Source organism: Lemur catta, chromosome 5 (assembly GCF_020740605.2).
Source record: "Lemur catta isolate mLemCat1 chromosome 5, mLemCat1.pri, whole genome shotgun sequence".
NCBI classification, from domain to species: domain Eukaryota; kingdom Metazoa; phylum Chordata; class Mammalia; order Primates; family Lemuridae; genus Lemur; species Lemur catta.
The window spans coordinates 81137224-81281402 of NC_059132.1; the positions used below are offsets into that span (position 1 = coordinate 81137224).

General features: G+C 45.0%; 1 pseudogene; it reads right to left on the bottom strand.

Annotated features, from left to right (window-relative positions):
* Positions 1-84858: 84858 nt before the first annotated feature.
* LOC123638817 lies at positions 84859-85979 on the bottom strand (annotated as a pseudogene).
* Between the last annotated feature and the right edge of the window lie 58200 nt (positions 85980-144179).

Sequence of the window (144179 nt, forward strand, 5' to 3'; positions counted from 1 at the left end):
ACTGAAAAATACCAAATAGTTCTCCACCTAGCGGTTCTTTCAAAAGTTGTGCCACACACCTCTTGGAAAGATTGAGTTACTTTGCCCTAGCCTTCGATTGGTCTGGAGATGGAATCGCCATTCCAAGCTGATGAGTCAAATGATTCTGAAAGGAACGGTGAAAAGTGCGGATCCTGTTTCAGTCTTTGGACTGAAACAGGATCCGCACTATTCACCTGTCCCACAAAGGCGCACTTCTCATGTCTGGCGCTAGTCCAACAAACCCAGGACTGACAGAGGTCTGAACTTGCCACCCGAGAAAAATATCTCTTCTCTAAAGAAGGATTCTTACGCTAACGGTTGAAAAGGCCTCCCGTTCTTCAAACACTGGTGAAAGGAGGGTGAAATCATACTGAAAACAATCCTATCTTGCAAGGCTGCGGTGCCAGATATGGGAAATAGGAAGTTACCTGGGCCTCAGCAGGGGTTTCTCTGCGAAAAGCATCACAGGCTTCAGGATGCAGAGACCGACCTCATGACTATTACGGTGCAAAACGCTATGGAAATGGCAAACAATTACCAACATAGTGGTGATTTCAAAAGTGTCAGGATGAAATCTGAAGCACGATCCACACTTTTCCCATCTGACGCACATATGCACTTACCAACTCTGGAGGTAAACAAATCAATGGCCGGGCTGACAGAAGGCCCGCACTTACACCCCACCCAGATATCTCAACTACCAGGCAGGATTCTTATGCTAATGGTAGAACCCTGCTCGGGTTCTGAAAACAATGGTGAAACCACAGTGGAATAATACTTTAAAGAACACTTTCTTTGTAGTCTCTAGGACCAACTATTGGAAATGCCAAGTTTACTGGGCCTCAGCCTGCTTTCGTCTGTGAAAACTCTCGTATGCTTAAGGATGCAGAGACCAACGTTAGGACAATTACGGTGAAAAGTGCTACGGAAAAATACCAAATAGTTCTCCACCTAGCGGTTCTTTCAAAAGTTGTGCCACACACCTCTTGGAAAGATTGAGTTACTTTGCCCTAGCCTTCGATTGGTCTGGAGATGGAATCGCCATTCCAAGCTGATGAATCAAATGATTCTGAAAGGAACAGTGAAAAGTGCGGATCCTGTTTCAGTCTTTAGACTGAAACAGGATCCGCACTATTCACCTGTCCCACAAAGGCGCACTTCTCATGTCTGGCGCTAGTCCAACAAACCCAGGACTGACAGAGGCCCTGAACTTGCCACCCCAGAAAAATATCTCTTCTCTAAAGAAGGATTCTTACGCTAACGGTTGAAAAGCGCTCCCGTTCTTCAAACACTGGTGAAAGGATGGGGAAATCATACTGAAAACAATCCTATCTTCCAAGGCTGCGGTGCCAGATATGGGAAATAGGAAGTTACCTGGGCCTCAGCAGGGGTTTCTCTGCGAAAAGCATCACAGGCTTCAGGATGCAGAGACCGACCTCATGACTATTACGGTGCAAAACGCTACGGAAATGGCAAACAATTACCAACATAGTGGTGATTTCAAAAGTGTCAGGATGAAATCTGAAGCACGATCCACACTTTTCCCATCTGACGCACATATGCACTTACCAACTGTGGAGGTACACAAATCAATGGCCGGGCTGACAGAAGCCCGGCACTTACACCCCACCCAGAAATCTCAACTACCAGGCAGGATTCTTATGCTAATGCCAGAACCCTGCTCGGGTTCTGAAAACAATGGTGAAACTACAGTGGAATAATACTTTAAAGAACACTTTCTTTGTAGTCTCTAGGACCAACTATTGGAAATGCCAAGTTTACTGGGCCTCAGCCTGCTTTCGTCTGTGAAAACTCTCGTATGCTTAAGGATGCAGAGACCAACTTTAGGACAACTGCGGTGAAAAGTGCTATGGAAAAATACCAAATAGTTCTCCACCTAGCGGTTCTTTCAAAAGTTGTGCCACACACCTCTTGGAAAGATTGAGTTACTTTGCCCTAGCCTTCGTTTGGTCTGGAGATGGAATCGCCATTCCAAGCTGATGAATCAAATGATTCTGAAAGGAACGGTGAAAAGTGCGGATCCTGTTTCAGTCTTTAGACTGAAACAGGATCCGCACTATTCACCTGTCCCACAAAGGCACACTTCTCATGTCTGGCGCTAGTCCAACAAACCCAGGACTGACAGAGGCCCTGAACTTGCAACCCCAGAGTAATATCTCTTCTCTAAAGAAGGATTCTTACGCTAACGGTTGAAAAGGGCTCCCGTTCTTCAAACACTGGTGAAAGGATGGGGAAATCATACTGAAAACAATCCTATTTTCCAAGGCTGCGGTGCCAGATATGGGAAATAGGAAGTTACCTCGGCCTCAGCAGGGGTTTCTCTGTGAAAAGCGTTACAGGCTTCAGGATGCAGAGACCGACCTCATGACTATTATGGTGCAAAACGCTATGGAAATGGCAAACAATTACCAACATAGTGGTGATTTCAAAAGTGTCAGGATGAAATCTGAAGCACGATCCACACTTTTCCCATCTGACGCAAATATGCACTTACCAACTCTGGAGGTAAACAAATCAATGGCCGGGCTGACAGAAGCCCCGCACTTACACCCCACCCAGAAATCTCAACTACCAGGCAGGATTCTTATGCTAAGGCTAGAACCCTGCTCGGGTTCTGAAAACAATGGTGAAACCGCAGTGGAATAATACTTTAAAGAACACTTTCTTTGTAGTCTCTAGGACCAATTATTGGAAATGCCAAGTTTACTGGGCCTCAGCCTGCTTTCGTCTGTGAAAACTCTCGTATGCTTAAGGATGCAGAGACCAACGTTAGGACAATTACGGTGAAAGGTGCTACGGAAAAATACCAAATAGTTCTCCACCTAGCGGTTCTTTCAAAAGTTGTGCCACACACCTCTTGGAAAGATTGAGTTACTTTGCCCTAGCCTTCGATTGGTCTGGAGATGGAATCGCCATTCCAAGCTGATGAATCAAATGATTCTGAAAGGAACGGTGAAAAGTGCGGATCCTGTTTCAGTCTTTGGACTGAAACAGGATCCGCACTATTCACCTGTCCCACAAAGGCGCACTTCTCATGTCTGGCGGTAGTCCAACAAACCCAGGACTGACAGAGGCCCTGAACTTGCCACCCCAGAAAAATATCTCTTCTCTAAAGAAGGATTCTTACGCTAACGGTTGAAAAGGGCTCCCGTTCTTCAAACACTGGTGAAAGGATGGGGAAATCATACTGAAAACAATCCTATCTTCCAAGGCTGCGGTGCCAGATATGGGAAATAGCAAGTTACCTGGGCCTCAGCAGGGGTTTCTCTGCGAAAAGCATCACAGGCTTCAGGATGCAGAGACCGACCTCATGACTATTACTGTGCAAAACGCTATGGAAATGGCAAACAATTACCAACATAGTGGTGATTTCAAAAGTGTCAGGATGAAATCTGAAGCACGATCCACACTTTTCCCATCTGACGCACATATGCACTTACCAACTCTGGAGGTAAACAAATCAATGGCCGCGCTGACAGAAGGCCCCCACTAACACCCCACCCAGAAATCTCAACTACCAGGCAGGATTCTTATGGTAATGCTAGAACCCTGCTCGGGTTCTGAAAACAATGTTGAAACCACAGTGGAATAATACTTTAAAGAACACTTTCTTTGTAGTCTCTAGGACCAACTATTGGAAATGCCAAGTTTACTGGGCCTAAGCCTGCTTTCGTCTGTGAAAACTCTCGTATGCTTAAGGATGCAGAGACCAACTTTAGGACAACTGCGGTGAGAAGTGCTATGGAAAAATACCAAATAGTTCTCCACCTAGCGGTTCTTTCAAAAGTTGTGCCACACACCTCTTGGAAAGATTGAGTTACTTTGCCCTAGCCTTCGATTGGTCTGGAGATGGAATCGCCATTCCAAGCTGATGAATCAAATGATTCTGAAAGGAACGGTGAAAAGTGCGGATCCTGTTTCAGTCTTTAGACTGAAACAGGATCCGCACTATTCACCTGTCCCACAAAGGCACACTTCTCATGTCTGGCGCTAGTCCAACAAACCCAGGACTGACAGAGGCCCTGAACTTGCAACCCCAGAGTAATATCTCTTCTCTAAAGAAGGATTCTTACGCTAACGGTTGAAAAGGGCTCCCGTTCTTCAAACACTGGTGAAAGGATGGGGAAATCATACTGAAAACAATCCTATTTTCCAAGGCTGCGGTGCCAGATATGGGAAATAGGAAGTTACCTCGGCCTCAGCAGGGGTTTCTCTGTGAAAAGCGTCACAGGCTTCAGGATGCAGAGACCGACCTCATGACTATTACGGTGCAAAACGCTATGGAAATGGCAAACAATTACCAACATAGTGGTGATTTCAAAAGTGTCAGGATGAAATCTGAAGCACGATCCACACTTTTCCCATCTGACGCAAATATGCACTTACCAACTCTGGAGGTAAACAAATCAATGGCCGGGCTGACAGAAGGCCCCCACTAACACCCCACCCAGAAATCTCAACTACCAGGCAGGATTCTTATGCTAATGCTAGAACCCTGCTCGGGTTCTGAAAACAATGGTGAAACCACAGTGGAATAATACTTTAAAGAACACTTTCTTTGTAGTCTCTAGGACCAACTATTGGAAATGCCAAGTTTACTGGGCCTCAGCCTGCTTTCGTCTGTGAAAACTCTCGTATGCTTAAGGATGCAGAGACCAATGTTAAGAGAATTACGGTGAAAAGTGCTACGGAAAAATACCAAATAGTTCCCCACCTAGCGGTTCTTTCAAAAGTTGTGCCACACACCTCTTGGAAAGATTGAGTTCCTTTGCCCTAGAATTCGATTGGTCTGGAGATGGAATCGCCATTCCAAGCTGATGAATCAAATGATTCTGAAAGGAACGGTGAAAAGTGCGGATCCTGTTTCAGTCTTTAGACTGAAACAGGATCCGCACTATTCACCTGTCCCACAAAGGCGCACTTCTCATGTCTGGCGCTAGTCCAACAAACCCAGGACTGACAGAGGCCCTGAACTTGCAACCCCAGAGAAATATCTCTTCTCTAAAGAAGGATTCTTACGCTAACGGTTGAAAAGGGCTCCCGTTCTTCAAACACTGGTGAAAGGATGGGGAAATCATACTGAAAACAATCCTATTTTCCAAGGCTGCGGTGCCAGATATGGGAAATAGGAAGTCACCTGGGCCTCAGCAGGGGTTTCTCTGCGAAAAGCATCACAGGCTTCAGGATGCAGAGACCGACCTCATGACTATTATGGTGCAAAACGCTATGGAAATGGCAAACAATTACCAACATAGTGGTGATTTCAAAAGTGTCAGGATGAAATCTGAAGCACGATCCACACTTTTCCCATCTGACGCAAATATGCACTTACCAACTCTGGAGGTAAACAAATCAATGGCCGGGCTGACAGAAGGCCCGCACTTACACCCCACCCAGAAATCTCAACTACCAGGCAGGATTCTTATGCTAATGCTAGAACCCTGCTCGGGTTCTGAAAACAATGGTGAAACCACAGTGGAATATTACTTTAAAGAACACTTTCTTTGTAGTCTCTAGGACCAACTATTGGAAATGCCAAGTTTACTGGTCCTCAGCCTGCTTTAGTCTGTGAAAACTCTCGTATCCTTAAGGATGCAGAGACCAACTTTAGGACGACTGGGGGAAGAGTGCTATGGAAAAATACCAAATAGTTCTCCACCTAGCGGTTCTTTCAAAAGTTGTGCCACACACCTCTTGGAAAGATTGAGTTACTTTGCCCTAGCCTTCGATTGGTCTGGAGATGGAATCGCCATTCCAAGCTGATGAATCAAATGATTCTGAAAGGAACGGTGAAAAGTGCGGATCCTGTTTCAGTCCTTAGACTAAAACAGGATCCGCACTATTCACCTGTCCCACAAAGGCGCACTTCTCATGTATGGCGCTAGTCCAACAAACCCAGGACTGACAGAGGCCCTGAACTTGCAACCCCAGAGAAATATCTCTTCTCTAAAGAAGGATTCTTACGCTAACGGTTGAGAAGGGCTCACGTTCTTCAAACACTGGTGAAAGGATGGGGAAATCATACTGAAAACAATCCTATCTTCCAAGGGTGCGGTGCCAGGTATGGGAAATAGGAAGTTACCTGGGCCTCAGCAGGGGTTTCTCTGCGAAAAGCATCACAGGCTTCAGGATGCAGAGACCGACCTCATGACTATTACGGTGCAAAACGCTATGGAAATGGCAAACAATTACCAACATAGTGGTGATTTCAAAAGTGTCAGGATGAAATCTGAAGCACGATCCACACTTTTCCCATCTGACGCAAATATGCACTTACCAACTCTGGAGGTAAACAAATCAATGGCCGGGCTGACAGAAGCCCGGCACTAACACCGCACCCAGAAATCTCAACTATCAGGCAGGATTCTTATGCTAAGGCTAGAAACCTGCTCGGGTTCTGAAAACAATGGTGAAACCGCAGTGGAATACTACTTTAAAGAACACTTTCCTTGTACTCTCTAGGACCAACTATTGGAAATGCCAAGTTTACTGGGCCTCAGCCTGCTTTCGTCTGTGAAAACTCTCGTACGCTTAAGGATGCAGAGACCAACCTTAGGACAATTACGGTGAAAAGTGCTACGGAACAATACCAAATTGTTCTCCACCTAGCGGTTCTTTCAGAACTTCTGCCACACACCTCTTGGAAAGATTGAGTTACTTTGCCCTAGCCTTCGTTTGGTCTGGAGATGGAATCGCCATTCCAAGCTGATGAATCAAATGATTCTGAAAGGAACGGTGAAAAGTGCGGATCCTGTTTCAGTCCTTAGACTGAATCAGGATCCGCACTATTCACCTGTCCCACAAAGGCGTACTTCTCATGTCTGGCGCTAGTCCAACAAACCCAGGACTGACAGAGGCCCTGAACTTGCCACGCCAGAGAAATATCTCTTCTCTAAAGAAGGATTCTTATGCTAACGGTTGAAAAGGGCTCCCGTTCTTCAAACACTGGTGAAAGGATGGTGAAATCATACTGAAAACAATCCTATCTTCCAAGGGTGCGGTGCCAGATATGGGAAATAGGAAGTCACCTGGGCCTCAGCAGGGGTTTCTCTGCGAAAAGCATCACAGGCTTCAGGTTGCAGAGACCGACCTCATGACTATTACGGTGCAAAACGCTATGGAAATGGCAAACAATTACCAACATAGTGGTGATTTCAAAAGTGTCAAGATGAAATCTGAAGCACGATCCACACTTTTCCCATCTGACGCAAATATGCACTTACCAACTCTGGAGGTAATCAAATCAATGGCCGGGCTGACAGAAGCCCGGCACTAACACCGCACCCAGAAATCTCAACTACCAGGCAGGATTCTTATGCTAAGGCTAGAAACCTGCTCGGGTTCTGAAAACAATGGTGAAACCACAGTGGAATATTACTTTAAAGAACACTTTCCTTGTAGTCTCTAGGACCAACTATTGGAAGTGCCAAGTTTACTGGGCCTCAGCCTGCTTTCGTCTGTGAAAACTCTCGTACGCTTAAGGATGCAGAGACCAACGTTAGGACAATTACGGTGAAAAGTGCTACGGAACAATACCAAATAGTTCTCCACCTAGCCGTTCTTTCAAAAGTTGTGCCACACACCTCTTGGAAAGATTGAGTTACTTTGCCCTAGCCTTCGTTTGGTTTGGAGATGGAATCGCCATTCCAAGCTGATGAATCAAATGATTCTGAAAGGAACGGTGAAAAGTGCGGATCCTGTTTCAGTCTTTAGACTGAAACAGGATCCGCACTATTCACCTGTCCCACAAAGGCGCACTTCTCATGTCTGGCGCTAGTCCAACAAACCCAGGACTCACAGAGGCCCTGAACGTGCCACCCCAGAAAAATATCTCTTCTCTCAAGAAGGATTCTTACGCTAACGGTTGAAAAGGGCTCCCGTTCTTCAAACACTGGTGAAAGGATGGGGAAATCATACTGAAAACAATCCTATCTTCCAAGGCTGCGGTGCCAGATATGGGAAATAGGAAGTTACCTGGGCCTCAGCAGGGGTTTCTCTGCGAAAAGCATCACAGGCTTCAGGATGCAGAGACCGACCTCCTGACTATTACGGTGCAAAACGCTATGGAAATGGCAAACAATTACCAACATAGTGGTGATTTCAAAAGTGTCAGGATGAAATCTGAAGCACGATCCATACTTTTCCCATCTGACGCACATATGCACTTACAAACTCTGGAGGTAATCAAATCAATGGCCGGGCTGACAGAAGGCCCGCACTTACAGCCCACCCAGAAATCTCAACTACCAGGCAGGATTCTTATGCTAATGGGAGAACCCTGCTCGGGTTCTGAAAAGAATGCTGAAACCACAACGGAATAATACTTAAAAGAACACTTTCTTGGTAGTCTCTAGGACCAACTATTGGAAATGCCAAGATTACTGGGCCTCAGCCTGTTTCCTCTGTGAAGACTCCGGTATGCTTAAGGATGCAGAGACCAGCCTTATGACAATTACGGTGAAAAGTGATTCGGAAAAATAACAAATATTTCTCCACTTAGCGGTTCCTTCAAAAGTTGTGCCACACACCTCTTGGAAAGATCCAGTTACATTGGTCTAGCCTTCGATTGGTCTGGTGAAGCAATCGCCATTCCAAGCTGATGAATCAAATGATTTTGAAAGGAACGGTGAAAAGTGCGGATCCTGTTTCAGTCTTTAGACTGAAACAGGATCCGCACTATTCACCTGTCCCACAAAGGCGCACTTCTCATGTCTGGCGCTAGTCCAACAAACCCAGGACTGACAGAGCCCCTGCACTTCCCACCCCAGAAAAATATCTCATCTCCAAAGAAGGATTCTTCCGCTAACGGTTGAAAAGGGCTCCCGTTCTTGAAACAGTGGTGAAAAAATTGTGAAATAATACTGAAAACAATCCTATCTTCCAAGGCTCCTGTGCCAGCTGTGGGAAATAGCAAGTTACCTGGGCCTCAGCAGAGGTTTCTCTGCAAAAAGCATCATAGGCTTCAGGATGCAGAGACCGACCTCATGACTATTACCGTGCCAAACGCCATGGAAATGGCAAATAATTACCAACACACTGGTCATTTCAAAGTGTCAGATTGAAATCTGAAGCAGGATCCACACTTTTCCCATCTCACGCAAATATGCACTTTCCAACTCTGGAGGGAAACAAATCAAAGGCAGGGCTGACAGAAGCCAGGCACTTACACCCCACCCAGAAATCTCAACTCCCAGGCAGGATTCTTATGCTAATGCCAGAACCCTGCTGGGGTTCTGAAAATAATGCTGAAACCACAATGGAATAATACTTAAAAGAACACTTTCTTGGTAGTCTCTAGGTCCAACTATTGGAAATGCCAAGATTACTGGGCCCCAGCCTGTTTTGTCTGTGAAGACTCTGGTATGCTTAAGGATGCAGAGACCAACCTTATGACAATTACTGTGAAAAGTGCTTCGCAAAAATAACAAATAGTTCTCCACTTAGCGGTTCTTTCAAAAGTTGGGCCACACACCTCTTGGAAAGATCGAGTTCCTTTGGCCTAGCCTTCGATTGGTCTGGAGAAGCAATCACCATTTGTAGCTGATGAATCAAATGATTCTGAAACCAACGGTGAAAAGTGCGGATCCTGTTTCAGTCTTTAGACTGAAACAGGATCCGCACTATTCACCTGTCCCACAAAGGCGCACTTCTCATGTCTGGCGCTAGTCCAACAAACCCAGGACTGACAGAGCCCCTGGAATTCCCACCCCAGAAAAATATCTCATCTCCAAAGAAGGATTCTTCCGCTAACGGTTGAAAAGGGCTCCCGTTCTTGAAGGAGTGGTGAAAAAATTGTGAGATAATACTGAAAACAATCCTATCTTCTAAAGCTCCTGTGCCATCTATGGGAAATAGCAAGTTATCTGGGCCTCAGGAGAGGTTTCTCTGCAAAAAGCTTCATCGGCTTCAGGATGCAGAGACCGACCTCATGAATATTACGGTGCCAAACGCCATGGAAATGGAAATAATTACCAACACACTGGTCATTTCAAAGTGTCAGGATGAAATCTGAAGCACGATCCACACTTTTCCCATCTCACGCAAATATGCACTTTCCAACTCTGGAGGTAAACAAATCAAAGGCAGGGTTGACAGAAGCCCCGCACTTACACCCCACCCAGAAATCTCAACTATCAGGCAGGATTCTTATGCTAATGCGAGAATCCTGCTCGGGTTCTGAAAATAATGTTGAAACCACAGTGGAATAATACTTAAAAGAACACTCTCTTGGTAGTCTCTAGGCCCAACTATTGGAAATGCCAATTTTATTGGGCCTCAGCCTGTTTCGTCTCTGAAAACTCTCGTATGCTTAAGAATGCAGAGACCAGCCTCATGAAAATTACGGTGAAAAGTGCTTCAGGAAAATACCAAATAGTTCTCCACTTAGCGGTTCTTTCAAAAGTTGGGCCACACTACTCTTGGAAAGGTCGAGTTCCTTTGACCTAGCCTTCGATTGGTCTGGAGAAGCAATCGCCATTCCTAGCTGATGAATCAAATGATTCTGAAAGGAACGGTGAAACGTGCGGATCCGCACTATTCACCTGTCCCACAAAGGCGCACTTCTCATGTCTGGCGCTAGTCCAACAAACCCAGTACTGACAGAGGCCCTGCACTTGCCACACCAGAAAAATATTTCAACTCCAAAGAAGGATTCTTCCACTAACGGTTGAAAAGGGCTCCCGTTCTTGAAACAGTGGTGAAAAAATGGCGAAATAATACTGAAAACAATCCTATCTTCCAAGGCTCCTGTGCCAGCTATGGGAAATAGCAAGTTACCTGGGCCTCAGCAGAGGTTTCTCTGCGAAAAGCATCATAGGCCTCAGGATGCAAAGACCGACCTCATGAGTATTACGGTTCCAAACCCGATGGAAATGGCAAATAATTACCAACACACTGGTCATTTCAAAGTGTCAGGATGAAATCTGAAGCACGATCCACACTTTTCCCATCTCACGCAAATATGCACTTTCCAACTCTCGAGGTAAACAAATCAAAGGCAGGGCTGACAGAAGCCCCGCACTTACACCCCACCCAGAAATCTCAACTACCAGGCAGGATTCTTATGCTAATGGGAGAACCCTGCTTGGGTTCTGAAAATAATGCTGAAACCACAACGGAATAATACTTAAAAGAACACTTTCTTGGTAGTCTCTAGGACCAACTTTTGGAAATGCCAAGATTACTGGGCCTCAGCCTGTTTCGTCTGTGAAGACTCCGGTATGCTTAAGGATGCAGAGACCAACCTTATGACAATTACGGTGAAAAGTGCTTCGGAAAAATAACAAACATTTCTCCACTTAGCGGTTCCATCAAAAGTTGTGCCACACACCTCTTGGAAAGATCCAGTTACATTGGCCTAGCCTTCGATTGGTCTGGTGAAGCAATCGCCATTCCAAGGTGATGAATCAAATGATTTTGAAAGGAACGGTGAAAAGTGCGGATCCTGTTTCAGTCTTTAGACTGAAACAGGATCCGCACTATTCACCTGTCCCACAAAGGCGCACTTCTCATGTCTGGCGCTAGTCCAACAAACCCAGGACTGACAGAGCCCCTGCACTTCCCACCCCAGAAAAATATCTCATCTCCAAAGATGGATTCTTCCGCTAACGGTTGAAAAGGGCTCCTGTTCTTGAAACAGTGGTGAAAAAATGGCGAAATAATACTGAAAACAATCCTATCTTCCAAGGCTCCTGTGCCAGCTATGGGAAATAGCAAGTTACCTGGGCCTCAGCAGAGGTTTCTCTGCAAAAAGCATCATAGGCTTCAGGATGCAGAGAGCGACCTCATGACTATTACGGTGCCAAACGCCATGGAAATGGCAAATAATTACCAACACACTGGTCATTGCAAAGTATCAGAATGAAATCTGAAGCACGATCCACACTTTTCCCATCTCACGCAAATATGCACTTTCCAACTCTGGAGGTAAACAAATCAAGGCAGGGCTGACAGAAGTCCCGCACTGACACCCCACACAGAAATCTCAACTACCAGGCAGGATTCTTATGCTAATGCGAGAACCTTGCTCGGGTTCTGAAAATAATGCTGAAACCACAATGGAATAATACTTAAAAAAACACTTTCTTGGTAGTCTCTAGGACCAACTATTGGAAATGCCAAGATTAATGGGCCTCATCCTGTTTCGTCTTTGAAAACTCTGGTATGCTTAAGGATGCAGAGGCCAACCTTATGACAATTACGGTGAAAACTGCTTAGGAAAAATACCAAATAGTTCTCCACTTAGCGGTTCTTTCAAAAGTTGGGCCACACACCTCTTGGAAAGATCGAGTTATTTTGGCCTAGCCTTCGACTGGTCTGGAGAAGCAATCGCCATTCCTACCTGATGAATCAAATGATTCTGAAAGGAACAGTGAAAAGTGCGGATCCTGTTTCAGTCTTTAGACTGAAACAGGATCTGCACTATTCACCTGTCCCACAAAGGCGCACTTCTCATGTCTGGCGCTAGTCCAACAAATCCAGGACTGACAGAGGCCCTGCACTTGCCACCCCAGAAAAATATCTCATCTCCAAAGAAGGATTCTTCCGCTACCGGTTGAAAAGGGCTCCCGTTCTTGAAACAGTGGTGAAAAAATGGTGAAATAATACTGAAAACAATCCTATCTTCCAAGGCTCCTGTGCCAGCTATGGGAAATAGCAAGTTACCTGGGCCTCAGCAGAGGTTTCTCTGCGAAAAGCATCATAGGCTTCAGGATGCAGAGACCGACCTCATGACTATTACGGTGCCAAACGCCATGGAAATGGCAAATAATTACCAACACACTGGTCATTGCAAAGTGTCAGGATGAAATCTGAAGCACGATCCACACTTTTCCCATCTCATGCAAATATGCACTTTCCAACTCTGGAGGTAAACAAATCAAAGGCAGGGCTGACAGAAGCCCCGCACTTACACCCCACCATGAAATCTCAACTACCAGGCAGGATTCTCATGCTAATGCGAGAACCCTGCTCGGGTACTGAAAATAGTGCTGAAACCACAACAGAATAATACTTATAAGAACACTTTCTTGGTAGTCTCTAGGACCAAATATTGGAAATGCCAAGATTAATGGGCCTCAGCCTGTTTCGTCTTCGAAAACTCTGGTATGCTTAAGGATGCAGAGACCAACCTTAGAACAATTACGGTGAAAAGTGCTTCGGAAAAATACCAAATAGTTCTCCACTTAACGGTTCTTTCAAAAGTTGGGCCACACACCTCTTGGAAAGATCGAGTTACTTTGGCCTAGCCTTCGATTGGTCTGGAGAAGCAATCGCCATTCCCTGCTGATGAATCAAATGATTCTGAAAGGAAGGGTGAAAAGTGCGGATCCTGTTTCAGTCTTTAGACTGAAACAGGATCCGCACTATTCACCTGTCCTACAAAGGCGCACTTCTCATGTGTCGCGCTAGTGCGACAAACCCAGGACTGACAGAGGCCCTGCACTTGCCACCCCAGAAAAATATCTCATCTCCAAAGAAAGATTCTTCCGCTAACGGTGGAAAAGGGCTCCCGTTCTTGAAACAGTGGTGAAAAAATGGTGAAATAATACTGAAAACAATCCTATCTTCTAAGGCTCCTGTGCCAGCTATGGGAAATAGCAAGTTACCTGGGCCTCAGCAGAGGTTTCTCTGCAAAAAGCATCATAGGCTTCAGGATGCAGAGACCGACCTCATGACTATTACGGTGCCAAACGCTATGGAAATGGCAAATAATTACCAACACACTGGTCATTTCAAAGTGTCAGGATGAAATCTGAAGCACGATCCACACTTTTCCCATCTCACGCAAATATGCACTTTCCAACTCTGGAGGAAAACAAATCAAAGGCAGGGCTGACATAAGCCCCGCACTTACACCCCACCATGAAATCTCAACTACCAGGCAGGATTCTTATGCTAATGCGAGAACCCTGCTGGGGTACTGAAAATAATGCTGAAACCACAATGGAATAATACTTAAAAGAACACTTTCTTGGTAGTCTCTAGGACCAAATATTGGAAATGCCAAGATTAATGGGCCTCAGCCTGTTTCGTCTTTGAAAACTCTGGTATGCTTAAGGATGCAGAGACCAATCTTAGGACAATTACGGTGAAAAGTGCTTAGGAAAAATACCAAATAGTTCTCCACTTAGCGGTTCTTTCAAAAGTTAGGCCACACACCTCTTGGAAAGATCGAGTTACTTTGGCCTAGCCTTCGATTGGTCTGGAGAAGCAATCGCCATTCCTAGCTGATGAATCAAATGATTCTGAAAGGAACGGTGAAAAGTGCGGATCCTGTTTCAGTCTTTAGACTGAAACAGGATCCGGACTATTCACCTGTCCCACAAAGGCGCACTTCTCATGTCTGGCGCTAGTCCAACAAACCCAGGACTGACAGAGGCCCTGCACTTGCCACACCAGAAAAATATCTCATCTCCAAAGAAGGATTCTTCCGCTAACAGTTGAAAAGGGCTCCCGTTCTTGAAACAGTGGTGACAAAATGGTGAAATAATACTGAAAACAATCCTATCTTCCAAGGCTCCTGTGCCGGCTATGGGAAATAGCAAGTAACCTGGGCCTCAGCAGAGGTTTTTCTGCAAAAAGCATCATAGGATTCAGGATGCAGAGACCGACCTCATGACTATTACGGTGCCAAACGCCATGGAAATGGCAAATAATTACCAACACACTGGTCATTTCAAAGTGTCAGGATGAAATCTGAATCACGATCCACACTTTTCCCATCTCACGCAATATGCACTTTCCAACTCTGGAGATAAACAAATCAAAGGCAGAGCTGACAGAAGCCACGCACTTACACCGCACCCAGAAATCTCAACTACCAGGCAGGAATCTTATGCTAATGCGAGAACCCTGCTCGGGTTCTGAAATTAATGCTGAAAGAACAGTGGAATAATACTTAAAAAAACACTTTCTTGGTAGTCTCTAGGACCAACTGTTGGAAATGCCAAGATTACTGGGCCTCAGCCTGTTTCGTCTGTGAAAACTCTGGTATGCTTAAGGATGCAGAGACCAACCTTATATCAATGACGGTGAAAAGTGCTTCGGAAAAATACCAAATAGTTCTCCACTTAGCAGTTCTTTCAAAAGTTGGGCCACACACCTCTTGGAAAGATCGAGTTACTTTGGCCTAGCCTTCGATTGGTCTGGAGAAGCAATTGCCATTCCTAGCTGATGAATCAAATGATTCTGAAAGGAAGGGTGAAAAGTGCGGATCCTGTTTCAGTCTTTAGACTGAAACAGGATCCCCACTATTCACCTGTCCCACAAAGGCGCACTTCTCATGTCTGGCGCTAGTCTAACAAACCCAGGACTGACAGAGGCCCTGCACTTGCCCCCCCAGAAAAATATCTCACCTCCAAAGAAGGATTCTTCCGCTAACAGTTGAAAAGGGCTCCCGTTCTTGAAACAGTGGTGACAAAATGGTGAAATAATACTGAAAACAATCCTATCTTCCAAGGCTCCTGTGCCGGCTATGGGAAATAGCAAGTAACCTGGGCCTCAGCAGAGGTTTCTCTGCAAAAAGCATCATAGGCTTCAGGATGCAGAGACCGACCTCATGACTATTACGGTGCCAAACGCCATGGAAATGGCAAATAATTACCAACACACTGGTCATTTCAAAGTGTCAGGATGAAATCTGAAGCACGATCCACACTTTTCCCATCTCACGCAAATATACACTTTCCAACTCTGGAGGTAAACAAATCATGCAGGGCTGAAAGAAGCCCCGCACTTATACCCCACACAGAAATCTCAACTACCAGGCAGGATTCTTATGCTAATGCGAGAACCCTGCTCGAGTACTGAAAATAATGCTGAAACCACAACGGAATAATACTTAAAAGAACACTTTCTTGGTAGTCTCTAGGACCAACTATTGGAAATGCCAAGATTAATGGCCCTCAGCCTGTTTCATCTTTGAAAACTCTGGTATGCTTAAGGATGCAGAGACCAACCTTAGGACAATTACGGTGAAAAGTGCTTAGGAAAAATAACAAATAGTTCTCCACTTAACGGTTCTTTCAAAAGTTGGGCCACACACCTCTTGGAAAGATCGAGTTACTTTGGCCTAGCCTTCGATTGGTCTGGAGAAGCAATCGCCATTCCTAGCTGATGAATCAAATGATTCTGAAAGGAAGGGTGAAAAGTGCGGATCCTGTTTCAGTCTTTAGACTGAAACCGGATCCGCACTATTCACCTGTCCCACAAAGGCGCACTTCTCATGTCTGGCCCTAGTCCAACAAACCCAGGACTGACAGAGGCCCTGCACTTGCCACCCCAGAAAAATATCTCATCTCCAAAGAAGGATTCTTCCGCTAACGGTTGAAAAGGGCTCCCGTTCTTGAAACAGTGGTGAAAAAATGGTGAAATAATACTGAAAACAATCCTATCTTCCAAGGCTCCTGTGCCAGCTATGGGAAATAGGAAGTTACCTGGGCCTCAGCAGAGGTTTCTCTGCAAAAAGCATCATAGGCTTCAGGATGCAGAGACCGACCTCATGACTATTACGGGGCCAAACGCCATGGAAATGGCAAATAATTACCAACACACTGGTCATTTCAAAGTGTCAGGATGAAATCTCAAGCACGATCCACACTTTTCCCATCTCACGCAAATATGCACTTTCCAACTCTGGAGGTAAACAAATCAAAGGCAGTGCTGACAGAAGCCCTGCACTTACACCCCACCCAGAAATCTCAACTACCAGGGAGGATTCTTATGCTAATGCGAGAACCCTGCTCCGGTACTGAAAATAATGCTGAAACCACAACGGAATAATACTTAAAAGAACACTTTCTTGGTAGTCTCTAGGACCAACTATTGGAAATGCCAAGATTAATGGGCCTCAGCCTGTTTCGTCTGTGAAAACTCTGGTATGCTTAAGGATGCAGAGACCAACCTTAGGACAATTACGGTGAAAAGTGCTTCGGAAAAATACCAAATAGTTCTCCACTTAGCGGTCCTTTCAAAAGTTAGGCCATACACCTCTTGGAAAGATCGAGTTACTTTAGCCTAGCCTTCGATTGGTCTGGAGAAGCAATCGCCATTCCCTGCTGATGAATCAAATGATTCTGAAAGGAACGGTGAAAAGTGCGGATCCTGTTTCAGTCTTTAGACTGAAACAGGATCCGCACTATTCACCTGTCCTACAAAGGCGCACTTCTCATGTGTCGTGCTAGTGCGACAAACCCAGGACTGACAGAGGCCCTGCACTTGCCACACCAGAAAAATATCTCATCTCCAAAGAAAGATTCTTCCGCTAACGGTTGAAAAGGGCTCCCGTTCTTGAAACAGTGGTGAAAAAATGGTGAAATAATACTGAAAACAATCCTATCTTCCAAGGCTCCTGTGCCACCTATGGGAAATAGCAAGTTACCTGGGCCTCAGCAGAGGTTTCTCTGCAAAAAGCATCATAGGCTTCAGGATGCAGAGACCGACCTCATGACTATTACGGTGCCAAACGCCATGGAAATGGCAAATAATTACCAACACACTGGTCATTTCAAAGTGTCAGGATGAAATCTGAAGCACGATCCACACTTTTCCCATCTCACGCAAATATGCACTTTCCAACTCTCGAGGTAAACAAATCAAAGGCAGGGCTGACATAAGCCCCGCACTTACACCCCACCATGAAATCTCAACTACCAGGCAGGATTCTTATGCTAATGCGAGAACCCTGCTCTGGTACTGAAAATAATGCTGAAACCACAATGGGATAATACTTAAAAGAACACTTTCTTGGTAGTCTCTAGGACCAACTATTGGAAATGCCAAGATTAATGGGCCTCAGCCTGTTTCGTCTTTGAAAACTCTGGTATGCTTAAGGATGCAGAGACCAATCTTAGGACAATTACGGTGAAAAGTGCTTAGGAAAAATACCAAATAGTTCTCCACTTAGCGGTTCTTTCAAAAGTTAGGCCACACACGTATTGGAAAGATCGAGTTACTTTGGCCTAGCCTTCGATTGGTCTGGAGAAGCAATCGCCATTCCTAGCTGATGAATCAAATGATTCTGAAAGGAACGGTGAAAAGTGCGGATCCTGTTTCAGTCTTTAGACTGAAACAGGATCCGGACTATTCACCTGTCCCACAAAGGCGCACTTCTCATGTCTGGCGCTAGTCCAACAAACCCAGGACTGACAGAGGCCCTGCACTTGCCACCGCAGAAAAATATCTCATCTCCAAAGAAGGATTCTTCCGCTACCGGTTGAAAAGGGCTCCCGTTCTTGAAACAGTGGTGAAAAAATGGTGAAATAATACTGAAAACAATCCTATCTTCCAAGGCTCCTGTGCCGGCTATGGGAAATAGCAAGTTACCTGGGCCTCAGCAGAGGTTTCTCTGCAAAAAGCATCATAGGCTTCAGGATGCAGAGACCGACCTCATGACTATTACGGTGCAAACGCCATGGAAATGGCAAATAATTACCAACACACTGGTCATTTCAAAGTGTCAGGATGAAATCTGAATCACGATCCACACTTTTCCCATCTCACGCAATATGCACTTTCCAACTCTGGAGGTAAACAAATCAAAGGCAGAGCTGACAGAAGCCACGCACTTACACCGCACCCAGAAATCTCAACTACCAGGCAGGAATCTTATGCTAATGCGAGAACCCTGCTCGGGTTCTGAAAATAATGCTGAAACCACAATGGAATAATACTTAAAAAAACACTTTCTTGGTAGTCTCTAGGACCAACTGTTGGAAATGCCAAGATTACTGGGCCTCAGCCTGTTTCGTCTGTGAAAACTCTGGTATGCTTAAGGATGCAGAGACCAACCTTATATCAATGACGGTGAAAAGTGCTTCGGAAAAATACCAAATAGTTCTCCACTTAGCAGTTCTTTCAAAAGTTGGGCGACACACCTCTTGGAAAGATCGAGTTACTTTGGCCTAGCCTTCGATTGGTCTGGAGAAGCAATCGCCATTCCTAGCTGATGAATCAAATGATTCTGAAAGGAACGGTGAAAAGTGCGGATCCTGTTTCAGTCTTTAGACTGAAACAGGATCCCCACTATTCACCTGTCCCACAAAGGCGCACTTCTCATGTCTGGCGCTAGTCCAACAAACCCAGGACTGACAGAGGCCCTGCACTTGCCCCCCCAGAAAAATATCTCATCTCCAAAGAAGGATTCTTCCGCTAACGGTTGAAAAGGGCTCCCGTTCTTGAAACAGTGGTGAAAAAAGGTGAAATAATACTGAAAACAATCCTGTCTTCCAAGGCTCCTGTGCCAGCTATGGGAAATAGCAAGTTACCTGGGCCTCAGCAGAGGTTTCTCTGCAAAAAGCATCATAGGCTTCAGGATGCAGAGACCGACCTCATGAACATTACGGTGCCAAAAGCCACGGAAATGGCAAATAATTACCAACTCACTGGTCATTGCAAAGTGTCAGGATGAAATATGAAGCACGATCCACACTTTTCCCATCTCACGCAAATATACACTTTCCAACTCTGGAGGTAAACAAATCAAGGCAGGGCTGACAGAAGCCCCGCACTTACACCCCACACAGAAATCTCAACTACCAGGCAGGATTCTTATGCTAATGCGAGAACCCTGCTCGAGTACTGAAAATAATGCTGAAACCACAACGGAATAATACTTAAAAGAACACTTTCTTGGTAGTCTCTAGGACCAACTATTGGAAATGCCAAGATTAATGGCCCTCAGCCTGTTTCATCTTTGAAAACTCTGGTATGCTTAAGGATGCAGAGACCAACCTTAGGACAATTACGGTGAAAAGTGCTTCGGAAAAATACCAAATAGTTCTCCACTTAACGGTTCTTTCAAAAGTTGGGCCACACACCTCTTGGAAAGATCGAGTTACTTTGGCCTAGCCTTCGATTGGTCTGGAGAAGCAATCGCCATTCCCTGCTGATGAATCAAATGATTCTGAAAGGAAGGGTGAAAAGTGCGGATCCTGTTTCAGTGTTTAGACTGAAACAGGATCCGCACTATTCACCTGTCCCACAAAGGCGCACTTCTCATGTCTGGCGCTAGTCCAACAAACCCAGGACTGACAGAGGCCCTGCACTTGCCACCCCAGAAAAATATCTCATCTCCAAAGAAGGATTCTTCCGATACCGGTTGAAAAGGGCTCCCGTTCTTGAAACAGTGGTGAAAAAATGGTGAAATAATACTGAAAACAATCCTATCTTCCAAGGCTCCTGTTCCGGCTATGGGAAATAGCAAGTTACCTGGGCCTCAGCAGAGGTTTCTCTGCAAAAAGCATCATAGGCTTCAGGATGCAGAGACCGACCTCATGACTATTACGGTGCCAAACGCCATGGAAATGGCAAATAATTACCAACACACTGGTCATTTCAAAGTGTCAGGATGAAATCTGAATCACGATCCACACTTTTCCCATCTCACGCAATATGCACTTTCCAACTCTGGAGGTAAACAAATCAAAGGCAGAGCTGACAGAAGCCACGCACTTACACCGCACCCAGAAATCTCAACTACCAGGCAGGAATCTTATGCTAATGCGAGAACCCTGCTCGGGTTCTGAAAATAATGCTGAAACCACAATGGAATAATACTTAAAAGAACACTTTCTTGGTAGTCTCTAGGACCAACTGTTGGAAATGCCAAGATTACTGGGCCTCAGCCTGTTTCGTCTGTGAAAACTCTCGTATGCTTAAGGATGCAGAGACCAACCTTATGACAATTACGGTGAAAAGTGCTTCGGAAAAATACCAAATAGTTCTCCACTTAGCGGTTCTTTCAAAAGTTGGGCCACACACCTCTTGGAAAGATCGAGTTACTTTGGCCTAGCCTTCGATTGGTCTGGAGAAGCAATCGCCATTCCTAGCTGATGAATCAAATGATTCTGAAAGGAACGGTGAAAAGTGCGGATCCTGTTTCAGTCTTTAGACTGAAACAGGATCCCCACTATTCACCTGTCCCACAAAGGCGCACTTCTCATGTCTGGCGCTAGTCCAACAAACCCAGGACTGACAGAGGCCCTGCACTTGCCCCCCCAGAAAAATATCTCATCTCCAAAGAAGGATTCTTCCGCTAACGGTTGAAAAGGGCTCCCGTTCTTGAAACAGTGGGGAAAAATGGTGAAATAATACTGAAAACAATCCTGTCTTCCAAGGCTCCTGTGCCAGCTATGGGAAATAGCAAGTTACCTGGGCCTCAGCAGAGGTTTCTCTGCAAAAAGCATCATAGGCTTCAGGATGCAGAGACTGACCTCATGAACCTTACGGTGCCAAAAGCCATGGAAATGGCAAATAATTACCAACTCACTGGTCATTGCAAAGTGTCAGGATGAAATCTGAAGCACGATCCACACTTTTCCCATCTCACGCAAATATACACTTTCCAACTCTGGAGGTAAACAAATCAAGGCAGGGCTGACAGAAGCCCCGCACTTACACCCCACACAGAAATCTCAACTACCAGGCAGGATTCTTATGCTAATGCGAGAACCCTGCTCGAGTACTGAAAATAATGCTGAAACCACAACGGAATAATACTTAAAAGAACACTTTCTTGGTAGTCTCTAGGACCAACTATTGGAAATGCCAGGATTAATGGCCCTCAGCCTGTTTCATCTTTGAAAACTCTGGTAGGCTTAAGGATGCAGAGACCAACCTTAGGACAATTACGGTGAAAAGTGCTTCAGAAAAATACCAAATAGTTCTCCACTTAATGGTTCTTTCAAAAGTTGGGCCACACACCTCTTGGAAAGATCGAGTTACTTTGGCCTAGCCTTCGATTGGTCTGGAGAAGCAATCGCCATTGCTAGCTGATGAATCAAATGATTCTGAAAGGAAGGGTGAAAAGTGCGGATCCTGTTTCAGTCTTTAGACTGAAACAGGATCCGCACTATTCACCTGTCCCACAAAGGAGCACTTCTCATGTCTGGCCCTAGTCCAACAAACCCAGGACTGACAGAGGCCCTGCACTTGCCACCCCAGAAAAATATCTCATCTCCAAAGAAGGATTCTTCCGCTAACGGTTGAAAAGGGCTCCCGTTCTTGAAACAGTGGTGAAAAAATGGTGAAATAATACTGAAAACAATCCTATCTTCCAAGGCTCCTGTGCCAGCTATGGGAAATAGCAAGTTACCTGGGCCTCAGCAGAGGTTTCTCTGCAAAAAGCATCACAGGCTTCAGGATGCAGAGACCGACCTCATGACTATTACGGTGCCAAACGCCATGGAAATGGCAAATAATTACCAACACACTGGTCATTTCAAAGTGTCTGGATGAAATCTGAAGCACGATCCACACTTTTCCCATCTCACGCAAATATGCACTTTCCAACTCTGGAGGTAAAGAAATCAAAGGCAGGGCTTACAGAAGCCCCGCACTTACACCCCACCATGAAATCTCAACTACCAGGCAGGATTCTTATGCTAATGCGAGAACCCTGCTCGGGTACTGAAAATAATGCTGAAACCACAACGGAATAATACTTAAAAGAACACTTTCTTGGTAGTCTCTAGGACCAACTGTTGGAAATGCCAAGATTAATGGGCCTCAGCCTGTTTCGTCTGTGAAAACTCTGGTATGCTTAAGGATGCAGAGACCAACCTTAGGACAATTACGGTGAAAAGTGCTTCGAAAAAATACCAAATAGTTCTCCACTTAGCGGTTCTTTCAAAAGTTAGGCCACACACCTCTTGGAAAGATCGAGTTACTTTGGTCTAGCCTTCGATTGGTCTGGAGAAGCAATCGCCATTCCTAGCTGATGAATCAAATGATTCTGAAAGGAACGGTGAAAAGTGCGGATCCTGTTTCAGTCTTTAGACTGAAACAGGATCCGCACTATTCACCTGTCCCACAAAAGCGCACTTCTCATGTCTGGCGCTAGTGCAACAAACCCAGGACTGACAGAGGCCCTGCACTTGCCACCCCAGAAAAATATCTCATCTCCAAAGAAGGATTCTTCCGCTAACGGTTGAAAAGGGCTCCCGTTCTTGAAACAGTGGTGAAAAAATGGTGAAATAATACTGAAAACAATCCTATCTTCCAAGGCTCCTGTGCCAGCTATGGGAAATAGCAAGTTACCTGGGCCTCAGCAGAGGTTTCTCTGCAAAAAGCATCATAGGCTTCAGGATGCAGAGACCGACCTCATGACTATTACGGTGCCAAACGCCATGGAAATGGCAAATAATTACCAACACACTGGTCATTTCAAAGTGTCAGGATGAAATCTGAAGCACGATCCACACTTTTCCCATCTCACGCAAATATGCACTTTCCAACTCTGGAGGTAAACAAATCAAAGGCAGGGCTGACATAAGCCCCGGACTTACACCCCACCATGAAATCTCAACTACCTGGCAGGATTCTTATGCTAATGCGAGAACCCTGCTCGGGTACTGAAAATAATGCTGAAACCACAATGGAATAATACTTAAAAGAACATTTTCTTGGTAGTCTCTAGGACCAACTATTGGAAATGCCAAGATTAATTGGCCTCAGCCTGTTTCGTCTTTGAAAACTCTGGTATGCTTAAGGATGCAGAGACCAATCTTAGGACAATTACGGTGAAAAGTGCTTAGGAAAAATACCAAATAGTTCTCCACTTAGCGGTTCTTTCAAAAGTTAGGCCACACACCTCTTGGAAAGATCGAGTTACTTTGGCCTAGCCTTCGATTGGTCTGGAGAAGCAATCGCCATTCCTAGCTGATGAATCAAATGATTCTGAAAGGAACGGTGAAAAGTGCGGATCCTGTTTCAGTCTTTAGACTGAAACAGGATCCGGACTATTCACCTGTCCCACAAAGGCGCACTTCTCATGTCTGGCGCTAGTCCAACAAACCCAGGACTGACAGAGGCCCTGCACTTGCCACCCCAGAAAAATATCTCATCTCCAAAGAAGGATTCTTCCGATACCGGTTGAAAAGGGCTCCCGTTCTTGAAACAGTGGTGAAAAAATGGTGAAATAATACTGAAAACAATCCTATCTTCCAAGGTTCCTGTTCCGGCTATGGGAAATAGCAAGTTACCTGGGCCTCAGCAGAGGTTTCTCTGCAAAAAGCATCATAGGCTTCAGGATGCAGAGACCGACCTCATGACTATTACGGTGCCAAACGCCATGGAAATGGCAAATAATTACCAACACACTGGTCATTTCAAAGTGTCAGGATGAAATCTGAATCACGATCCACACTTTTCCCATCTCACGCAATATGCACTTTCCAACTCTGGAGGTAAACAAATCAAAGGCAGAGCTGACAGAAGCCACGCACTTACACCGCACCCAGAAATCTCAACTACCAGGCAGGAATCTTATGCTAATGCGAGAACCCTGCTCGGGTTCTGAAAATAATGCTGAAACCACAATGGAATAATACTTAAAAGAACACTTTCTTGGTAGTCTCTAGGACCAACTGTTGGAAATGCCAAGATTACTGGGCCTCAGCCTGTTTCGTCTGTGAAAACTCTCGTATGCTTAAGGATGCAGAGACCAACCTTATGACAATTACGGTGAAAAGTGCTTCGGAAAAATACCAAATAGTTCTCCACTTAGCGGTTCTTTCAAAAGTTGGGCCACACACCTCTTGGAAAGATCGAGTTACTTTGGCCTAGCCTTCGATTGGTCTGGAGAAGCAATCGCCATTCCTAGCTGATGAATCAAATGATTCTGAAAGGAACGGTGAAAAGTGCGGATCCTGTTTCAGTCTTTAGACTGAAACAGGATCCCCACTATTCACCTGTCCCACAAAGGCGCACTTCTCATGTCTGGCGCTAGTCCAACAAACCCAGGACTGACAGAGGCCCTGCACTTGCCCCCCCAGAAAAATATCTCATCTCCAAAGAAGGATTCTTCCGCTAACGGTTGAAAAGGGCTCCCGTTCTTGAAACAGTGGGGAAAAATGGTGAAATAATACTGAAAACAATCCTGTCTTCCAAGGCTCCTGTGCCAGCTATGGGAAATAGCAAGTTACCTGGGCCTCAGCAGAGGTTTCTCTGCAAAAAGCATCATAGGCTTCAGGATGCAGAGACTGACCTCATGAACCTTACGGTGCCAAAAGCCATGGAAATGGCAAATAATTACCAACTCACTGGTCATTGCAAAGTGTCAGGATGAAATCTGAAGCACGATCCACACTTTTCCCATCTCACGCAAATATACACTTTCCAACTCTGGAGGTAAACAAATCAAGGCAGGGCTGACAGAAGCCCCGCACTTACACCCCACACAGAAATCTCAACTACCAGGCAGGATTCTTATGCTAATGCGAGAACCCTGCTCGAGTACTGAAAATAATGCTGAAACCACAACGGAATAATACTTAAAAGAACACTTTCTTGGTAGTCTCTAGGACCAACTATTGGAAATGCCAGGATTAATGGCCCTCAGCCTGTTTCATCTTTGAAAACTCTGGTATGCTTAAGGATGCAGAGACCAACCTTAGGACAATTACGGTGAAAAGTGCTTCAGAAAAATACCAAATAGTTCTCCACTTAATGGTTCTTTCAAAAGTTGGGCCACACACCTCTTGGAAAGATCGTGTTACTTTGGCCTAGCCTTCGATTGGTCTGGAGAAGCAATCGCCATTGCTAGCTGATGAATCAAATGATTCTGAAAGGAAGGGTGAAAAGTGCGGATCCTGTTTCAGTCTTTAGACTGAAACAGGATCCGCACTATTCACCTGTCCCACAAAGGAGCACTTCTCATGTCTGGCCCTAGTCCAACAAACCCAGGACTGACAGAGGCCCTGCACTTGCCACCCCAGAAAAATATCTCATCTCCAAAGAAGGATTCTTCCGCTAACGGTTGAAAAGGGCTCCCGTTCTTGAAACAGTGGTGAAAAAATGGTGAAATAATACTGAAAACAATCCTATCTTCCAAGGCTCCTGTGCCAGCTATGGGAAATAGCAAGTTACCTGGGCCTCAGCAGAGGTTTCTCTGCAAAAAGCATCACAGGCTTCAGGATGCAGAGACCGACCTCATGACTATTACGGTGCCAAACGCCATGGAAATGGCAAATAATTACCAACACACTGGTCATTTCAAAGTGTCTGGATGAAATCTGAAGCACGATCCACACTTTTCCCATCTCACGCAAATATGCACTTTCCAACTCTGGAGGTAAAGAAATCAAAGGCAGGGCTTACAGAAGCCCCGCACTTACACCCCACCATGAAATCTCAACTACCAGGCAGGATTCTTATGCTAATGCGAGAACCCTGCTCGGGTACTGAAAATAATGCTGAAACCACAACGGAATAATACTTAAAAGAACACTTTCTTGGTAGTCTCTAGGACCAACTGTTGGAAATGCCAAGATTAATGGGCCTCAGCCTGTTTCGTCTGTGAAAACTCTGGTATGCTTAAGGATGCAGAGACCAACCTTAGGACAATTACGGTGAAAAGTGCTTCGAAAAAATACCAAATAGTTCTCCACTTAGCGGTTCTTTCAAAAGTTAGGCCACACACCTCTTGGAAAGATCGAGTTACTTTGGTCTAGCCTTCGATTGGTCTGGAGAAGCAATCGCCATTCCTAGCTGATGAATCAAATGATTCTGAAAGGAACGGTGAAAAGTGCGGATCCTGTTTCAGTCTTTAGACTGAAACAGGATCCGCACTATTCACCTGTCCCACAAAAGCGCACTTCTCATGTCTGGCGCTAGTGCAACAAACCCAGGACTGACAGAGGCCCTGCACTTGCCACCCCAGAAAAATATCTCATCTCCAAAGAAGGATTCTTCCGCTAACGGTTGAAAAGGGCTCCCGTTCTTGAAACAGTGGTGAAAAAATGGTGAAATAATACTGAAAACAATCCTATCTTCCAAGGCTCCTGTGCCAGCTATGGGAAATAGCAAGTTACCTGGGCCTCAGCAGAGGTTTCTCTGCAAAAAGCATCATAGGCTTCAGGATGCAGAGACCGACCTCATGACTATTACGGTGCCAAACGCCATGGAAATGGCAAATAATTACCAACACACTGGTCATTTCAAAGTGTCAGGATGAAATCTGAAGCACGATCCACACTTTTCCCATCTCACGCAAATATGCACTTTCCAACTCTGGAGGTAAACAAATCAAAGGCAGGGCTGACATAAGCCCCGGACTTACACCCCACCATGAAATCTCAACTACCTGGCAGGATTCTTATGCTAATGCGAGAACCCTGCTCGGGTACTGAAAATAATGCTGAAACCACAATGGAATAATACTTAAAAGAACATTTTCTTGGTAGTCTCTAGGACCAACTATTGGAAATGCCAAGATTAATTGGCCTCAGCCTGTTTCGTCTTTGAAAACTCTGGTATGCTTAAGGATGCAGAGACCAATCTTAGGACAATTACGGTGAAAAGTGCTTAGGAAAAATACCAAATAGTTCTCCACTTAGCGGTTCTTTCAAAAGTTAGGCCACACACCTCTTGGAAAGATCGAGTTACTTTGGCCTAGCCTTCGATTGGTCTGGAGAAGCAATCGCCATTCCTAGCTGATGAATCAAATGATTCTGAAAGGAACGGTGAAAAGTGCGGATCCTGTTTCAGTCTTTAGACTGAAACAGGATCCGCACTATTCACCTGTCCCACAAAGGGGCACTTCTCATGTCTGGCGCTAGTCCAACAAACCCAGGACTGACAGAGGCCCTGCACTTGCCACCCCAGAAAAATATCTCATCTCCAAAGAAGGATTCTTCCGCTAACGGTTGAAAAGGGCTCCCGTTCTTGAAACAGTGGTGAAAAAATGGTGAAATAATACTGAAAACAATCCTATCTTCCAAGGCTCCTGTGCCAGCTATGGGAAACAGCAAGTTACCTGGGCCTCAGCAGAGGTTTCTCTGCAAAAAGCATCATAGGCTTCAGGATGCAGAGACCGACCTCATGACTATTACGGTGCCAAACGCCATGGAAATGGCAAATAATTACCAACACACTGGTCATTTCAAAGTGTCTGGATGAAATCTGAAGCACGATCCACACTTTTCCCATCTCACGCAACTATGCACTTTCCAACTCTGGAGGTAAACAAATCAAAGGCAGGGCTGACAGAAGTCCCGCACTTACACCCCACCCAGAAATCTCAACTACCAGGCAGGATTCTTATGCTAATGCGAGAACCCTGCTCTGGTTCTGAAAATAATGCTGAAGCCACAATGGAATAATACTTAAAAAAACACTTTCTTGGTAGTCTCTAACCAATTATTGGAAATGCCAAGATTAATGGGCCTCAGCCTGGTTCGTCTGTGAAAACTCTGGTATGCTTAAGGATGCAGAGACCAACCTTAGGACAATTACGGTGAAAAGTGCTTCGGAAAAATAACAAATAGTTCTCCACTTAGCGGTTCTTTCAAACGTTGGGCCACACACCTCTTGGAAAGATCGAGTTACTTTGGCCTAGCCTTCGATTGGTCTGGTGAAGCAATCGCCATTCCTAGCTGACGAATCAAATGATTCTGAAAGGAACGGTGAAAAGTGCGGATCCTGTTTCAGTCTTTAGACAGAAACAGGATCCGCAATATTCACCTGTCCCACAAAGGCGCACTTCTCATGTCTGGCGCTAGTCCAACAAACCCAGGACTGACAGATGCCCTGCACTTGTCACCCCAGAAAAATATCTCATCTCCAAAGAAGGATTCTTCCGCTACCAGTTGAAAAGGTCTCCCGTTCTTGAAACAGTGGTGAAAAAATGGTGAAATAATACTGAAAACAATCCTATCTTCCAAGGCTCCTGTGCCAGCTATGGGAAATAGCAAGTTACCTGGGCCTCAGCAGAGGTTTCTCTGCAAAAAGCATCATAGGCTTCAGGATGCAGAGACCGACCTCATGACTATTACGGTGCCAAACGCCATGCAAATGGCAAATAATTACCAACACACTGGTCATTTCAAAGTGTCAGGATGAAATCTGAAGCACGATCCACACATTTCCCATCTCACGCAACTATGCACTTTCCAACTCTGGAGGTAAACAAATCAAAGGCATGCTGACAGAAGCCCCGCACTTACACCCCACCCAGAAATCTCAACTCCCAGGCAGGATTCTTGTGCTAATGCGAGAACCCTGCTCGTGTTCTGAAAATAATGCTGAAACCACAACGGAATAATACTTAAAAGAACACTTTCTTGGTAGTCTCTAGGACCAAGTATTGGAAATGCCAAGATTAATGGGCCTCAGCCTGTTTCGTCTGTGAAAACTCTGGTATGCTTAAGGATGCAGAGACCAACCTTATGACAATTACGGTGAAAAGTGCTTCGAAAAAATACCAAATAGTTCTCAACTTAGCGGTTCTTTCAAAAGTTGGGCCACACACCTCTTGGAAAGATCGAGTTACTTTGGCCTAGCCTTCGATTGGTCTGGAGATGCAATCGCCATTCCTAGCTGATGAATCAAATGATTCTGAAAGGAACGGTGAAAAGTGCGGATCCTGTTTCAGTCTTTAGACTGAACCAGGATCCGCACTATTCACCTGTCCCACAAAGGCGCACTTCTCATGTCTGGCGCTAGTCCAACAAACCCAGGACTGACAGAGGCCCTGCACTTGCCACCCCAGAAAAGCATCTCATCTCCAAAGAAGGATTCTTCCGCTAACGGTTGCAAAGGGCTCCCGTTCTTGAAACAGTGGTGAAAAAATGGTGAAATAATACTGAAAACAATCCTATCTTCCAAGGCTCCTGTGCCAGCTATGGGAAATAGCAAGTTACCTGGGCCTCAGCAGAGGTTTCTCTGCAAAAAGCATCATAGGCTTCAGGATGCAGAAACCGACCTCATGACTATTACGGTGCGAAACCCCATGCAAATGGCAAATAATTACCAACACACTGATCATTTCAAATGTCAGTATCAAATCTGAAGCACGATCCACACTTTTCCCATCTCACGCAATTATGCACTTTCCAACTCTGGAGGTAAACAAATCAAAGGCAGGGCTGACAGAATCCCCCAACTTATACCCCACCCAGAAATCTCAACTACCAGGCAGGATTCTTATGCTAATGCGAGAACCCTGCTCGGGTTCTGAAAATAATGCTGAAACCACAACGGAATAATACTTAAAACAACACTTTCTTGGTAGTCTCTAGGACCAACTATTGGAAATGCCAAGATTACTGGGCCTCAGCCTGTTTCGTCTGTGAAAACTCTGGTATGCTTAAGGATGCAGAGACCAACCTTAGGACAATTACGATGAAAAGTGCTTAGGAAATACACCAAATAGTTCTCCACTTAGCGGTTCTTTCAAAAGTTGGGCCACACACCTCTTGGAAAGATCGAGTTACTTTGGTCTAGCCTTCGATTGGTCTGGAGAAGCAATCGCCATTCCTAGCTGATGAATCAAATGATTCTGAAAGGAAAGGTGAAAAGTACGGATCCTATTTCAGTCTAAAGACTGAAACAGGATCCGCATTATTCACCTGTCCCACAAAGGAGCACTTCTCATGTCTGGCGCTAGTCCAACAAACCCAGGACTGACAGAGGCCCTGCACTTGCCACCCAGAAAAATATCTCATCTCCAAAGGATTCTTCCGATAACGGTTGAAAAGGGCTCCCGTTCTTGAAACAGTGGTGAAAATATGGTGAAATAATACTGAAAACAATCCTATCTTCCAAGGCTCCTGTGCCAGCTATGGGAAATAGCAAGTTACCTGGGCCTCAGCAGAGGTTTCTCTGCAAAAAGCATCATAGGCTTCAAGATGCAGAGACCGACCTCATGACTATTACGGTGCCAAACGCCATGGAAATGGCAAATAATTACCAACACACTGGTCATTTCAAAGTGTCAGGATGAAATCTGAAGCACGATCCACACTTTTCCCATCTCACGCAAATATGCACTTTCCAACTCTGGAGGTAAACAAATCAAAGGCAGGGCTGACAGAAGCCCCGCACTTACACCCCACCATGAAATCTCAACCACCAGGCAGGATTCTTATGCTAATGCGAGAACCCTGCTCGGGTACTGAAAATAATGCTGAAACCACAACGGAATAATACTTAAAAGAACACTTTCTTGGTAGTCTCTAGGACCAACTATTGGAAATGCCAAGATTAATGGGCCTCAGCCTGTTTCGTCTGTGAAAACTCTCGTATGCTTAAGGATGCAGAGACCAACCTTAGGACAATTACGGTGAAAAGTGCTTCGGAAAAATAACAAATAGTTCTCCACTTAGCGGTTCTTTCAAAAGTTGAGCCACACACCTCTTGGAAAGATCGAGTTACTTTGGCCTAGCCTTCGATTGGTCTGGTGAAGCAATCGCCATTCCTAGCTGATGAATCAAATGATTCTAAAAGGAACGGTGAAAAGTGCGGATCCTGTTTCAGTCTTTAGACTGAAACAGGATCCGCACTATTCACCTGTCCCACAAAGGCGCACTTCTCATGTCTGACGCTAGTCCAACAAACCCAGGACTGACAGAGGCCCTGCACTTGCCACCCCAGAAAAATATCTCATCTCCAAAGAAGGATTCTTCCGCTAATGGTTGAAAAGGGCACCCTTTCGTGAAACAGTGGTGAAAAAATGGTGAAATAATACTGAAAACAATCCTATCTTCCAAGGCTCCTGTGCCAGGTATGGGAAATAGCAAGTTACCTGGGCCTCAGCAGAGGTTTCTCTGCAAAAAGCATCATAGGCTTCAGGATGCAGAGACCGACCTCATGACTATTACGGGGCCAAACGCCATGGAAATGGCAAATAATTACCAACACACTGGTCATTTCAAAGTGTCAGTATGAAATCTGAAACACGATCCACACTTTTCCCATCTCACGCAAATATGCACTTTCCAACTCTGGAGGTAAACAAATCAAAGGCAGGGCTGACAGAATCCCCCAACTGATACCCCACCCAGAAATCTCAACTACCAGGCAGGATTCTTATGCTAATGCGAGAACCCTGCTCGGGTTCTGAAAATAATGCTGAAACCACAACGGAATAATACTTAAAAGAACACTTTCTTGGTAGTCTCTAGGACCAACTATTGGAAATGCCAAGATTACTGGGCCTCAGCCTGTTTCGTCTGTGAAAACTCTGGTATGCTTAAGGATGCAGAGACCAACCTTAGGACAATTACGATGAATAGTGCTTAGGAAATACACCAAATAGTTCTCCACTTAGCGGTTCTTTCAAAAGTTGGGCCACACACCTCTTGGAAAGTTCGAGTTACTTTGGTCTAGCCTTCGATTGGTCTGGAGAAGCAATCGCCATTCCTAGCTGATGAATCAAATGATTCTGAAAGGAACGGTGAAAAGTACAGATCCTGTTTCAGTCTAAAGAGTGAAACAGGATCCGCACTATTCACCTGTCCCACAAAGGCGCACTTCTCATGTCTGGCGCTAGTCCAACAAACCCAGGACTGACAGAGGCCCTGCACTTGCCACCCCAGAAAAATATCTCATCTCCAAAGAAGGATTCTTCCGCTAACGGTTGAAAAGGGCTCCCGTTCTTGAAACAGTGGTGAAAAAATGGTGAAATAATACTGAAAACAATCCTATCTTCCAAGGCTCCTGTGCCAGCTATGGGAAACAGCAAGTTACCTGGGCCTCAGCAGAGGTTTCTCTGCAAAAAGCATCAAAGGCTTCAGGATGCAGAGAGCGACCTCATGACTATTACGGTGCCAAACGCCATGGAAATGGCAAATAATTACCAACACACTGGTCATTTCAAAGTGTCAGGATGAAATCTGAAGCACGATCCACACTTTTCCCATCTCACGCAACTATGCACTTTCCAACTCTGGAGGTAAACAAATCAAAGGCAGGGCTGACAGAAGCCCCGCACTTACACCCCACCATGAAATCTCAACTACCAGGCAGGATTCTTAAGCTAATGCGAGAACCCTGCTCGGGTTCTGAAAATAATGCTGAAACCACAACAGAATAATACTTAAAAGAACACATTCTTGGTAGTCTCTAGGATCAACTATTGGAAATGCCAAGATTAATGGGCCTCAGCCTGTTTCGTCTGTGAAAACTCTGGTATGCTTAAGGATGCAGAGACCAACCTTATTACAATTACGGTGAAAAGTGCTTAGGAAAAATACCAAATAGTTCTCCACTTAGCGGTTCTTTCAAAAGTTGGGCCACACACCTCTTGGAAAGATCGAGTTACTTTGGCCTAGCCTTCGATTGGTCTGGAGAAGCAATCGCCATTCCTAGCTGATGAATCAAATGATTCTGAAAGGAACGGTGAAAAGTGCGGATCCTGTTTCAGTCTTTAGACTGAAACAGGATCCGCACTATACACCTGTCCCACAAAGGCGCACTTCTCATGTCTGGCGCTAGTCCAACAAACCCAGGACTGACAGAGGCCCTGCACTTGCCACCCCAGAAAAATATCTCATCTCCAAAGAAGGATTCTTCCGCTAACGGTTGAAAAGGGCTCCCGTTCTTGAAACAGTGGTGAAAAAATGGTGAAATAATAATCGAAAACAATCCTATCTTCCAAGGCTCCTGTGCCAGCTATGGGAAATAGCAAGTTACCTGGGCCTCAGCAGAGGTTTCTCTGCAAAAAGCATCATAGGCTTCAGGATGCAGAGACCGACCCCATGACTATTACGGTGCCAAACGCCATGGAAATGGCAAATAATTACCAACACACTGGTCATTTCAAAGTGTCTGAATGAAATCTGAAGCACGATCCACACTTTTCCCATCTCACGCAAATATGCACTTTCCAACTCTGGAGGTAAACAAATCAAAGGCAGAGCTGACAGAAGCCCCGCACTTACACCCCACCATGATATCTCAACTACCAGGCAGGATTCTTATGCTAATGCGAGAATCCTGCTTGGGTTCTGAAAATAATGCTGAAACCACAATAGAATTATACTTAAAAGAACACTTTCTTGGTAGTCTGTAGCACCAACTATTGGAAATGCCAAGATTAATGGGCCTCAGCCTGTTTCATCTGTGAAAACCCTCGTATGCTTAAGGATGCAGAGACCAACCTTAGGACAATTACGGTGAAAAGTGCTTACCAAAAATACCAAATAGTTCTCCACTTAGCAGTTCTTTCAAAAGTTGGGCCACACACCTCTTGGAAAGATCGAGTTACCTTGGCCTAGCCTTCGATTGGTCTGGAGAAGCAATCGGCATTCCTAGCTGATGAATCAAATGATTCTGAAAGGAACGGTGAAAAGTGCGGATCCTGTTTCAGTCTTTAGACTGAAACAGGATCCGCACTATTCACCTGTCCCACAAAGGCGCACTTCTCATGTCTGGCGCTAGTCCAACAAACCCAGGACTGACAGAGGCCATGCACTTGCCACCCCAGAAAAATATCTCATCTCCAAAGAAGGATTCTTCCGCTAACGGTTTAAAAGGGCTCCCGTTCTTGAAACAGTGGTGAAAAAATGGTGAAATAATACTGAAAACAATCCTATCTTCCAAGGCTCCCGTGCCAGCTAGGGGAAATAGCAAGTTACCTGGGCCTCAGCAGAGGTTTCTCTGCAAAAAGCATCATAGACCTCAGGATGCAGAGACCGACCTCATGACTATTACGGTGCCAAACGCCATGGAAATGGCAAATAATTACCAACACACTGGTCATTTCAAAGTGTCAGGATGAAATCTGAAGCACGATCCACACTTTTCCCATCTTACGCAAATATGCACTTTCCAACTCTGGAGGTAAACAAATCAAAGGCAGGGCTGACAGAAGCCCCGCACTTACACCCCACCATGAAATCTCAACTACCAGGCAGGATTCTTATGCTAATGCGAGAACCCTGCTCGGGTTCTGAAAATAATGCTGAAACCACAACGGAATAATACTTAAAAGAACACTTTCTTGGTAGTCTCTAGGACCAACTATTGGAAATGCCAAAATTAATGGGCCTCAGCCTGTTTCGTCTGTGAAAACCCTCGTATGCTTAAGGATGCAGAGACCAACCTTAGGACAATTACGGTGAAAAGTGCTTAGGAAAAATACCAAATAGTTCTCCACTTAGCGCTTCTTTCAAAAGTTGGGCCACACACCTCTTGGAAAGATCGAGTTACTTTGGCCTAGCCTTCGATTGGACTGGAGAAGCAATCGCCATTCCTAGCTGATGAATCAAATGATTCTGAAAGGAACGGTGAAAAGTGCGGATCCTGTTTCAGACTGAAACAGGATCCGCACTATTCACCTGTCCCACAAAGGCGCACTTCTCATGTCTGGTGCTAGTCCAACAAACCCAGGACTGACAGAGGCCCTGCACTTGCCACCCCAGAAAAATATCTCATCTCCAAAGAAGGATTCTTCCGCTAGCGGTTGAAAAGGGCTCCCGTTCTTGAAACAGTGGTGAAAAAATGGTGAAATAATACTGAAAACAATCCTATCTTTCAAGGCTCCTGTGCCAGCTATGGGAAATAGCAAGTTACCTGGGCCTCAGCAGAGGTTTCTCAGCAAAAAGCATCATAGGCTTCAGGATGCAGAGACCGACCTCATGACTATTACGGGGCCAAACGCCATGGAAATGGCAAATAATTACCAACACACTGGTCATTTCAAAGTGTCTCGATGAAATCAGAAGCACGATCCACACTTTTCCCATCTCACACAAATATGCACTTTCCAACTCTGGAGGTAAAGAAATCAAAGGCAGGGCTGACAGAAGCCCCGCACTTACACCCCACCATGAAATCTCAACTACCAGGCAGGATTCTTATGCTAATGCGAGAACCCTGCTCGGGTTCTGAAAATAATGCTGAAACCACAACAGAATAATACTTAAAAGAACACTTTCTTGGTAGTCTCTAGGACCAACTATTGGAAATGCCAAGATTAATGGGCCTCAGCCTGTTTCGTCTGTGAAAACTCTGGTATGCTTAAGGATGCAGAGACCAACCTTAGGACAATTACGGTGAAAAGTGCTTAGGAAAAATACCAAATAGTTCTCCACTTAGCGGTTCTTTCAAAAGTTGGGCCACACACCTCTTGGAAAGATCGAGTTACTTTGGCCTAGCCTTCGATTGGACTGGAGACGCAATCGCCATTCCTAGCTGATGAATCAAATGATTCTGAAAGGAACGGTGAAAAGTGCGGATCCTGTTTCAGTCTTTAGACTGAAACAGGATCCGCACTATTCACCTGTCCCACAAAGGTCCACTTCTCCTGTCTGGTGCTAGTCCAACAAACCCAGGACTGACAGAGGCCCTGCACTTGCCACCCCAGAAAAATATCTCATCTCCAAAGAAGGATTCTTCCGCTAACGGTTGAAAAGGGCTCCCGTTCTTGAAACAGTGGTGAAAAAATGGTGAAATAATACTGAAAACAATCCTATCTTCCAAGGCTCCTGTGCCAGCTATGGGAAATAGCAAGTTACCTGGGCCTCAGCCGAGGTTTCTCTGCAAAAAGCATCATAGGCTTCAGGATGCAGAGACCGACCTCATGACTATTACGGTGCCAAACGCCATGGAAATGGCAAATAATTACCAACACAATGGTCATTTCAAAGTGTCAGGATGAAATTTGAAGCACGATCCACACTTTTCCCATCTCACGCAAATATGCACTTTCCAACTCTGGAGGTAAACAAATCAAAGGCAGGGCTGACAGAAGAACCGCACTTACACCCCACCATGATATCTCAACTACCAGGCAGGATTCTTATGCTAATGCGAGAAGCCTGCTTGGGTTCTGAAAATAATGCTGAAACCACAATAGAATTATACTTAAAAGAACACTTTCTTGGTAGTCTGTAGCACCAACTATTGGAAATGCCAAGATTAATGGGCCTCAGCCTGTTTCATCTGTGAAAACCCTCGTATGCTTAAGGATGCAGAGACCAACCTTAGGACAATTACGGTGAAAAGTGCTTACCAAAAATACCAAATAGTTCTCCACTTAGCAGTTCTTTCAAAAGTTGGGCCACACACCTCTTGGAAAGATCGAGTTACCTTGGCCTAGCCTTCGATTGGTCTGGAGAAGCAATCGGCATTCCTAGCTGATGAATCAAATGATTCTGAAAGGAACGGTGAAAAGTGCGGATCCTGTTTCAGTCTTTAGACTGAAACAGGATCCGCACTATTCACCTGTCCCACAAAGGCGCACTTCTCATGTCTGGCGCTAGTCCAACAAACCCAGGACTGACAGAGGCCATGCACTTGCCACCCCAGAAAAATATCTCATCTCCAAAGAAGGATTCTTCCGCTAACGGTTTAAAAGGGCTCCCGTTCTTGAAACAGTGGTGAAAAAATGGTGAAATAATACTGAAAACAATCCTATCTTCCAAGGCTCCTGTGCCAGCTAGGGGAAATAGCAAGTTACCTGGGCCTCAGCAGAGGTTTCTCTGCAAAAAGCATCATAGACCTCAGGATGCAGAGACCGACCTCATGACTATTACGGTGCCAAACGCCATGGAAATGGCAAATAATTACCAACACACTGGTCATTTCAAAGTGTCTGGATGAAATCTGAAGCAGGATCCACACTTTTCCCATCTTACGCAAATAAGCACTTTCCAACTCTGGAGGTAAACAAATCAAAGGCAGGGCTGACAGAAGCCCCGCACTTACACCCCACCCAGAAATCTCAACTACCAGGCAGGATTCTTATGCTAATGCGAGAACCCTGCTCGGGTTCTGAAAATAATGCTGAAACCACAATGGAATAATACTTAAAAAAACACTTTCTTGGTAGTCTCTAGGACCAACTATTGGAAATGCCAAGATTAATGGGTCTCAGCCTGTTTCGTCTGTGAAAACTCTGGTATGCTTAAGGATGCAGAGACCAACCTTAGGACAATTACGGTGAAAAGTGCTTAGGAAAAATACCAAATAGTTCTCCACTTAGCGGTTTTTTCAAAAGTTGGGCCACACACCTCTTGGAAAGATCGAGGTACTTTGGCCTAGCCTTCGATTGGTCTGGAGAAGCAATCGCCATTCCTAGCTGATGAATCAAATGATTCTGAAAGGAACGGTGAAAAGTGCGGATCCTGTTTCAGTCTTTAGACTGAAACAGGATCCGCACTATTCACCTGTCCCACAAAGGCGCACTTCTCATGTCTGGCGCTAGTCCAACAAACCCAAGACTGACAGAGGCCCTGCACTTGCCACCCCAGAAAAACATCTCATCTCCAAAGAAGGATTCTTCCGCTAACGGTTGAAAAGGGCTCCCGTTCTTGAAACAGTGGTGAAAAAATGGTGAAATCATACTGAAAACAATCCTACCTTCCAAGGCTCCTGTGCCAGCTATGGGAAGTAGCAAGTTACCTGGGCCTCAGCAGAGGTTTCTCTGCAAAAAGCATCATAGGCTTCAGGATGCAGAGACCGACCTCATGACTATTACGGTGCCAAACGCCATGGAAATGGCAAATAATTACCAACACACTGGTCATTTCAAAGTGTCAGGATGAAATCTGAAGCACGATCCACACTTTTCCCATCTCACGCAAATATGCACTTTCCAACTCTGGAGGTAAACAAATCAAAGGCAGGGCTGACAGAAGCCCCGCACTTACACCCCACCATGAAATCTCAACTACCAGGCAGGATTCTTATGCTAATGCGAGAACCCTGCTCGGGTTCTGAAAATAATGCTGAAACCACAACGGAATAATACTTAAAAGAACACTTTCTTGGTAGTCTCTAGGACCAACTATTGGAAATGCCAAGATTAATGGGCCTCAGCCTGTTTCGTCTGTGAAAACTCTGGTATGCTTAAGGATGCAGAGACCAACCTTATTACAATTACGGTGAAAAGTGCTTAGGAAAAATACCAAATAGTTCTCCACTTAGCGGTTCTTTCAAAAGTTGGGCCACACACCTCTTGGAAAGATCGAGTTACTTTGGCCTAGCCTTCGATTGGTCTGGAGAAGCAATCGCCATTCCTAGCTGATGAATCAAATTATTCTGAAAGGAACGGTGAAAAGTGCGGATCCTGTTTCAGTCTTTAGACTGAAACAGGATCCGCACTATACACCTGTCCCACAAAGGCGCACTTCTCATGTCTGGCGCTAGTCCAACAAACCCAGGACTGACAGAGGCCCTGCACTTGCCACCCCAGAAAAATATCTCATCTCCAAAGAAGGATTCTTCCGCTAACGGTTGAAAAGGGCTCCCGTTCTTCAAACAGTGGAGAAAAAATGGTGAAATAATACTGAAAACAATCCTATCTTCCAAGGCTCCTGTGCCAGCTATGGGAAATAGCAAGTTACCTGGGCCTCAGCAGAGGTTTCTCTGCAAAAAGCATCATAGGCTTCAGGATGCATAGACCGACCTCATGACTATTACGGTGCCAAACGCCATGGAAATGGCAAATAATTACCAACACACTGGTCATTTCAAAGTGTCAGGATGAAATCAGAAGCACGATCCACACTTTTCCCATCTCACGCAAATATGCACTTTCCAACTCTGGAGGTAAACAAATCAAAGGCAGGGCTGACAGAAGCCCCGCACTTACACCCCACCATGAAATCTCAACTACCAGGCAGGATTCTTATGCTAATGCGAGAACCCTGCTCGGGTTCTGAAAATAATGCTGAAACCACAACGGAATAATACTTAAAAAAACACTTTCTTGGTAGTCTGTAGCACCAACTATTGGAAATGCCAAGATTAATGGGCCTCAGCCTGTTTCGTCTGTGAAAACTCTGGTATGCTTAAGGATACAGAGACCAACCTTAGGACAATTACGGTGAAAAGTGCTTAGGAAAAATACCAAATAGTTCTCCACTTAGCGGTTCTTTCAAAAGTTGGGCCACACACCTCTTGGAAAGATCGAATTACTTTGGCGTAGCCTTCGATTGGTCTGGAGAAGCAATCGCCATTCCTAGCTGATGAATCAAATGATTCTGAAAGGAACGGTGAAAAGTGCGGATCCTGTTTCAGTGTTTAGACTGAAACAGGATCCGCACTATTCACCTGTCCCACAAAGGCGCACTTCTCATGTCTGGCGCTAGTCCAACAAACCCAGGACTGACAGAGGCCCTGCACTTGCCACCCCAGAAAAATATCTCATCTCCAAAGAAGGATTCTTCCGCTAGCGGTTGAAAAGGGCTCCCGTTCTTGAAACAGTGGTGAAAAAATGGTGAAATAATACTGAAAACAATCCTATCTTTCAAAGTTCCTGTGCCAGCTATGGGAAACAGCAAGTTACCTGGGCCTCAGCAGAGGTTTCTCTGCAAAATGCATCATAGGCTTCAGGATGCAGAGACCGACCTCATGACTATTACGGTGCCAAACGCCATGGAAATGGCAAATAATTACCAACACACTGGTCATTTCAAAGTGTCAGGATGAAATCTGAAGCACGATCCACACTTTTCCCATCTCACGCAAATATGCACTTTCCAACTCTGGAGGTAAACAAATCAAGGGCAGGGCTGACAGAAGCCCCGCAGTTACACCCCACCATGAAATCTCAACTACCAGGCAGGATTCTTATGCTAATGCGAGAACCCTGCTCGGGTTCTGAAAATAATGCTGAAAGCACAACAGAATTATACTTAAAAAAACACTTTCTTGGTAGTCTCTAGGACCAACTATTGGAAATGCCAAGATTAATGGGCCTCAACCTGTTTCATCTGTGAAAACCCTCGTATGCTTAAGGATGCAGAGACCAACCTTAGGACAATTACGGTGAAAAGTGCTTACCAAAAATACCAAATAGTTCTCCACTTAGCAGTTCTTTCAAAAGTTGGGCCACACACCTCTTGGAAAGATCGAGTTACCTTGGCCTAGCCTTCGATTGGTCTGGAGAAGCAATCGGCATTCCTAGCTGATGAATCAAATGATTCTGAAAGGAACGGTGAAAAGTGCGGATCCTGTTTCAGTCTTTAGACTGAAACAGGATCCGCACTATTCACCTGTCCCACAAAGGCGCACTTCTCATGTCTGGCGCTAGTCCAACAAACCCAGGACTGACAGAGGCCATGCACTTGCCACCCCAGAAAAATATCTCATCTCCAAAGAAGGATTCTTCCGCTAACGGTTTAAAAGGGCTCCCGTTCTTGAAACAGTGGTGAAAAAATGGTGAAATAATACTGAAAACAATCCTATCTTCCAAGGCTCCCGTGCCAGCTAGGGGAAATAGCAAGTTACGTGGGCCTCAGCAGAGGTTTCTCTGCAAAAAGCATCATAGACCTCAGGATGCAGAGACCGACCTCATGACTATTACGGTGCCAAACGCCATGGAAATGGCAAATAATTACCAACACAATGGTCATTTCAAAGTGTCAGGATGAAATCTGAAGCACGATCCACACTTTTCCCATCTTACGCAAATATGCACTTTCCAACTCTGGAGGTAAACAAATCAAAGGCAGGGCTGACAGAAGCCCCGCACTTACACCCCACCATGAAATCTCAACTACCAGGCAGGATTCTTATGCTAATGCGAGAACCCTGCTCGGGTTCTGAAAATAATGCTGAAACCACAACGGAATAATACTTAAAAGAACACTTTCTTGGTAGTCTCTAGGACCAACTATTGGAAATGCCAAAATTAATGGGCCTCAGCCTGTTTCGTCTGTGAAAACCCTCGTATGCTTAAGGATGCAGAGACCAACCTTAGGACAATTACGGTGAAAAGTGCTTAGGAAAAATACCAAATAGTTCTCCACTTAGCGCTTCTTTCAAAAGTTGGGCCACACACCTCTTGGAAAGATCGAGTTACTTTGGCCTAGCCTTCGATTGGACTGGAGAAGCAATCGCCATTCCTAGCTGATGAATCAAATGATTCTGAAAGGAACGGTGAAAAGTGCGGATCCTGTTTCAGACTGAAACAGGATCCGCACTATTCACCTGTCCCACAAAGGCGCACTTCTCATGTCTGGTGCTAGTCCAACAAACCCAGGACTGACAGAGGCCCTGCACTTGCCACCCCAGAAAAATATCTCATCTCCAAAGAAGGATTCTTCCGCTAGCGGTTGAAAAGGGCTCCCGTTCTTGAAACAGTGGTGAAAAAATGGTGAAATAATACTGAAAACAATCCTATCTTTCAAGGCTCCTGTGCCAGCTATGGGAAATAGCAAGTTACCTGGGCCTCAGCAGAGGTTTCTCAGCAAAAAGCATCATAGGCTTCAGGATGCAGAGACCGACCTCATGACTATTACGGGGCCAAACGCCATGGAAATGGCAAATAATTACCAACACACTGGTCATTTCAAAGTGTCTCGATGAAATCAGAAGCACGATCCACACTTTTCCCATCTCACACAAATATGCACTTTCCAACTCTGGAGGTAAAGAAATCAAAGGCAGGGCTGACAGAAGCCCCGCACTTACACCCCACCATGAAATCTCAACTACCAGGCAGGATTCTTATGCTAATGCGAGAACCCTGCTCGGGTTCTGAAAATAATGCTGAAACCACAACAGAATAATACTTAAAAGAACACTTTCTTGGTAGTCTCTAGGACCAACTATTGGAAATGCCAAGATTAATGGGCCTCAGCCTGTTTCGTCTGTGAAAACTCTGGTATGCTTAAGGATGCAGAGACCAACCTTAGGACAATTACGGTGAAAAGTGCTTAGGAAAAATACCAAATAGTTCTCCACTTAGCGGTTCTTTCAAAAGTTGGGCCACACACCTCTTGGAAAGATCGAGTTACTTTGGCCTAGCCTTCGATTGGACTGGAGACGTAATCGCCATTCCTAGCTGATGAATCAAATGATTCTGAAAGGAACGGTGAAAAGTGCGGATCCTGTTTCAGTCTTTAGACTGAAACAGGATCCGCACTATTCACCTGTCCCACAAAGGTCCACTTCTCCTGTCTGGTGCTAGTCCAACAAACCCAGGACTGACAGAGGCCCTGCACTTGCCACCCCAGAAAAATATCTCATCTCCAAAGAAGGATTCTTCCGCTAACGGTTGAAAAGGGCTCCCGTTCTTGAAACAGTGGTGAAAAAATGGTGAAATAATACTGAAAACAATCCTATCTTCCAAGGCTCCTGTGCCAGCTATGGGAAATAGCAAGTTACCTGGGCCTCAGCCGAGGTTTCTCTGCAAAAAGCATCATACGCTTCAGGATGCAGAGACCGACCTCATGACTATTACGGTGCCAAACGCCATGGAAATGGCAAATAATTACCAACACAATGGTCATTTCAAAGTGTCAGGATGAAATCTGAAGCACGATCCACACTTTTCCCATCTCACGCAAATATGCACTTTCCAACTCTGGAGGTAAACAAATCAAAGGCAGGGCTGACAGAAGAACCGCACTTACACCCCACCATGATATCTCAACTACCAGGCAGGATTCTTATGCTAATGCGAGAAGCCTGCTTGGGTTCTGAAAATAATGCTGAACCACAATAGAATTATACTTAAAAGAACACTTTCTTGGTAGTCTGTAGCACCAACTATTGGAAATGCCAAGATTAATGGGCCTCAGCCTGTTTCATCTGTGAAAACCCTCGTATGCTTAAGGATGCAGAGACCAACCTTAGGACAATTACGGTGAAAAGTGCTTACCAAAAATACCAAATAGTTCTCCACTTAGCAGTTCTTTCAAAAGTTGGGCCACACACCTCTTGGAAAGATCGAGTTACCTTGGCCTAGCCTTCGATTGGTCTGGAGAAGCAATCGGCATTCCTAGCTGATGAATCAAATGATTCTGAAAGGAACGGTGAAAAGTGCGGATCCTGTTTCAGTCTTTAGACTGAAACAGGATCCGCACTATTCACCTGTCCCACAAAGGCGCACTTCTCATGTCTGGCGCTAGTCCAACAAACCCAGGACTGACAGAGGCCATGCACTTGCCACCCCAGAAAAATATCTCATCTCCAAAGAAGGATTCTTCCGCTAACGGTTTAAAAGGGCTCCCGTTCTTGAAACAGTGGTGAAAAAATGGTGAAATAATACTGAAAACAATCCTATCTTCCAAGGCTCCTGTGCCAGCTAGGGGAAATAGCAAGTTACCTGGGCCTCAGCAGAGGTTTCTCTGCAAAAAGCATCATAGACCTCAGGATGCAGAGACCGACCTCATGACTATTACGGTGCCAAACGCCATGGAAATGGCAAATAATTACCAACACACTGGTCATTTCAAAGTGTCTGGATGAAATCTGAAGCAGGATCCACACTTTTCCCATCTTACGCAAATAAGCACTTTCCAACTCTGGAGGTAAACAAATCAAAGGCAGGGCTGACAGAAGCCCCGCACTTACACCCCACCCAGAAATCTCAACTACCAGGCAGGATTCTTATGCTAATGCGAGAACCCTGCTCGGGTTCTGAAAATAATGCTGAAACCACAATGGAATAATACTTAAAAAAACACTTTCTTGGTAGTCTCTAGGACCAACTATTGGAAATGCCAAGATTAATGGGTCTCAGCCTGTTTCGTCTGTGAAAACTCTGGTATGCTTAAGGATGCAGAGACCAACCTTAGGACAATTACGGTGAAAAGTGCTTAGGAAAAATACCAAATAGTTCTCCACTTAGCGGTTCTTTCAAAAGTTGGGCCACACACCTCTTGGAAAGATCGAGGTACTTTGGCCTAGCCTTCGATTGGTCTGGAGAAGCAATCGCCATTCCTAGCTGATGAATCAAATGATTCTGAAAGGAACGGTGAAAAGTGCGGATCCTGTTTCAGTCTTTAGACTGAAACAGGATCCGCACTATTCACCTGTCCCACAAAGGCGCACTTCTCATGTCTGGCGCTAGTCCAACAAACCCAAGACTGACAGAGGCCCTGCACTTGCCACCCCAGAAAAACATCTAATCTCCAAAGAAGGATTCTTCCGCTAACGGTTGAAAAGGGCTCCCGTTCTTGAAACAGTGGTGAAAAAATGGTGAAATCATACTGAAAACAATCCTACCTTCCAAGGCTCCTGTGCCAGCTATGGGAAGTAGCAAGTTACCTGGGCCTCAGCAGAGGTTTCTCTGCAAAAAGCATCATAGGCTTCAGGATGCAGAGACCGACCTCATGACTATTACGGTGCCAAACGCCATGGAAATGGCAAATAATTACCAACACACTGGTCATTTCAAAGTGTCAGGATGAAATCTGAAGCACGATCCACACTTTTCCCATCTCACGCAAATATGCACTTTCCAACTCTGGAGGTAAACAAATCAAAGGCAGGGCTGACAGAAGCCCCGCACTTACACCCCACCATGAAATCTCAACTACCAGGCAGGATTCTTATGCTAATGCGAGAACCCTGCTCGGGTTCTGAAAATAATGCTGAAACCACAACGGAATAATACTTAAAAGAACACTTTCTTGGTAGTCTCTAGGACCAACTATTGGAAATGCCAAGATTAATGGGCCTCAGCCTGTTTCGTCTGTGAAAACTCTGGTATGCTTAAGGATGCAGAGACCAACCTTATTACAATTACGGTGAAAAGTGCTTAGGAAAAATACCAAATAGTTCTCCACTTAGCGGTTCTTTCAAAAGTTGGGCCACACACCTCTTGGAAAGATCGAGTTACTTTGGCCTAGCCTTCGATTGGTCTGGAGAAGCAATCGCCATTCCTAGCTGATGAATCAAATTATTCTGAAAGGAACGGTGAAAAGTGCGGATCCTGTTTCAGTCTTTAGACTGAAACAGGATCCGCACTATACACCTGTCCCACAAAGGCGCACTTCTCATGTCTGGCGCTAGTCCAACAAACCCAGGACTGACAGAGGCCCTGCACTTGCCACCCCAGAAAAATATCTCATCTCCAAAGAAGGATTCTTCCGCTAACGGTTGAAAAGGGCTCCCGTTCTTCAAACAGTGGAGAAAAAATGGTGAAATAATACTGAAAACAATCCTATCTTCCAAGGCTCCTGTGCCAGCTATGGGAAATAGCAAGTTACCTGGGCCTCAGCAGAGGTTTCTCTGCAAAAAGCATCATAGGCTTCAGGATGCAGAGACCGACCTCATGACTATTACGGTGCCAAACGCCATGGAAATGGCAAATAATTACCAACACACTGGTCATTTCAAAGTGTCAGGATGAAATCTGAAGCACGATCCACACTTTTCCCATCTCACGCAAATATGCACTTTCCAACTCTGGAGGTAAACAAATCAAGGGCAGGGCTGACAGAAGCCCCGCACTTACACCCCACCATGAAATCTCAACTACCAGGCAGGATTCTTATGCTAATGCGAGAACCCTGCTCGGGTTCTGAAAATAATGCTGAAAGCACAACAGAATTATACTTAAAAAAACACTTTCTTGGTAGTCTCTAGGACCAACTATTGGAAATGCCAAGATTAATGGGCCTCAACCTGTTTCATCTGTGAAAACCCTCGTATGCTTAAGGATGCAGAGACCAACCTTAGGACAATTACGGTGAAAAGTGCTTAGGAAAAATACCAAATAGTTCTCCACTTAGCGGTTCTTTCAAAAGTTGGGCCACACACCTCTTGGAAAGATCGAGGTACTTTGGCCTAGCCTTCGATTGGTCTGGAGAAGCAATCGCCATTCCTAGCTGATGAATCAAATGGTTCTGAAAGGAACGGTGAAAAGTGCGGATCCTGTTTCAGTCTTTAGACTGAAACAGGATCCGCACTATTCACCTGTCCCACAAAGGCGCACTTCTCATGTCTGGCGCTAGTCCAACAAACCCAGGACTGACAGAGGCCCTGCACTTGCCACCCCAGAAAAATATCTCATCTCCAAAGAAGTATTCTTCCGCTAGCGGTTGAAAAGGGCTCCCGTTCTTGAAACAGTGGTGAAAAAATGGTGAAATAATACTGAAAACAATCCTATCTTTCAAGGTTCCTGTGCCAGCTATGGGAAATAGCAAGTTACCTGGGCCTCAGCAGAGGTTTCTCTGCAAAAAGCATCATAGGCTTCAGGATGCAGAGACCGACCTCATGACTATTACGGTGCCAAACGCCATGGAAATGGCAAAAAATTACCAACACACTGATCATTTCAAATGTCAGTATGAAATCTGAAGCACGATCCACACTTTTCCCATCTCACGCAATTATGCACTTTCCAACTCTGGAGGTAAACAAATCAAAGGCAGGGCTGACAGAATCCCCCAACTTATACCCCACCCAGAAATCTCAACTACCAGGTAGGATTCTTATGCTAATGCGAGAACCCTGCTCGGGTTCTGAAAATAATGCTGAAACCACAACAGAATAATACTTAAAAGAACACTTTCTTGGTAGTCTCTAGGACCAATTTTTCGAAATGCCAAGATTAATGGGGCTCAGCCTGTTTCGTCTGTGAAAACTCTGGTATGCTTAAGGATGCAGAGACCAACCTTAGGACAATTACGGTGAAAAGTGCTTAGGAAAAATACCAAATAGTTCTCCACTTAGCGGTTCTTTCAAAAGTTGGGCCACACACCTCTTGGAAAGATCGAGTTACTTCGGCCTAGCCTTCGATTGGTCTGGAGAAGCAATCGCCATTCCTAGCTGATGAATCAAATGATTCTGAAAGGAACGGTGAAAAGTGCGGATGCTGTTTCAGTCTTTAGACTGAAACAGGATCCGCACCATTCACCTGTCCCACAAAGGCGCACTTCTCATGTCTGGCGCTAGTCCAACAAACCCAGGACTGACAGAGGCCCTGCACTTGCCACCCCAGAAAAATATCCCGACTCCAAAGAAGGATTCTTCCGCTAACGGTTGAAAAGGGCTCCCGTTCTTGAATCAGTGGCGAAAAAATGATGAAATAATACTGAAAACAATCCTATCTTCCAAGGCTCCTGTGCCAGCTATGGGAAATAGCAAGTTACCTGGGCCTCAGCAGAGGTTTCTCTGCAAAAAGCATCATAGGCTTCAGGATGCAGAGACCGACCTCATGACTATTACGGGGCCAAACGCCATGGAAATGGCAAATAATTACCAACACACTGGTCATTTCAAAGTGTCTGGATGAAATCTGAAGCACGATCCACACTTTTCCCATCTCACGCAACTATGCACTTTCCAACTCTGGAGGTAAACAAATCAAAGGCAGGGCTGACAGAAGCCCCGCACTTACACCCCACCCAGAAATCTCAACTACCAGGCAGGATTCTTATGCTAATGCGAGAACCCTGCTCGGGTTCTGAAAATAATGCTGAAACCACAACAGAATAATACTTAAAAGAACACTTTCTTGGTAGTCTCTAGGACCAACTATTGGAAATGCCAAGATTAATGGGCCTCAGCCTGTTTCGTCTGTGAAAACTCTGGTATGCTTAAGGATGCAGAGACCAACCTTAGGACAATTACGGTGAAAAGTGCTTAGGAAAAATACCAAATAGTTCTCCACTTAGCGGTTCTTTCAAAAGTTGGGCCACACACCTCTTGGAAGATCGAGTTACTTTGGCCTAGCCTTCGATTGGTCTGGAGAAGCAATCGCCATTCCTAGCTGATGAATCAAGTGATTCTGAAAGGAACGGTGAAAAGTGCGGATCCTGTTTCAGTCTTTAGACTGAAACATTATCCGCACTATTCACCTGTCCACAAAGGCGCACTTCTCATGTCTGGCGCTAGTCCAACAAACCCAGGACTGACAGAGGCCCTACACTTGCCACCCCAGAAAAATATCTCATCTCCAAAGAAGGATTCTTCCGCTAACGGTTGAAAAGGGCTCCCGTTCTTGAAACAGTGGTGAAAAAATGGTGAAATAATACTGAAAACAATTCTATCTTCCAAGGCTCCTGTGCCAGCTATGGGAAATAGCAAGTTACCTGGGCCTCAGCAGAGGTTTCTCTGCAAAAAGCATCATAGGCTTCAAGATGCAGAGACCGACCTCATGACTATTACGGGGCCAAACGCCATGGAAATGGCAAATAATTACCAACACACTGGTCATTTCAAATTGTCAGGATGAAATCTGAAGCACGATCCACACTTTTCCCATCTCACGCACCTATGCACTTTCCAACTCTGGAGGTAAACAAATCAAAGGCAGGGCTGACAGAAGCCCCGCACTTACACCCCACCATGAAATCTCAACTACCAGGTAGGATTCTTATGCTAATGCGAGAACCCTGCTCGGGTTCTGAAAATAATGCTGAAACCACAAAGGTATAATACTTAAAAGAACACTTTCCTGGTAGTCTCTAAGACCAACTATTGGAAATGCCAAGATTACTGGGCCTCAGCCTGTTTCGTCTGTGAAAACTCTGGTATGCTTAAGGATGCAGAGACCAACCTTATGACAATTACGGTGAAAAGTGCTTCGGAAAAATAACAAATAGTTCTCCACTTAGCGGTTCTTTCAAAAGTTGGGCCACACACCTCTTGGAAAGATCGAGTTACTTTGGCCTAGCCTTCGATTGGTCTGGAGAAGCAATCGCCATTCCTAGCTGATGAATCAAATGATTCTGAAAGGAACGGTGAAAAGTGCGGATCCTGTTTCAGTCTTTAGACTGAAACAGGATCCGCACTATTCACCTGTCCCACAAAGGCGCACTTCTCATGTCCGGCGCTAGTCCAACAAACCCAGGACTGACAGAGGCCCTGCACTTGCCACCCCAGAAAAATATCTCATCTCCAAAGAAGGATTCTTCCGCTAACGGTTGAAAAGGGCTCCCGTTTTTGAAACAGTGGTGAAAAAATGGTGAAATAATACTGAAAACAATCCTATCTTCCAAGGCTCCTGTGCCAGCTATGGGAAATAGCAAGTTACCTGGGCCTCAGCAGAGGTTTCTCTGCAAAAAGCATCATAGGCTTCAGGATGCAGAGACCGACCTCATGACTATTACGGTGCCAAACGCCATGGAAATGGCAAATAATTACCAACACACTGGTCATTTCAAAGTGTCAGGATGAAATCTGAAGCAAGATCCACACTTTTCCCATCTCACGCAACTATGCACTTTCCAACTCTGGAGGTAAACAAATCAAAGGCAGGGCTGACCGAAGCCCCGCACTTACACTCCACCCAGAAATCTCAACTACCAGGCAGAATTCTTATGCTAATGCGAGAACCCTGCTCGGGTTCTGAAAATAATGCTGAAACCAAAACAGAATAATACTTAAAAGAACACTTTCTTGGTAGTCTCTAGGACCAACTATTGGAAATGCCAAGATTAATGGGCCTCAGCCTGTTTCGTCTCTGAAAACTCTGGTATGCTTAAGGATGCAGAGACCAACCTTAGGACAATTACGGTGAAAACTGCTTAGGAATAATACCAAATAGTTCTCCAATTAGCGGTTCTTTCAAAAGTTGGGCCACACACGTCTTGGAAAGATGGAGGTACTTTGGCCTAGCCTTCGATTGGTCTGGAGAAGCAATCGCCATTCCTAGCTGATGAATCAAATGATTCTGAAAGAAACGGTGAAAAGTGCGGATCCTGTTTCAGTCTTTAGACTGAAACAGGATCCGCACTATTCACCTGTCCCACAAAGGCGCACTTCTCATGTCTGGCGCTAGTGCAACAAACCTAGGACTGACAGAGGCCCTGCACTTGCCACCCCAAAAAAATATCTCATCTCCAAAGAAGGATTCTTCCGCTAACGGTTGAAAAGGGCTCCCGTTCTTGAAACAGTGGTGAAAATATGGTGAAATAATACTGAAAACAATCCTATCTTCCAAGGCTCCTGTGCCAGCTATGGGAAATAGCAAGTTACCTGGGCCTCAGCAGAGGTTTCTCTGCAAAAAGCATCATAGGCTTCAAGATGCAGAGACCGACCTCATGACTATTACGGTGCCAAACGCCATGGAAAGGGCAAATAACTACCAACATACTGGTCATTTCAAAGTGTCAGGATGAAATCTGAAGCACGAACCACACTTTTCCCATCTCACGCAAATATGCACTTTCCAGCTCTGGAGGTAAACAAATCAAAGGCAGGGCTGACAGAAGCCCCGCACTTACACCCCACCATGAAATCTCAACTACCAGGCAGCATTCTTATTCTAATGCGAGAACCCTGCTCGGGTTCTGAAAACAATGCTGAAACCACAACAGAATAATACTTAAAAGAACACTTTCTTGGTAGTCTCTAGGACCAACTATTGGAAATGCCAAGATTACTGGGCCTCAGCCTGTTTCGTCTGTGAAAACTCTGGTATGCTTAAGGATGCAGAGACCAACCTTAGGACAATTACGGTGAAAAGTGCTTAGGAAAAATACCAAATAGTTCTCCACTTAGCGGTTCTTTCAAAAGTTGGGCCACACACGTCTTGGAAAGATGGAGGTACTTTGGCCTAGCCTTCGATTGGTCTGGAGAATCAATCGCCATTCCTAGCTGATGAATCAAATGGTTCTTTAGACTGAATCAGGATCCGCACTATTCACCTGTCCCACAAAGGCGCACTTCTCATGTCTGGCGCTAGTCCAACAAACCCAGGACTGACAGAGGCCCTGCACTTGCCACCCCAGAAAAATATCTCATGTCCAAAGAAGGATTCTTTCGCTAACAGTTGAAAAGGGCTCCCGTTCTTGAAACAGTGGTGAAAAAATGGTGAAAGAATACTGAAAACAATCCTATCTTCCAAGGCTCCTGTGCCAGCTATGGGAAATAGCAAGTTACCTGGGCCTCAGCAGAGGTTTCTCTGCAAAAAGCATCATAGGCTTCAGGATGCAGAGACCGACCTCATGACTATTACCGTGCCAAACGCCATGGAAATGGCAAATAATTACCAACACACTGGTCATTTCAAAGTGTCAGGATGAAATCTGAAGCACGATCCACACTTTTCCCATCTCACGCAAATATGCACTTTCCAACTCTGGAGGTAAACAAATCAAAGGCAGGGCTGACAGAAGCCCCGCACTGACACCCCACCATGATGTCTCAACTACCAGGCAGGATTCTTATGCTAATGCGAGAACCCTGCTCGGGTTCTGAAAATAATGCTGAAAGCACAACAGAATTATACTTAAAAGAACACTTTCTTGGTAGTCTCTAGGACCAACTATTGGAAATGCCAAGATTAATGGGCCTCAGCCTGTTTCGTCTGTGAAAACTCTGGTATGCTTAAGGATGCAGAGACCAACCTTAGGACAATGACGGTGAAAAGTGCTTAGGAAAAATACCAAATACTTCTCCACTTAGCGGTTCTTTCAAAAGTTGGGCCACACACCTCTTGGAAAGATCGCGGTACTTTGGCCTAGCCTTCGATTGGTCTGGAGAAGCAATCGCCATTCCTAGCTGATGAATCAAATGATTCTAAAAGGAACGGTGAAAAGTGCGGATCCTGTTTCAGTCTTTAGACTGAAACAGGATCCGCACTATTCACCTGTCCCACAAAGGCGCACTTGTCATGTCTGGCGCTAGTCCAACAAACCCAGGACTGACAGAGGCCCTGCACTTGCCACCGCAGAAAAATATCTCATCTCCAAAGAAGGATTCTTCCGCTAACGGTTGAAAAGGGCTCCCGTTCTTGAAACAGTGGTGAAAAAATGGTGAAATAATACTGAAAACAATCCTATCTTCCAAGGCTCCTGTGCCAGCTATGGGAAATAGCAAGTTACCTGGGCCTCAGCAGAGGTTTCTCTGCAAAAAGCATTATAGGCTTCAGGATGCAGAGACCGACCTCATGACTATTACGGGGCCAAACGCCATGGAAATGGCAAATAATTACCAACACACTGGTCATTTCAAAGTGTCTGGATGAAATCTGAAGCACGATCCACACTTTTCCCATCTCACGCAAATATGCACTTTCCAACTCTGGAGGTAAACAAATCAAAGGCAGGGCTGACAGAAGCCCCGCACTTACACCCCACCATGAAATCTCAACTACCAGGCAGGATTCTTATGCTAATGCGAGAACCCTGCTCGGGTTCTGAAAATAATGCTGAAACCACAACAGAATAATACTTAAAAGAACACTTTCTTGGTAGTCTCTAGGACCAACTATTGGAAATGCCAAGATTACTGGGCCTCAGCCTGTTTCGTCTGTGAAAACACTGGTATGCTTAAGGATGCAGAGACCAACATTAGGATAATTGCGGTGAAAAGTTCTTAGGAAAAATACCAAATAATTCTCCACTTAGCGGTTCTTTCAAAAGTTGGGCCACACACCTCTTCGAAAGATCGAGGTACTTTGGCGTAGCCTTCGATTGGTCTGGAGAAACAATCGCCATTCCTAGCTGATGAATCAAATGATTCTGAAAGGAACGGTGAAAAGTGCGGATCCTGTTTCAGGCTTTAGACTGAAACAGGATCCGCACTATTCACCTGTCCCACAAAGGCGCACTTCTCATGTCTGGCGCTAGTCCAACAAACCCAGGACTGACAGAGGCCCTGCACTTGCCACCCCAGAAAAGTATCTCATCTCCAAAGAAGGATTCTTCCGCTAACGGTTGAAAAGGGCTCCGGTTCTTGAAACAGGGGTGAAAAAATGGTGAAATAATACTGAAAACAATCCTATCTTTCAAGGCTCCTGTGCCAGCTATGGGAAATAGCAAGTTACCTGGGCCTCAGCCGAGGTTTCTCTGCAAAAAGCATGATAGGCTTCAGGATGCAGAGGCCGACCTCATGACTATTACGGTGCCAAACGCCATGGAAATGGCAAATAATTACCAACACACTGGTCATTTCAAAGTGTCAGGATGAAATTTGAAGCATTATCCACACTTTTCCCATCTCACGCAACTATGCACTTTCCAACTCTGGAGGTAAACAAATCAAAGGCAGGGCTGACAGAAGCCCCGCACTTACTCCCCACCATGAAATCTCAACTACCAGGCAGGATTCTTATGCTAATGCGAGAACCCTGCTCGGGTTCTGAAAATAATGCTGAAACCACAACAGAATAATACTTAAAAGAACACTTTCTTGGTAGTCTCTAGGACCAACTATTGGAAATGCCAAGATTAATGGGCCTCAGCCTGTTTCGTCTTTGAAAACTCTGGTATGCTTAAGGATGCAGAGACCAACCTTAGGACAATTACGGTGAAAAGTGCTTAGGAAAAATACCAAATAGTTCTCCACTTAGCGGTTCTTTCAAAAGTTGGGCCACACACCTCTTGGAAAGATCGAGTTACTTTGGCCTAGCCTTCGATTGGTCTGGAAAAGCAATCGGCATTCCTAACTGATGAATCAAATGATTCTGAAAGGAACGGTGAAAAGTGTGGATCCTGTTTCAGTCTTTAGACTGAAACAGGATCCGCACTATTCACCTGTCCCACAAAGGCGCACTTCTCATGTCCGGCGCTAGTCCAACAAACCCAGGACTGACAGAGGCCCTGCACTTGCCACCCCAGAAAAATATCTCATCTCCAAAGAAGGATTCTTCCGCTAACGGTTGAGAAGGGCTCCCGTTCTTGAAACAGTGGTGAAAAAATGGTGAAATAATACTGAAAACAATCCTATCTTCCAAGGCTCCTGTGCCAGCTATGGGAAATAGCAAGTTACCTGGGCCTCAGCAGAGGTTTCTCTGCAAAAAGCATCATAGGCTTCAGGATGCAGAGACCGACCTCATGACTATTACGGTGCCAAACGCCATGGAAATGGCAAATAATTACCAACACACTGGTCATTTCAAAGTGTCAGGATGAAATCTGAAGCACGATCCACACTTTTCCCATCTCACGCAACTATGCACTTTCCAACTCTGGAGGTAAACAAATCAAAGGCAGGGCTAACCGAAGCCCCGCACTTACACTCCACCCAGAAATCTCAACTACCAGGCAGAATTCTTATGCTAATGCGAGAACCCTGCTCGGGTTCTGAAAATAATGCTGAAACCAAAACAGAATAATACTTAAAAGAACACTTTCTTGGTAGTCTCTAGGACCAACTATTGGAAATGCCAAGATTAATGGGCCTCAGCCTGTTTCGTCTGTGAAAACTCTGGTATGCTTAAGGATGCAGAGACCAACCTTAGGACAATTATGGTGAAAAGTGCTTAGGAAAAATACCAAATAGTTCTCCACTTAGCGGTTCTTTCAAAAGTTGGGCCACACACCTCTTGGAAAGATGGAGGTACTTTGACCTAGCCTTCGATTGGTCTGGAGAAGCAATCGCCATTCCTAGCTGATGAATCAAATGATTCTGAAAGGAACGGTGAAAAGTGCGGATCCTGTTTCAGTCTTTAGACTGAAACAGGATCCGCACTATTCACCTGTCCCACAAAGGCGCACTTCTCATGTCTGGCGCTAGTGCAACAAACCTAGGACTGACAGAGGCCCTGCACTTGCCACCCCAAAAAAATATCTCATCTCCAAAGAAGGATTCTTCCGCTAACGGTTGAAAAGGGCTCCCGTTCTTGAAACAGTGGTGAAAATATGGTGAAATAATACTGAAAACAATCCTATCTTCCAAGGCTCCTGTGCCAGCTATGGGAAATAGCAAGTTACCTGGGCCTCAGCAGAGGTTTCTCTGCAAAAAGCATCATAGGCTTCAAGATGCAGAGACCGACCTCATGACTATTACGGTGCCAAACGCCATGGAAAGGGCAAATAACTACCAACATACTGGTCATTTCAAAGTGTCAGGATGAAATCTGAAGCACGAACCACACTTTTCCCATCTCACGCAAATATGCACTTTCCAATCTGGAGGTAAACAAATCAAAGGCAGGGCTGACAGAAGCCCCACACTTACACCCCACCATGAAATCTCAACTACCAGGCAGGATTCTTATGCTAATGCGAGAACCCTGCTCGGGTTCTGAAAATAATGCTGAAACCACAACAGAATAATACTTAAAAGAACACTTTCTTGGTAGTCTCTAGGACCAACTATTGGAAATGCCAAGATTAATGGGCCTCAGCCTGTTTCGTCTGTGAAGACTCTGGTATGCTTAAGGATGTAGAGACCAACCTTAGGATAATGATGGTGAAAAGTGCTTCGGAAAAATACCAAATAGTTCTCCACTTAGCGGTTCTTTCAAAAGTTGGGCCACACACCTCTTGGAAAGATCGAGTTACTTTGGCCTAGCCTTCGATTGGTCTGGAGAAGCAATCGCCATTCCTAGCTGATGAATCAAATGACTGTGAAAGGAACGGTGAAAAGTGCGGATCCTGTTTCACTCTATAGACTGAAACAGGATCCGCACTATTCACCCGTCCCACAAAGGCGCACTTCTCATGTCTGGCGCTAGTCCAACAAACCCAGGACTGACAGAGGCCCTGCACTTGCCACCCCAGAAAATTAACTCATCTCCAAAGAAGGATTCTTCCGCTAACGGTTGAAAAGGGCTCCCGTTCTTGAAACAGTGGTGAAAAAATGGTGCAATAATACTGAAGACAATGCTATCTTCCAAGGCTCCTGTGCCAGCTATGGGAAATAGCAAGTTACCTGGGCCTCAGCAGAGGTTTCTCTGAAAAAAGCATCATAGGCTTTAGGATGCAGAGACCGACCTCATGACTATTACGGGGCCAAACGCCATGGAAATGGCAAATAATTACCAACACACTGGTCATTTCAAAGTGTCAGGATGAAATCTGAAGCACGATCCACACTTTTCCCATCTCACGCAACTATGCACTTTCCAACACTTGAGGTAAACAAATCAAAGGCAGGGCTGACAGAAGCCCCGCACTTACACCCCACCATGAAATCTCAACTACCAGGCAGGATTCTTATGCTAATGCGAGAACCCTGCTCGGGTTCTGAAAATAATGCTGAAACCACAACAGAATAATACTTAAAAGAACACTTTCTTGGTAGTCTCTAGGACCAACTATTGGAAATGCCAAGATTAATGGGCCTCAGCCTGTTTCGTCTGTGAAAACTCTGGTATGCTTAAGGATGCAGAGACCAACCTTAGGACAATTACGGTGAAAAGTGCTTAGGAAAAATACCAAATAGTTCTCCACTTAGCGGTTCTTTCAAAAGTTGGGCCACACACCTCTTGGAAGATCGAGTTACTTTGGCCTAGCCTTCGATTGGTCTGGAGAAGCAATCGCCATTCCTAGCTGATGAATCAAGTGATTCTGAAAGGAACGGTGAAAAGTGCGGATCCTGTTTCAGTCTTTAGACTGAAACATTATCCGCACTATTCACCTGTCCACAAAGGCGCACTTCTCATGTCTGGCGCTAGTCCAACAAACCCAGGACTGACAGAGGCCCTACACTTGCCACCCCAGAAAAATATCTCATCTCCAAAGAAGGATTCTTCCGCTAACGGTTGAAAAGGGCTCCCGTTCTTGAAACAGTGGTGAAAAAATGGTGAAATAATACTGAAAACAATTCTATCTTCCAAGGCTCCTGTGCCAGCTATGGGAAATAGCAAGTTACCTGGGCCTCAGCAGAGGTTTCTCTGCAAAAAGCATCATAGGCTTCAAGATGCAGAGACCGACCTCATGACTATTACGGGGCCAAACGCCATGGAAATGGCAAATAATTACCAACACACTGGTCATTTCAAATTGTCAGGATGAAATCTGAAGCACGATCCACACTTTTCCCATCTCACGCACCTATGCACTTTCCAACTCTGGAGGTAAACAAATCAAAGGCAGGGATGACAGAAGCCCCGCACTTACACCCCACCATGAAATCTCAACTACCAGGTAGGATTCTTATGCTAATGCGAGAACCCTGCTCGGGTTCTGAAAATAATGCTGAAACCACAAAGGTATAATACTTAAAAGAACACTTTCCTGGTAGTCTCTAAGACCAACTATTGGAAATGCCAAGATTACTGGGCCTCAGCCTGTTTCGTCTGTGAAAACTCTGGTATGCTTAAGGATGCAGAGACCAACCTTATGACAATTACGGTGAAAAGTGCTTCGGAAAAATAACAAATAGTTCTCCACTTAGCGGTTCTTTCAAAAGTTGGGCCACACACCTCTTGGAAAGATCGAGTTACTTTGGCCTAGCCTTCGATTGGTCTGGAGAAGCAATCGCCATTCCTAGCTGATGAATCAAATGATTCTGAAAGGAACGGTGAAAAGTGCGGATCCTGTTTCAGTCTTTAGACTGAAACAGGATCCGCACTATTCACCTGTCCCACAAAGGCGCACTTCTCATGTCCGGCGCTAGTCCAACAAACCCAGGACTGACAGAGGCCCTGCACTTGCCACCCCAGAAAAATATCTCATCTCCAAAGAAGGATTCTTCCGCTAACGGTTGAGAAGGGCTCCCGTTCTTGAAACAGTGGTGAAAAAATGGTGAAATAATACTGAAAACAATCCTATCTTCCAAGGCTCCTGTGCCAGCTATGGGAAATAGCAAGTTACCTGGGCCTCAGCAGAGGTTTCTCTGCAAAAAGCATCATAGGCTTCAGGATGCAGAGACCGACCTCATGACTATTACGGTGCCAAACGCCATGGAAATGGCAAATAATTACCAACACACTGGTCATTTCAAAGTGTCAGGATGAAATCTGAAGCACGATCCACACTTTTCCCATCTCACGCAACTATGCACTTTCCAACTCTGGAGGTAAACAAATCAAAGGCAGGGCTGACCGAAGCCCCGCACTTACACTCCACCCAGAAATCTCAACTACCAGGCAGGATTCTTATGGTAATGCGAGAACCCTGCTCGGGTTCTGAAAATAATGCTGAAACCAAAACAGAATAATACTTAAAAGAACACTTTCTTGGTAGTCTCTAGGACCAACTATTGGAAATGCCAAGATTAATGGGCCTCAGCCTGTTTCGTCTCTGAAAACTCTGGTATGCTTAAGGATGCAGAGACCAACCTTAGGACAATTACGGTGAAAAGTGCTTAGGAAAAATACCAAATAGTTCTCCAATTAGCGGTTCTTTCAAAAGTTGGGCCACACACGTCTTGGAAAGATGGAGGTACTTTGGCCTAGCCTTCGATTGGTCTGGAGAAGCAATCGCCATTCCTAGCTGATGAATCAAATGATTCTGAAAGAAACGGTGAAAAGTGCGGATCCTGTTTCAGTCTTTAGACTGAAACAGGATCCGCACTATTCACCTGTCCCACAAAGGCGCACTTCTCATGTCTGGCGCTAGTGCAACAAACCTAGGACTGACAGAGGCCCTGCACTTGCCACCCCAAAAAAATATCTCATCTCCAAAGAAGGATTCTTCCGCTAACGGTTGAAAAGGGCTCCCGTTCTTGAAACAGTGGTGAAAATATGGTGAAATAATACTGAAAACAATCCTATCTTCCAAGGCTCCTGTGCCAGCTATGGGAAATAGCAAGTTACCTGGGCCTCAGCAGAGGTTTCTCTGCAAAAAGCATCATAGGCTTCAAGATGCAGAGACCGACCTCATGACTATTACGGTGCCAAACGCCATGGAAAGGGCAAATAACTACCAACATACTGGTCATTTCAAAGTGTCAGGATGAAATCTGAAGCACGAACCACACTTTTCCCATCTCACGCAAATATGCACTTTCCAACTCTGGAGGTAAACAAATCAAAGGCAGGGCTGACAGAAGCCCCGCACTTACACCCCACCATGAAATCTCAACTACCAGGCAGCATTCTTATTCTAATGCGAGAACCCTGCTCGGGTTCTGAAAACAATGCTGAAACCACAACAGAATAATACTTAAAAGAACACTTTCTTGGTAGTCTCTAGGACCAACTATTGGAAATGCCAAGATTACTGGGCCTCAGCCTGTTTCGTCTGTGAAAACTCTGGTATGCTTAAGGATGCAGAGACCAACCTTAGGACAATTACGGTGAAAAGTGCTTAGGAAAAATACCAAATAGTTCTCCACTTAGCGGTTCTTTCAAAAGTTGGGCCACACACGTCTTGGAAAGATGGAGGTACTTTGGCCTAGCCTTCGATTGGTCTGGAGAATCAATCGCCATTCCTAGCTGATGAATCAAATGGTTCTTTAGACTGAATCAGGATCCGCACTATTCACCTGTCCCACAAAGGCGCACTTCTCATGTCTGGCGCTAGTCCAACAAACCCAGGACTGACAGAGGCCCTGCACTTGCCACCCCAGAAAAATATCTCATGTCCAAAGAAGGATTCTTTCGCTAACAGTTGAAAAGGGCTCCCGTTCTTGAAACAGTGGTGAAAAAATGGTGAAAGAATACTGAAAACAATCCTATCTTCCAAGGCTCCTGTGCCAGCTATGGGAAATAGCAAGTTACCTGGGCCTCAGCAGAGGTTTCTCTGCAAAAAGCATCATAGGCTTCAGGATGCAGAGACCGACCTCATGACTATCACGGGGCCAAACGCCATGGAAATGGCAAATAATTACCAACACACTGGTCATTTCAAAGTGTCAGGATGAAATCTGAAGCACGATCCACACTTTTCCCATCTCACGCAAATATGCACTTTCCAACTCTGGAGGTAAACAAATCAAAGGCAGGGCTGACAGAAGCCCCGCACTGACACCCCACCATGATGTCTCAACTACCAGGCAGGATTCTTATGCTAATGCGAGAACCCTGCTCGGGTTCTGAAAATAATGCTGAAAGCACAACAGAATTATACTTAAAAGAACACTTTCTTGGTAGTCTCTAGGACCAACTATTGGAAATGCCAAGATTACTGGGCCTCAGCCTGTTTCGTCTGTGAAAACTCTGGTATGCTTAAGGATGCAGAGACCAACCTTAGGACAATGACGGTGAAAAGTGCTTAGGAAAAATACCAAATACTTCTCCACTTAGCGGTTCTTTCAAAAGTTGGGCCACACACCTCTTGGAAAGATCGCGGTACTTTGGCCTAGCCTTCGATTGGTCTGGAGAAGCAATCGCCATTCCTAGCTGATGAATCAAATGATTCTAAAAGGAACGGTGAAAAGTGCGGATCCTGTTTCAGTCTTTAGACTGAAACAGGATCCGCACTATTCACCTGTCCCACAAAGGCGCACTTGTCATGTCTGGCGCTAGTCCAACAAACCCAGGACTGACAGAGGCCCTGCACTTGCCACCGCAGAAAAATATCTCATCTCCAAAGAAGGATTCTTCCGCTAACGGTTGAAAAGGGCTCCCGTTCTTGAAACAGTGGTGAAAAAATGGTGAAATAATACTGAAAACAATCCTATCTTCCAAGGCTCCTGTGCCAGCTATGGGAAATACCAAGTTACCTGGGCCTCAGCAGAGGTTTCTCTGCAAAAAGCATTATAGGCTTCAGGATGCAGAGACCGACCTCATGACTATTACGGGGCCAAACGCCATGGAAATGGCAAATAATTACCAACACACTGGTCATTTCAAAGTGTCTGGATGAAATCTGAAGCACGATCCACACTTTTCCCATCTCACGCAAATATGCACTTTCCAACTCTGGAGGTAAACAAATCAAAGGCAGGGCTGACAGAAGCCCCGCACTTACACCCCACCATGAAATCTCAACTACCAGGCAGGATTCTTATGCTAATGCGAGAACCCTGCTCGGGTTCTGAAAATAATGCTGAAACCACAACAGAATAATACTTAAAAGAACACTTTCTTGGTAGTCTCTAGGACCAACTATTGGAAATGCCAAGATTACTGGGCCTCAGCCTGTTTCGTCTGTGAAAACACTGGTATGCTTAAGGATGCAGAGACCAACATTAGGATAATTGCGGTGAAAAGTTCTTAGGAAAAATACCAAATAATTCTCCACTTAGCGGTTCTTTCAAAAGTTGGGCCACACACCTCTTCGAAAGATCGAGGTACTTTGGCCTAGCCTTCGATTGGTCTGGAGAAACAATCGCCATTCCTAGCTGATGAATCAAATGATTCTGAAAGGAACGGTGAAAAGTGCGGATCCTGTTTCAGGCTTTAGACTGAAACAGGATCCGCACTATTCACCTGTCCCACAAAGGCGCACTTCTCATGTCTGGCGCTAGTCCAACAAACCCAGGACTGACAGAGGCCCTGCACTTGCCACCCCAGAAAAGTATCTCATCTCCAAAGAAGGATTCTTCCGCTAACGGTTGAAAAGGGCTCCGGTTCTTGAAACAGGGGTGAAAAAATGGTGAAATAATACTGAAAACAATCCTATCTTTCAAGGCTCCTGTGCCAGCTATGGGAAATAGCAAGTTACCTGGGCCTCAGCCGAGGTTTCTCTGCAAAAAGCATGATAGGCTTCAGGATGCAGAGGCCGACCTCATGACTATTACGGTGCCAAACGCCATGGAAATGGCAAATAATTACCAACACACTGGTCATTTCAAAGTGTCAGGATGAAATTTGAAGCATTATCCACACTTTTCCCATCTCACGCAACTATGCACTTTCCAACTCTGGAGGTAAACAAATCAAAGGCAGGGCTGACAGAAGCCCCGCACTTACACCCCACCATGAAATCTCAACTACCAGGCAGGATTCTTATGCTAATGCGAGAACCCTGCTCGGGTTCTGAAAATAATGCTGAAACCACAACAGAATAATACTTAAAAGAACACTTTCTTGGTAGTCTCTAGGACCAACTATCGGAAATGCCAAGATTAATGGGCCTCAGCCTGTTTCGTCTTTGAAAACTCTGGTATGCTTAAGGATGCAGAGACCAACCTTAGGACAATTACGGTGAAAAGTGCTTAGGAAAAATACCAAATAGTTCTCCACTTAGCGGTTCTTTCAAAAGTTGGGCCACACACCTCTTGGAAAGATGGAGGTACTTTGACCTAGCCTTCGATTGGTCTGGAGAAGCAATCGCCATTCCTAGCTGATGAATCAAATGATTCTGAAAGGAACGGTGAAAAGTGCGGATCCTGTTTCAGTCTTTAGACTGAAACAGGATCCGCACTATTCACCTGTCCCACAAAGGCGCACTTCTCATGTCTGGCGCTAGTGCAACAAACCTAGGACTGACAGAGGCCCTGCACTTGCCACCCCAAAAAAATATCTCATCTCCAAAGAAGGATTCTTCCGCTAACGGTTGAAAAGGGCTCCCGTTCTTGAAACAGTGGTGAAAATATGGTGAAATAATACTGAAAACAATCCTATCTTCCAAGGCTCCTGTGCCAGCTATGGGAAATAGCAAGTTACCTGGGCCTCAGCAGAGGTTTCTCTGCAAAAAGCATCATAGGCTTCAAGATGCAGAGACCGACCTCATGACTATTACGGTGCCAAACGCCATGGAAAGGGCAAATAACTACCAACATACTGGTCATTTCAAAGTGTCAGGATGAAATCTGAAGCACGAACCACACTTTTCCCATCTCACGCAAATATGCACTTTCCAATCTGGAGGTAAACAAATCAAAGGCAGGGCTGACAGAAGCCCCACACTTACACCCCACCATGAAATCTCAACTACCAGGCAGGATTCTTATGCTAATGCGAGAACCCTGCTCGGGTTCTGAAAATAATGCTGAAACCACAACAGAATAATACTTAAAAGAACACTTTCTTGGTAGTCTCTAGGACCAACTATTGGAAATGCCAAGATTAATGGGCTTCAGCCTGTTTCGTCTGTGAAGACTCTGGTATGCTTAAGGATGTAGAGACCAACCTTAGGATAATGATGGTGAAAAGTGCTTCGGAAAAATACCAAATAGTTCTCCACTTAGCGGTTCTTTCAAAAGTTGGGCCACACACCTCTTGGAAAGATCGAGTTACTTTGGCCTAGCCTTCGATTGGTCTGGAGAAGCAATCGCCATTCCTAGCTGATGAATCAAATGACTGTGAAAGGAACGGTGAAAAGTGCGGATCCTGTTTCACTCTATAGACTGAAACAGGATCCGCACTATTCACCCGTCCCACAAAGGCGCACTTCTCATGTCTGGCGCTAGTCCAACAAACCCAGGACTGACAGAGGCCCTGCACTTGCCACCCCAGAAAATTAACTCATCTCCAAAGAAGGATTCTTCCGCTAACGGTTGAAAAGGGCTCCCGTTCTTGAAACAGTGGTGAAAAAATGGTGCAATAATACTGAAGACAATGCTATCTTCCAAGGCTCCTGTGCCAGCTATGGGAAATAGCAAGTTACCTGGGCCTCAGCAGAGGTTTCTCTGAAAAAAGCATCATAGGCTTTAGGATGCAGAGACCGACCTCATGACTATTACGGGGCCAAACGCCATGGAAATGGCAAATAATTACCAACACACTGGTCATTTCAAAGTGTCAAGATGAAATCTGAAGCACGATCCACACTTTTCCCATCTCACGCAACTATGCACTTTCCAACACTTGAGGTAAACAAATCAAAGGCAGGGCTGACAGAAGCCCCGCACTTACACCCCACCATGAAATCTCAACTACCAGGCAGGATTCTTATGCAAATGCGAGAACCCTGCTCGGGTTCTGAAAATAATGCTGAAACCACAATAGAATAATACTTAAAAGAACACTTTCTTGGTAGTACCTAGGACCAACTATTGGAAATGCCACGATTAATGGGCCTCAGCCTGTTTCGTCTGTGAAAACTCTGGTATGCTTAAGGATGCAGAGACCAACCTTAGGACAATTACGGTGAAAAGTACTTAGGAAAAATACCAAATAGTTCTCCACTTAGCGGTTCTTTCAAAAGTTGGGCCACACACCTCTTGGAAAGATCGAGTTACTTTGGCCTAGCCTTCGATTGGTCTGGAGAAGCAATCGTCATTCCAAGCTGATGAATCAAATGATTCTGAAAGGAACGGTGAAAAGTGCGGATCCTGTTTCAGTCTTTAGACTGAAACAGGATCCGCTCTATTCACCTGTCCCACAAAGGCGCACTTCTCATGTCTGGCGCTAGTCCAACAAACCCAGAACTGACAGAGGTCCTGCACTTGCCACCCCAGAAAAATATCTCATCTCCAAAGAAGGATTCTTCCGCTAACGGTTGAAAAGGGCTCCCGTTCTTGAAACAGTGGTGAAAAAATGGTGAAATAATACTGAAAACAATCCTATCTTCCAAGGCTCCTGTGCCAGCTATGGGAAATAGCAAGTTACCTGGCCCTCAGCAGAGGTTTCTCTGCAAAAAGCATCATAGGCTTCAGGATGCAGAGACCGACCTCATGACTATTACGGGGCCAAACGCCATGGAAATGGCAAATAATTACCAACACACTGATCATTTCAAATGTCAATATGAAATCTGAAGCACGATCCACATTTTCCCATCTCACGCAATTATGCACTTTCCAACTCTGGAGGTAAACAAATCAAAGGCAGGGCTGACAGAAGCCCCGCACTTACACCGCACCATGAAATCTCAACTACCAGGCAGGATTCTTATGCTACTGAGAGAACCCTGCTCGGGTTCTGAAAATAATGCTGAAACCACAACAGAATAATACTTAAAAGAACACTTTCTTGGTAGTCTCTAGGACCAACTATTGGAAATGCCAAGATTAATGGGCCTCAGCCTGTTTCGTCTGTGAAGACTCTGGTATGCTTAAGGATGCAGAGACCAACCTTAGGACAATTACGGTGAAAAGTGCTTCGGAAAAATAACAAATAGTTCTCCACTTAGCGGTTCTTTCAAAAGTTGGGCCACACACCTCTTGGAAAGATCGAGTTACTTTGGCCTAGCCTTCGATTGGTCTGGAGAAGCAATCGCCATTCCTAGCTGATGAATCAAATGATTCTGAAAGGAACGGTGAAAAGTGCGGATCCTGTTTCAGTCTTTAGACTGAAACAGGATCCGCACTATTCACCTGTCCCACAAAGGCGCACTTCTCATGTCCGGCGCTAGTCCAACAAACCCAGGACTGACAGAGGCCCTGCACTTGCCACCCCAGAAAAATATCTCATCTCCAAAGAAGGATTCTTCCGCTAACGGTTGAGAAGGGCTCCCGTTCTTGAAACAGTGGTGAAAAAATGGTGAAATAATACTGAAAACAATCCTATCTTCCAAGGCTCCTGTGCCAGCTATGGGAAATAGCAAGTTACCTGGGCCTCAGCAGAGGTTTCTCTGCAAAAAGCATCATAGGCTTCAGGATGCAGAGACCGACCTCATGACTATTACGGTGCCAAACGCCATGGAAATGGCAAATAATTACCAACACACTGGTCATTTCAAAGTGTCAGGATGAAATCTGAAGCACGATCCACACTTTTCCCATCTCACGCAACTATGCACTTTCCAACTCTGGAGGTAAACAAATCAAAGGCAGGGCTGACCGAAGCCCCGCACTTACACTCCACCCAGAAATCTCAACTACCAGGCAGGATTCTTATGGTAATGCGAGAACCCTGCTCGGGTTCTGAAAATAATGCTGAAACCAAAACAGAATAATACTTAAAAGAACACTTTCTTGGTAGTCTCTAGGACCAACTATTGGAAATGCCAAGATTAATGGGCCTCAGCCTGTTTCGTCTCTGAAAACTCTGGTATGCTTAAGGATGCAGAGACCAACCTTAGGACAATTACGGTGAAAAGTGCTTAGGAAAAATACCAAATAGTTCTCCAATTAGCGGTTCTTTCAAAAGTTGGGCCACACACGTCTTGGAAAGATGGAGGTACTTTGGCCTAGCCTTCGATTGGTCTGGAGAAGCAATCGCCATTCCTAGCTGATGAATCAAATGATTCTGAAAGAAACGGTGAAAAGTGCGGATCCTGTTTCAGTCTTTAGACTGAAACAGGATCCGCACTATTCACCTGTCCCACAAAGGCGCACTTCTCATGTCTGGCGCTAGTGCAACAAACCTAGGACTGACAGAGGCCCTGCACTTGCCACCCCCAAAAAAATATCTCATCTCCAAAGAAGGATTCTTCCGCTAACGGTTGAAAAGGGCTCCCGTTCTTGAAACAGTGGTGAAAATATGGTGAAATAATACTGAAAACAATCCTATCTTCCAAGGCTCCTGTGCCAGCTATGGGAAATAGCAAGTTACCTGGGCCTCAGCAGAGGTTTCTCTGCAAAAAGCATCATAGGCTTCAAGATGCAGAGACCGACCTCATGACTATTACGGTGCCAAACGCCATGGAAAGGGCAAATAACTACCAACATACTGGTCATTTCAAAGTGTCAGGATGAAATCTGAAGCACGAACCACACTTTTCCCATCTCACGCAAATATGCACTTTCCAACTCTGGAGGTAAACAAATCAAAGGCAGGGCTGACAGAAGCCCCGCACTTACACCCCACCATGAAATCTCAACTACCAGGCAGCATTCTTATTCTAATGCGAGAACCCTGCTCGGGTTCTGAAAACAATGCTGAAACCACAACAGAATAATACTTAAAAGAACACTTTCTTGGTAGTCTCTAGGACCAACTATTGGAAATGCCAAGATTACTGGGCCTCAGCCTGTTTCGTCTGTGAAAACTCTGGTATGCTTAAGGATGCAGAGACCAACCTTAGGACAATTACGGTGAAAAGTGCTTAGGAAAAATACCAAATAGTTCTCCACTTAGCGGTTCTTTCAAAAGTTGGGCCACACACGTCTTGGAAAGATGGAGGTACTTTGGCCTAGCCTTCGATTGGTCTGGAGAATCAATCGCCATTCCTAGCTGATGAATCAAATGGTTCTTTAGACTGAATCAGGATCCGCACTATTCACCTGTCCCACAAAGGCGCACTTCTCATGTCTGGCGCTAGTCCAACAAACCCAGGACTGACAGAGGCCCTGCACTTGCCACCCCAGAAAAATATCTCATGTCCAAAGAAGGATTCTTTCGCTAACAGTTGAAAAGGGCTCCCGTTCTTGAAACAGTGGTGAAAAAATGGTGAAAGAATACTGAAAACAATCCTATCTTCCAAGGCTCCTGTGCCAGCTATGGGAAATAGCAAGTTACCTGGGCCTCAGCAGAGGTTTCTCTGCAAAAAGCATCATAGGCTTCAGGATGCAGAGACCGACCTCATGACTATCACGGGGCCAAACGCCATGGAAATGGCAAATAATTACCAACACACTGGTCATTTCAAAGTGTCAGGATGAAATCTGAAGCACGATCCACACTTTTCCCATCTCACGCAAATATGCACTTTCCAACTCTGGAGGTAAACAAATCAAAGGCAGGGCTGACAGAAGCCCCGCACTGACACCCCACCATGATGTCTCAACTACCAGGCAGGATTCTTATGCTAATGCGAGAACCCTGCTCGGGTTCTGAAAATAATGCTGAAAGCACAACAGAATTATACTTAAAAGAACACTTTCTTGGTAGTCTCTAGGACCAACTATTGGAAATGCCAAGATTACTGGGCCTCAGCCTGTTTCGTCTGTGAAAACTCTGGTATGCTTAAGGATGCAGAGACCAACCTTAGGACAATGACGGTGAAAAGTGCTTAGGAAAAATACCAAATACTTCTCCACTTAGCGGTTCTTTCAAAAGTTGGGCCACACACCTCTTGGAAAGATCGCGGTACTTTGGCCTAGCCTTCGATTGGTCTGGAGAAGCAATCGCCATTCCTAGCTGATGAATCAAATGATTCTAAAAGGAACGGTGAAAAGTGCGGATCCTGTTTCAGTCTTTAGACTGAAACAGGATCCGCACTATTCACCTGTCCCACAAAGGCGCACTTGTCATGTCTGGCGCTAGTCCAACAAACCCAGGACTGACAGAGGCCCTGCACTTGCCACCGCAGAAAAATATCTCATCTCCAAAGAAGGATTCTTCCGCTAACGGTTGAAAAGGGCTCCCGTTCTTGAAACAGTGGTGAAAAAATGGTGAAATAATACTGAAAACAATCCTATCTTCCAAGGCTCCTGTGCCAGCTATGGGAAATACCAAGTTACCTGGGCCTCAGCAGAGGTTTCTCTGCAAAAAGCATTATAGGCTTCAGGATGCAGAGACCGACCTCATGACTATTACGGGGCCAAACGCCATGGAAATGGCAAATAATTACCAACACACTGGTCATTTCAAAGTGTCTGGATGAAATCTGAAGCACGATCCACACTTTTCCCATCTCACGCAAATATGCACTTTCCAACTCTGGAGGTAAACAAATCAAAGGCAGGGCTGACAGAAGCCCCGCACTTACACCCCACCATGAAATCTCAACTACCAGGCAGGATTCTTATGCTAATGCGAGAACCCTGCTCGGGTTCTGAAAATAATGCTGAAACCACAACAGAATAATACTTAAAAGAACACTTTCTTGGTAGTCTCTAGGACCAACTATTGGAAATGCCAAGATTACTGGGCCTCAGCCTGTTTCGTCTGTGAAAACACTGGTATGCTTAAGGATGCAGAGACCAACATTAGGATAATTGCGGTGAAAAGTTCTTAGGAAAAATACCAAATAATTCTCCACTTAGCGGTTCTTTCAAAAGTTGGGCCACACACCTCTTCGAAAGATCGAGGTACTTTGGCCTAGCCTTCGATTGGTCTGGAGAAACAATCGCCATTCCTAGCTGATGAATCAAATGATTCTGAAAGGAACGGTGAAAAGTGCGGATCCTGTTTCAGGCTTTAGACTGAAACAGGATCCGCACTATTCACCTGTCCCACAAAGGCGCACTTCTCATGTCTGGCGCTAGTCCAACAAACCCAGGACTGACAGAGGCCCTGCACTTGCCACCCCAGAAAAGTATCTCATCTCCAAAGAAGGATTCTTCCGCTAACGGTTGAAAAGGGCTCCGGTTCTTGAAACAGGGGTGAAAAAATGGTGAAATAATACTGAAAACAATCCTATCTTTCAAGGCTCCTGTGCCAGCTATGGGAAATAGCAAGTTACCTGGGCCTCAGCCGAGGTTTCTCTGCAAAAAGCATGATAGGCTTCAGGATGCAGAGGCCGACCTCATGACTATTACGGTGCCAAACGCCATGGAAATGGCAAATAATTACCAACACACTGGTCATTTCAAAGTGTCAGGATGAAATTTGAAGCATTATCCACACTTTTCCCATCTCACGCAACTATGCACTTTCCAACTCTGGAGGTAAACAAATCAAAGGCAGGGCTGACAGAAGCCCCGCACTTACACCCCACCATGAAATCTCAACTACCAGGCAGGATTCTTATGCTAATGCGAGAACCCTGCTCGGGTTCTGAAAATAATGCTGAAACCACAACAGAATAATACTTAAAAGAACACTTTCTTGGTAGTCTCTAGGACCAACTATTGGAAATGCCAAGATTAATGGGCCTCAGCCTGTTTCGTCTTTGAAAACTCTGGTATGCTTAAGGATGCAGAGACCAACCTTAGGACAATTACGGTGAAAAGTGCTTAGGAAAAATACCAAATAGTTCTCCACTTAGCGGTTCTTTCAAAAGTTGGGCCACACACCTCTTGGAAAGATCGAGTTACTTTGGCCTAGCCTTCGATTGGTCTGGAAAAGCAATCGGCATTCCTAACTGATGAATCAAATGATTCTGAAAGGAACGGTGAAAAGTGTGGATCCTGTTTCAGTCTTTAGACTGAAACAGGATCCGCACTATTCACCTGTCCCACAAAGGCGCACTTCTCATGTCCGGCGCTAGTCCAACAAACCCAGGACTGACAGAGGCCCTGCACTTGCCACCCCAGAAAAATATCTCATCTCCAAAGAAGGATTCTTCCGCTAACGGTTGAGAAGGGCTCCCGTTCTTGAAACAGTGGTGAAAAAATGGTGAAATAATACTGAAAACAATCCTATCTTCCAAGGCTCCTGTGCCAGCTATGGGAAATAGCAAGTTACCTGGGCCTCAGCAGAGGTTTCTCTGCAAAAAGCATCATAGGCTTCAGGATGCAGAGACCGACCTCATGACTATTACGGTGCCAAACGCCATGGAAATGGCAAATAATTACCAACACACTGGTCATTTCAAAGTGTCAGGATGAAATCTGAAGCACGATCCACACTTTTCCCATCTCACGCAACTATGCACTTTCCAACTCTGGAGGTAAACAAATCAAAGGCAGGGCTGACCGAAGCCCCGCACTTACACTCCACCCAGAAATCTCAACTACCAGGCAGAATTCTTATGCTAATGCGAGAACCCTGCTCGGGTTCTGAAAATAATGCTGAAACCAAAACAGAATAATACTTAAAAGAACACTTTCTTGGTAGTCTCTAGGACCAACTATTGGAAATGCCAAGATTAATGGGCCTCAGCCTGTTTCGTCTGTGAAAACTCTGGTATGCTTAAGGATGCAGAGACCAACCTTAGGACAATTACGGTGAAAAGTGCTTAGGAAAAATACCAAATAGTTCTCCACTTAGCGGTTCTTTCAAAAGTTGGGCCACACACCTCTTGGAAAGATGGAGGTACTTTGACCTAGCCTTCGATTGGTCTGGAGAAGCAATCGCCATTCCTAGCTGATGAATCAAATGATTCTGAAAGGAACGGTGAAAAGTGCGGATCCTGTTTCAGTCTTTAGACTGAAACAGGATCCGCACTATTCACCTGTCCCACAAAGGCGCACTTCTCATGTCTGGCGCTAGTGCAACAAACCTAGGACTGACAGAGGCCCTGCACTTGCCACCCCAAAAAAATATCTCATCTCCAAAGAAGGATTCTTCCGCTAACGGTTGAAAAGGGCTCCCGTTCTTGAAACAGTGGTGAAAATATGGTGAAATAATACTGAAAACAATCCTATCTTCCAAGGCTCCTGTGCCAGCTATGGGAAATAGCAAGTTACCTGGGCCTCAGCAGAGGTTTCTCTGCAAAAAGCATCATAGGCTTCAAGATGCAGAGACCGACCTCATGACTATTACGGTGCCAAACGCCATGGAAAGGGCAAATAACTACCAACATACTGGTCATTTCAAAGTGTCAGGATGAAATCTGAAGCACGAACCACACTTTTCCCATCTCACGCAAATATGCACTTTCCAATCTGGAGGTAAACAAATCAAAGGCAGGGCTGACAGAAGCCCCACACTTACACCCCACCATGAAATCTCAACTACCAGGCAGGATTCTTATGCTAATGCGAGAACCCTGCTCGGGTTCTGAAAATAATGCTGAAACCACAACAGAATAATACTTAAAAGAACACTTTCTTGGTAGTCTCTAGGACCAACTATTGGAAATGCCAAGATTAATGGGCTTCAGCCTGTTTCGTCTGTGAAGACTCTGGTATGCTTAAGGATGTAGAGACCAACCTTAGGATAATGATGGTGAAAAGTGCTTCGGAAAAATACCAAATAGTTCTCCACTTAGCGGTTCTTTCAAAAGTTGGGCCACACACCTCTTGGAAAGATCGAGTTACTTTGGCCTAGCCTTCGATTGGTCTGGAGAAGCAATCGCCATTCCTAGCTGATGAATCAAATGACTGTGAAAGGAACGGTGAAAAGTGCGGATCCTGTTTCACTCTATAGACTGAAACAGGATCCGCACTATTCACCCGTCCCACAAAGGCGCACTTCTCATGTCTGGCGCTAGTCCAACAAACCCAGGACTGACAGAGGCCCTGCACTTGCCACCCCAGAAAATTAACTCATCTCCAAAGAAGGATTCTTCCGCTAACGGTTGAAAAGGGCTCCCGTTCTTGAAACAGTGGTGAAAAAATGGTGCAATAATACTGAAGACAATGCTATCTTCCAAGGCTCCTGTGCCAGCTATGGGAAATAGCAAGTTACCTGGGCCTCAGCAGAGGTTTCTCTGAAAAAAGCATCATAGGCTTTAGGATGCAGAGACCGACCTCATGACTATTACGGGGCCAAACGCCATGGAAATGGCAAATAATTACCAACACACTGGTCATTTCAAAGTGTCAAGATGAAATCTGAAGCACGATCCACACTTTTCCCATCTCACGCAACTATGCACTTTCCAACACTTGAGGTAAACAAATCAAAGGCAGGGCTGACAGAAGCCCCGCACTTACACCCCACCATGAAATCTCAACTACCAGGCAGGATTCTTATGCAAATGCGAGAACCCTGCTCGGGTTCTGAAAATAATGCTGAAACCACAATAGAATAATACTTAAAAGAACACTTTCTTGGTAGTACCTAGGACCAACTATTGGAAATGCCACGATTAATGGGCCTCAGCCTGTTTCGTCTGTGAAAACTCTGGTATGCTTAAGGATGCAGAGACCAACCTTAGGACAATTACGGTGAAAAGTACTTAGGAAAAATACCAAATAGTTCTCCACTTAGCGGTTCTTTCAAAAGTTGGGCCACACACCTCTTGGAAAGATCGAGTTACTTTGGCCTAGCCTTCGATTGGTCTGGAGAAGCAATCGTCATTCCAAGCTGATGAATCAAATGATTCTGAAAGGAACGGTGAAAAGTGCGGATCCTGTTTCAGTCTTTAGACTGAAACAGGATCCGCTCTATTCACCTGTCCCACAAAGGCGCACTTCTCATGTCTGGCGCTAGTCCAACAAACCCAGAACTGACAGAGGTCCTGCACTTGCCACCCCAGAAAAATATCTCATCTCCAAAGAAGGATTCTTCCGCTAACGGTTGAAAAGGGCTCCCGTTCTTGAAACAGTGGTGAAAAAATGGTGAAATAATACTGAAAACAATCCTATCTTCCAAGGCTCCTGTGCCAGCTATGGGAAATAGCAAGTTACCTGGCCCTCAGCAGAGGTTTCTCTGCAAAAAGCATTATAGGCTTCAGGATGCAGAGACCGACCTCATGACTATTACGGGGCCAAACGCCATGGAAATGGCAAATAATTACCAACACACTGATCATTTCAAATGTCAATATGAAATCTGAAGCACGATCCACATTTTCCCATCTCACGCAATTATGCACTTTCCAACTCTGGAGGTAAACAAATCAAAGGCAGGGCTGACAGAAGCCCCGCACTTACACCGCACCATGAAATCTCAACTACCAGGCAGGATTCTTATGCTACTGAGAGAACCCTGCTCGGGTTCTGAAAATAATGCTGAAACCACAACAGAATAATACTTAAAAGAACACTTTCTTGGTAGTCTCTAGGACCAACTATTGGAAATGCCAAGATTAATGGGCCTCAGCCTGTTTCGTCTGTGAAGACTCTGGTATGCTTAAGGATGCAGAGACCAACCTTAGGACAATTACGGTGAAAAGTGCTTCGGAAAAATACCAAATAGATCTCCACTTAGCGGTTCTTTCAAAAGTTGGGCCACAGACCTCTTGGAAAGATCGAGTTACTTTGGCCTAGCCTTCGATTGGTCTGGAGAAGCAATCGCCATTCCTAGCTGTTGAATCAAATGATTCTGAAAGAAACGGTGAAAAGTGCGGATCCTGTTTCAGTCTTTAGACTAAAACAGGATCCGCACTATTCACCTGTCCCACAAAGGCGCACTTCTCATGTCTGGCGCTAGTCCAACAAACCGAGGACTGACAGAGGCCCTGCACTTGCCACCCCAGAAAAATATCTCATCTCCGAAGAAGGATTCTTCCGCTAATGGTTGAAAAGGGCTCCCGTTCTTGAAACAGTGGTGAAAAAATGATGAATTAATACTGAAAACAATACTATCTTCCAAGGCTCCTGTGCCAGCTATGGGAAATAGCAAGTTACCTGGGACTCAGCAGAGGTTCTCTGCAGAAAGCATCATAGACTTCAGGATGCAGAGACCGACCTCATGAATATTATGGTGCAAAACGCTATGGTAATGGTAAAAAATTACCAACATACTGGTGATTTCAAAACTGTCAGGATGAAAACTGAAGCACGATGCATACTTTTCCCATCCCACGCAAATATGCACTTACAAGCTCTGGAGGTAAACAAATAAACGCAGGCCTGAGAGAAGCCCCCCACTTACACCCCACCCAGAAATCTCTACTACCAGTCAGGATTCTTATGCCAATGCGAGAACCCTGCTCGGGTTGTGAAAATAATGGTGAAAACACAGTGGAATAATACTTAAAAGAACATTTTCGTTGTAGCCTTAGGACCAATTATTGGAAATGCTTACTGGGCCTCTGCCTGTTTCATCTGTGAAAACTCTCGTACGCTTAAGGATGCAGAGACCAACATTATGACAATTGCGGTGAAAAGTGCTACGGAAAAATGCCAAATAGTTCTCCACCTAGCGGTTGTTTCAAAAGTTGGGCCACACACCTCTTGGAAAGATCGAGTTACTTTGGCCTAGCCTCCTATTGGTCTGGAGAAGGAATCGCCATTCCTAGCTGATGAATCAAATGATTCTGAAAGGAACGGTGAAAAGTGCTGATCCTGTTTCAGTCTTTAGACTGAAACAGGATCCGCACTATTCACCTGTCAAACAAAGGCGCACTTCTCATGTCTGGGGCTAGTCCAACAAACCCAGGACTGACTGAGGCCCTGCACTTGCCACCCCAGAAAAATATCTCATCTCCAAAGAAGGATTCTTACGCTAACCGTTGAAAAGGGCTCCCGTTCTTGAAACAGTGGTGAAAGGATGGTGAAATAATACTGAAAACAATGCTATCTTCCAAGGGTCCGGTGCCAGCTATGGGAGATAGCAAGTTACCTGGGCCTCAGCAGAGGTTTCTCTGCACAAGGCATCATAGGCTTCAGGATGCACAGACCGACCTCAGGAGTATTACGTTCCAAAACGCTATAGTAATAGCAAATAATTACCACCATACTGGTGATATCAAAACTGTCAGGATGAAATCTAAAGCTCGATCCACACTTTTCCCATCTCATGCAAATATGCACTTACCAGCTCTGGAGGTAAACAAATCAAACGCAGGTCTAAGAGAAGCCCCCCACTTACACCGTACCCAGAAATCTCAACTACCAGGCAGGATTCTTATGCTAATGCGAGAAACCTGCTCTGGTTCTGAAAACAATGGTGAAACCACAGTGGAATAATACTTAGAAGAACACATTCTTTGTAGTCTCTAGGGCCAACTATTGGAAATGCCAAGTTTACTGGGCCTCAGCCTGATTTCGTCTGTGAAAATTCTCGTATGCTTAAGGATGCAGAGTGCAACCTTATGACACTTACGATGAAAAGTGCAACGGAAAAATCCCAAATAGTTCTCCATCTAGCGGTTGTTTCAAAAGTTGTGCCACACCTCTTTGAAAGATTGAGTTACTTTGGCCTAGCCTTCGATTGGTCTGGAGAAGGAATCGCTATTCCTACCTGATGAATCAAATCATTCTGAACGGAACGGTGAAAAGTGAGGATCCTGTTTCAGTCTTTAGACTCAAACGGGATCCGCACTATTCATCTCTTCCCCAAAGGCGCACTTCTCATGTCTGGCGCTAGTCCAACAAACCCAGGACTGACAGAGGCCCTGCACTTGCCACCCCAGAAAAATATCTCATCTCCAAAGAAGGATTCTTACGCTAACGGTCGAAAAGGTTTCCCGTTCTTGAAAAGTGGTGAAAGGATGGTGAAATAATACTGAAAACAATCCTATCTTCCAAGGCTCCTGTGCCAGCTATGGGAAATAGCAAGTTACCTGGGCCTCAGCAGAGGTTTCTCTGCAGAAAGCATTATAGTCTTCAGGATTCGTAGACCGACCTCATGAATATTACGTTGCAAAACGCTATGGTAATGGCAAATATTTACCAACATACTGGTGATTTCAAAACTGTCAGGATGAAATCTGAAGCACGATCCACACTTTTCTCATCTCTCGCAAACGTGCACTTACCAATTCTGGAGGTAAACAAATCAAAGGCAGGGCTGACAGAAGCCCTGCACTTACACCCCACCCAGAAGTCTCAACTACTAGGGAGGATTCTTATGCAAATGCGAGCACCCTGCTTGGGTTGTGAAAACAATGGTGAAACCACAGTAGAATAATACTTAAAAGAACACTTTCGTTGTAGCCTTAGGACCAACTATTGGAAATGCCAAGTTTACTGGGCCTCAGCCTGCTTTCGTCTGTGAAAACTCTCGTATGCTTAAGGATGCAGAGACCAACCTTATGACAATTACGGTGAAATGTGCTACGGAAAAACCCCAAATAGTTCTACACCTAGCGGTTGTTTCAAAAGTTGTGCCACACACCTCTTGGAAAGATCGAGTTACTTTGGCCTAGCCTTTGATTGGTCTGGAGAATGAATCGCCATTCCTAGCTGATGAATCAAATGATTCTGAAAAGAACGGTGAAAAGTGCAGATCCTGTTTCAGTCTAAAGACTGAAACAGGATGTGCATTTTTCACCTCTCACACAATGGCGCACTTCTCATGTCTGGCCCTAGTCAAACAAACACAGGACTGACAGTGGTCCTGCAGGTGCCTCCCCAGGAAAATATTTCATATCCAAAGAAGGATTCTTATGCTAACGGTTGAAAAGTTCTCCCTTTCTTGAAATAGTGGTCAAAGGATGGTGAAATAATACTGAAACTAATCGTATCTTCAAAGGCTCTGGTGCCAGGTATGGGAAACACCAAGTTACCTGGGCTGGAGAAGAGTTTTCTCTGCGAAAGGCATCATACTCTTAAGGATGCAGAGACCAACTACTATCATGGTGTAAAGCGCAATTGAAATGCAAAATAATTAGCAACATACTGGTTATTGCAAAAGTGTCAGGATGAAATCTGAAGCACGATCCACACTTTTCCCATCTCACGCAAATATGCACTTACCAACTCTGAAAGTAAACAAATCAAACACAGGGCTGCCAGAAGCCGCGCACTTACACCCCACACAGAAATCTCAACAAGGAAGAAGGATATTTATGCTAATGCATGAAACCTGCTCTGGTTCTGAAAACAGTGGTGAAAACACAGTGCAATAATACTGAAAAGAACACTTTCTTTATAGTCACTCGTACCAACTATTGGAAATGCCAAGTTTACTGGGCCTCAGCATACTTTTGTCTGTGAAAACTATCCTATGCTTAAGGATGCAGAGACCAACCTTATGACAATTATGGTCAAACGTGCTACAGAAAAATACCAAATAGTTCTCAACATAGTGGTTATTTCAAAAGATGTGCCACACAGCTCTTGGAAAGATCCAGTTACTTTGGCCAAGCCTTTGATTGGTCTGGAGAAGGAGTCGCTATTCCTAGCTGATAAATCAAATGATTCTGAAAGGAACAGTGAAAAGCGTGAAACAGGATCTGCATTTTTCACCTCTGACACAAAGGCGCACTTCTCATGTCTGGCGCTAGTCCAAAAAACCCAGGACTCAAAGAGGCCCTGCACTTGCCACCCCAGTAAAATATCTCATCTCCAAATAGGATTCTTATGCTAATGGTTGAAAAGTGCTCCCATTCTTGAAACAGTGGTGAAAGGATGGTGAAATAATACTGAAAACAATCGTATCTTCAAAGGCTCTGTTGCCAGGTATGGGAAATACCAAGTTACCTGGGCCTTAGTAGAGTTTTCTATGCGAAAAGCATCATAGGCTTAAGGATGCAAAGACCAACTTTATGACAATTATGGTGAAAAGTGGTACGAAAAAGTACCAAATAGTTCTCAACCTAGCAGTTATTTCAAAAGTTGTGCCACATACCTCTTGGAAAGATCGAGTTACTTTGTCCTAGCCCTCCATTGGTCTAGAGAAGGAATTGCCATTCGTAGCTGATGAATCAATGATTCTGAAAAGAACATTTAAAAGTTTTGAAACAGGATTCGCACTATCCACCTCTCACACAAAGGCCCACTTCACATTTTTGGCGCTAGTCAAACAAACCCATGACCGGCAGAGGCTCTGCACTTGCCACCCCAGAAAAATATCTCATCTCCAAAGAAGGATTCTTAGCCTGATGGTTGAAAAGTGCTCCCGTTCTTGAAACAGTGGTCAAAGGATGATGAAATAATACTGAAAACAATCGTATCTTCAAAGGCTTTGATGCCAGGTATTGGAAATACCATGTGTCCTAGGCCTCAGTAGAGTTTTCTCTGCAAAAAGCATCATAGGCTTAAGGATGCAGAGACCAACCACTATTACGGTGCAAATTGCTATGGAAATGGGAAATAATTACCAACATACTGGTTATTTCCAAAGTGTCAGGATGAAATCTGAAGCATGACCCACACTTTTCCCCTCTCACGCAAATATGCACTTACCAAATCTAGAGGTAAAATATCAAACACAGGGCTGACAGAAGCCCCGCACTTACACCCCACACAGAAATCTCAACCAGGAGGAAAAATTCTTATGCTAATGCGAGAAACCAGCTCTGGTTATGAAAATAATGGTGAAACCACAGTGGAATACAACTTAAAAGAACACTTTCTTTATAGTCTCTAGTACCAACTATTGGAAATGCCAAGTTTACTGGGCCTCAGCATACTTTTGTCTGTGAAAACTATCGTATACTTAAGGATGCAGACACCAACCTTATGACAATTATGGTGAAAAGTGCTATGGAAAAATACAAATAACTCTCAACCTAGCGGTTATTTCAAAAGTTGTGCCACACACCTCTTGGAAAGATGGAGTTACTTTGACCAACATTAGATTGGTCTGGAGAAGGAATCGCCCTTCCTAGCTGATGAATCAAATGATTCTGAAAGGAACGGTGAAAAGTGCGGATCCTGTTTCAATCTTTAGACACTATTCAACTCTCACACACAGGCGCACTTCTCATGTCTACCGCTAGTCCAACAAATCCAGGAGTGACAGAGGCCCTGCACTTGCCAACCCAGAAAATTATTTCATCTACAATGAAGGATGCTTATGCTAATGGTTGAAAGGTGCTCCCATTCTTGAAACTATGGTGAAAGGATTGTGAAATAATACTGAAAACTATTGTATCTTCAAAGACTGGTGCCAAGTATGGGAAATACTAAGTTACCTGGCCCTCAGTAGAGTTTTCTCTGCAAAAAGCATCATAGGTTTAAGGATGCGGAGACTAACCTTATCACTATTATGGTACAAAGCGCTATGGATAAGGGAAATAATTCCCAACATACTGGTTACTTCAAAAGTGTCAGGATGAAATCTGAAGCATGATCCACACTTTTAACTTCTCACACCAATAGGCACTTACCAAGTCTAGAAGTAAACAAATCAAACACAGGGCTGACAGAAGCCCAGCATTTACATCCCACACCGAAATCTCAACTAACAGGAAGGCCTCTTATGCTAATGCATGAAACCTGCTCTGGATCTGAAAGTAATCGTGAAACCACAGTGAAATAATACTTAAAAGAATACTTTCTTTACAGTCTCTAGTACCAAATATTATAAATGCCAAGTTTACTGGGCCTCAGCATCTTTTGTCTGAGAAATCTATTGTATGCTTAAGGATGCAGACATCAACCTTATGACAATTATGGTGAAAAGCGCTAGGAAAAAATACCAAATAGTTCTCAACCTAGTGGTTATTTCAAAAGTTGTGCCACACACCTCTTGGAAAGATCGAGTTACTTTGGCCTAGCCTTTGATTGGTCTGGAGAAGGCATCGCCATTCCTAACTGATGAATGAAATGATTCTGAAAAGAACGGTTAAAAGTTCTGAAACAGAATCCGCACTATTCACCACACACAAAGGCACACTTCTCATGTGTGCAGCTAGTCCAACAAACCCAGGACTGACAGAGGCCCTGCACTTGTCACCTGAGAAAAATATCTCATCTCCAAACAAGGATTCTTATGCTAACGGTTGAAAAGTGATCCCAATCTTGAAACACTGGTGAAAGGATGGTGAAATAATGCTGAAAACAATTGTATCTTCAAAGGCTCTGGTGCAAGGTACCGGAAATACCAAGTTACCTGGGCCTCAGTAAAGTTTCCTGTGCGATAAGCATCATAGGCTTAACGATGCAGACACCAACCACTATTATGCTGAAAAACGCTATGGAAACGGCAAAAAATTACCAACATACTGGTGATTTCAAAAGTGTCAGGATGAACTCTGAAGCATGACCCACACTTTTCCCATCTCACGCAAATATGCACTTACCAACTCTGGAGGTAAACAAATAAAACACAGTCCTGACAGAAGCCCCGCAGTTATTTCCACACAGAAATCTAAATTAGGAGGAAGGATACTTATGCTAATGCATAAAACCTGCTCAGGTTCTGAAAATAATGGTGAAACCACAATGGAATAATACTTAAAAGAACACTTTCTTTATAGTCTCTAGTAGCAACTATTGGAAATGCCAAGTTTACTGGACCTCAGCATGCTTCTCTCTGTGAAAACTATTGATTTCTTAAGGATGCGGAGAACAACCTTATGACAATTATGGTGAAAAGTGCTACGAAAAAATAAGAAATAGTTCTCAACCTAGCGGTTATTTCAAACGTTGTGCCACACACCCCTTGGAAAGATCGAGTTACTTTGGCCTAGCCTTCGATTGGTCTGGAGAAGGAATCCCCATTCCTAGCTGATGAATCAAATGATTCTGAAAAGAACAGTTAAAAGTGCGGATCCTGTTTCAGTCTTTTAGACTGAAACAGGATTCGCACTATTCACCTCTCACAAAAAGGCGCACTTCTCATGTCTGGCGCTAGTCCTACAAACCCAGGACTGACAGAGGCCCTGCACTTGCCACCCCAAAAAGAAAAATTCTCATCTCCAAAGAAGATTTCCTATGCTAACGCTTGAAAAGTGCTCCTGTTGTTGAAACAGTGGTGAAAGGATGGTGAAATAATACTGAAAACAATCGTATCTTCAAAGGCTCTGGTGCAAGGTTTGAAAAATACCAATTTACCTGGGCCTCAGTAGAGTTTTCTCTGTGAAAAACAACGTAGCCTTAGGTATGCAGAGACCAACCTTATCACTATTACTGTGAAAAACGCTATGGAAATGGCAAATAATTACCAACATACTGCTTATTTCAAATGGTCAGAATGAAATCTGAAGCAAGATCGACCCTTTTCCCATTTCAGGCAAATATGCACTTACCAACAGTGGAGGTAAACAAACCAAAAACAGGGCTAACGGAAGCCTCGCACTTACACCCCACACAGAAATCTCAACTACGAGGAAGGATTCTTACGCCAATTGGCTAAACCTGCTCTGGTTCTGAAAATAATGGTGAAACCACAGTGCAGTAATACTTAAAAGAACACTTTCTTTATAGTCTCTAGTACCAACTATTGGAAATGCCAAGTTTACTGGGCCTCAGCATACTTCTGTCTGTGAAAACTACGTTATTCTTAAGGATGAAGAGAACAATCTTATGAAAATTATGGTGAAAAGTGCTACGAAAAAACACCAAATAGTTCTCAACCTAGCGGTTATTTCAAAAGTTTTGCCACACACCTCTTGTAAAGATCGAGTTACTTTGGCCTAGCCTTCGATTGGTCTGGAGAAGGCATCGTCATTCCTAACTGATGAATCAAATGATTCTGAGAAGAACAGTTACAAGTTCTGAAACAGGATCCCCACTATTCACCTCTCACACAAATGCGCACTTCTCATGTCTGGCGCTAGTCCAACAAACCCAGGACTGACAGAGGCCCTGCACTTGCCACCCAGAAAAATCTCTCATCTCCAAAGAAGGATTCTTATGCTAACAATTGAAAAGTACTCCCATTCTTGAAACAGTGGTGAAAGGATGGTCAAATAATACTGAAAACAATCGTATCTTCAAAGGCTCTGGTGCCAGGTATGGGAAACACCAACTTACCTGGGCCCCAGTAGAGTTTTCTCTGCGAAAAGCATCATAGGCTTAAGGATGCAGACACCAACCTTATCACTATTACGGTTAAAAATGCTATGGAAATGGCACATAATTACCAACATACTGGTTATTTGAAAAGTGTCAGGATGAAATCAGAAGCACGATCCACACTGTTCCCATCATATGCAAATATGCACTTACCAACTTTGGAGGTAAACAAATCAAACACAGGGCTCACAGAGTCCGGGCACTTACACCCCACACAGAAATCTGAACTACCAGGCAGGATTCTTATGCTAATGAGAGAAACCTGTCCTGGTTCTGAAAGTAATAGTGAAACCACAGTGGAATAATACTTAAAAGAACACTTTTTTTATAGTCTCTATTACCAGCTATTGGAAATGCCAAGTTTACTGGGCCTTAGCATACTTTTGTCCTTGAAAACTATCGTATGCTTAAGAATGCAGAGACCAACCTTATGACAATTATGGTGAGAAGTGCTACCAAAAAATACCAAGTAGTTCTCAACCTAGCAGTTATTTCAAAAGTTTTGCCACACACCTCTTGGAAATCTGGAGTTACTTTGGCCTAGCCTTCGATTGGTCTGGAGAAGGAATCGCCATTCCTCGCTGATGAATCAAATGATTTTGAGAAGAACAGTGAAAAGTGTGGATCCTGTTTCAGTCTTTAGACTGGTGTCTCCTTAACTAGTTTCAGCCCCCAATACTATTTCCACCTGGGTCCTATTAGTCTCCCGCAGAACTAGGCTTTCACAGAGCACACTTTGGGAAACACAGCTCAAATGTGCGAGCAGTAAACCTTACACCTGAATTAGGGTCTGCACAGAACTCTCAGTTTTCTCTGCTAATATAACTGAGGTACAAATTCACTTTTACAAGAGGATCTGAGGTGTCAAATACATTTCCCTGCAAGCAAGCAAGTTCGCTGAGCATATGAATCAGCCATGCAAAAGGATAGATGTGGCTGGTTCCCTGGGGAACTTCAGGCTGGCTGGGCCACTGAGAGAGCCGGGCAAGGGGAGGGAGTGCCACTCGAGCCCTGTGCTCTCCTGGGAACTCCGACCAGGCCCACCACTGTCACAGGGCCTCATGGGGAATCAGGATGCAAGTCCTTCTTCCACTGTGGTTTCACTATTATATTCACAACCAGAGCAGATTTCATCCATTAGCAAAAGAATCCTTCCTCCTAGTTGAGATTTCTGTGTGGGGTGTAAGTGTGGGGCTTCTGTCAGCCCTGTGTTTGATTTGTTTACCTCCAGAGTTGGTAAGTGCATATTTGCGTGTGATGGGAACAGTGTGGATTGTTCTTCTGACTTCAACCTGACACTTTAAACTGAAAGAGGATCCACACTATTCACCTCTCACACAAAGGCGCACTTCTCCTGTCTGGCGCTAGTCCAACAAACCCAGGACTGACAGAGGCCCTGCACTTGCCACCCCAGAAAAATATCTCATCTCTAAAGAAGGACTCTTATCCTAACGGTTGAATAGTGCTCCCGTTCTTGAAACAGTGGTGAAAGGATAGTGAAATAATACTGAAAACAATCGTATCTTCAAAGGCTCTGGTGCCAGCTCTGGGAAATACCAAGTTACCTGGGCGTCAGTAGAGTTTTCTCTGCGAAAGGCATCATAGGCTTAAGGATGCAGAGACCAAGCTTATAACTATTACGGTGAAAAACGCTATGGAAACGGCACATAATTACCAACATAGTGGTTATGTCAAAAGTGTCAGGATGAAATCTGAAGCATGATCCACACTTTTCCCATCTCACGCAAATATGCACTTACCAACTCTGGAGGTAAACAAATCAAACACAGGGCTGACAGAAGCCCCGCACTTACACCCCACACAGAAATCTCAACTAGGAGGAAGGATTCTTATGCTAATGCATGAAACCTGCTCTGGTTCAGAAAATAATGGTGAAACCACAATGGAGTAATACTTAAAAGAACACTTTCTTTATAGTCTCTAGTAGCAACTATTGGAAATGCCAAGTTTACTGGGCCTCAGCATACTTTTGTCTGTGAAAACTTTCGTATGCTTAAGGATGCGGAGACCAACCTTATGACAATTATGGTGAAAAGTGCTATGGAAAAATACCAAATAGTTCTCAACCTAGCAGTTATTTCAAAAGTTGTGCCGCATACCTCTTGGAAAGATGGAGTTACTTTGGCCTAGCCTTCGATTGGTCTGGAGAAGGAATCGCCATTCCTAGCTGATGAATCAAATGATTCTGAAAGGAACGATGAAAAGTTTGGATCCTTTTTCAGTCTTTTTTTTTTTGTATTCCTGGACCACCTAGAATCACAATGAAGATGGACTTGCATCCTGATTCCCCATGAGGCCCTGTGACAGCGGTGGGCCTGGTCGGCGTTCCCAGGAGAGCACAGGGCTCGAGTGGCACTCCCTCCCCTTGCCCTGCTCTCTCAGTGGCCCAGCCAGCCTGAAGTTCCCCAGGGAACCAGCCGCATCTACCCTTTTGCATGGCTGATTCATATGCTCGGCGAATCTCACTGGCTCACAGGCAAATGTATTTGACCCCTCGGATCCTCTTGTGAAGTCAACTTGTACCTCAGTTATATTAGCAGAGAAAACTGAGAGCTCTGTGCAGACCCTAATTCAGGTGTAAGGTTTGCTGCTCACACGTTTGAGCTGTGTTTCCCAAAGTGTGCTCTGTGAAAGCCTAGTTCTGTGGGAGATTAATAGGACCCAGGTGGAAATAGTATTGGGGGCTGAAACTAGTTCAGGAGACACCAGGTGAGGTGAATGTGAATTGTTGCTTGGCTGCAGGACTTCTCAGTGCCTTTATGCTGCTGTGCATTGGGAATCTCCAAGGCAGGAAGGGTGATGAACTGCCGTTTCTCCAAACTGACCTTATCCTAAAGCCATTCCTCAGTGGGAGGTCTGGGGGCATTACTACTCTGCTGAACACAGTTAGGGAAATGCTGGTCTAGAATTGTAGAAACCACAGTGCTCTCAGGTCTTTGCACATGGGGCCGTACCATGTAATGTCAAGAGGCTTTGGGGAGTCGGGGAGGTAAGGCCCAAGGTCTCCCCTGCAGTTGTGGGGCTCTGCTCACCCTCCTGGGCAGTGTATTCACTGTCGATGATCCTGGCCAAACCGAAGTCAGCGATTTTGCAACACAAGGTCTCAGACAACAGGATGTTGGCCGCCCATAGGTAGCGGTGGATAGAATTCATGTGCTCGATGTACGCCATCCCTTCGGTGATCTGGGCTGACATGTCAATCAGTCTCGGGAGGGACAGTCTGCCACCGTAGTCTGTCTTCAGGAAATCCAGCAGGCACCCTCTGGCCACATACTCGGTGACAATATAGATGGGCTCCTTGGGGACCATGGTGTAGAGCCAGACCAGCCTCTCGTGCTACAGAGCCTTCATCAGGTTCGCCTCACCCAGGAAGGCTTCCGGAGACATCCTTCCCTCATTCAAGGTCTTGATGGCCACCTTCACATTGTTTCTGTAGTAGCCCGTCCAGACTTCGCCAAACTGCCCTGATCCGAGTTTCCTGACCAGCCTGAGAGACTGCCGGGGGATCTCCCACTTGTCCTGGGCCCAGGGGTTATGAGGAGCAAGGCTGACGCAGGGCACGGTCAGCCTCTGGCACAAACAATCCCCTTTCTTGCAGTAGTGCTGCACCAGGGCCTGGAGCGAGGGGAAGGTGACCCGGAGGGAGATGTAGCAGCCCCCTTCCTCCAGGGAGCGGATCTTATAGTGCTTGACTATTTCCCCCTGGGCGGTGACATCCTTCACAGACAGGAAGAAGGCACCTTTGCTGGTTTACTCTCTCTGATGAGAAAGGAGCCGGCCTCTCACAAAAAGGCGCACTTCTCATGTCTGGCGCTAGTCCAACAAACCCAGGAGTCACAGAGGCCCTGCACTTGCCACCCAGAAAAATATCTCATCTCCAAAGAAGGATTCTTACGGTAACGCATGAAAAGTACTCCCATTCTTGAAACAGTGGTGAAAGGATGGTGAAATAATACTGAAAACAATCCCATTTTCCAAGGCTCCGGTGTCAGCTCTGAGAAATACCAAGTTACCTGGGACTCAGTAGAGATTTCTCTACCGAAAGGCATCATAGGCTTCGGGATGCAGAGACTAACCTTATCACTATTACAGTGAAAAACGCTATGGAAATGGCACATAATTACCAACATACTGCTGATTTCAAAAGTGTCAGGATGAAATCTGAAGCACGATCCACACTTTTCCCATCTCACCCAAATATGCACTTTCCAACTCTGGAGTTAAATAAATCAAAGGCAGGGCTGACAGAAACCCCCAATTACACCCCACCCAGAAATCTCAACTACCAGGCAGGATTCTCATGCTAATACGAGAACCTAGCTCGGGTTGGGAAAACACTGGTGAAACCACAGTGGAATAATACTTAAAAGAACACTTTCTTTGTAGTCTCTAAGTCCAACTATTGGAAATGCCAAGTTTACCAGGCCTCAGCCTGCTTTCGTCTGTGAAAACTCTCGTATGCTTAAGGGTGCAGAGACTAACCTTATGACGATTATGGTGAAAAGTGCTATGGAAAAAAGCCAAATAGTTCTCCGCCTAGCGGTTGTTTCAAAAATTGTGCCACACAACTCTTGGAAAGATCGAGTTACTTTGGCCTAGCCTTCGATTGGTCTGGAGAAGCAATTGCCATTCCTAGCTGATGAATCAAATGATTCTGAAAGGAATGGTGAAAAGTGCGGATCCTGTTTCAGTCTTTAGACTGAAACAGGATCCGCACTATTCACCTGTCCCACAATGGCGCACTTCTCATGTCTGGTGCTAGTCCGACAAACCCAGGACTGACAGGGGCCCTGCACTTGCCACCCCAGAAAAATATCTCATCTCCAAAGAAGGATTCTTACGCTAACGGTTGACAAGGCCTCCCCTTCTTGAAACAGTGGTGAAAGGATGGTGAAATAATACTGAAAAGAATCCTTTCTTCCAAGGCTCCTGTGCCAGCTATGGGAAACAGCAAGTTACCTGGGCCTCAGCAGAGGTTTCTCTGCGAAAAGCATCATAGGCTTCAGGATTTAAAGACCGACCTCAGGACTCTTACGGTGCAAAACGCTATGGAAATGGCAAATAATTACCAACACACTGGTGATTTCAAAAGTGTCAGGATGAAATCCGAAGCACGATCGAACTTTTCCCATCTCACGCAAATATGCACTTACCAACTCTGGAGGTAAACAAATCAAATGCAGGGCTGACAGAAGCCCCGCACTTACACCCCACCCAGACATCTCAACTACCAGGCAGGATTCTAATGCTAATGCGAGAAACCTGCTATGGTTCTGAAAACAATGGTGAAACCACAGTGGAATAATACTTAAAAGAACATTTTCTTTGTAGTCTCTAGGACCAACTATTGGAAATGTCAACTTTACTAGGCCTCAGTCTGTTTCGTCTGTGAAAACTCTGGTATGCTTAACGATGCAGAGACCAACCTTAGGACAATTACGGTGAAAAGTGCTACAGAAAAATACCAAATAGTTCTCCACCTAGCGGTTCTTTCAAAAGTTGGGCCACACACCTCTTGGAAAGATCGAGTTACTTTGGCCTAGCCTTCGATTGGTCTGGAGAAGCAATCGCCATTCCTAGCTGATGAATCAAATGATTCTGAAAGGAACGGTGAAAAGTGCGGATCCTGTTTCAGTCTGTAGACTTAAACAGGATCCGCACTATTCACCTGTCCCACAAAGGCGCACTTCTCATGTCTGGCGCTAGTCCAACAAACCCAGGACTGACAGAGGCCCTGCACTTGCCACCCCAGAAAAATATCTCATCTCCAAAGAAGGATTCTTCCGCTAACCGTTGAAAAGGGCTCCCGTTCTTGAAACAGTGGTGAAAGGATGGTGAAATAATACTGAAAACAATCCTGTCTTCCAAGGTTCCTGTGCCAGCAATGGGAAATAGCAAGTTACCTCGGCCTCCGCAGAGGTTTCTCTGCAAAAAGCATCATAGGCTTCAGGATGCAGAGACCGACCTCATGAGTATTACGGTGCCAAACGCCATGGAAATGCAAATAATTACCAACACACTGGTCATTTCAAAGTGTCAGGATGAAATCTGAAGCACGATCCACACTGTTCCCATCTCACCCAATTATGCACTTACCAACTCTGGAGGTAAACAAATCAAAGGCCCGGCTGACAGAAGCCCCACCCTTACACCCCTCCCAGAAATCTCAACTACCATGCAGGATTCTTATGCTAATGCCAGAACCCTGCTCGGGTTCTGAAAATAATGTTGAAACCACAGTGGAATAATACTTAAAAGAACACTCTCTTGGTAGTCTCTAGGCCCAACTATTGGAAATGCGAATTTCATTGGGCCTCAGCCTGTTTCGTGTGTGAAAACTCTCGTATGCTTAAGGAGGCAGAGACCAGCCTTATTACAATTACGGTGAAAAGTGCTTCGGAAAAATACCAAATAGTTCTCCACTTAGCGGTTCTTTCAAAAGTAGGGCCACACACCTCTTGGAAAGATCGAGTTACTTTGCCCTAGCCTTCGAATGGTCTGAAGAAGCAGTCGCCATTCCTAGCTGATGAATCAAATGATTCTGAAAGGAACGGTGAAAAGTCCGGATCCTGCTTCCGTCTTTAGACTGAAACAGGATCCGCACTATTCACCTGTCCCACAAAGGCGCACTTCTCATGTCTGGTGCTAGTCCAACAAACCCAGGACTGACAGAGGCCCTGCACCTGCGACACCAGAAAAATATCTCATCTCCAAAGAAGGATTCTTCCGCTAACGTTTGAAAAGGGCTCCCGTTCTTGAAACAGTGGTGAAAAAATAGTGAAATAATACTGAAAACAATGCTATCTTCCAAGGCTCCTGTGCCAACTATGGGAAATAACAAGCTACCTGGGCCTCAGCAGAGTTTTCGCTGCAAAAAGCAACATAGGCTTCAGTATGCAGAGACGGACCTCATGACTATTACGGTGCCAAACGCCATGGAAATGGCAAATAATTACCAACACACTGGTCATTTCAACGTGTCAGGATGAAATCTGAAGCACGATCCACATTTATCACATCTCACGCAAATATGCACTTTCCAACTCTGGAGGTAAACAAATCAAGGCAGGGCCGACAGAAGCCCTGCACTTACACCCCACCATGAAATCTCAACTACCAGGCAGGATTGTTATGCTAATGCGAAAACCCAGTTCGGGTTCTGAAAATAATGCTGAAACCACAATGGAATATTACTTAAAAGAACACTTTCTTGGTAGTCTCCAGGACCAACTATTGGAAATGCCAAGATTACTGGGCCTCAGCCTGTTTCGTCTGTGAAGACTCTTGTATGCTTAAGGATGCAGAGACCAACCTTATGACAATTACTGTGAAAAGTGCTTCGCAAAAATAACAAATAGTTCTCCACTTAGCGGTTCTTTCAAAAGTTGGGCCACACACCTCTTGGAAAGATCGAGTTACTTTGGCCTAGCCTTCGATTGGTCTGGAGAAGCAATCGCCATTCCTAGCTGATGAATCAAATGATTCTGAAAGGAACGGAGAAAAGTGACGATCCTGTTTCAGTCTTTGGACTGAAACAGCATCCGCACTATTCGCCTGTCCCACAAAGGCGCACTTCTCATGTCTGGCGCTAGTCCAACAAACCCAGGACTGACAGAGGCCCTGCACTTGCCACCCCAGAAAAATATCTCATGTCCAAAGAAGGATTCTTCCGCTAATGGTTGAAAAGGGCTCCCGTTCTTGAAACAGTGGTGAAAAAATGGTGAATTAATACTGAAAACAATCCTATCTTCCAAGGCTCCTGTGCCAGCTGTGGGAAATAGCAAGTTACCTGGGACTCAGCAGAGGTTTCTCTGCAGAAAGCATCATAGGCTTCAGGATGCAGAGACCGACCTCATGAATATTATGGTGCAAAACGCTATGGTAATGGCAAAAAATTACCAACATACTGGTGATTTCAAAACTGTCAGGATGAAAACTGAAGCACGATCCATACTTTTCCCATCCCACGCAAATATGCACTTACAAGCTCTGGAGGTAAACAAATAAACGCAGGCCTGAGAGAAGCCCCCCACTTACACCCCACCCAGAAATCTCTACTACCAGTCAGGATTCTTATGCAAATGCGAGAACCCTGCTCGGGTTGTGAAAATAATGGTGAAAACACAGTGGAATAATACTTAAAAGAACATTTTCGTTGTAGCCTTAGGACCAATTATTGGAAATGCTTACTGGGCCTCTGCCTGTTTCATCTGTGAAAACTCTCGTACGCTTAAGGATGCAGAGACCAACATTATGACAATTGCGGTGAAAAGTGCTACGGAAAAATGCCAAATAGTTCTCCACCTAGCGGTTGTTTCAAAAGTTGGGCCACACACCTCTTGGAAAGATCGAGTTACTTTGGCCTAGCCTCCTATTGGTCTGGAGAAGGAATCGCCATTCCTAGCTGATGAATCAAATGATTCTGAAAGGAACGGTGAAAAGTGCAGATCCTGTTTCAGTCTTTAGACTGAAGCAGGATCCGCACTATTCACCTGTACAACAAAGGCGCACTTCTCATGTCTGGCGCTAGTCCAACAAACCCAGGACTGACAGAAGCCCTGCACTTGCCACCCCAGAAAAATATCTCATCTCCAAAGAAGGATTCTTACGCTAACGTTTGAAAAGGGCTCCCGATCTTGAAACAGTGGTGAAAGGATGGCGAAATAATACTGAATACAATCCTATCTTCCAAGGCTCCGGTGCCAGCTATGGGAAATAGCAAGTTACCTCGACCACAGCAGAGGTTTCTCTGCGAAAAGCATCATAGGCTTCAGAATGCAGAGACCGACCTCGTGACCATTACGGTGCAAAATGCCATGGAAATGGCAAATAATTACCAAGATACTGGTGATTTCAAAACTCCCAGGATGAAATATGAAGCACGATCCACACTTTTCCCATCTCACGCAGATATGCACTTACAAGCTCTGGAGGTAAACAAATCAAACACAGGTCTGACAGAAGCCCCCCACTTACACCCCACCCAGAAATCTCAACTACCAGGCAGGATTCTTATGCTAATGCGAGAACCCTGCTCAGGTTGTGAAAACAATGGTGAAACCACAGTGGAACAATACTTAAAAGAACACTTTCGTTGTAGCCTTAGGACCAACTACTGGAAATGCCAAGTTTACTGGGCCACAACCTGCTTTCGTCTGTGAAAACTCTCGTATGCTTAAGGATGCAGAGATCAACCTTATGACAATTACGGTGAAAAGTGCTACGGAAAAATACCAAATAGTTCTCCACCTAGTGGTTGTTTCAAAAGTTGTGCCACACACCTCTTGGAAAGATCGAGTTACTTTGTCCTAGCCTTCGCTTGGTCTGGGTAAGGAATCGCCATTCCTAGCTGATGAATCAAATGATTCTGAAAGGAACGGTGAAAAGTGCGGATCCTGTTTCAGTCTTTAGACTGAAACAGGATCCGCACTATTCACCTGTCAAACAAAGGCGCACTTCTCATGTCTGGGGCTAGTCCAACAAACCCAGGACTGACTGAGGCCCTGCACTTGCCACCCCAGAAAAATATCTCATCTCCAAAGAAGGATTCTTACGCTAACCGTTGAAAAGGGCTCCCGTTCTTGAAACAGTGGTGAAAGGATGGTGAAATAATACTGAAAACAATCCTATCTTCCAAGGCTCCGGTGCCAGCTATGGGAGATAGCAAGTTACCTGGGCCTCAGCCGAGGTTTCTCTGCACAAGGCATCATAGGCTTCAGGATGCACAGACCGACCTCAGGAGTATTACGTTCCAAAACGCTATAGTAATAGCAAATAATTACCACCATACTGGTGATTTCAAAACTGTCAGGATGAAATATGAAGCACGATCCACACTTTTCCCATCTCATGCAAATATGCACTTACCAGCTCTGGAGGTAAACAAATCAAACGCAGGTCTAACAGAAGCCCCCCACTTACACCGTACCCAGAAATCTCAACTACCAGGCAGGATTCTTATGCTAATGCGAGAAACCTGCTCGGGTTCTGAAAACAATGGTGAAACCACAGTGGAATAATACTTAGAAGAACACATTCTTTGTAGTCTCTAGGGCCAACTATTGGAAATGCCAAGTTTACTGGGCCTCAGCCTGATTTCGTCTGTGAAAATTCTCGTATGCTTAAGGATGCAGAGTGCAACCTTATGACACTTACGATGAAAAGTGCAACGGAAAAATCCCAAATAGTTCTCCATCTAGCGGTTGTTTCAAAAGTTGTGCCACACCTCTTTGAAAGATTGAGTTACTTTGGCCTAGCCTTCGATTGGTCTGGAGAAGGAATCGCTATTCCTAGCTGATGAATCAAATCATTCTGAACGGAACGGTGAAAAGTGAGGATCCTGTTTCAGTCTTTAGACTCAAACGGGATCCGCACTATTCATCTCTTCCACAAAGGCGCACTTCTCATGTCTGGCGCTAGTCCAACAAACCCAGGACTGACAGAGGCCCTGCAGTTGCCACCCCAGAAAAATATCTCATCTCCAAAGAAGGATTCTTACGCTAACGGTCGAAAAGGTTTCCCGTTCTTGAAAAGTGGTGAAAGGATGGTGAAATAATACTGAAAACAATCCTATCTTCCAAGGCTCCTGTGCCAGCTATGGGAAATAGCAAGTTACCTGGGCCGCAGCAGAGGTTTCTCTGCAAAAAGCATCATAGCCTTCAGGATGCAGAGACCGACCTCATGACTATTACGGTGCCAAACGCCATGGAAATGGCAAATAATTACCAACACACTGGTCATTTCAAAGTGTCAGGATGAAATCTGAAGCACGATCCACACTTTTCCCATCTCACGCAAGTATGCACTTTCCAACTCTGTAGGTAAACAAATCAAAGGCAGGGCTGACAGAAGCCCCGCACTTACACCCCAGCATGAAATCTCAACTACCAGGCAGGATTCTTATGCTAATGCGAGAACCCTGCTCGGGTACTGAAAATAATGCTGAAACCACAAAGGAATAATACTTAAAAGAACACTTTCTTGGTAGTGTCTAAGACCAACTATTGGAAATGCCAAGATTACTGGGCCTCAGCCTGTTTCGTCTGTGAAGACACTGGTATGCTTAAGGATGCAGAGACCAACCTTAGGACAATTACGGTGAAAAGTGCTTCGGAAAAATACCAAATAGTTCTCCACTTAGCGGTTCTTTCAAAAGTTGGGCCACACACCTCTTGGAAAGATCGAGTTACTTTGGCCTAGCCTTCGATTGGTCTGGAGAAGCAATCGGCATTCCTAGCTGATGAATCAAATGATTCTGAAAGGAACGGTGAAAAGTGCGGATCCTGTTTCAGTCTTTAGACTGAAACAGGATCCGCACTATTCACCTGTCCCACAAAGGCGCACTTCTCATGTCTGGCGCTAGTCCAACAAACCCAGGACTGACAGAGGCCCTGCACTTGCCACCCCAGAAAAATATCTCATCTCCAAAGAAGGATTCTTCCGCTAACGGTTGAAAAGGGCTCCCGTTCTTGAAACAGTGGTGAAAAAATGGTGAAATAATACTGAAAACAATCCTATCTTCCAAGGCTCCTGTGCCAGCTATGGGAAAGAGCAAGTTACCTGGGCCTCAGCAGAGGTTTCTCTGCAAAAAGCATCATAGCCTTCAGGATGCAGAGACCGACCTCATGACTATTACGGTGCCAAACGCCATGGAAATGGCAAATAATTACCAACACACTGGTAATTTCAAAGTGTCAGGATGAAATCTGAAGCACGATCCACACTTTTCCCATCTCACGCAAATATGAACTTTCCAACTCTGGAGGTAAACAAATCAAAGGCAGGGCCTACAGAAGCCCCACACTTACACCCCACCATGAAATCTAGACTACCAGGCAGGATTCTTATGCTAATGCGAGAACCCTGCTCGGGTTCTGAAAATAATGCTGAAACCACAACGGAATAATACTTACAAAAACACTTTCTTAGTAGTCTCCAGGACCAACTATTGGAAATTCCAAGATTAATGGGCCTCACCCTGTTTCGTCTGTGAAAACTCTCCTATGCTTAAGGATGCAGAGACCAACCTTATGACAATTACGGAGAAAAGTGCTTAGGAAAAATAACAAATAGTTGTCCACTTAGCGGTTCTTTCAAAAGTTGGGCCACACACCTCTTGGGAAGATCGAGTTACTTTGGCCTAGCCTTCGATTGTTCTGGAGAAGCAATCGCCATCCTAGCTCATGAATCAAATGATTCTGAAAGGAACGGTGAAAAGTGCGGATCCTGTTTCAGTCTTTAGACTGAAACAGGATCCGCACTATTCACCTGTCCCAAAAAGGCGCACTTCTCATGTCTGGCGCTAGTCCAACAAACCCAGGACTGACAGAGGCCCTGCACTTGCCACCCCAGAAAAATATCTCATCTCCAAAGAAGGATTCTTCCGCTAACGGTTGAAAAGGGCTCCCGTTCTTGAAACAGTGGTGAAAAAATGGTGAAATAATACTGAAAACAATCCTATCTTCCAAGGCTCCTGTGCCAGCTATGGGAAATAGCAAGTTACCTGGGACTCAGCAGAGGTTTCTCTGTAAAAAGCATCATAGCCTTCAGGATGCAGAGACCGACCTCATGACTATTACGGGGCCAAACGCCATGGAAATGGCAAATAATTACCAACACACTGGTCATTTCAAAGTATCAGGATAAAATCTGAAGCACGACCACACTTTTCCCATCCCACGCAAGTATGCACTTTCCAACTCTGGAGGTAAACAAATCAAAGGCAGGGCTGACAGAAGCCCCGCACTTACACCCCACCATGAAATCTCAACTACCAGGCAGGATTCTTATGCTAAGCGAGAACCCTGCTCGGGTTCTGAAAATAATGCTGAAACCACAACGGAATAATACTTAAAAAAACACTTTCTTAGTAGTCTCCAGGACCAACTATTGGAAATTCCAAGATTAATGGGCCTCACCCTGTTTCGTCTGTGAAAACTCTCCTATGCTTAAGGATGCAGAGACCAACCTTATGACAATTAAGGTGAAAAGTGCTTAGGAAAAATAACAAATAGTTGTCCACTTAGCGGTTCTTTCAAAAGTTGGGACACACACCTCTTGGGAAGATCGAGTTACTTTGGCCTAGCCTTCGATTGTTCTGGAGAAGCAATCGCCATCCTAGCTCATGAATCAAATGATTCTGAAAGGAACGGTGAAAAGTGCGGATCCTGTTTCAGTCTTTAGACTGAAACAGGATCCGCACTATTCACCTGTCCCACAAAGGCGCACTTCTCATGTCTGGCGCTAGTCCAACAAACCCAGGACTGACAAAGGCCCTGCACTTGCCACCCCAGAAAAATATCTCATCTCCAAAGAAGGATTCTTCCGCTAACGGTTGAAAAGGGCTCCCGTTCTTGAAACAGTGGTGAAAAAATGGTGAAACAATACTGAAAACAATGCTAACTTCCAAGGCTCCTGTGCCAGCTATGGGAAACAGCAAGTTACCTGGGCCGCAGCAGAGGTTTCTCTGCAAAAATCATCATAGCCTTCAGGATGCAGAGACCGACCTCATGACTATTACGGTGCCAAACGCCATGGAAATGGCAAATAATTACCAACACACTGGTCATTTCAAAGTGTCAGGATGAAATCTGAAGCACGATCCACACTTTTCCCATCTCACGCAACTATGCACTTTCCAACTCTGTAGGTAAACAAATCAAAGGCAGGGCTGACAGAAGCCCCGCACTTACACCCCACCATGAAATCTCAACTACCAGGCAGGATTCTTATGCTAATGCGAGAAACCTGCTCGGGTACTGAAAATAATGCTGAAACCACAAAGGAATAATACTTAAAAGAACACTTTCTTGGTAGTGTCTAAGACCAACTATTGGAAATGCCAAGATTACTGGGCCTCAGCCTGTTTCGTTTGTGAAGACACTGGTATGCTTAAGGATGCAGAGACCAACCTTAGGACAATTACGGTGAAAAGTGCTTAGGAAAAACACCAAATAGTTCTCCACTTAGCGGTTCTTTCAAAAGTTGGGCCACACACCTCTTGGAAAGATCGAGTTACTTTGGCCTAGCCTTCGATTGGTCTGGAGAAGCAATCGGCATTCCTAGCTGATGAATCAAATGATTCTGAAAGGAACGGTGAAAAGTGCGGATCCTGTTTCAGTCTTTAGACTGAAACAGGATCCGCACTATTCACCTGTACCACAAAGGCGCACTTCTCATGTCTGGCGCTAGTCCAACAAACCCAGGACTGACAGAGGCCCTGCACTTGCCACCCCAGAAAAATATCTCATCTCCAAAGAAGGATTCTTCCGCTAACGGTTGAAAAGGGCTCCCGTCCTTGAAACAGTGGTGAAAAAATGGTGAAATAATACTGAAAACAATCCTATCTTCCAAGGCTCCTGTGCCATCTATGGGAAATAGCAAGTTACCTGGGCCTCAGCAGAGGTTTCTCTGCAAAAAGCATCATAGGCTTCAGGATGCAGAGACTGACCTCATGACTATTACGGTGCCAAACGCCATGGAAATGGCAAATAATTACCAACACACTGGTCATTTCAAAGTGTCAGGATGAAATCTGAAGCACGATCCACACTCTTCCCATCTCACGCAAATATGCACTTTCCAACTCTGGAGGTAAACAAATCAATGCAGGGCTGACAGAAGCCCCGCACTTACACCCCACCATGAAATCTCAACTACCAGGCAGGATTCTTATGCTAATGCGAGAACCCTGCTCGGGTTCTGAAAATAATGCTGAAACCACAACGGAATAATACTTAAAAAAACAGTTTCTTGGTAGTCTCTAGGACCAACTCTTGGAAATGCCAAGATTAATGGGCCTCAGCCTGTTTTGTCTGTGAAAACTCTCGTATGCTTAAGGATGCAGAGACCAACCTTAGGACAATTACGGTGAAAAGTGCTTAGGAAAAATACCAAATAGTTCTCCACTTAGCGGTTCTCTAAAAATTTGGGCCACACACCTCTTGGAAAGATCGAGTTACTGTGGCCTAGCCTTCGATTGGTCTGGAGAAGCAATCGCCATTCCTAGCTGATGAATCAAATGATTCTGAAAGGAACGGTGAAAAGTGCGGATCCTGTTTCAGTCTTTAGACTGAAACAGGATCCGCACTATTCACCTGTCCCACAAAAGCACACTTCTCATGTCTGGCGCTAGTCCAACAAACCCAGGTCTGACAGAGGCCCTGCACTTGCCACCCCAGAAAAATATCTCATCTCCAAAGAAGGATTCTTCCGCTAACGGTTGAAAAGGGCTCCCGTTCTTGAAACAGTGGTGAAAAAATGGTGAAATAATACTGAAAACAATCCTATCTTCCAAGGCTCCTGTGCCAGCTATGGGAAATAGCAAGTTACCTGGGCCTCAGCAGAGGTTTCTCAGCAAAGAGCATCATAGGCTTCAGGATGCAGAGACCGACCTCATGACTATTACGGGGCCAAACGCCATGGAAATGGCAAATAATTACCAACACACTGGTCATTTCAAAGTGTCAGGATGAAATCTGAAGCACGATCCACACTTTTCCCCTCTCATGCAACTATGCACTTTCCAACTCTGGAGGTAAACAAATCAAAGGCAGGGCTGACAGAAGCCCTGCACTTACACCCCAGCATGAAATCTCAACTACCAGGCAGGATTGTTATGCTAATGCGAGAACCCTGCTCGGGTTCTGAAAATAATGCTGAAACCACAACGGAATAATACTTAAAAAAACACTTTCTTGGTAGGCTCTAGGACCAACTATTAGAAATGCCAAGATTACTGGGCCTCAACCTGTTTCGTCTGTGAAAACTCTCGTATGCTGAAGGATGCAGAGACCAACCTAATGACAATTAGTGTGACAAGTGCTTCGGAAAAATACCAAATATTTCTCCACTTAGCGGTTCTTTCAAAAGTTGGGCCACACACCTCTTGGAAAGATCGAGTTACTTAGGCCTAGCCTTCGATTGGTCTGGAGAAGCAATCGCCATTCCTAGCTGATGAATCAAATGATTCTGAAAGGAACGGTGAAAAGTGCGGATCCTGTTTCAGTCTTTAGACTGAAACAGGATCCGCACTATTCACCTGTCCCACAAAGGCGCACTTCTCATGTCTGGCGCTAGTCCAACAAACCCAGGACTGACAGAGGCCCTGCACTTGCCACCCCAGAAAAATATCTCATCTCCAAAGAAGGATTCTTCCGCTAACGGTTGAAAAGGGCTACCGTTCTTGAAACAGTGGTGAAAAAATGGTGAAATAATACTGAAAACAATCCTATCTTCCAAGGCTCCTGTGCCAGCTATGGGAAATAGCAAGTTACCTGGGCCGCAGCAGAGGTTTCTCGGCAAAAATCATCATAGCCTTCAGGATGCAGAGACCGACCTCATGACTATTACGGTGCCAAACGCCATGGAAATGGCAAATAATTACCAACACACTGGTCATTTCAAATGTCAGGATGGAATGTGAAGCACGATCCACACTTTTCCCAACTCACGCAAATATGCACTTTCCAACTCTGGAGGTAAACAAATCAAAGGCAGGGCTGACAGAAGCCCCGAACTTCCACCTCACCCAGAAATCTCAACTACCAGGCAGGATTCTTATGCTAATGCGAGAACCCTGCTCGGGTTCTGAAAATAATGCTGAAACCACAATGGAATAATACTTAAAAAAACACTTTCTTGATAGTCTCTAGGACCAACTATTGGAAATGCCAAGATTAATGGGGCTCAGCCTGTTTCGTCTGTGAAAACTCTGGTATGCTTAAGGATGCAGAGACCAACCTTATGACAATTACGGTGAAAAGTGCTTAGGAAAAATAACAAATAGTTGTCCACTTAGCGGTTCTTTCAAAAGTTGGGACACACACCTCTTGGGAAGATCGAGTTACTTTGGCCTAGCCTTCGATTGTTCTGGAGAAGCAATCGCCATCCTAGCTCATGAATCAAATGATTCTGAAAGGAACGGTGAAAAGTGCGGATCCTGTTTCAGTCTTTAGACTGAAACAGGATCCGCACTATTCACCTGTCCCACAAAGGCGCCCTTCTCATGTCTGGCGCTAGTCCAACAAACCCAGGACTGACAGAGGCCCTGCACTTGCCACCCCAGAAAAATATCTCATCTCCAAAGAAGGATTCTTCCGCTAACGGTTGAAAAGGGCTCCCGTTCTTGAAACAGTGGTGAAAAAATGGTGAAACAATACTGAAAACAATCCTATCTTGCAAGGCTCCTGTGCCAGCTATGGGAAATAGCAAGTTACCTGGGACTCAGCAGAGGTTTCTCTGCAAAAATCATCATAGCCTTCAGGATGCAGAGACCGACCTCATGACTATTACGGGGCCAAACGCCATGGAAATGGCAAATAATTACCAACACACTGGTCATTTCAAAGTATCAGGATAAAATCTGAAGCACGACCACACTTTTCCCATCCCACGCAAGTATGCACTTTCCAACTCTGGAGGTAAACAAATCAAAGGCAGGGCTGACAGAAGCCCCGCACTTACACCCCACCATGAAATCTCAACTACCAGGCAGGATTCTTATGCTAAGCGAGAACCCTGCTCGGGTTCTGAAAATAATGCTGAAACCACAAAGAATAATACTTAAAAGAACAGTTTCTTGATAGTCTCTAGGACCAACTATTGGAAATGCCAAGATTAATGGGCCTCAGCCTGTTTCGTCTGTGAAAACTCTCGTATGCTTAAGGATGCAGAGACCAACCTTAGGACAATTACGGTGAAAAGTGCTTAGGAAAAATAACAAATAGTTCTCCACTTAGCGGTTCTTTCAAAAGTTGGGCCACACACCTCTTGGAAAGATCGAGTTACTTTGGCCTAGCCTTCGATTGGTCTGGAGAAGCAATCGCCATTCCTAGCTGATGAATCAAATGATTCTGAAAGGAACGGTGAAAAGTGCGGATCCTGTTTCAGTCTTTAGACTGAAACAGGATCCGCACTATTCACCTGTCCCACAAAGGTGCACTTCTCATGTCTGGCGCTAGTCCAACAAACCCAGGACTGACAGAGGCCCTGCACTTGCCACCCCAGAAAAATATCTCATCTCCAAAGAAGGATTCTTCCGCTAACGGTTGAAAAGGGCTCCCGTTCTTGAAACAGTGGTGAAAAAATGGTGAAATAATACTGAAAACAATCCTATCTTCCAAGGCTCCTGTGCCAGCTATGGGAAATAGCAAGTTACCTGGGCCGCAGCAGAGGTTTCTCTGTAAAAAGCATCATAGCCTTCAGGATGCAGAGACCGACCTCATGACTATTACGGTGCCAAACGCCATGGAAATGGCAAATAATTACCAACACACTGGTCATTTCAAAGTGTCAGGATGAAATCTGAAGCACGATCCACACTTTTCCCATCTCACGCAAATATACACTTTCCAACTCTGGAGGTAAACAAATCAAAGGCAGGGCTGACAGAAGCCCCACACTTACACCCCACCATGAAATCTAGACTACCAGGCAGGATTCTTATGCTAATGCGAGAACCCTGCTCGGGTTCTGAAAATAATGCTGAAACCACAACGGAATAATACTTAAAAAAACACTTTCTTAGTAGTCTCCAGGACCAACTATTGGAAATTCCAAGATTAATGGGCCTCACCCTGTTTCGTCTGTGAAAACTCTCCTATGCTTAAGGATGCAGAGACCAACCTTATGACAATTACGGTGAAAAGTGCTTAGGAAAAATAACAAATAGTTGTCCACTTAGCGGTTCTTTCAAAAGTTGGGACACACACCTCTTGGAAAGATCGAGTTACTTTGGCCTAGCCTTCGATTGGTCTGGTGAAGCAATCGACATTCCTAGCTGATGAATCAAATGATTCTGAAAGGAACGGTGAAAAGTGCGGATCCTGTTTCAGTCTTTAGACTGAAACAGGATCCGCACTATTCACCTGTCCCACAAAGGCGCACTTCTCATGTCTGGCGCTAGTCCAACAAACCCAGGACTGACAGAGGCCCTGCACTTGCCACCCCAGAAAAATATCTCATATCCAAAGAAGGATTCTTCCGCTAACGGTTGAAAAGGGCTCCCGATCTTGAAACAGTGGTGAAAAAATGGTGAAATAATACTGAAAACAATCCTATCTTCCAAGGCTCCTGTGCCATCTATGGGAAATAGCAAGTTACCTGGGCCTCAGCAGAGGTTTCTCTGCAAAAAGCATCATAGGCTTCAGGATGCAGAGACTGACCTCATGACTATTACGGTGCCAAACGCCATGGAAATGTCAAATAATTACCAACACACTGGTCATTTCAAAGTGTCTGGATGAAATCTGAAGCACGATCCACACTTTTCCCATCTCACGCAAGTATGCACTTTCCAACTCTGGAGGTAAAAAAATCAAAGGCAGGCCTGACAGAAGCCCCGCACTTACACCTCACCATGAAATCTCAACTACCAGGCAGGATTGTTATGCTAATGCGAGAACCCTGCTCGGGTTCTGAAAATAATGCTGAAACCACAACGGAATAATACTTAAAGGAACACTTTCTTGGTAGTCTCTAGGACCAACTATTGGAAATGCCAAGATTACTGGGCCTCAGCCTGTTTCGTCTGTGAAGACACTGGTATGCTTAAGGATGCAGAGACCAACCTTAGGACAATTACGGTGAAAAGTGCTTCGGAAAAATACCAAATAGTTCTCCACTTAGCGGTTCTTTCAAAATTTGGGCCACACACCTCTTGGAAAGATCGAGTTTCTTTGGCCTAGCCTTCGATTGGTCTGGAGAAGCAATCGCCATTCCTACCTGATGAATCAAATGATTCTGAAAGGAACGGTGAAAAGTGCGGGTCCTGTTTCAGTCTTTAGACTGAAACAGGATCCGCACTATTCACCTGTCCCACAAAGGCGCACTTCTCATGTCTGGCGCTAGTCCAACAAACCCAGGACTGACAGAGGCCCTGCACTTGCCACCCCAGAAAAATATCTCATCTCCAAAGAAGGATTCTTCCGCTAAGGGTTGAAAAGGGCTCCCGTTCTTGAAACAGTGGTGAAAAAATGGTGAAATAATACTGAAAACAATCCTATCTTCCAAGGCTCCTGTGCCAGCTATGGGAAAGAGCAAGTTACCTGGGCCTCAGCAGAGGTTTCTCTGCAAAAAGCATCATAGGCTTCAGGATGCAGAGACCGACCTCATGACTATTACGGTGCCAAACGCCATGGAAATGGCAAATAATTACCAACACACTGGTCATTTCAAAGTGTCTGGATGAAATCTGAAGCACGATCCACACTTTTCCCATCTCACGCAAATATGCACTTTCCAACTCTGGAGGTAAACAAATCAAAGGCAGGGCCTACAGAAGCCCCACATTTACACCCCACCCAGAAATCTGAACTACGATTCAGGATTCTTATGCTAATGCGAGAACCCTGCTCGGGTTCTGAAAATAATGGTGAAACAACAACGGAATAATACTTAAAAGAACACTTTCTTGGTAGTCTCTAGGACGAACTATTGGAAATGCCAAGATTACTGGGCCTCAGCCTGTTTCGTCTGTGAAAACTCTGGTATGCTTAAGGATGCAGTGACCAACATTATGACAATTACGGTGAAAAGTGCGTTGGAAAAATAACAAATATTTCTCCACTTAGCAGTTCTTTCAAAAGTTCGGCCACACACCTCTTGGAAAGATCGAGTTACTTTGTCCTAGTCTTCGATTGGTCTGGAGAAGCAATCGCCATTCCTAGCTGATGAATCAAATGATTCTGAAAGGAACGGTGAAAAGTGCGGATCCTGTTTTAGTCTTTAGACTGAAACAGGATCCGCACTATTCACCTGTACCACAAAGGCGCACTTCTCATGTCTGGCGCTAGTCCAACAAACCCAGGACTGACAGAGGCCCTGCACTTGCCACCCCAGAAAAATACCTCATCTCCAAAGAAGGATTCTTCCGCTAACGGTTGAAAAGGGCTCCCGTTCTTGAAACAGTGGTGAAAGGATGGTGAAATAATACTGAAAACAATCCTATCTTCCAAGGCTCCTGTGCCAGCTATGGGAAATAGCAAGTTACCTGGGCCTCAGCAGAGGTTTCTCTGCAAAAAGCATCATAGGCTTCAGGATGCAGAGACCGACCTCATGACTATTACGGTGCCAAAAGCCATGGAAATGGCAAATAATTACCAACACACTGGTCATTTCAAATGTCAGTATGAAATCTGAAACACGATCCACACTTTTCCCATCTCACGCAATTATGCACTTTCCAACTCTGGAGGTAAACAAATCAGTGCAGGGCTGACAGAAGCCCCGCACTTACACCCCACCATGAAATCTCAACTACCAGGCAGGATTCTTATGCTAATGCGTGAACCCTGCTCGGGTTCTGAAAATAATGCTGAAACCACAACGGAATAATACTTAAAAGAGCAGTTTCTTGGTAGTCTCTAGGACCAACTATTGGAAATGCCAAGATTAATGGGCCTCAGCCTGTTTTGTCTGTGAAAACTCTCGTATGCTTAAGGATGCAGAGACCAACCTTAGGACAATTACGGTGAAAAGTGCTTAGGAAAAATACCAAATAGTTCTCCACTTAGCGGTTCTTTAAAAATTTGGGCCACACACCTCTTGGAAAGATCGAGTTACTTTGGCCTAGCCTTCGATTGGTCTGGAGAAGCAATCGCCATTCCTAGCTGATTAATCAAATGATTCTGAAAGGAACGGTGAAAAGTGCGAATCCTGTTTCAGTCTTTAGACTGAAACAGGATCCGCACTATTCACCTGTCCCACAAAAGCACACTTCTCATGTCTGGCGCTAGTCCAACAAACCCAGGACTGACAGAGGCCCTGCACTTGCCACCCCAGAAAAATATCTCATCTCCAAAGAAGGATTCTTCCGCTAACGGTTGAAAAGGGCTACCGTTCTTGAAACAGTGGTGAAAAAATGGTGAAATAATACTGAAAACAATCCTATGTTCCAAGGCTCCTGTGCCAGCTATGGGAAACAGCAAGTTACCTGGGCCTCAGCAGAAGTTTCTCTGATAAAAGGATCATAGGCTTCAGGATGCAGAGACCGACCTCATGACTATTACGGTGCCAAACGCCATGGAAATGGTAAATAATTACCAACACACTGGTCATTTCAAAGTGTCAGGATGAAATCTGAAGCACGATCCACACTTTTCCCATCTCACGCAACTATGCACTTTCCAACTCTGGAGGTAAACAAATCAAAGGCAGGGCTGACAGAAGCCCAGCACTTACACCCCAGCATGAAATCTCAACTACCAGGCAGGATTCTTATGCTAATGCGAGAACCCTGCTCGGGTTCTGAAAATAATGCTGAAACCACAATGGAATAATACTTAAAAAAACACTTTCTTGATAGTCTCTAGGACCAACTATTGGAAATGCGAAGATTAATGGGCCTCAGCCTGTTTCGTCTGTGAAAACTCTGGTATGCTTAAGGATGCAGAGACCAACCTTAGGACAATTGCAGTGAAAAGTGCTTCGGAAAAATACCAAATAGTTCTCCACTTAGTGGTTCTTTCAAAAGTTGGGCCACACACCTCTTGGAAAGATCGAGTTACTTTGGCCTAGCCTTCGATTGGTCTGGAGAAGCAATCGCCATTCCTAGCTGATGAATCAAATGATTCTGAAAGGAACGGTGAAAAGTGCGGATCCTGTTTCAGTCTTTAGACTGAAACAGGATCAGCACTATTCACCTGTCCCACAAAGGCGCACTTCTCATGTCTGGCGCTAGTCCAACAAACCCAGGACTGACAGAGGCCCTGCACTTGCCACCCCAGAAAAATATCTCATCTCCAAAGAAGGATTCTTCCGCTAACGGTGGAAAAGGGCTCCCGTTCTTGAAACAGTGGTGAAAAAATGGTGAAATAATACTGAAAACAATCCTGTCTTCCAAGGCTCCTGTGCCAGCTATGGGAAATAGCAAGTTACCTGGGCCTCAGCAGAGGTTTCTCTGCAAAAAGCGTCATAGGCTTCAGGATGCAGAGACCGACCTCATGACTATTACGGTGCCAAACGCCATGCAAATGGCAAATAATTACCAACACACTGGCCATTTCAAAGTGTCAGGATGAAATCTGAAGCACGATCCACACTTTTCCCATCTCACGCAAATATGAACTTTCCAACTCTGGAGGTAAACAAATCAAAGGCAGGGCCTACAGAAGCCCCGCACTTACACCCCACCATGAAATCTCAACTACCAGGCAGGATTCTTATGCTAAGCGAGAACCCTGCTCGGGTTCTGAAAATAATGCTGAAACCACAAAGAATAATACTTAAAAGAACAGTTTCTTGATAGTCTCTAGGACCAACTATTGGAAATGCCAAGATTAATGGGCCTCAGCCTGTTTCGTCTGTGAAAACTCTGGTATGCTTAAGGATGCAGAGACCAACCTTAGGACAATTACGGTGAAAAGTGCTTAGGAAAAATAACAAATAGTTCTCCACTTAGCGGTTCTTTCAAAAGTTGGGCCACACACCTCTTGGAAAGATCGAGTTACTTTGGCCTAGCCTTCGATTGGTCTGGAGAAGCAATCGCCATTCCTAGCTGATGAATCAAATGATTCTGAAAGGAACGGTGAAAAGTGCGGATCCTGTTTCAGTCTTTAGACTGAAACAGGATCCGCACTATTCACCTGTCCCACAAAGGTGCACTTCTCATGTCTGGCGCTAGTCCAACAAACCCAGGACTGACAGAGGCCCTGCACTTGCCACCCCAGAAAAATATCTCATCTCCAAAGAAGGATTCTTCCGCTAACGGTTGAAAAGGGCTCCCGTTCTTGAAACAGTGGTGAAAAAATGGTGAAATAATACTGAAAACAATCCTATCTTCCAAGGCTCCTGTGCCAGCTATGGGAAATAGCAAGTTACCTGGGCCGCAGCAGAGGTTTCTCTGTAAAAAGCATCATAGCCTTCAGGATGCAGAGACCGACCTCATGACTATTACGGTGCCAAACGCCATGGAAATGGCAAATAATTACCAACACACTGGTCATTTCAAAGTGTCAGGATGAAATCTGAAGCACGATCCACACTTTTCCCATCTCACGCAAATATACACTTTCCAACTCTGGAGGTAAACAAATCAAAGGCAGGGCTGACAGAAGCCCCACACTTACACCCCACCATGAAATCTAGACTACCAGGCAGGATTCTTATGCTAATGCGAGAACCCTGCTCGGGTTCTGAAAATAATGCTGAAACCACAACGGAATAATACTTAAAAAAACACTTTCTTAGTAGTCTCCAGGACCAACTATTGGAAATTCCAAGATTAATGGGCCTCACCCTGTTTCGTCTGTGAAAACTCTCCTATGCTTAAGGATGCAGAGACCAACCTTATGACAATTACGGTGAAAAGTGCTTAGGAAAAATAACAAATAGTTGTCCACTTAGCGGTTCTTTCAAAAGTTGGGACACACACCTCTTGGGAAGATCGAGTTACTTTGGCCTAGCCTTCGATTGTTCTGGAGAAGCAATCGCCATCCTAGCTCATGAATCAAATGATTCTGAAAGGAACGGTGAAAAGTGCGGATCCTGTTTCAGTCTTTAGACTGAAACAGGATCCGCACTATTCACCTGTCCCACAAAGGCGCACTTCTCATGTCTGGCGCTAGTCCAACAAACCCAGGACTGACAGAGGCCCTGCACTTGCCACCCCAGAAAAATATCTCATCTCCAAAGAAGGATTCTTCCGCTAACGGTTGAAAAGGGCTCCCGTTCTTGAAACAGTGGTGAAAAAATGGTGAAACAATACTGAAAACAATCCTAACTTCCAAGGCTCCTGTGCCAGCTATGGGAAACAGCAAGTTACCTGGGCCTCAGCAGAGGTTTCTCTGCAAAAAGCATCATAGGCTTCAGGATGCAGAGACCGACCTCATGACTATTACGGTGCCAAACGCCATGGAAATGGCAAATAATTACCAACACACTGGTCATTTCAAAGTGTCAGGATGAAATCTGAAGCACGATCCACACTTTTCCCATCTCACGCAAGTATGCACTTTCCAACTCTGTAGGTAAACAAATCAAAGGCAGGGCTGACAGAAGCCCCGCACTTACACCCCACCATGAAATCTCAACTACCAGGCAGGATTCTTATGCTAATGCGAGAACCCTGCTCGGGTACTGAAAATAATGCTGAAACCACAAAGGAATAATACTTAAAAGAACACTTTCTTGGTAGTGTCTAAGACCAACTATTGGAAATGCCAAGATTACTGGGCCTCAGCCTGTTTCGTCTGTGAAGACACTGGTATGCTTAAGGATGCAGAGACCAACCTTAGGACAATTACGGTGAAAAGTGCTTAGGAAAAACACCAAATAGTTCTCCACTTAGCGGTTCTTTCAAAAGTTGGGCCACACACCTCTTGGAAAGATCGAGTTACTTTGGCCTAGCCTTCGATTGGTCTGGAGAAGCAATCGGCATTCCTAGCTGATGAATCAATTGATTCTGAAAGGAACGGTGAAAAGTGCGGATCCTGTTTCAGTCTTTAGACTGAAACAGGATCCGCACTATTCACCTGTCCCACAAAGGCGCACTTCTCATGTCTGGCGCTAGTCCAACAAACCCAGGACTGACAGAGGCCCTGCACTTGCCACCCCAGAAAAATATCTCATCTCCAAAGAAGGATTCTTCCGCTAACGGTTGAAAAGGGCTCCCGTCCTTGAAACAGTGGTGAAAAAATGGTGAAATAATACTGAAAACAATCCTATCTTCCAAGGCTCCTGTGCCAGCTATGGGAAATAGCAAGTTACCTGGGCCTCAGCAGAGGTTTCTCTGCAAAAAGCATCATAGGCTTCAGGATGCAGAGACCGACCTCATGACTATTACGGTGCCAAACGCCATGGAAATGGCAAATAATTACCAACACACTGGTCATTTCAAAGTGTCAGGATGAAATCTGAAGCACGATCCACACTCTTCCCATCTCACGCAAATATGCACTTTCCAACTCTGGAGGTAAACAAATCAATGCAGGGCTGACAGAAGCCCCGCACTTACACCCCACCATGAAATCTCAACTACCAGGCAGGATTCTTATGCTAATGCGAGAACCCTGCTCGGGTTCTGAAAATAATGCTGAAACCACAACGGAATAATACTTAAAAAACCAGTTTCTTGGTAGTCTCTAGGACCAACTATTGGAAATGCCAAGATTAATGGGCCTCAGCCTGTTTTGTCTGTGAAAACTCTCGTATGCTTAAGGATGCAGAGACCAACCTTAGGACAATTACGGTGAAAAGTGCTTAGGAAAAATACCAAATAGTTCTCCACTTAGCGGTTCTTTAAAAATTTGGGCCACACACCTCTTGGAAAGATCGAGTTACTTTGGCCTAGCCTTCGATTGGTCTGGAGAAGCAATCGCCATTCCTAGCTGATGAATCAAATGATTCTGAAAGGAACGGTGAAAAGTGCGGATCCTGTTTCAGTCTTTAGACTGAAACAGGATCCGCACTATTCACCTGTCCCACAAAAGCACACTTCTCATGTCTGGCGCTAGTCCAACAAACCCAGGACTGACAGAGGCCCTGCACTTGCCACCCCAGAAAAATATCTCATCTCCAAAGAAGGATTCTTCCGCTAACGGTTGAAAAGGGCTCCCGTTCTTGAAACAGTGGTGAAAAAATGGTGAAATAATACTGAAAACAATCCTATCTTCCAAGGCTCCTGTGCGAGCTATGGGAAACAGCAAGTTACCTGGGCCTCAGCAGAAGTTTCTCTGTAAAAAGGATCATAGGCTTCAGGATGTAGAGACCGACCTCATGACTATTACGGTGCCAAACGCCATGGAAATGGTAAATAATTACCAACACACTGGTCATTTCAAAGTGTCAGGATGAAATCTGAAGCACGATCCACACTTTTCCCATCTCACGCAACTATGCACTTTCCAACTCTGGAGGTAAACAAATCAAAGGCAGGGCTGACAGAAGCCCTGCACTTACACCCCAGCATGAAATCTCAACTACCAGGCAGGATTCTTATGCTAATGCGAGAACCCTGCTCGGGTTCTGAAAATAATGCTGAAACCACAACGGAATAATACTTAAAAAAACACTTTCTTGGTAGGCTCTAGGACCAACTATTAGAAATGCCAAGATTACTGGGCCTCAACCTGTTTCGTCTGTGAAAATTCTCGTATGCTGAAGGATGCAGAGACCAACCTAATGACAATTAGTGTGACAAGTGCTTCGGAAAAATACCAAATATTTCTCCACTTAGCGGTTCTTTCAAAAGTTGGGCCACACACCTCTTGGAAAGATCGAGTTACTTAGGCCTAGCCTTCGATTGGTCTGGAGAAGCAATCGCCATTCCTAGCTGATGAATCAAATGATTCTGAAAGGAACGGTGAAAAGTGCGGATCGTGTTTAAGTCTTTAGACTGAAACAGGATCCGCACTATTCACCTGTCCCACAAAGGTGCACTTCTCATGTCTGGCGCTAGTCCAACAAACCCAGGACTGACAGAGGCCCTGCACTTGCCACCCCAGAAAAATATCTCATCTCCAAAGAAGGATTCTTCCGCTAACGGTTGAAAAGGGCTACCGTTCTTGAAACAGTGGTGAAAAAATGGTGAAATAATACTGAAAACAATCCTATCTTCCAAGGCTCCTGTGCCAGCTATGGGAAATAGCAAGTTACCTGGGCCGCAGCAGAGGTTTCTCGGCAAAAATCATCATAGCCTTCAGGATGCAGAGACCGACCTCATGACTATTACGGTGCCAAACGCCATGGAAATGGCAAATAATTACCAACACACTGGTCATTTCAAATGTCAGGATGGAATGTGAAGCACGATCCACACTTTTCCCAACTCTCGCAAATATGCACTTTCCAACTCTGGAGGTAAACAAATCAAAGGCAGGGGTGACAGAAGCCCCGAACTTCCACCTCACCCAGAAATCTCAACTACCAGGCAGGATTCTTATGCTAATGCGAGAACCCTGCTCGGGTTCTGAAAATAATGCTGAAACCACAATGGAATAATACTTAAAAAAACACTTTCTTGATAGTCTCTAGGACCAACTATTGGAAATGCCAAGATTAATGGGGCTCAGCCTGTTTCGTCTGTGAAAACTCTGGTATGCTTAAGGATGCAGAGACCAACCTTAGGACAATTACAGTGAAAAGTGCTTCGGAAAAACACCAAATAGTTCTCCACTTAGTGGTTCTTTCAAAAGTTGGGCCACACACCTCTTGGAAAGATCGAGTTACTTTGGCCTAGCCTTTGATTGGTCTGGAGAAGCAATCGCCATTCCTAGCTGATGAATCAAATGATTCTGAAAGGAACGGTGAAAAGTGCGGATCCTGTTTCAGTCTTTAGACTGAAACAGGATCAGCACTATTCACCTGTCCCACAAAGGCGCACTTCTCATGTCTGGCGCTAGTCCAACAAACCCAGGACTGACAGAGGCCCTGCACTTGCCACCCCAGAAAAATATCTCATCTCCAAAGAAGGATTCTTCCGCTAACGGTTGAAAAGGGCTCCCGTTCTTGAAACAGTGGTGAAAAAATGGTGAAATAATACTGAAAACAATCCTATCTTCCAAGGCTCCTGTGCCAGCTATGGGAAATAGCAAGTTACTTGGGCCTCAGCAGAGGTTTCTCTGCAAAAAGCATCATAGGCTTCAGGATGCAGAGACCGACCTCATGACTATTACGGTGCCAAACGCCATGCAAATGGCAAATAATTACCAACACACTGGTCATTTCAAAGTGTCAGGATGAAATCTGAAGCACGATCCACACTTTTCCCATCTCACGCAAATATGAACTTTCCAACTCTGGAGGTAAACAAATCAAAGGCAGGGCCTACAGAAGCCCCGCACTTACACCCCACCATGAAATCTCAACTACCAGGCAGGATTCTTATGCTAATGCGAGAACCCTGCTCGGGTTCTGAAAATAATGCTGAAACCACAACGGAATAATACTTAAAAGAACAGTTTCTTGGTAGTCTCTACGACCAACTATTGGAAATGCCAAGATTAATGGGCCTCAGCCTGTTTCGTCTGTGAAAACTCTGGTATGCTAAGGATGCAGAGACCAACCTTAGGACAATTACGGTGAAAAGTGCTTCGGAAAAATACCAAATAGTTCTCCACTTAGCGGTTCTTTCAAAAGTTGGGCCACACACCTCTTGGAAAGATCGAGTTACTTTGGCCTAGCCTTCGATTGGTCTGGTGAAGCAATCGCCATTCCTAGCTGATGAATCAAATGATTCTGAAAGGAACGGTGAAAAGTGCGGATCCTGTTTCAGTCTTTAGACTGAAACAGGATCCGCACTATTCACCTGTCCCACAAAGGCGCACTTCTCATGTCTGGCGCTAGTCCAACAAACCCAGGACTGACAGAGGCCCTGCACTTGCCACCCCAGAAAAATATCTCATATCCAAAGAAGGATTCTTCCGCTAACGGTTGAAAAGGGCTCCCGTTCTTGAAACAGTGGTGAAAAAATGGTGAAATAATACTGAAAACAATCCTATCTTCCAAGGCTCCTGTGCCATCTATGGGAAATAGCAAGTTACCTGGGCCTCAGCAGAGGTTTCTCTGCAAAAAGCATCATAGGCTTCAGGATGCAGAGACTGACCTCATGACTATTACGGTGCCAAACGCCATGGAAATGTCAAATAATTACCAACACACTGGTCATTTCAAAGTGTCTGGATGAAATCTGAAGCACGATCCACACTTTTCCCATCTCACGCAAGTATGCACTTTCCAACTCTGTAGGTAAACAAATCAAAGGCAGGGCTGACAGAAGCCCCGCACTTACACCCCACCATGAAATCTCAACTACCAGGCAGGATTCTTATGCTAATGCGAGAACCCTGCTCGGGTACTGAAAATAATGCTGAAACCACAAAGGAATAATACTTAAAAGAACACTTTCTTGGTAGTGTCTAAGACCAACTATTGGAAATGCCAAGATTACTGGGCCTCAGCCTGTTTCGTCTGTGAAGACACTGGTATGCTTAAGGATGCAGAGACCAACCTTAGGACAATTACGGTGAAAAGTGCTTAGGAAAAACACCAAATAGTTCTCCACTTAGCGGTTCTTTCAAAAGTTGGGCCACACACCTCTTGGAAAGATCGAGTTACTTTGGCCTAGCCTTCGATTGGTCTGGAGAAGCAATCGGCATTCCTAGCTGATGAATCAATTGATTCTGAAAGGAACGGTGAAAAGTGCGGATCCTGTTTCAGTCTTTAGACTGAAACAGGATCCGCACTATTCACCTGTACCACAAAGGCGCACTTCTCATGTCTGGCGCTAGTCCAACAAACCCAGGACTGACAGAGGCCCTGCACTTGCCACCCCAGAAAAATATCTCATCTCCAAAGAAGGATTCTTCCGCTAACGGTTGAAAAGGGCTCCCGTCCTTGAAACAGTGGTGAAAAAATGGTGAAATAATACTGAAAACAATCCTATCTTCCAAGGCTCCTGTGCCAGCTATGGGAAATAGCAAGTTACCTGGGCCTCAGCAGAGGTTTCTCTGCAAAAAGCATCATAGGCTTCAGGATGCAGAGACCGACCTCATGACTATTACGGTGCCAAACGCCATGGAAATGGCAAATAATTACCAACACACTGGTCATTTCAAAGTGTCAGGATGAAATCTGAAGCACGATCCACACTCTTCCCATCTCACGCAAATATGCACTTTCCAACTCTGGAGGTAAACAAATCAATGCAGGGCTGACAGAAGCCCCGCACTTACACCCCACCATGAAATCTCAACTACCAGGCAGGATTCTTATGCTAATGCGAGAACCCTGCTCGGGTTCTGAAAATAATGCTGAAACCACAACGGAATAATACTTAAAAAAACAGTTTCTTGGTAGTCTCTAGGACCAACTATTGGAAATGCCAAGATTAATGGGCCTCAGCCTGTTTTGTCTGTGAAAACTCTCGTATGCTTAAGCATGCAGAGACCAACCTTAGGACAATTACGGTGAAAAGTGCTTAGGAAAAATACCAAATAGTTCTCCACTTAGCGGTTCTTTAAAAATTTGGGCCACACACCTCTTGGAAAGATCGAGTTACTTTGGCCTAGCCTTCGATTGGTCTGGAGAAGCAATCGCCATTCCTAGCTGATGAATCAAATGATTCTGAAAGGAACGGTGAAAAGTGCGGATCCTGTTTCAGTCTTTAGACTGAAACAGGATCCGCACTATTCACCTGTCCCACAAAAGCACACTTCTCATGTCTGGCGCTAGTCCAACAAACCCAGGACTGACAGAGGCCCTGCACTTGCCACCCCAGAAAAATATCTCATCTCCAAAGAAGGATTCTTCCGCTAACGGTTGAAAAGGGCTCCCGTTCTTGAAACAGTGGTGAAAAAATGGTGAAATAATACTGAAAACAATCCTATCTTCCAAGGCTCCTGTGCGAGCTATGGGAAACAGCAAGTTACCTGGGCCTCAGCAGAAGTTTCTCTGTAAAAAGGATCATAGGCTTCAGGATGTAGAGACCGACCTCATGACTATTACGGTGCCAAACGCCATGGAAATGGTAAATAATTACCAACACACTGGTCATTTCAAAGTGTCAGGATGAAATCTGAAGCACGATCCACACTTTTCCCATCTCACGCAACTATGCACTTTCCAACTCTGGAGGTAAACAAATCAAAGGCAGGGCTGACAGAAGCCCTGCACTTACACCCCAGCATGAAATCTCAACTACCAGGCAGGATTCTTATGCTAATGCGAGAACCCTGCTCCGGTTCTGAAAATAATGCTGAAACCACAACGGAATAATACTTAAAAAAACACTTTCTTGGTAGGCTCTAGGACGAACTATTAGAAATGCCAAGATTACTGGGCCTCAACCTGTTTCGTCTGTGAAAATTCTCGTATGCTGAAGGATGCAGAGACCAACCTAATGACAATTAGTGTGACAAGTGCTTCGGAAAAATACCAAATATTTCTCCACTTAGCGGTTCTTTCAAAAGTTGGGCCACACACCTCTTGGAAAGATCGAGTTACTTAGGCCTAGCCTTCGATTGGTCTGGAGAAGCAATCGCCATTCCTAGCTGATGAATCAAATGATTCTGAAAGGAACGGTGAATAGTGCGGATCCTGTTTCAGACTGAAACAGGATCCGCACTATTCACCTGTCCCACAAAGGTGCACTTCTCATGTCTGGCGCTAGTCCAACAAACCCAGGACTGACAGAGGCCCTGCACTTGCCACCCCAGAAAAATATCTCATCTCCAAAGAAGGATTCTTCCGCTAACGGTTGAAAAGGGCTACCGTTCTTGAAACAGTGGTGAAAAAATTGTGAAATAATACTGAAAACAATCCTATCTTCCAAGGCTCCTGTGCCAGCTATGGGAAATAGCAAGTTACCTGGGCCGCAGCAGAGGTTTCTCGGCAAAAATCATCATAGCCTTCAGGATGCAGAGACCGACCTCATGACTATTACGGTGCCAAACGCCATGGAAATGGCAAATAATTACCAACACACTGGTCATTTCAAATGTCAGGATGGAATGTGAAGCACGACTTTCCAACTCTGGAGGTAAACAAATCAAAGGCAGGGCTGACAGAAGCCCCGAACTTCCACCTCACCCAGAAATCTCAACTACCAGGCAGGATTCTTATGCTAATGCGAGAACCCTGCTCGGGTTCTGAAAATAATGCTGAAACCACAATGGAATAATACTTAAAAAAACACTTTCTTGATAGTCTCTAGGACCAACTATTGGAAATGCCAAGATTAATGGGGCTCAGCCTGTTTCGTCTGTGAAAACTCTGGTATGCTTAAGGATGCAGAGACCAACCTTAGGACAATTACAGTGAAAAGTGCTTCGGAAAAACACCAAATAGTTCTCCACTTAGTGGTTCTTTCAAAAGTTGGGCCACACACCTCTTGGAAAGATCGAGTTACTTTGGCCTAGCCTTTGATTGGTCTGGAGAAGCAATCGCCATTCCTAGCTGATGAATCAAATGATTCTGAAAGGAACGGTGAAAAGTGCGGATCCTGTTTCAGTCTTTAGACTGAAACAGGATCAGCACTATTCACCTGTCCCACAAAGGCGCACTTCTCATGTCTGGCGCTAGTCCAACAAACCCAGGACTGACAGAGGCCCTGCACTTGCCACCCCAGAAAAATATCTCATCTCCAAAGAAGGATTCTTCCGCTAACGGTTGAAAAGGGCTCCCGTTCTTGAAACAGTGGTGAAAAAATGGTGAAATAATACTGAAAACAATCCTATCTTCCAAGGCTCCTGTGCCATCTATGGGAAATAGCAAGTTACCTGGGCCTCAGCAGAGGTTTCTCTGCAAAAAGCATCATAGGCTTCAGGATGCAGAGACCGACCTCATGACTATTACGGTGCCAAACGCCATGCAAATGGCAAATAATTACCAACACACTGGTCATTTCAAAGTGTCAGGATGAAATCTGAAGCACGATCCACACTTTTCCCATCTCACGCAAATATGAACTTTCCAACTCTGGAGGTAAACAAATCAAAGGCAGGGCCTACAGAAGCCCCGCACTTACACCCCACCATGAAATCTCAACTACCAGGCAGGATTCTTATGCTAATGCGAGAACCCTGCTCGGGTTCTGAAAATAATGCTGAAACCACAACGGAATAATACTTAAAAGAACAGTTTCTTGGTAGTCTCTACGACCAACTATTGGAAATGCCAAGATTAATGGGCCTCAGCCTGTTTCGTCTGTGAAAACTCTGGTATGCTAAGGATGCAGAGACCAACCTTAGGACAATTACGGTGAAAAGTGCTTCGGAAAAATACCAAATAGTTCTCCACTTAGCGGTTCTTTCAAAAGTTGGGCCACACACCTCTTGGAAAGATCGAGTTACTTTGGCCTAGCCTTCGATTGGTCTGGTGAAGCAATCGCCATTCCTAGCTGATGAATCAAATGATTCTGAAACGAACGGTGAAAAGTGCGGATCCTGTTTCAGTCTTTAGACTGAAACAGGATCCGCACTATTCACCTGTCCCACAAAGGCGCACTTCTCATGTCTGGCGCTAGTCCAACAAACCCAGGACTGACAGAGGCCCTGCACTTGCCACCCCAGAAAAATATCTCATATCCAAAGAAGGATTCTTCCGCTAACGGTTGAAAAGGGCTCCCGTTCTTGAAACAGTGGTGAAAAAATGGTGAAATAATACTGAAAACAATCCTATCTTCCAAGGCTCCTGTGCCATCTATGGGAAATAGCAAGTTACCTGGGCCTCAGCAGAGGTTTCTCTGCAAAAAGCATCATAGGCTTCAGGATGCAGAGACTGACCTCATGACTATTACGGTGCCAAACGCCATGGAAATGTCAAATAATTACCAACACACTGGTCATTTCAAAGTGTCTGGATGAAATCTGAAGCACGATCCACACTTTTCCCATCTCACGCAACTATGCACTTTCCAACTCTGGAGGTAAAAAAATCAAAGGCAGGCCTGACAGAAGCCCCGCACTTACACCTCACCATGAAATCTCAACTACCAGGCAGGATTGTTATGCTAATGCGAGAACCCTGCTCGGGTTCTGAAAATAATGCTGAAACCACAACGGAGTAATACTTAAAGGAACACTTTCTTGGTAGTCTCTAGGACCAACTATTGGAAATGCCAAGATTACTGGGCCTCAGCCTGTTTCGTCTGTGAAGACACTGGTATGCTTAAGGATGCAGAGACCAACCTTAGGACAATTACGGTGAAAAGTGCTTCGGAAAAATACCAAATAGTTCTCCACTTAGCGGTTCTTTCAAAATTTGGGCCACACACCTCTTGGAAAGATCGAGTTTCTTTGGCCTAGCCTTCGATTGGTCTGGAGAAGCAATCGCCATTCCTACCTGATGAATCAAATGATTCTGAAAGGAACGGTGAAAAGTGCGGGTCCTGTTTCAGTCTTTAGACTGAAACAGGATCCGCACTATTCACCTGTCCCACAAAGGCGCACTTCTCATGTCTGGCGCTAGTCCAACAAACCCAGGACTGACAGAGGCCCTGCACTTGCCACCCGAGAAAAATATCTCATCTCCAAAGAAGGATTCTTCCGCTAAGGGTTGAAAAGGGCTCCCGTTCTTGAAACAGTGGTGAAAAAATGGTGAAATAATACTGAAAACAATCCTATCTTCCAAGGCTCCTGTGCCAGCTATGGGAAATAGCAAGTTACCTGGGCCTCAGCAGAGGTTTCTCTGCAAAAAGCATCATAGGCTTCAGGATGCAGAGACCGACCTCATGACTATTACGGTGCCAAACGCCATGGAAATGGCAAATAATTACCAACACACTGGTCATTTCAAAGTGTCTGGATGAAATCTGAAGCACGATCCACACTTTTCCCATCTCACGCAAATATGCACTTTCCAACTCTGGAGGTAAACAAATCAAAGGCAGGGCCTACAGAAGCCCCACATTTACACCCCACCCAGAAATCTGAACTACCATTCAGGATTCTTATGCTAATGCGAGAACCCTGCTCGGGTTCTGAAAATAATGGTGAAACAACAACGGAATAATACTTAAAAGAACACTTTCTTGGTAGTCTCTAGGACGAACTATTGGAAATGCCAAGATTACTGGGCCTCAGCCTGTTTCGTCTGTGAAAACTCTGGTATGCTTAAGGATGCAGTGACCAACATTATGACAATTACGGTGAAAAGTGCGTTGGAAAAATAACAAATATTTCTCCACTTAGCAGTTCTTTCAAAAGTTGGGCCACACACCTCTTGGAAAGATCGAGTTACTTTGTCCTAGTCTTCGATTGGTCTGGAGAAGCAATCGCCATTCCTAGCTGATGAATCAAATGATTCTGAAAGGAACGGTGAAAAGTGCGGATCCTGTTTCAGTCTTTAGACTGAAACAGGATCCGCACTATTCACCTGTACCACAAAGGCGCACTTCTCATGTCTGGCGCTAGTCCAACAAACCCAGGACTGACAGAGGCCCTGCACTTGCCACCCCAGAAAAATACCTCATCTCCAAAGAAGGATTCTTCCGCTAACGGTTGAAAAGGGCTCCCGTTCTTGAAACAGTGGTGAAAGGATGGTGAAATAATACTGAAAACAATCCTATCTTCCAAGGCTCCTGTGCCAGCTATGGGAAACAGCAAGTTACCTGGGCCTCAGCAGAGGTTTCTCTGCAAAAAGCATCATAGGCTTCAGGATGCAGAGACCGACCTCATGACTATTACGGTGCCAAAAGCCATGGAAATGGCAAATAATTACCAACACACTGGTCATTTCAAATGTCAGTATGAAATCTGAAACACGATCCACACTTTTCCCATCTCACGCAATTATGCACTTTCCAACTCTGGAGGTAAACAAATCAGTGCAGGGCTGACAGAAGCCCCGCACTTACACCCCACCATGAAATCTCAACTACCAGGCAGGATTCTTATGCTAATGCGTGAACCCTGCTCGGGTTCTGAAAATAATGCTGAAACCACAACGGAATAATACTTAAAAAAGCAGTTTCTTGGTAGTCTCTAGGACCAACTATTGGAAATGCCAAGATTAATGGGCCTCAGCCTGTTTTGTCTGTGAAAACTCTCGTATGCTTAAGGATGCAGAGACCAACCTTAGGACAATTACGGTGAAAAGTGCTTAGGAAAAATACCAAATAGTTCTCCACTTAGCGGTTCTTTAAAAATTTGGGCCACACACCTCTTGGAAAGATCGAGTTACTTTGGCCTAGCCTTCGATTGGTCTGGAGAAGCAATCGCCATTCCTAGCTGATTAATCAAATGATTCTGAAAGGAACGGTGAAAAGTGCGAATCCTGTTTCAGTCTTTAGACTGAAACAGGATCCGCACTATTCACCTGTCCCACAAAAGCACACTTCTCATGTCTGGCTCTAGTCCAACAAACCCAGGACTGACAGAGGCCCTGCACTTGCCACCCCAGAAAAATATCTCAACTCCAAAGAAGGATTCTTCCGCTAACGGTTGATAAGGGCTCCCGTACTTGAAACAGTGGTGAAAAAATGGTGAAATAATACTGAAAACAATCCTATCTTCCAAGGCTCCTGTGCCAGCTATGGGAAACAGCAAGTTACCTGGGCCTCAGCAGAAGTTTCTCTGATAAAAGGATCATAGGCTTCAGGATGCAGAGACCGACCTCATGACTATTACGGTGCCAAACGCCATGGAAATGGTAAAAAATTACCAACACACTGGTCATTTCAAAGTGTCAGGATGAAATCTGAAGCACGATCCACACTTTTCCCATCTCACGCAACTATGCACTTTCCAACTCTGGAGGTAAACAAATCAAAGGCAGGGCTGACAGAAGCCCAGCACTTACACCCCAGCATGAAATCTCAACTACCAGGCAGGATTCTTATGCTAATGCGAGAACCCTGCTCGGGTTCTGAAAATAATGCTGAAACCACAATGGAATAATACTTAGAAAAACACTTTCTTGATAGTCTCTAGGACCAACTATTGGAAATGCGAAGATTAATGGGCCTCAGCCTGTTTCGTCTGTGAAAACTCTGGTATGCTTAAGGATGCAGAGACCAACCTTAGGACAATTACAGTGAAAAGTGCTTCGGAAAAATACCAAATAGTTCTCCACTTAGTGGTTCTTTCAAAAGTTGGGCCACACACCTCTTGGAAAGATCGAGTTACTTTGGCCTAGCCTTCGATTGGTCTGGAGAAGCAATCGCCATTCCTAGCTGATGAATCAAATGATTCTGAAAGGAACGGTGAAAAGTGCGGATCCTGTTTCAGTCTTTAGACTGAAACAGGATCCGCACTATTCACCTGTCCCACAAAGGCGCACTTCTCATGTCTGGCGCTAGTCCAACAAACCCAGGACTGACAGAGGCCCTGCACTTGCCACCCCAGAAAAATATCTCATCTCCAAAGAAGGATTCTTCCGCTAACGGTGGAAAAGGGCTCCCGTTCTTGAAACAGTGGTGAAAAAATGGTGAAATAATACTGAAAACAATCCTGTCTTCCAAGGCTCCTGTGCCAGCTATGGGAAATAGCAAGTTACCTGGGCCTCAGCAGAGGTTTCTCTGCAAAAAGCGTCATAGGCTTCAGGATGCAGAGACCGACCTCATGACTATTAGGGTGCCAAACGCCATGCAAATGGCAAATAATTACCAACACACTGGCCATTTCAAAGTGTCAGGATGAAATCTGAAGCACGATCCACACTTTTCCCATCTCACGCAAATATGAACCTTCCAACTCTGGAGGTAAACAAATCAAAGGCAGGTCTGAGAGAAGCCCTGCACTTACACCCCACCATGAAATCTCAACTACCAGGCAGGATTGTTATGCTAATGCGAGAACCCTGCTCGGGTTCTGAAAATAATGCTGAAACCACAACAGAATAATACTTAAAAGAACACTTTCTTGGTAGTCTCTAGGACCAACTATTGGAAATGCCAAGATTACTGGGCCTCAGCCTGTTTCGTCTGTGAAGACACTGGTATGCTTAAGGATGCAGAGACCAACCTTAGGACAATTACGGTGAAAAGTGCTTAGGAAAAATACCAAATAGTTCTCCACTTAGCGGTTCTTTCAAAATTTGGGCCCCACACCTCTTGGAAAGATCGAGTTTCTTTGGCCTAGCCTTCGATTGGTCTGGAGAAGCAATCGCCATTCCTAGCTGATGAATCAAATGATTCTGAAAGGAACGGTGAAAAGTGCGGGTCCTGTTTCAGTCTTTAGACTGAAACAGGATCCGCACTATTCACCTGTCCCACAAAGGCGCACTTCTCATGTCTGGCGCTAGTCCAACAAACCCAGGACTGACAGAGGCCCTGCACTTGCCACCCCAGAAAAATATCTCATCTCCAAAGAAGGATTCTTCCGCTAACGGTTGAAAAGGGCTCCCGTTCTTGAAACAGTGGGGAAAAAATGGTGAAATAATACTGAAAACAATCCTATCTTCCAAGGCTCCTGTGCCAGCTATGGGAAATAGCAAGTTACCTGGGCCTCAGCAGAGGTTTCTCTGCAAAAAGCATCATAGGCTTCAGGATTCAGAGACCGACCTCATGACTATTACGGTGCCAAACGCCATGGAAATGGCAAATAATTACCAACACACTGGTCATTTCAAAGTGTCTGGATGAAATCTGAAGCACGATCCACACTTTTCCCATCTCACGCAAATATGCACTTTCCAACTCTGGAGGTAAACAAATCAAAGGCAGAGCCGACAGAAGCCCCGCACTTACACCCCACCATGAAATCTCAACTACCAGGCAGGATTGTTATGCTAATGCGAGAACCCTGCTCGGGTTCTGAAAATAATGCTGAAACCACAACGGAATAATACTTAAAAGAACACTTTCTTGGTAGTCTCTAGGACCAACTATTGGAAATGCCAAGATTAATGGGCCTCAGCCTGTTTCGTCTGTGAAAACTCTGGTATGCTTAAGGATGCAGAGACCAACCTTAGGACAATTACGGTGAAAAGTGCTTCGGAAAAATACCAAATAGTTCTCCACTTAGCGGTTCTTTCAAAAGTTGGGCCACACACCTCTTGGAAAGATCGAGTTACTTTGGCCTAGCCTTCGATTGGTCTGGAGAAGCAATCGGCATTCCTAGCTGATGAATCGAATGATTCTGAAAGGAACGGTGAAAAGTGCGGGTCCTGTTTCAGTCTTTAGACTGAAACAGGATCCGCACTATTCACCTGTCCCACAAAGGCGCACTTCTCATGTCTGGCGCTAGTTCAACAAACCCAGGACTGACAGAGGCCCTGCACTTGCCACCCCAGAAAAATATCTCATCTCCAAAGAAGGATTCTTCCGCTAACGGTTGAAAAGGGCTCCCGTTCTTGAAACAGTGGTGAAAAAATGGTGAAATAATACTGAAAACAATCCTATCTTCCAAGGCTCCTGTGCCCGCTATGGGAAACAGCAAGTTACCTGGGCCTCAGCAGAAGTTTCTCTGCAAAAAGGATCATAGGCTTCAGGATGCAGAGACCGACCTCATGACGATTACGGTGCCAAACGCCATGGAAATGGCAAATAATTACCAACACACTGGTCATTTCAAAGTGTCAGGATGAAATCTGAAGCACGATCCACACTTTTCCCATCTCACGCAACTATGCACTTTCCAACTCTGGAGGTAAACAAATCAAAGGCAGGGCTGACAGAAGCCCCGCACTTACACCCCACCATGAAATCTCAACTACCAGGCAGGATTCTTATGCTAATGCGAGAACCCTGCTCGGGTACTGAAAATAATGCTGAAACCACAAAGGAATAATACTTAAAAGAACCCTTTCTTGGTAGTCTCTAAGACCAACTATTGGAAATGCCAAGATTAATGGGCCTCAGCCTGTTTCGTCTGTGAAGACACTGGTATGCTTAAGGATGCAGAGACCAACCTTAGGACAATTACGGTGAAAAGTGCTTCGGAAAAATAACATATAGTTCTCCACTTAGCGGTTCTTTCAAAAGTTGGGCCACACACCTCTTGGAAAGATCGAGTTACTTTGGCCTAGCCTTCGATTGGTCTGGTGAAGCAATCGCCATTCCTAGCTGATGAATCAAATGATTCTGAAAGCAATGGTGAAAAGTGCGGATCCTGTTTCAGTCTTTAGACTGAAACAGGATCCCCACTATTCACCTGTCCCACAAAGGCGCACTTCTCATGTCTGGCGCTAGACCAACAAACCCAGGACTGACAGAGGCCCTGCACTTGCCACCCCAGAAAAATATCTCATCTCCAAAGAAGGATTCTTCCGCTAACGGTTGAAAAGGGCTCCCGTTCTTGAAACAGTGGTGAAAAAATGGTGAAATAATACTGAAAACAATCCTATCTTCCAAGGCTCCTGTGCCAGCTATGGGAAATAGCAAGTTACCTGGGCCTCAGCAGAGGTTTCTCTGCAAAAAGCATCATAGGCTTCAGGATGCAGAGACCGACCTCATGACTATTACGGTGCCAAACGCCATGGAAATGGCAAATAATTACCAACACACTAGTCATTTCAAAGTGTCTGGATGAAATCTGAAGCACGACCACACTTTTCCCATCTCACGCAAGTATGCACTTTCCAACTCTGGAGGTAAACAAATCAAAGGCAGGCCTGACAGAAGCCCCGCACTTACAACCCACCATGAAATCTCAACTACCAGGCAGGATTGTTATGCTAACGCGAGAACCCTGCTCGGGTTCTGAAAATAATGCTGAAACCACAACGGAATAATACTTAAAAGAACACTTTCTTGGTAATCTCTAGGACCAACTATTGGAAATGCCAAGATTAATGGGCCTCAGCCTGTTTCGTCTGTGAAAACCCTGGTATGCTTAAGGATGCAGAGACCAACCTTAGGACAATTATGGTGAAAAGTGCTTCGGAAAAATACCAAATAGTTCTCCACTTAGCGGTTGTTTCAAAAGTTGGGCCACACACCTCTTGGAAAGATCGAGTTACTTTGGCCTAGCCTTCGATTGGTCTGGAGAAGCAATCGCCATTCCTAGCTGATGAATCAAATGATTCTGAAAGGAACGGTGAAAAGTGCGGATCCTGTTTCAGTCTTTAGACTGAAACAGGATCCGCACTATTCACCTGTCCCACAAAGGCGCACTTCTCATGTCTGGCGCTAGTCCAACAAACCCAGGACTGACAGAGGCCCTGCACTTGCCACCCCAGAAAAATATCTCATCTCCAAAGAAGGATTCTTCCGCTAACGGTTGAAAAGGGCTCCCGTTCTTGAAACAGTGGTGAAAAAATGGTGAAATAATAGTGAAAACAATCCTATCTTCCAAGGCTCCTGTGCCAGCTATGGGAAATAGCAAGTTACCTGGGCCTCAGCAGAGGTTTCTCTGCAAAAAGCATCATAGGCTTCAGGATGCAGAGACCGACCTCATGACTATTACAGTGCCAAACGCCATGGAAATGGCAAATAATTACCAACACACTGGTCATTTCAAAGTGTCAGGATGAAATCGGAAGCACGACCACACTTTTCCCGTCTCACGCAAGTATGCACTTTCCACCTCTGGAAGTAAACAAATCAAAGGCAGGCCTGACAGAAGCCCCGCACCTACACCCCACCATGAAATCTCAAATACCAGGCAGGATTGTTATGCTAATGCGAGAACCCTGCTCGGGTTCTGAAAATAATGCTGAAACCACAACAGAGTAATACTTAAAAAAACACTTTCTTGGTAGTCTCTAGGACCAACTATTGGAAATGCCAAGATTACTGGGCCTCAGCCTGTTTCGTCTGTGAAAACTCTGGTATGCTTAAGGATGCAGAGACCAACCTTAGGACAATTACGGTGAAAAGTGCTTAGGAAAAATACCAAATAGTTCTCCACTTAGCGGTTCTTTCAAAAGTTTGGCCACACACCTCTTGGAAAGATCGAGTTACTTTGGCCTAGCCTTCGATTGGTCTGGAGAAGCAATCGCCATTCCTAGCTGATGAATCAAATGATTCTGAAAGGAACAGTGAAAAGTGCGGATCCTGTTACAGTCTTTAGACTGAAACAGGATCCGCACTATTCACCTGTCCCACAAAGGCGCACTTCTCATATCTGGCGCTAGTCCAACAAACCCAGGACTGACAGAGGCCCTGCACTTGTCACCCCAGAAAAATATCTCATCTCCAAAGAAGGATTCTTCCGCTAACGGTTGAAAAGGGCTCCCGTTCTTCAAACAGTGGTGAAAAAATGGTGAAATAATACTGAAAAAAATCCTATCTTCCAAGGCTCCTGTGCCATCTATGGGAAATAGCAAGTTACCTGGGCCTCAGCAGAAGTTTCTCTGCAAAAAGCATCATAGGCTTCAGGATGCAGAGACCGACCTCATGACTATTACGGGGCCAAACGCCATGGAAATGGCAAATAATTACCAACACACTGGTCATTTCAAAGTGTGTGGATGAAATCTGAAGCACGATCCACACTTTTCCCATCTCACGCAAATATGCACTTTCCAACTCTGGAGGTAAACAAATCAAAGGCAGGGCTGACAGAAGCCCCGCACTTACACCCCACACAGAAATCTCAAGTACCAGGCAGGATTCTTATGCTAATGCGAGAACCCTGCTCGGGTTCTGAAAATAATGCTGAAACCACAATGGAATAATACTTAAAAAAACACTTTCTTGGTAGTCTCTAGGACCAACTATTGGAAATGCCAAGATTAATGGGCCTCAGCCTGTTTCGTCTGTGAAAACTCTCCTATGCTTAAGGATGCAGAGACCAACCTTATGACAATTACGGTGAAAAGTGCTTCGGAAAAATACCAAATAGTTCTCCACTTAGCGGTTCTTTCAAAAGTTGGGCCACACACCTCTTGGAATGATCGAGTTAATTTGGCCTAGCCTTCGATTGTTCTGGAGAAGCAATCGCCATTCCTAGCTGATGAATCAAATGATTCTGAAAGGAACGGTGAAAAGTGCGGATCCTGTTTCAGTCTTTAGACTGAAACAGGATCCGCACTATTCACCTGTCCCACAAAGGCGCACTTCTCATGTGTGGCGCTAGTCCAACAAACCCAGGACTGACAGAGGTCCTGCACTTGCCACCCCAGAAAAACATCTTATCTCCACAGTAGGATTCTTCCACTAACGGTTGAAAAGGGCTCCCGTTCTTGAAACAGTGTTGAAAGGATGGTGAAATAATACTGAAAACAATCCTATCTTCCAAGGCTCCTGTGCCAGCTATGGGAAACAGCAAGTTACCTGGGCCTCAGCAGAAGTTTCTCTGCAAAAATCATCATAGGCTTCAGAATGCAGAGACCGACCTCATGACTATTACGGTGCCAAACGCCATGGAAATGGTAAATAATTACCAACACACTGGTCATTTCAAAGTGTCAGGATGAAATCTGAAGCACGATCCACACTTTTCCCATCTGAAGCAACTATGCACTTTCCAACTCTGGAGGTAAACAAATCAAAGAGAGGGCTGACAGAAGCCCCGCACTTACACCCCACCATGAAATCTCAACTACCAGGGAGGATTCTTATGGTAATGCGAGAACCCTGCTCGGGTTCTGAAAATAATGCTGAAACAACAAAGGAATAATACTTAAAAGAACACTTTCTTGGTAGTCTCTAAGACCAACTATTGGAAATGCCAAGATTACTGGGCCTCAGCCTGTTTCGTCTGTGAAAACTCTCGTATGCTTAAGGATGCAGAGACCAACCTTATGTCAACTACGGTGAAAAGTGCTTCGAAAAAATACCAAATAGTTCTCCACTTAGCGGTTCTTTCAAAAGTTGGGCCACACACCTCTTGGAAAGATCGAGGTACTTTGGCCTAGCCTTCGATTGGTCTGGAGAAGCAATCGCCATTCCTAGCTGATGAATCAAATGATTCTGAAAGGAACGGTGAAAAGTGCGGATCCTGTTTCAGTCTTCAGACTGAAACAGGATCCGCACTATTCACCTGTCCCACAAAGGCGCACTTCTCATGTCTGGCGCTAGTCCAACAAACCCAGGACTGACAGAGGCCCTGCACTTGCCACCCCAGAAAAGTATCTCATCTCCAAAGAAGGATTCTTCCGCTAACGGTTGAAAAGGGCGCCCGTTCTTGAAACAGTGGTGAAAAAATGGTGAAATAATACTGAAAACAATCCTATCTTCCAAGGCTCCTGTGCCAGCTATGGGAAATAGCAAGTTACCTGGGCCTCAGCAGAGGTTTCTCTGCAAAAAGCATCATAGGCTTCAGGATGCAGAGACCCACCTCATGACTATTACGGTGCCAAACGCCATGGAAATGGCAAATAATTACCAACACACTGGTCATTTCAAAGTGTCTGGATGAAATCGGAAGCACGATCCACACTTTTCCCATCTCACGCAAGTATGCATTTTCCAACTCTGGAGGTAAACAAATCAAAGGCAGGGCTGACAGAAGCCCCGCACTTACACCCCACCATGAAATCTCAAGTACCAGGCAGGATTCTTATGCTAATGCAAGAAACCTGCTCGGGTTCTGAAAATAATGGTGAAACCACAACGGAATAATACTTAAGAGAACACTTTCTTGGTAGTCTCTAGGACCAACTATTGGAAATGCCAAGATTACTGGGCCTCAGCCTGTTTCGTCTGTGAAAACTCTCGTATGCTTAAGGATGCAGAGACCAACCTTATGACAACTACGGTGAAAAGTGCTTCGGAAAAATACCAAATAGTTCTCCACTTAGCGGTTCTTTCAAAAGTTGGGCCACACACCTCTTGGAAAGATCGAGTTACTTTGGCCTAGCCTTCGATTGGTCTGGAGAAGCAATCGCCATTCCTAGCTGATGAATCAAATGATTCTGAAAGGAACGGTGAAAAGTGTGGATCCTGTTTCAGTCTTTAGACTGAAACAGGATCCGCACTATTCACCTGTCCCACAAAGGCGCACTTCTCATGTCTGGCGCTAGTCCAACAAACCCAGGACTGACAGAGGCCCTGCAATTGCCACCCCAGAAAAATATCTCATCTCCAAAGAAGGATTCTTCCGCTAACGGTTGAAAAGGGCTCCCGTTCTTGAAACAGTGGTGAAAAAATGGTGAAATAATACTGAAAACAATCCTATCTTCCAAGGCTCCTGTGCCAGCTATGGGAAATAGCAAGTTACCTGGGACTCAGCAGAGGTTTCTCTGCAAAAAGCATCATAGGCTTCAGGATGCAGGGACCGACCTCATGACTATTATGGTGCCAAACGCCATGGAAATGGCAAATAATTACCAACACACTGGTCATTTCAAAGTGATTGGATGAAATCTGAAGCACGATCCACACTTTTCCCATCTCACGCAAATATGCACTTTCCAACTCTGGAGGTAAACAAATCAAAGGCAGGGCTGACAGAAGCCCTGCACTTATACCCCACCCAGAAATCTCAACTACCAGGCAGGATGCTTATACTAATGCGAGAACACTGCTAGGGTTCTGAAAATAATGCTGAAATCACAACGGAATAATACTTAAAAGAACACTTTCTTGCTAGTCTCTTGGACAAACTATTCGAAATGCCAAGATTACTGGGCCTCAGCCTGTTTCGTCTGTGATAACTCTCGTATGCTTAAGGATGCAGAGACCAACCTTATGACAACTACGGTGAAAAGTGCTTAGGAAAAATACCAAATAGTTCTCCACTTAGCGGTTCTTTCAAAAGTTGGGCCATACACCTCTTGGAAAGATAGAGTTACTGTGGCCTAGCCTTCGATTGGTCTGGAGAAGCAATCGCCATTCCTAGCTGATGAATCAAATGATTCTGAAAGGAACGGTGAAAAGTGCGGATCCTGTTTCAGTCTTTAGACTGAAACAGGATCCGCACTATTCACCTGTCCCACAAAAGCGCACTTCTCATGTCTGGCGCTAGTCCAACAAACCCAGGACTGACAGAGGCCCTGCACTTGCCACCCCAGAAAAATATCTCATCTCCAAAGAAGGATTCTTCCGCTAATGGTTGAAAAGGGCTCCCGTTCTTGAAACAGTGGTGAAAAAATGGTGAAATAATACTGAAAACAATCCTATCTTCCAAGGCTCCTGTGCCAGCTATGGGAAATAGCAAGTTACCTGGGCCTCAGCAGAGGTTTCTCTGCAAAAAGCATCATAGGCTTCAGGATGCAGAGACCGACCTCATGACTATTACGGTGCCAAACGCCATGAAAATGGCAAATAATTACCAACATACTGATCATTTCAAATGTCAGTATGAAATCTGAAACACGATCCACACTTTTCCCATCTCACGCAATTATGCACTTTCCAACTCTGGAGGTAAACAAAAAAAAGGCAGGGCTGACAGAAGCCCCGCACTTTCACCCCACCATGAAATCTCAACTACCAGGCAGGATTCTTATGCTAATGCGAGAACACTGCTCGGGTACTGAAAATAATGCTGAAACCACAAAGGAATAATACTTAAAAGAACACTTTCTTGGTAGTCTCTAGGACCAACTATTGGAAATGCCAAGATTACTGGGCCTCAGCCTGTTTCGTCTGTGAAGACTCTGGTATGCTTAAGGATGCAGAGACCAACCTTAGGACAATTACGGTGAAAAGTGCTTAGGAAAAATACCAAATAGTTCTCCACTTACCGGTTCTTTCAAAAGTTGGGCCACACACCTCTTGGAAAGATCGAGTTACTTTGGCCTAGCCTTCGATTGGTCTGGAGAAGCAATCGCCATTCCTAGCTGATGAATCAAATGATTCTGAAAGGAACGGTGAAAAGTGCGGATCCTGTTTCAGTCTTTAGACTGAAACAGGATCCGCACTATTCACCTGTCACACAAAGGCGCACTTCTCATGTCTGGCGCTAGTCCAACAAACCCAGGACTGACAGAGGCCCTGCACTTGCCACCCCAGAAAAATATCTCATCTCCAAAGAAGGATTCTTCCGCTACCGGTTGAAAAGGGCTCCCGTTCTTGAAACAGTGGTGAAAAAATGGTGAAATAATACTGAAAACAATCCAATCTTCCAAGGCTCCTGTGCCGGCTATGGGAAATAGCAAGTTACCTGGGCCTCAGCAGAGGTTTCTCTGCAAAAAGCATCATAGGCTTCAGGATGCAGAGACCGACCTCATGACTATTACGGGGCCAAACGCCATGGAAATGGCAAATAATTACCAACACACTGGTCATTTCAAAGTGTCAGGATGAAATCTGAAGCACGATCCACACTTTTCCCATCTCACGCAACTATGCACTTTCCAACTCTGGAGGTAAACAAATCAAAGGCAGGGCTGACAGAAGCCCCGCACTTACACCCCACCATGAAATCTCAACTACCAGGCAGGATTCTTATGCTAATGCGAGAACCCTGCTCGGGTACTGAAAATAATGCTGAAACCACAAAGAAATAATACTTAAAAGAACACTTTCTTGGTAGTCTCTAAGACCAACTATTGGAAATGCCAAGATTACTGGGCCTCAGCCTGTTTCGTCTGTGAAAACTCTCGTATGCTTAAGGATGCAGAGACCAACCTTATGACAACTACGGTGAAAAGTGCTTAGGAAAAATACCAAATAGTTCTCCACTTAGCGGTTCTTTCAAAAGTTGGGCCACACACCTCTTGGAAAGATCGAGTTACTGTGGCCTAGCCTTCGATTGGTCTGGAGAAGCAATCGCCATTCCTAGCTGATGAATCAAATGATTCTGAAAGGAACGGTGAAAAGTGCGGATCCTGTTTCAGTCTTTAGACTGAAACAGGATCCGCACTATTCACCTGTCCCACAAAAGCGCACTTCTCATGTCTGGCGCTAGTCCAACAAACCCAGGACTGACAGAGGCCCTGCACTTGCCACCCCAGAAAAATATCTCATCTCCAAAGAAGGATTCTTCCGCTAAGGGTTGAAAAGGGCTCCCGTTCTTGAAACAGTGGTGAAAAAATGGTGAAATAATACTGAAAACAATCCTATCTTCCAAGGCTCCTGTGCCAGCTATGGGAAATAGCAAGTTACCTGGGCCTCAGCAGAGGTTTCTCTGCAAAAAGCATCATAGGCTTCAGGATGCAGAGACCCACCTCATGACTATTACGGTGCCAAACGCCATGGAAATGGCAAATAATTACCAACACACTGGTCATTTCAAAGTGTCTGGATGAAATCGGAAGCACGATCCACACTTTTCCCATCTCACGCAACTATGCACTTTCCAACTCTGTAGGTAAACAAATCAAAGGCAGGGCTGACAGAAGCCCCGCACTTACACCCCACACAGAAATCTCAACTACCAGGCAGGATTCTTATGCTAATGCGAGAACACTGCTCGGGTACTGAAAATAATGCTGAAACAACAAAGGAATAATACTTAAAAGAACACTTTCTTGGTAGTCTCTAAGACCAACTAATGGAAATGCCAAGATTACTGGGCCTCAGCCTGTTTCGTCTGTGAAAACTCTCGTATGCTTAAGGATGCAGAGACCAACCTTATGACAACTACGGTGAAAAGTGCTTCGGAAAAATACCAAATAGTTCTCCACTTAGCGGTTCTTTCAAAAGTTGGGCCACACACCTCTTGGAAAGATCGAGTTACTTTGGCCTAGCCTTCGATTGGTCTGGAGAAGCAATCGCCATTCCTAGCTGATGAATCAAATGATTCTGAAAGGAACGGTGAAAAGTGTGGATCCTGTTTCAGTCTTTAGACTGAAACAGGATCCGCACTATTCACCTGTCCCACAAAGGCGCACTTCTCATGTGTGGCGCTAGTCCAACAAACCCAGGACTGACAGAGGCCCTGCAATTGCCACCCCAGAAAAATATCTCATCTCCAAAGAAGGATTCTTCCGCTAACGGTTGAAAAGGGCTCCCGTTCTTGAAACAGTGGTGAAAAAATGGTGAAATAATACTGAAAACAATCCTATCTTCCAAGGCTCCTGTGCCAACTATGGGAAATAGCAAGTTACCTGGGACTCAGCAGAGGTTTCTCTGCAAAAAGCATCATAGGCTTCAGGATGCAGGGACCGACCTCATGACTATTATGGTGCCAAACGCCATGGAAATGGCAAATAATTACCAACACACTGGTCATTTCAAAGTGATTGGATGAAATCTGAAGCACGATCCACACTTTTCCCATCTCACGCAAATATGCACTTTCCAACTCTGGAGGTAAAGAAATCAAAGGCAGGGCTGACAGAAGCCCTGCACTTATACCCCACCCAGAAATCTCAACTACCAGGCAGGATGCTTATACTAATGCGAGAACACTGCTCGGGTTCTGAAAATAATGCTGAAATCACAACGGAATAATACTTAAAAGAACACTTTCTTGCTAGTCTCTTGGACAAACTATTCGAAATGCCAAGATTACTGGGCCTCAGCCTGTTTCGTCTGTGAAAACTCTCGTATGCTTAAGGATGCAGAGACCAACCTTATGACAACTACGGTGAAAAGTGCTTAGGAAAAATACCAAATAGTTCTCCACTTAGCGGTTCTTTCAAAAGTTGGGCCACACACCTCTTGGAAAGATCGAGGTACTTTGGCCTAGCCTTCGATTGGTCTGGAGAAGCAATCGCCATTCCTATCTGATGAATCCAATGATTCTGAAAGGAACGGTGAAAAGTGCGGATCCTGTTTCAGTCTTTAGACTGAAACAGGATCCGCACTATTCACCTGTCCCACAAAGGCGCACTTCTCATGTCTGGCGCTAGTCCAACAAACCCAGGACTGACAGAGGCCCTGCACTTGCCACCCCAGAAAAGTATCTCATCTCCAAAGAAGGATTCTTCCTCTAACGGTTGAAAAGGGCTCCCGTTCTTGAAACAGTGGTGAAAAAATGGTGAAATAATACTGAAAACAATCCTATCTTCCAAGGCTCCTGTGCCAGCTATGGGAAATAGCAAGTTACCTGGGCCTCAGCAGAGGTTTCTCTGCAAAAAGCATCATAGGCTTCAGGATGCAGAGACCCACCTCATGACTATTACGGTGCCAAACGCCATGGAAATGGCAAATAATTACCAACACACTGCTCATTTAAAAGTGTCTGGATGAAATCGGAAGCACGATCCACACTTTTCCCATCTCACGCAACTATGCACTTTCCAACTCTGGAGGAAACAAATCAAAGGCAGGGCTGACAGAAGCCCCGCACTTACACCCCACCATGAAATCTCAACTACCAGGCAGGATTCTTATGCTAATGCGAGAACACTGCTCGGGTACTGAAAATAATGCTGAAACAACAAAGGAATAATACTTAAAAGAACACTTTCTTGGTAGTCTCTAGGACCAACTATTGGAAATGCCAAGATTAATGGGCCTCAGCCTATTTCGTCTGTGAAGACTCTGGTATGCTTAAGGATGCAGAGACCAACCTTAGGACAATTACGGTGAAAAGTGCTTCGGAAAAATACCAAATAGTTCTCCACTTAGCGGTTCTTTCAAAAGTTGGGCCACACACCTCTTGGAAAGATCGAGGTACTTTGGCCTAGCCTTCGATTGGTCTGGAGAAGCAATCGCCATTCCTAGCTGATGAATCAAATGATTCTGAAAGGAACGGTGAAAAGTGCGGATCCTGTTTCAGTCTTTAGACTGAAACAGGATCCGCACTATTCACCTGTCCCACAAAGGCGCACTTCTCATGTCTGGCGCTAGACCAACAAACCCAGGACTGACAGAGGCCCTGCACTTGCCACCCCAGAAAAATATCTCATCTCCAAAGAAGGATTCTTCCGCTAACGGTTGAAAAGGGCTCCCGTTCTTGAAACAGTGGTGAAAAAATGGTGAAATAATACTGAAAACAATCCTATCTTCCAAGGCTCCTGTGCCAGCTATGGGAAAGAGCAAGTTACCTGGGCCTCAGCAGAGGTTTCTCTGCAAAAAGCATGATAGGCTTCAGGATGCAGAGACCGACCTCATGACTATTACGGTGCCAAACGCCATGGAAATGGCAAATAATTACCAACACACTGGTCATTTCAAAGTGTCAGGATGAAATCGGAAGCACGATCCACACTTTTCCCATCTCACGCAACTATGCACTTTCCAACTCTGGAGGTAAACAAATCAAAGGCAGGGCTGACAGAAGCCCCGCACTTACACCCCACACAGAAATCTCAACTACCAGGCAGGATTCTTATGCTAATGCGAGAACACTGCTCGGGTACTGAAAATAATGCTGAAACCACAAAGGAATAATATTTAAAAGAACACTTTCTTGGTAGTCTCTAGGACCAACTATTGGAAATGCCAAGATTACTGGGCCTCAGCCTGTTTCGTCTGTGAAGACTCTATATGCTTAAGGATGCAGAGACCAACCTTAGGACAATTACGGTGAAAAGTGCTTAGGAAAAATACCAAATAGTTCTCCACTTACCGGTTCTTTCAAAAGTTGGGCCACACACCTCTTGGAAAGATCGAGTTACTTTGGCCTAGCCTTCGATTGGTCTGGAGAAGCAATCGCCATTCCTAGCTGATGAATCAAATGATTCTGAAAGGAACGGTGAAAAGTGCGGATCCTGTTTCAGTCTTTAGACTGAAACAGGATCCGCACTATTCACCTGTCCCACAAAGGCGCACTTCTCATGTCTGGCGCTAGTCCAACAAACCCAGGACTGACAGAGGCCCTGCACTTGCCACCCCAGAAAAATATCTCATCTCCAAAGAAGGATTCTTCCGCTAACGGTTGAAAAGGGCTCCCGTTCTTGAAACAGTGGTGAAAAAATGGTGAAATAATACTGAAAACAATCCTATCTTCCAAGGCTCCTGTGCCGGCTATGGGAAATAGCAAGTTACCTGGGCCTCAGCAGAGGTTTCTCTGCAAAAAGCATCATAGGCTTCAGGATGCAGAGACCGACCTCATGACTATTACGGTGCCAAACGCCATGGAAATGGCAAATAATTACCAACACACTGGTCATTTCAAAGTGTCAGGATGAAATCGGAAGCACGATCCACACTTTTCCCATCTCACGCAACTATGCACTTTCCAACTCTGTAGGTAAACAAATCAAAGGCAGGGCTGACAGAAGCCCCGCACTTACACCCCACACAGAAATCTCAACTACCAGGCAGGATTCTTATGCTAATGCGAGAACCCTGCTCGGGTACTGAAAATAATGCTGAAACCACAAAGGAATAATACGTAAAAGAACACTTTCTTGGTAGTCTCTAAGACCAACTATTGGAAATGCCAAGATTACTGGGCCTCAGCCTGTTTCATCTGTGAAAACTCTCGTATGCTTAAGGATGCAGAGACCAACCTTAGGACAATTACGGTGAAAAGTGCTTAGGAAAAATACCAAATAGTTCTCCACTTAGCGGTTCTTTCAAAAGTTGGGCCACACACCTCTTGGAAAGATCGAGTTACTTTGGCCTAGCCTTCGATTGGTCTGGAGAAGCAATCGCCATTCCTAGCTGATGAATCAAATGATTCTGAAAGGAACGGTGAAAAGTGCGGATCCTGTTTCAGTCTTTAGACTGAAACAGGATCCGCACTATTCACCTGTCCCACAAAGGCGCACTTCTCATGTCTGGCGCTAGTCCAACAAACCCAGGACTGACAGAGGCCCTGCACTTGCCACCCCAGAAAAATATCTCATCTCCAAAGAAGGATTCTTCCGCTAACGGTTGAAAAGGGCTCCCGTTCTTGAAACAGTGGTGAAAAAATGGTGAAATAATCCTGAAAACAATCCTATCTTCCAAGGCTCCTGTGCCAGCTATGGGAAATAGCAAGTTACCTGCGCCTCAGCAGAGGTTTCTCTGCAAAAAGCATCATAGGCTTCAGGATGCAGAGACCGACCTCATGACTATTACGGTGCCAAACGCCATGGAAATGGCAAATAATTACCAACACACTGCTCAATTCAAAGTGTCTGGATGAAATCGGAAGCACGATCCACACTTTTCCCATCTCACGCAACTATGCACTTTCCAACTCTGGAGGTAAACAAATCAAAGGCAGGGCTGACAGAAGCCCCGCACTTACACCCCACACAGAAATCTCAACTACCAGGCAGGATTCTTATGCTAATGCGAGAACACTGCTCGGGTACTGAAAATAATGCTGAAACCACAAAGGAATAATACTTAAAAGAACACTTTCTTGGTAGTCTCTAGGACCAACTATTGGAAATGCCAAGATTACTGGGCCTCAGCCTGTTTCGTCTGTGAAGACTCTGGTATGCTTAAGGATGCAGAGACCAACCTTAGGACAATTACGGTGAAAAGTGCTTAGGAAAAATACCAAATAGTTCTCCACTTACCGGTTCTTTCAAAAGTTGGGCCACACACCTCTTGGAAAGATCGAGTTACTTTGGCCTAGCCTTCGATTGGTCTGGAGAAGCAATCGCCATTCCTAGCTGATGAATCAAATGATTCTGAAAGGAACGGTGAAAAGTGCGGATCCTGTTTCAGTCTTTAGACTGAAACAGGATCCGCACTATTCACCTGTCACACAAAGGCGCACTTCTCATGTCTGGCGCTAGTCCAACAAACCCAGGACTGACAGAGGCCCTGCACTTGCCACCCCAGAAAAATATCTCATCTCCAAAGAAGGATTCTTCCGCTACCGGTTGAAAAGGGCTCCCGTTCTTGAAACAGTGGTGAAAAAATGGTGAAATAATACTGAAAACAATCCAATCTTCCAAGGCTCCTGTGCCGGCTATGGGAAATAGCAAGTTACCTGGGCCTCAGCAGAGGTTTCTCTGCAAAAAGCATCATAGGCTTCAGGATGCAGAGACCGACCTCATGACTATTACGGGGCCAAACACCATGGAAATGGCAAATAATTACCAACACACTGGTCATTTCAAAGTGTCAGGATGAAATCTGAAGCACGATCCACACTTTTCCCATCTCACGCAACTATGCACTTTCCAACTCTGGAGGTAAACAAATCAAAGGCAGGGCTGACAGAAGCCCCGCACTTACACCCCACCATGAAATCTCAACTACCAGGCAGGATTCTTATGCTAATGCGAGAACCCTGCTCGGGTACTGAAAATAATGCTGAAACCACAAAGAAATAATACTTAAAAGAACACTTTCTTGGTAGTCTCTAAGACCAACTATTGGAAATGCCAAGATTACTGGGCCTCAGCCTGTTTCGTCTGTGAAAACTCTCGTATGCTTAAGGATGCAGAGACCAACCTTATGACAACTACGGTGAAAAGTGCTTAGGAAAAATACCAAATAGTTCTCCACTTAGCGGTTCTTTCAAAAGTTGGGCCACACACCTCTTGGAAAGATCGAGTTACTGTGGCCTAGCCTTCGATTGGTCTGGAGAAGCAATCGCCATTCCTATCTGATGAATCAAATGATTCTGAAAGGAACGGTGAAAAGTGCGGATCCTGTTTCAGTCTTTAGACTGAAACAGGATCCGCACTATTCACCTGTCCCACAAAAGCGCACTTCTCATGTCTGGCGCTAGTCCAACAAACCCAGGACTGACAGAGGCCCTGCACTTGCCACCCCAGAAAAATATCTCATCTCCAAAGAAGGATTCTTCCGCTAACGGTTGAAAAGGGCTCCCGTTCTTGAAACAGTGGTGAAAAAATGGTGAAATAATACTGAAAACAATCCTATCTTCCAAGGCTCCTGTGCCAGCTATGGGAAATAGCAAGTTACCTGGGCCTCAGCAGAGGTTTCTCTGCAAAAAGCATCATAGGCTTCAGGATGCAGAGACCCACCTCATGACTATTACGGTGCCAAACGCCATGGAAATGGCAAATAATTACCAACACACTGGTCATTTCAAAGTGTCTGGATGAAATCGGAAGCACGATCCACACTTTTCCCATCTCACGCAACTATGCACTTTCCAACTCTGTAGGTAAACAAATCAAAGGCAGGGCTGACAGAAGCCCCGCACTTACACCGCACACAGAAATCTCAACTACCAGGCAGGATTCTTATGCTAATGCGAGAACACTGCTCGGGTACTGAAAATAATGCTGACACAACAAAGGAATAATACTTAAAAGAACACTTTCTTGGTAGTCTCTAAGACCAACTAATGGAAATGCCAAGATTACTGGGCCTCAGCCTGTTTCGTCTGTGAAAACTCTCGTATGCTTAAGGATGCAGAGACGAACCTTATGACAATTACGGTGAAAAGTGCTTAGGAAAAATAACAAACAGTTCTCCACTTAGCGGTTCTTTCATAAGTTGGGCCACACACCTCTTGGAAAGATCGAGTTACTTTGGCCTAGCCTTCGATTGGTCTGGAGAAGCAATCGCCGTTCCTAGCTGATGAATCAAATGATTCTGAAAGGAACGGTGAAAAGTGCGGATCCTGTTTCAGTCTTTAGACTGAAACAGGATCCGCACTATTCACCTGTCCCACAAAGGCGCACTTCTCATGTCTGGCGCTAGTCCAACAAACCCAGGACTGACAGAGGCCCTGCACTTGCCACCCCAGAAAAATATCTCATCTCCAAAGAAGGATTCTTCCGCTAACGGTTGAAAAGGGCTCCCGTTCTTGAAACAGTGGTGAAAAAATAGTGAAATAATCCTGAAAACAATCCTATCTTCCAAGGCTCCTGTGCCGGCTATGGGAAATAGCAAGTTACCTGGGCCTCAGCAGAGGTTTCTCTGCAAAAAGCATCATAGCCTTCAGGATGCAGAGACCGACCTCATGACTATTACGGGGCCAAACGCCATGGAAATGGCAAATAATTACCAACACACTGGTCATTTCAAAGTGTCAGGATGAAATCTGAAGCACGATCCACACTTTTCCCATCTCACGCAACTATGCACTTTCCAACTCTGGAGGTAAACAAATCAATGGCCTGGCTGACAGAAGCCCCGCACTTACACCCCACCATGAAATCTCAACTACCAGGCAGGATTCTTATGCTAATGCGAGAACCCTGCTCGGGTACTGAAAATAATGCTGAAACCACAAAGGAATAATACTTAAAAGAACACTTTCTTGGTAGTCTCTAAGACCAACTATTGGAAATGCCAAGATTACTGGGCCTCAGCCTGTTTCGTCTGTGAAAACTCTCGTATGCTTAAGGATGCAGAGACCAACCTTATGACAACTACGGTGAAAAGTGCTTCGGAAAAATACCAAATAGTTCTCCACTTAGCGGTTCTTTCAAAAGTTGGGCCACACACCTCTTGGAAAGATCGAGTTACTTTGGCCTAGCCTTCGATTGGTCTGGAGAAGCAATCGCCATTCCTAGCTGATGAATCAAATGATTCTGAAAGGAACGGTGAAAAGTGCGGATTCTGTTTCAGTCTTTAGACTGAAACAGGATCCGCACTATTCACCTGTCCCACAAAGGCGCACTTCTCATGTGTGGCGCTAGTCCAACAAACCCAGGACTGACAGAGGCCCTGCAATTGCCACCCCAGAAAAATATCTCATCTCCAAAGAAGGATTCTTCCGCTAACGGTTGAAAAGGGCTCCCGTTCTTGAAACAGTGGTGAAAAAATGGTGAAATAATACTGAAAACAATCCTATCTTCCAAGGCTCCTGTGCCAACTATGGGAAATAGAAAGTTACCTGGGACTCAGCAGAGGTTTCTCTGCAAAAAGCATCATAGGCTTCAGGATGCAGGGACCGACCTCATGACTATTACGGGGCCAAACGCCATGGAAATGGCAAATAATTACCAACACACTGGTCATTTCAAAGTGTCAGGATGAAATCTGAAGCACGATCCACACTTTTCCCATCTCACGCAAATATGCACTTTCCAACTCTGGAGGTAAACAAATCAAAGGCAGGGCTGACAGAAGCCCTGCACTTATACCCCACCCAGAAATCTCAACTACCAGGCAGGATGCTTATACTAATGCGAGAACACTGCTCGGGTTCTGAAAATAATGCTGAAATCACAACGGAATAATACTTAAAAGAACACTTTCTTGCTAGTCTCTTGGACAAACTATTCGAAATGCCAAGATTACTGGGCCTCAGCCTGTTTCGTCTGTGAAAAGTCTCGTATGCTTAAGGATGCAGAGACCAACCTTATGACAACTACGGTGAAAAGTGCTTAGGAAAAATACCAAATAGTTCTCCACTTAGCGGTTCTTTCAAAAGTTGGGCCACACACCTCTTGGAAAGATCGAGTTACTGTGGCCTAGCCTTCGATTGGTCTGGAGAAGCAATCGCCATTCCTATCTGATGAATCAAATGATTCTGAAAGGAACGGTGAAAAGTGCGGATCCTGTTTCAGTCTTTAGACTGAAACAGGATCCGCACTATTCACCTGTCCCACAAAAGCGCACTTCTCATGTCTGGCGCTAGTCCAACAAACCCAGGACTGACAGAGGCCCTGCACTTGCCACCCCAGAAAAATATCTCATCTCCAAAGAAGGATTCTTCCGCTAACGGTTGAAAAGGGCTCCCGTTCTTGAAACAGTGGTGAAAAAATGGTGAAATAATACTGAAAACAATCCTATCTTCCAAGGCTCCTGTGCCAGCTATGGGAAATAGCAAGTTACCTGGGCCTCAGCAGAGGTTTCTCTGCAAAAAGCATCATAGGCTTCAGGATGCAGAGACCGACCTCATGACTATTACGGTGCCAAACGCCATGAAAATGGCAAATAATTACCAACATACTGATCATTTCAAATGTCAGTATGAAATCTGAAACACGATCCACACTTTTCCCATCTCACGCAATTATGCACTTTCCAACTCTGGAGGTAAACAAATCAAAGGCAGGGCTGACAGAAGCCCCGCACTTTCACCCCACCATGAAATCTCAACTACCAGGCAGGATTCTTACGCTAATGCGAGAAACCTGTTCGGGTTCTGAAAATAATGCTGAAACCACAAAGGAATAATACTTAAAAAAACACTTTCTTGGTAGTCTCTAAGACCACCTATTGGAAATGCTAAGATTACTGGGCCTCAGCCTGTTTCGTCTGTGAAAACTCTCGTATGCTTAAGGATGCAGAGACGAACCTTATGACAATTACGGTGAAAAGTGCTTAGGAAAAATACCAAACAGTTCTCCACTTAGCGGTTCTTTCATAAGTTGGGCCACACACCTCTTGGAAAGATCGAGTTACTTTGGCCTAGCCTTCGATTGGTCTGGAGAAGCAATCGCCATTCCTAGCTGATGAATCAAATGATTCTGAAAGGAACGGTCAAAAGTGCGGATCCTGTTTCAGTCTTTAGACTGAAACAGGATCCGCACTATTCACCTGTCCCACAAAGGCGCACTTCTCATGTCTGGCGCTAGTCCAACAAACCCAGGACTGACAGAGGCCCTGCACTTGCCACCCCAGAAAAGTATCTCATCTCCAAAGAAGGATTCTTCCTCTAACGGTTGAAAAGGGCTCCCGTTCTTGAAACAGTGGTGAAAAAATGGTGAAATAATACTGAAAACAATCCTATCTTCCAAGGCTCCTGTGCCAGCTATGGGAAATAGCAAGTTACCTGGGCCTCAGCAGAGGTTTCTCTGCAAAAAGCATCATAGGCTTCAGGATGCAGAGACCCACCTCATGACTATTACGGTGCCAAACGCCATGGAAATGGCAAATAATTACCAACACACTGCTCATTTAAAAGTGTCTGGATGAAATCGGAAGCACGATCCACACTTTTCCCATCTCACGCAACTATGCACTTTCCAACTCTGGAGGAAACAAATCAAAGGCAGGGCTGACAGAAGCCCCGCACTTACACCCCACACAGAAATCTCAACTACCAGGCAGGATTCTTATGCTAATGCGAGAACACTGCTCGGGTACTGAAAATAATGCTGAAACAACAAAGGAATAATACTTAAAAGAACACTTTCTTGGTAGTCTCTAGGACCAACTATTGGAAATGCCAAGATTAATGGGCCTCAGCCTATTTCGTCTGTGAAGACTCTGGTATGCTTAAGGATGCAGAGACCAACCTTAGGACAATTACGGTGAAAAGTGCTTCGGAAAAATACCAAATAGTTCTCCACTTACCGGTTCTTTCAAAAGTTGGGCCACACACCTCTTGGAAAGATCGAGGTACTTTGGCCTAGCCTTCGATTGGTCTGGAGAAGCAATCGCCATTCCTAGCTGATGAATCAAATGATTCTGAAAGGAACGGTGAAAAGTGCGGATCCTGTTTCAGTCTTTAGACTGAAACAGGATCCGCACTATTCACCTGTCCCACAAAGGCTCACTTCTCATGTCTGGCGCTAGACCAACAAACCCAGGACTGACAGAGGCCCTGCACTTGCCACCCCAGAAAAATATCTCATCTCCAAAGAAGGATTCTTCCGCTAACGGTTGAAAAGGGCTCCCGTTCTTGAAACAGTGGTGAAAAAATGGTGAAATAATACTGAAAACAATCCTATCTTCCAAGGCTCCTGTGCCAGCTATGGGAAAGAGCAAGTTACCTGGGCCTCAGCAGAGGTTTCTCTGCAAAAAGCATCATAGGCTTCAGGATGCAGAGACCGACCTCATGACTATTACGGTGCCAAACGCCATGGAAATGGCAAATAATTACCAACACACTGGTCATTTCAAAGTGTCAGGATGAAATCGGAAGCACGATCCACACTTTTCCCATCTCACGCAACTATGCACTTTCCAACTCTGGAGGTAAACAAATCAAAGGCAGGGCTGACAGAAGCCCCGCACTTACACCCCACCATGAAATCTCAACTACCAGGCAGGATTCTTATGCTAATGCGAGAACACTGCTCGGGTACTGAAAATAATGCTGAAACCACAAAGGAATAATATTTAAAAGAACACTTTCTTGGTAGTCTCTAGGACCAACTATTGGAAATGCCAAGATTACTGGGCCTCAGCCTGTTTCGTCTGTGAAGACTCTATATGCTTAAGGATGCAGAGACCAACCTTAGGACAATTACGGTGAAAAGTGCTTAGGAAAAATACCAAATAGTTCTCCACTTACCGGTTCTTTCAAAAGTTGGGCCACACACCTCTTGGAAAGATCGAGTTACTTTGGCCTAGCCTTCGATTGGTCTGGAGAAGCAATCGCCATTCCTAGCTGATGAATTAAATGATTCTGAAAGGAAAGGTGAAAAGTGCGGATCCTGTTTCAGTCTTTAGACTGAAACAGGATCCGCACTATTCACCTGTCCCACAAAGGCGCACTTCTCATGTCTGGCGCTAGTCCAACAAACCCAGGACTGACAGAGGCCCTGCACTTGCCACCCCAGAAAAATATCTCATCTCCAAAGAAGGATTCTTCCGCTAACGGTTGAAAAGGGCTCCCGTTCTTGAAACAGTGGTGAAAAAATAGTGAAATAATCCTGAAAACAATCCTATCTTCCAAGGCTCCTGTGCCGGCTATGGGAAATAGCAAGTTACCTGGGCCTCAGCAGAGGTTTCTCTGCAAAAAGCATCATAGCCTTCAGGATGCAGAGACCGACCTCATGACTATTACGGGGCCAAACGCCATGGAAATGGCAAATAATTACCAACACACTGGTCATTTCAAAGTGTCAGGATGAAATCGGAAGCACGATCCACACTTTTCCCATCTCACGCAACTATGCACTTTCCAACTCTGGAGGTAAACAAATCAAAGGCAGGGCTGACAGAAGCCCCGCACTTACACCCCACCATGAAATCTCAACTACCAGGCAGGATTCTTATGCTAATGCGAGAACCCTGCTCGGGTACTGAAAATAATGCTGAAACCACAAAGGAATAATACTTAAAAGAACACTTTCTTGGTAGTCTCTAAGACCAACTATTGGAAATGCCAAGATTACTGGGCCTCAGCCTGTTTCATCTGTGAAAACTCTCGTATGCTTAAGGATGCAAAGACCAACCTTAGGACAATTACGGTGAAAAGTGCTTAGGAAAAATACCAAATAGTTCTCCACTTAGCGGTTCTTTCAAAAGTTGGGCCACACACCTCTTGGAAAGATCGAGTTACTTTGGCCTAGCCTTCGATTGGTCTGGAGAAGCAATCGCCATTCCTAGCTGATGAATCAAATGATTCTGAAAGGAACGGTGAAAAGTGCGGATCCTGTTTCAGTCTTTAGACTGAAACAGGATCCGCACTATTCACCTGTCCCACAAAGGCGCACTTCTCATGTATGGCGCTAGTCCAACAAACCCAGGAGTGACAGAGGCCCTGCACTTGCCACCCCAGAAAAATATCTCATCTCCAAAGAAGGATTCTTCCGCTACCGGTTGAAAAGGGCTCCCGTTCTTGAAACAGTGGTGAAAAAATGATGAAATAATACTGAAAACAATCCTATCTTCCAAGGCTCCTGTGCCAGCTATGGGAAATAGCAAGTTACCTGGGCCTCAGCAGAGGTTTCTCTGCAAAAAGCATCATAGGCTTCAGGATGCAGAGACCGACCTCATGACTATTACGGGGCCAAACGCCATGGATATGGCAAATAATTACCAACACACCGATCATTTCAAATGTCAGTATGAAATCTGAAACACGATCCACACTTTTCCCATCTCACGCAATTATGCACTTTCCAACTCTGGAGGTAAACAAATCAAAGGCAGGGCTGACAGAATCCCCCAACTTATACCCCACCCGGAAATCTCAACTACCAGGCAGGATTCTTATGCTAATGCGAGAACCCTGCTCGGGTTCTGAAAATAATGCTGAAACCACAACAGAATAATACTTAAAAGAACACTTTCTTGATAGTCTCTAGGACAAACTATTGGAAATGCCAAGATTACTGGGCCTCAGCCTGTTTCGTCTGTGAAAACTCTCGTATGCTTAAGGATGCAGAGACCAACCTTATGACAACTACGGTGAAAAGTGCTTCGGAAAAATACCAAATAGTTCTCCACGTAGCGGTTCTTTCAAAAGTTGGGCCACACACCTCTTGGAAAGATCGAGGTACTTCGGCCTAGCCTTCGATTGGTCTGGAGAAGCAATCGCCATTGCTAGCTGATGAATCAAATGATTCTGAAAGGAACGGTGAAAAGTGCGGATCCTGTTTCAGTCTTTAGACTGAAACAGGATCCGCACTATTCACCTGTCCCACAAAGGCGCACT